This window comes from Mirounga leonina, unplaced genomic scaffold (assembly GCF_011800145.1).
Source record: "Mirounga leonina isolate KUSES-001 unplaced genomic scaffold, KU_Mleo_1.0 Mir_413, whole genome shotgun sequence".
NCBI lineage: Eukaryota > Metazoa > Chordata > Mammalia > Carnivora > Phocidae > Mirounga > Mirounga leonina.
The window spans coordinates 3,905,940-4,050,118 of NW_023270734.1; the positions used below are offsets into that span (position 1 = coordinate 3,905,940).

Sequence of the window (144,179 nt, forward strand, 5' to 3'; positions counted from 1 at the left end):
TAAACTACCTACCAAACACAATAACCCAGGTCAAATATCAGGAAACCAGAAAAAGAACTAAAATTAAAATATATGTCTCATAGGATCACTTTCTTTCCCTTCTGTGATCTCAAAGCACTTCTTTTTACTAGTAAAGCACCTAGGATTAGGCTTATCTCAGGTCTTGAGGATGAAGAATGAGATTGTAGACATAAATCCTTAACAATAAGATGCCATATCTGTAAAGCTATCTGTAAAGCTATTTGGAGATCCTACAGAGTCTATTAAACTCTGATAAATAAAACTAGTGGTTTTATTTCTTGAAACATCAATTCATTAAGGTCCTGATACATAGGCTATTACATAATACTCTTTTCACTACAAATATGTCAGTTTCATGAGTGCTATAAATGAAAGAATATAAAAATTTGTATCTTTTTTATGCTGGTTAACATACCCAAATGTATGCTTTAGGGATTTGGAGGAGAGCACAGATGTAACCAAAGGTTTAAAAGTACAAACTTGGAAGAAAAGTTAAAAGCTTCTAGAATTAGAATACTTAAAGGAAATTGAAAAATAATCTTCTAACTTTTGTCAAAGAATGGTTTCTGGCTGTTCACAATCTCTAACATCAACCAGAAAAAAAATTAGTTCCATATAAAGGATGAGAGTTTCAGGTAAGGCATAAAATTAATAATGGAATATCTCTTTCTTTGAGGGTATTTAAAAATATATTGGGTAGAATCCCATCATGATCTAATTGTGGCCTCGACTAGATGTGGAAAGATAGATTGTATAACTCCTCAAGGTCTTTTTCAACTTAACATTTATTGAATAGTCTCTGTATAAATAAAATTCCATAGTGAAAATCAACTCAAGCACCTTATACCTTCCGCCATTCTGTTTTCTAAGCTTTGGCTGAAATATTCAGAAATACTGGCAGCTATATTACCTCTTCTGAAGAAGAAATAAGTAGTAAGATTCTTGATCCCTTTCATACTGGCAGTTTTAAAGACTTTTAGTGTATTCCTGATACTTCTTTGAATTCATATTCTTATGTACGTAATTCTTTTCTTGCCAGTTTGATATATCAACTCATGTCTGAATTAAAGGCCTTATTAAATGTCTGAGTCAAGAACAGCAAGATTCATTAGAGATCTGTTGTTGAATGCCATGCATTTTCTATATGGCAACTTTAGGGTGACCAACTATCCCATTTTGCCCGGGACTGGAGTGTTTACTGTGACAAGAGACTTCCAGTGCTGAAGTCAAGAGTTGGTAACTCTATAATTTAATAATACATCTTTCTGTGTGTGTGTGTGCATGTGTGCGCACATGGGTGCATCCTCATATGTACCTGCTCATACACATTTATAATTTTCATGTTCTTCTGGATTTAACTTCACTTTAGAAGACAAAATAACAAGCAAATAAATATATGCCTCTTTTCAATGTATGGGCTATGGAATGAACTGTGCCACTAAGCCAGTAGTTAGCTGTTTATCAACTCATTTTTTAAAAGGGTAAGAAAAAAATCTGAAGTTCAGTATCTGCGAAAAAAAAGAAAAGAAAAGAAAAGAAAAATTCCCCAAATAGAGACATCTTATCTCGACTATGGTACAATGAACAGCTCCTGAAATGGTGCTTTCCTTTCGGCGTTGGTAGATCCATTTTTCCAAGAGTAAATTCATTTTCGTCTTGCGAAGCTGACAGACAGAACTTCACACACTGCAACGGGTGGAGGGCATACTCCGAGCCAGGTGGCTTGTCATGTGTAATGAAAAGGATTTTCACCATCTTGTCAATCTTATTTTTTCAAAATATTCATAAAATGGTAGAATTGGCTGTATCTGTTTCTTTTAAATAGCACTGCAGTGTAAAACAACTGATGCTGAATTACTCAACTTAAAACTTTTAGTTCCAAAAACTGTTTTGAGGATATAGGAACATTGATTGAATCAAAGCAAATCCATGAATCGAGAATGATACTTAAAAAAAAAAAAAAGCCTTCTCCCCCCACCCCAGATGTCATCATTTGAGGGAGTTATTAAGTAGGCTTTTTCCTTTGAAAACATATATCTAATACGGAATATTAAACATTTATTCTGCAGTTCCAGTTAGACTATATTACAGAGTAACCAAAACAAAACAACCCCACTTGATGAGGAAAAACTTTATCTCATAGAAGAATGTCACCGACTAAGAGAAAAGGAAGGATTGAATTAGATTTTAATCACTGTTGATCCCTAATGAAATTATTGACCCAGGCAAGGATTGTCAAGTAGTGTTAAAAGCATTAAGTGCATGATTTATGGGGAATCTGACTTTCGCCGAGAGCCAAAGTAATACCACAAAGATTTCTTTCTAGTCACAGGAGAAAAACATAAGTGTACATTTGTAGGGGGATCAGATTTTCATCACCCAAATCCAGTGCGCAAATTTAGCCCCATGAATGGTGGAGCCATTAAATATTATGTCTCCTGATGTGGCACAATAAACTACAAACCGTCACCTATGGCATATCCTAGCCAAAATATTTAACATGAACCCAGCAAAAAGACCTAACTTTCAGCATAAGAAACTATAGGGTAGATGGGGGAAGTTCAATGATAGCACCAGAAGGCACCCAGACAAAATTAAGATGAGTCATTCTGTTAGGATCCTTGGTCTGGTCTATTCAACAAGTCAGCGTACAATGGGAAAAAAGTTAAGGATGATGCTAGAGTAAAAGAAAACTGAGAGCCATAAAAACTAGATTCAATATGTAGGACTAACTAGCTCTAAAGGGTATTATGAGGATAACTGAGAAAATCTGATTAGAGATAGACTATTAGATAAGATTAAAATTTTGACTCATAAAGGGAAAGATCATTAGAAAACCAGGGTACAGAACAACATGCAAAGTATTATCTCATTTTAATAAAAATACATCCATAAATATAAAGTATCTGAAAGCAAATCAAAATGATATTAAAGATAATCCCCAGTAGCAGGAATATAGTGCTTTCTTAATTTTTGCTTATCTAATTTTCTAGCTTTCTCAAGGTACTTATGCAGTGTTTGTAACAATAAAATGTTTCTTTATTAAAAAACTGTAAGAATTATGCACTGAGGGTGGGAGTGCCATGATTCAATGCCCTTAGAGTTTTAGACCGTTCTAGTACCTAGCACTGATTACTGCAATAATTTTCGATGACTTTAAACAGAGAACTTTTAATCCTAGGTAAGGACTATTGGTGAAGATTTGCTCATCCTCCTTTTGTTTATTGCCAATAATATGTCTTCCGAACATAAGAAAGTGATTCTGTTTTAAAGGAAGGAAGGAATTAAGAAAAAAAACCAAAAAACAAAAAACAAGCAATGAAAGGAAGTTTGTGAAGAGGGGAACGGCAAAGGACAGAGGTGAGACATGAAAGAGGAAGCACATGATATCTATTTTCAAGTACTATGATACACATCTGAATGGAACCTCCTCTGCCGCCCCTACCATTCCACCTAGCTAACTTCCTATCATTCCTTTGGGAAGCCTTCTGTCTCCCCAAGTCTGTGCACAGCCGTTTTAGCCATATAAACAATCTCAACATGCTATATTAACTACCTACCCACTCACCTCTTTCTCTCTAGACTGAGAGTAAGGGACTGATTTTTGAAACCCCTGAATCTCAAGAATCTACCACAATGCCTGGAATAGAATGGATGCTTATATATAGACTCATTCAGAAGAAGCGCTCCAAGAAAACACAAACTAATATTTATAACATTAGAAAGTGCCCTAGCCACTAATACGAAATCTCTATATGTCACAGAAATTAAAGAAACACATTCTGAAGTTAATGATATCCAAAACAACCAGATAGAGAATTCCTGCCAAGAAGGCTGTAGACTTCTGGAAATCAATGCTCCACAAGATCAGCTGATGATTTCAGATATTCTAGCCTCTACTCTGTTTGCAGATTTAAGATTGCAGAGGGCACCTTCCGCGGGAGGGAGGTCTGCTTCCCGAGTATGTAGCATGCAGCCCCCAAGCACCCTCCAGTACCTCTTCCATCTTACTGGGAAGCCAGAGTTGTCATAATCATAGGTCCGGGGCCAGACCTGCATTTCAACTCCTCAGGTCCACAAATGAAGTCCCCAAACTTGCCAGATTCCTGGCTCCATTATTTAGTAACTATATGACCTCGAATGCAGATTCCTCATCCATAAAAGCCTGATACTAGAACTGTGCCCAGGACATTGTGTGAATAAGAAATGAAGTGATTCACATAAAGCCCTGGACAGTGCCTTTCCTAATTGTCAGCTTTTGCTACTGTTGCTATTCTCTCTCACAGTGAAGGATTCCACTACACACCCAGTTACTCAGGGCTGAGAGTCATCCCAGATGCCTCCCTGCCCCTCCCACAGTGAATCAGCGATGTCCACAATTAGCATTTATGACTGCTCCATTTTTAAATGAAAATGAAAGCAATGGGCATAAAATACAGTCCTCCCAATATCTAGCCTTCGCCCATTTCTTGGCAGGCTCATGATTTTCACCATTTCCTTTACACGTCGGAAACCTTAGCTTTAAGTCACGGTCATTTGCTTATTGTCTTAAGGATGTGACTTTCAATGGGAATCTACCTTACTGTTATTTAAAAACAAAAAACATAGAACACTGTTCATCTGCCCCCTTCAGGTAAAGATGACATTTAACAATAATTGAGAAAGTAACTGCTTTCCAAAAGACACTCATGATTTAGAAATGTACCCATCGTTGTGTGATTTTGTTCCTGAAAATGACTTGTATTGCCTATTGAAACTCCTATCATACTTCAAAAACTTGAAAACAGAATTTTGAAATCTCTCAAAGAGTTTCAGTGAATTATTAAAGTCAGTTTTTGAAAATAAAAGTGTAACATGTTGTGATTAATTTACAAAAACTGGTTAATATCAAGGAAGACTTGTAAGCATAATTTTAAGCAAACTCTTTCTATAATTTGCAGATGGGCTGAAAACAAATGGTAAATACAGTCAGAAATCGACCTGTTCTGTGTGAACCTGTCTTGTCTTGAAGTACCTTTTTTAGAGATGACACGAAAAACAAGTCTCTGATTAACCTGAACTTGAGTCCCAACCTTTAAATTATTAAGCCAAGATTTTTTTAAAGTCTGAGGCAATTCACATTATATTGCTTTCACTAAAAATAGCCTGTTAATCATATTAATAAATATTTCTTTATTAACAATTATATTTTGCTGGAGCAAAAAGTATTTTTGTATCACTGAAAGATAAAACAGTTGTTTTAAAATATTGTTTACCTTTGCCTTTTAGACAAATTTATGGTGTTTTGTATTTTACAATTTACATGATATAATAGCATAATAATGCACATACACTATTTACAAATAAATGATTATATATCAGAGATACCTGCCCAAAATATTTTTACTCATCAGGGTGTATAGTTAAAAAAGATTAAATTGCCCTAGATCAATTTTTTTCTCAAGCATGGTTTGACAAACTCCTTTGTCACCTTGTCAGGATCACCATGGGGCCTAAGCCCATGTATAGTTGGAATCTGGAATGTGCATTTTTAACCAGTACCCCTGCTTAAGGCAGTTCATAGGCTACATGTTGAAAAACATGGTGTTGAAGGACATTTAAATGCATTTTGTGGAGCTCATGATTGCCTGTGAATAAGGCAAGTAAGTGGTAGCCAGATGCAGTGCCCATAATCAGCTGTCTCCTCGTACATCTGAAGGGAAATACTTTGCAAAGCTGACTTCGCTCAAGTGTATCATTCTCCGACCTTCAGGGATGACATTATTTCCCAAAGGATGGCTCTGTAATAATTGCCCCTGCTAAAAAATGTCGGTTAAGTGTCTGCCTTCGGCTTGGGTCATGATCCCTGGGCCCTGGGACCGAGGCCTGCTTCTCCCTCTCCCTTTGCCTGCCGCTCTGCCTGCTTGGCTCTTTCTCTATCTTTCTGTCAAATAAATAGATAAAATCTTTTTTAAAAAATGTATGTTTCCCTGGCACGGCTTTAAAAATGACCCTGCTTTCTGTCACTTCAGGTGTCGTCCTGCGTGTTAATCATTGTAGGATCATCAGAGGATACACTGATGGAAAGGCTTCGGTAAGTGTGATTTCATTTTGATTCATCAGAGGGCCCAAGTTTAATAAAGTAAAAAAAGAGAAGTAAGTATGTAAATAAATAAATACATAAAAATTGAAAAGCACTCAAAACGACCAATATCACCCTTAGACCCAGGCAAAAGGCCACTGCCCCGAACCTTTCTTTTAAAGGACCTCCATCACACACACGCATGCAGGTAACTGTATTAAAGAACACAGGGTGCTTCTGTTGTGTAGGATTTAGCACTCACTAGAACACAGTGCAACTTAAAACCCAAAAATCTGCTGTCGTGACTACACTATTCAGGGCCCATAGAAATGCTTCTATACATCATTTGCTGTGCATCCTCAGAGTAAAAGGTGATCACATCCAAAAACTGTAAAGGTTTGGGTTATCCTGCTAAGAGCATTGGAGGTGACCATTACTTCCAAGAGCAGGGAGAAAAGACAAATTAATCACCTCAGCAAATTCCCTGAATGCTATCTAGCCTTACCTCATGCAGTATTTGTTTTCCAGGAGTGCCTGCCATCATTTTCTTGCTTCTCCAATACATGGTTCTGCAGGTATTCAATGTTTAGCAAATCTCTGCAATGGTGGCGCCTGGCAGCAAAAGAACATTTTGCAATATTAAACAATTCATGTCACTCAAAGATTGGTAAGTGTGCAGATACAGACAGATCATTCACAAAATTGGTTACCAATGAATGTTTTACATTGACAACCAGTGTGCCTTGAACACTAGCATTAACAAATAATTTTATTTATATAAAATATTCTAAATTAATTTTTCAAAATAGTAAATAAAATTTCAGCTTTAAAATATAGTATTCATTAATTATTAATTTTTCTTTTCTATTTGAATATTATATATAATGAATTTTAGAATAAAAATAGCACTTTGTAATAATATATATTAAAATAAATTTAAAGTTTTCTATATTTGTTTTAATGTATATTCTTGATGAAAATATATTCATATGTTTCAGATATTCAATATATTTTGGACACTTTTAGTAGAATTACCTTTTATTTGAATTCTTTCAGAACACAAATTGTGAGAGAATATTGATTATAATAATATAGTGATTTTTACTGAAATGAAGACCAGAAAAATAAATTTCATTAAATAAATACATAATAAATTATGAAATATGTCTTTTTCATTTTATTACTCATCTAACATTGCCAGTCTAACAACAAAACATCCAGACATGTGCAGTAACAATTAAACCAACTAGTCTTTGATATTTTCCCAACAAAAATCATAACTTTACATAGTTTTCGACTTTTCCTTATTATAGTACAGTTGTCAAGGTAGAGGGATGTGACATATTTTATTGAACAGTGGTTTAGCTTGATTTGTAACTTTTAAATATTTAGACATATGGTGTGTAGGCGTTCATTTGTACTCTTGCCTTGGACTACACAAATGTTAGAGGCAGGCCTACAAACTATCACAAATGAAAACAAGACAAAACAAAACAAAACAGAGACAAAACAGCAAGAAGAAGCTCATGACATTGTATGAACCTCTATCATCTCTGTAGGCTTCTCAGTCAAAGCTACTGGTTTTCACCCCACTTGAGATACGCCACTTACAATCATGCTGTGTCTACTCCTCTTATAAAGCAATATTTCCAAATTGCTGGGACTATTCCAAAGCATGTTTGTTTGTTTGTTTTCCATTGCTGAATCACTTCACTGCCTGGTAGGAAGGATGTTCTCCAGATTTAGAGAAGCCACAGAAGAGTCAGCACTTATTGGCTTTTGAGTGTGAACCCACACACGAAGATGAACAGGAAATAGAGCTTTTTACCATGATGTCGGAGCTGTGGGAAGTCGTCACGTTCTAGGTGACACTGAGATCCCACCGGCTCCCCACCTAGGAAAAAGGTCACATACAGAAAGAAAAGCAAACACATTGGCATTGAATTTCCTGCTGTTATGTGAGGAGCCAAAAGTGTGCAACCACATATTTAGCTGTGCCTACAATTACACAGTCAAGTATTTTCAAGTTCTTTCTCTCTACCCTTCCTAGGTACCTTCAAAGAGGCAGTGAGTTATAGTCAGGCACTCGCCTGACTGCATTCAAATCCTGGCTCCACCAGGGATCAACCCGTGACTTAGGGCAATTCTATGCCTACGTGTCCTCTTCTACAAAATGGGTGCTAATGGGTGCTTACCGCAAAGGGAGGCTGTGAGATTTACATGAGTTAAGTGCCTAGAATAGTACATGGGCGTGTAGTAAGTGCTGTGTGCATATCATGTAAATTTTTACAAAATCCGTAATTATGCCCCGATTTATAAGAGTCCAGAAGGACATTCTGTCTTGAGCTGACTGCTACTGCAGGTCCAAGGAAAAAATTGTGACATCTGGGTATTGTAAGGCTTCTCTTATCCTAGACTCTGGGCTATTTTAGATTGCACAATTCATTGGCATACACACCTTTTTTCCTTTTCCCTTTCTTGTATAGCCCACTCTCCCTTCTAAACAGGATTTGTGGTAGCCAACAGCATCAAATTAGCAAAGATAACGAATATCAAAACAAACGGATGGCTAATCAATTACTTAGGCTCACTGCATAGTTCTAGGTGCAGACCTGACTCTGCCCCCACAGACATGCCTGTGGGAATTGGGGGGGCCTGGGGCCCAGACACTTGGGCAAGAGTTAGTCTCCTCAAGCTGAGGAGTGGTGGGGGCTTCTCTCTCCAAGCCTTAAGAATTACCTCACTGGGGGCACCTGGGTGGCTCAGTCATTAAGCGTCTGCCTTCGGCTCGGGTCATGATCCCAGAGTCCTGGGATCGAGCCCCGCATCAGGCTCCCTGCTCCTCAGGAAGCCTGCTTCTCCCTTTCCCACTCCCCCTGCTTGTGTTCCCTCTCTCGCTGTGTCTCTCTCTTCAAATAAATAAAATCTTAAAAAAAAAAAAAAAAAGAATTACATCACAGCCACATATGACAAGTTTATTCACGAAACTCCTCTCCTCCAATCCTCCTCTCCCTTCAACAGTTTTCCAAAGGCGGGTAAGGTGGAAGGCCAGAGGCAGGTTGCAGGAAGGCCTGGACAAGGGAAGGAAGAAGGAAAGATCATGAGCTAGCCCGTGTGTTTACTCTTTCTGTATTTTTTTTTTTCAATGGAAGCCCTAAAAATCTCTCTTGAAACCCAGAGGTTTGGGGCATAAAACTTGAAAAGTCTGATGTAAGAGGTGAAAATGCTGTTTTTCAATCAGGTTCAAATTTCTGAAATAATGATCTTTTTGCATGTTTTCGGGAAGGATGTTGGTAATATGGTTACAAAATTTTTAGCAGACGCATAAAATGGCCCTTCTATCGTCTTCAAGCTCCCTCATGCATTTCTACAGATGATTTACAGATTTACTGGATTCAAGCAATCTTTATATCAGACACCTTAGAACATTTTAGATGAGGTATGTTTGTTTTCCCAGGCTTTCTTAAGTTTATAAGCTGGGCAAAGATCATGTCTTCTAAATCAAATTCTATGCAGTTCTTGGCACAGGATTTTGCATGCAGGTGTCCCATAAATATTTACTGTTGATGATTTAAAAAGAAAACAATGAAAAAAATAGTTTGAATTTTGTGGAGTTTTGGGGAGAGGCAGGAGGAGGTAAGCCAGAAAACAGTAATCCTTATAAATTAATCACCTTTTTCCATGACTTAAAAAAAATAAGCATCAAAACCCAAACACCAATACTGTGTTTAAAGGTATGTCAATACCTTTTTTAAAAGGGGTAAAAATATAAAAAGAACAGCATCAAAAATATTGTAAAAATAATTAGGCTAATTCTCTAAACACATATAACACATTCTCAGGAGGAGTGGGGAGAAAGCATGCTTTCTTTACATCCCCTTTCCAGTTCTCTTTGTTTGTGAAAGCCTCTAGTCATCTAAAAAGCCCTTTGCTTAAGCCCACTGGTGGTAACTTTATACAGGTGTGCATTCTGGAGGGTACAGGCTAAGTTCCCTTGGCCAGGAAACCCCAAAATACAGTGACTTCAAGAAGGGGAGGTCTTTTTGTCTCTCATAAGAGTCCAGAGCTGAGTAGCCCAGGTCCAGGGGACCAGCAAACACAACCTCCAGTCAAATCTAGCCTGCGGTCTGTTTCTGTCTCTGAGGCAAGAATAGTTTGTACATATTTAAATGGCTGGGAAAAAAGTCAGAGGAAGTATATTGTGTGGCCATTAAATAGTTTGACTGAAACACAGCAACACTCATTCATTGACTCATTCATAGTCAAGCATTACCTATGCCTGCTTTCATACTGCAATGGCAGAGTTGAACAGAGACCTTATGACCCACAAAAGCTAAAACATTTACTGTTCGACCCTTTCCAGAAAGAGTTAGCTGAGCCCAGGCCCGGAAGCTCTCACCCATGTGGTCCATTCGAGGCCCCAAGTTCCTTTCATCTTGTGGCTCTGCTGTTCTTTGAGTTGTTATCTGATCAATAGATGTGGGTCACTGCCACATCCGTGTTCCAGTCTTTGGTAACAGGGAAGAGTTAAAGAGGAGGACAAGCATTTTCTTTTTAAGCAGGTTAAGCAAAAGTTGAACACATCACTTTTGCTCACATGCATTCCTTTGACGAACTTATTCAAATATCCTACACATAGATGAAAACGGGATAAAAATGAAAGCGGGGAGGATGGATGGGGTGGGGGGTCAGCCGAAAGCTTGATACAGCATGAAGTACATATAGTAATTAAATTGAGTACCTGAAGTCCATTAGGCTCCAAACATCAAGTCATACTAGCTTGTGATCAAAAGTCTTATATTTATTTAAATGGTCACATTTTGATGTGCAAACAAATTGATTTTCAAGATAGAATAGTCTCCTGGGAGAAATTCTTGTATTTCAATGCACGTTTTGAGGACAAAATGTTCTCCAGATTCCCCTCAGGACCTCAGCATATAGTATATTTTCATGTGTGTAACGGAGTAGAGACTCCGTGACTATTGGTTGTGGGTACTGGAGATATTTTGGAATTAAGTGAAGACATGAGGTACCAGTGTCCCAAGGTTACTTCAGATCCTATCTCAAGCTCTCTGAAGTAGAAAAAAAAAAAAAACATTAACCCACCTGGATCTCAGCTCTACTGACTGTCTGTACTTTTATGTAGCTGACATTTTGAGGAAATGGTGGCAACAAAATATTTGCATTTTTGTCCAGAGTGAAATTGGCTAATATGCAATCAGATTGAAGGTTCTCATCTTGACTGGTTGCTTTGTGGAAAAAAGTCATTCACATTCCATAAAGAATTGAGCAAGAAAAAAGAGATTCATTTTACTTTTTCAAATAATGGATGGCAGGGACTCATCACTTTGACAAATAACCTTATATTGCTCGTGATCAGTTACCACTTGGTTATGTGATGCATTTACAAAGCTCTGTGCAGCCCGTACTCCACTCTGGAGAATATGGCTGCCTGAAACTGCTCTCCTGCTTCGAGCAGGATGGCGACAAAATGAACGGCAACTTCGTCCTAGAACAGTATTGAATTAGCCTTCTAAATTAGAACCATAACCAGGCCATGCATATTACTATTTCGATACTTGACATGCTCTGAAATTAGAAACAGAATAATATTGGAAGTCTTTGGAGCGCAAGATGGTTTTAAATTTTTGAAGATTAAATTTATTACAGTCTATTGGGTGTTTTGCAACATCTCTTAAAGCCTTCTTAGACCAACCTACACATGGAAAGGAATTTGCCATGTACACCAAGAAAGTAATTTCAAATCAGTGGGAGAAAAAAATCTGAAGAAGAAAAAAAATCAAATTAGATTTCTACCTCACAACATATACAGATTAATTCCAGGAGGATTAAAGAGCCAAGTGAAAACAATTTTTTAAAAGCATTAGAAGAAAATACAAAAAAAAAAAAAAAAAAAAAAGCCGGGGCGCCTGGGTGGCTCAGTTGTTAGGCATCTGCCTTCAGCTCAGGTCATGATCTCAGGGTCCTGGGATCGAGCCCCGCATCAGGCTCCCTGCTCCGAGGGAAGCCTGCTTCTCTCTCTCCCCCTCCCTCTGCTTGTGTTCCCTCTCTCGCTGTGTCTCTCTCTGTCAAATAAATAAATAAAATCTTAAAAAAAAAAAAAGCCTTTGTAAGGAAGACACAAAACCCAGAATTCATAAAGGAGAATGCAGACCTATTGACCTATATTCATGTTTAAACCTTCTGTAAGACAAAAACAAAATAGGCAAAAGGCACGTCAGACCAGATAACATATCTGTAATATATAAAGCATATATATCATGGAAAAAATGATTAATAAAGGACTTTATAAAATTAACAAGGCATCTGATAAAGATATAAGCAAGTTTCTTCAATTAAGAAATACAAATGGCTCATAAACAAATGAAAAGGTTCTCAAACAATAAGACATTATTTTACTTATCAGACTGGCAAACATTATGATATCCAAACATAAGAAATGTGGTGTCGCATGTCAGCAAATGGGGCCTTTGTGGGGGGTACAGTTTGGAGAGAAATTAGAAATATCTACCAAAATTTTTAAATCATGTCTCCAACCCAGCAATTCTACGTCGGTGTAGCTATTCCTGGAAAAATGTTTACACATGTGCAGAAATAATACTAAACAAGGGTGTTTAATGTTCATAATAGTGAAAACTGAAAAGGCAACAATGAGGATGGGGAATGGCTAAATGGATTATGGAGCATTATGTAACAGTTAAAAATATGGAATTACACATTTATGTCCTAATATGAAAGTTCTCTATGAAGTTGAATGAAAAGGCATGTTTTAGTTTAATTCTGGGTGTCTGTGAGTGTGTACATTTATACAAGGGTATAAGTATGGTCTCATCTCTTTCAAAGGGTCATAAAACAAAACTATAATGTTTTGTTTGCATTCACGTATATGAACGCAGCGAAAAAAGACCCAAAGTCTACACATCAAACCAGCAGTGGCCACCTCTTGGTGGTTGCCTCCCAGGAACGTGATTGGATGGAGCTGGCTGAAGAGGAACTTTCACTTGTACTCTATCCCTTGGTTGTGAGTGAACTTAGGGAGAAGACCCTCTCCCAGAGAATTTAGCCTGCATTATTTATGCAATTAAAGTTAAATTACAAACAAAGCACAAATGCCTTGTGAGAAATTGGGAGAGCCCCCCCCCCCATTCTCCTGGTTTGCCCACAATGTTTCTGCAGCTGTGATTTTCACTACTCCTTCCGTTGTTCCACTTAGGCACTTCAACATGTATCTCTGCAAGTCACAATGGCCAAGTGTGAGGTGAACCTGCTATTTGTTCATAAATTTACTATTTTATAACATTTGGACAGGAAGTGACAGTCATTCCTTGGCTTTGTAATTTATTTCATTGCCTATAAGTAATAACTAGGAAAGAAAGTTTAAAAGCAATCCTTATTTTCAAAAACTTTAACCAATATTTGTTCTGAAATGTCAGGCTCCTTCATAAAATATCAAAATGCTTAAAATAAAGACTTCTTTTTTTTATTTGAAAGTAAAAATTACTTATATTTATAATTACACTCTAGGTCTAATAGAATGAATTAAGATTTCTGCCAAATGTTCTTACTTAACATTTTTCTAGCTTTAGCAATGGCAACACGTTATTTTCACGTTTTAAAAAAAAAATCTTAATAATAGCATATGGCAAATTTGTGGAAAACTTAATATCTTCATTTTATAGTTTAGTAAATTCAGGCTAAACCAAGATCAAATTAACCAGAATTAAGATTAGGACTCAAATTTTCTGACTTCTGGCCTAAGCTGTTTTTTCTTTTCCCTGCATATGGCTATCTCCCACAAATTACATACTCTCTTAAATCTTCTGATATGTTTTCTAAAACTTCAGGGTTTACTTCTGAGGATTATAATACAGCATTTCATATACTGAGATTAGAATATAGCATTAGAAGCTCAGTAAAATTCATCTTCAGAAAAGGTGAAGTTTAAGATAATGATAACTGTATCTCTACTGTGGGTTAAAATGAAGAAACTTTACTCTTGTAGAGAGGATGAAACTTACAAAAATAAAATTTTGGTCTATCACAAAATACATGCCAATTTGTATATTACAGAGGGATTCTCCTTACTATTTCATTTTAAAATCAACCCTTCACTGGTTTTTTTTTTTTCATTTTAAAATGTACTCTAATTACTAAACTATAATCTAAAGTAATTCTGCATTACTTTTTCAGTGACTTAAAAACTAGGGTGTATGCTATTCCTATACCAAATAAAAAATGTTTTGCAGAAAGATTTTTCGCTGTATATTTTATATCAGATTTTAAGAAAACAAATCTTACGTGTAAATATATCTCAAGTCAAAGTCCTCTAAATGCATTTTAAAATTGTGTAAATGCAGTAAAGACTAAAACAGCATTTGTCCTATGCTAGCCTCCATTACAGCATATTGCTCCATGAGTCAGTATTGTACTATGAAATTGCAAGCAACTACATACATGCCTGTTGCTTTACCCAGCACAGCTGACCAAAATATATGTCAGAGGGGCGTCTGACAGCTGATTTTATTATAATGTCTGGTGACCACCATCAGTCATAGAGACCATAGGACAGAATCCGTCTCTTTCTTCCTCTGAATTATCAACTGTTGTGAAGTTTAGTGGCTGCAAGTCTGTGGCTGAAATTTTATGATGTATCCCTGACTTTAAATCCCACAGCGAGGACTGTAGACCGATGCGTATATTGAATTCACACTACAGCAAGTCAAGTGCAGCGCCAACGACAAAATGCGAACGCTCCAGCTGCAAATTATACAATAAAGGAAAACAAGGACATTGGGAAATGTTATCAAATGATAATATTTGTCTAATGCGCAAAAACTTAAACCTTCATCCTTTTCTGCTTTAGACTGTGCCACTGCCCAGTTTGCCGTCGCATATTTTGGGAGATAATATAATGGAAAATTCAAAGGTGTGATTAGTCTTGGAAATAATAGCTTCAATATATATAAATATTTAACCACTTCCAGGCCACATAAAAGGAAGATGCTTAGGTGGACCCCTGCCGCAGAGTTGGCCAGCCACCTTGAAGGAGAAAAGAACAAATGATGCCCTAACTTACAGGTTTGGGAAAATCTACTTTCGCTCTTATAAAAGATGAAGGTGTCGCTGCGGCGGCAAGGCCCACGGCGAGAACGCGGGCGGCTTCGTGCTCGGCGCCTTGAGGATCTTCAAGGCTGCCAGAAGCCCTGAGCTTGCAGTTGCACCTAAATCACAGCTTTCGCTACTCTCATATTTGGGGTGATGGTGGAAAGGGGACTATCATCAATAAGAGAATCTGAGAGGCATTCTCTATCCTTGCACTGTATCCCAGCTCTTCTTCCAAGTTCCATCCCCCTTCCTCCATGCAGCTCCCTGGCCCAGGGCTCGCCTTCTCTTCCTTACCTGGGGCACAGTGGGTTGGGCACCTAGCCTCGCCTCCCTCCACCCCTACGTCCCGCGGCGAGCGCAGCCTCTCCAGCGCTGGCCTCGGACGGTGAACGTGTGCCTGGATTTGACACAGCCCGGACCTCAGAAGTCCAGTGACACCAGAAAAGAAGCTCCCGGGGCGCAAGCACCTCCTGTAACATGCTCGCGCGTTATAGGCACAAACCCGAGCTCTAACTTCACTCCCGCTAATCTCGAAGAAAAGAAAGGGCGCGACGCAATGCTCTCTGGTGCCTAGCCACGCGTGGTTAAATTTCCGGCTCTCCCGCCAGCTAAAACGCGGGATTTGCACCGCAGCCTCTCAGCTCCCAGAGCCCGAGCCGGGCGCTACTTGCGGCTTCTCCAATTTCTCCCCTAAATGCGAAGGAAATAGCCCCTTTTGCTCTGCGCCTGCGAGGCCGGCGGATCTGAGAGCCGGGCCCCGCTGGGGAAGGCTGGGCGGGCCGGGGGGGCTCCTCGGCGGCGCTTGCAACGGCGGCTCATCTGCGAGGGTTAACAGCAGTCCCCGCGGCCGGGTGGGTGCCGAGGCTTCCTCTCGCCGGCCCGGGAACGTGGATACCGCGCCCGCAGGATGTTCGCCGGCTGCGCGGGGCAGTCAAGAAACATGAGAAGGCCTCGGTATTCCTGTTCCCGGGCCGCGCGCGCCCGTCTGGGTAAATAAAGCCGAGACGACGGCGGTGGCTGCGGTGAGCCGCGCTGGAGCCCGCGCCGAGAACATGCGGCGGGGATGGGAGTGCGCCTAGCCTCGACGCGGGAGAGCCAGCCGCCCTGCCGCCGGCCGCCGGCCCCACCGCCACAGGTACAGCCCTCGGGTCTCGGCGTCCCTGCTCCGGGCCACGGGACGCGAGGCTCGCTCTGGCTCCCGAGCTGCTGGTTCCCCCCCTGCCCCCCGGCGCCTCCGTTCTCCCCGCCCTTCCCCCACCCCCCTCCGAGGTCCAGTGGGCACGCGCCCTGGTGGTGGCCGAGGCTGGCCCGAGGGTCTGCGAGGAGCCTGGAAGCCCACCTGGCCGCTCCTCCTTGCCTTTAAAATTCTTCGCGGGCGTTGGGCGGGGTAGTTCCACAGGGAGGGGATCTCCCCAAGCGACAGTTTGGAGTGAGTCTGGGTAAGGGTAAGTGGGGGAGTACAGGAGCAGAGAAGAGGCGCTGGACACTGCGCTTGGGCCGCGGGTGAGGGCCAGGAACCGCGCTTCACACGCCCACCCCCCCGAACCCCTCCGTTCAGGACCCAGCTCTCGGATCTTTGCAGCCCCCTCCCACCTCGCCTGCTGCCTGCAGACCCAGACCGCGACGGGTGTCTGTGGTTGCAATCTCTGTGTGGGCTTGGGACAGCCGGGAAGGGTCCGGTATAGCAAACCTTTCGGCGGAGTCGCTAAGAAAAACTCGCCGTTGAATATGGGAGGACAGGACTGGGGTGGGGAAACACTGTGGGACTGGAAAAGGGTGTCTTTTACAAATAACGCAGCATGAACGCAAAGCACTAAGCGCACTGATTTAAAAAGAAAAAAGAAACAAAACAAAACAAAACCAAGGCTAGTCCTGACCTTAGAACAGGGGCTTCGAGCACGGAAATTTGCTTTGACACTTTTCGGCGAGGCTGTGTGCACACTCCAGACACGTACCTGTCTGCGTGGGAGGACTCAGCCTTACGGTGTACCGGGCAGCCAGCGGAAGTCTGACTTCACCTCCCCACGAATACTGACGGTAGCTGTCGCTTAATCGCTATGGTCACGGCCCTAAATGTCGCCCGTGGCCGCTGCTGCGGTGGCTGGAGGGCGGGGCAGGGGGCGTTGGTAAGTGTGGGCAATCTGCGAGGCAGGAGATCCGTACGTGTTGGTGTGGCAGCCCACGCCTGGGCGGGGCGGGGTGAGGGGGCGCTGGCAGCAGTGCCGAGGCGGCTGGGAAGAAACAGGAGCTACCCCGAGGCGCGAGGCGGGGTGATGGGGGCGGTAACTCGACTGCTCGGCGGCGGCGCGGACTTGAACCTGAGGCCCGCGCTCTACAGCCAGAGGCTCCCGGCCGCCGCGACCCGGGAGGTGAGCTGAAAGCTTTCTTTAACCATGGCAGCCGCAGGCTCGGTGGTGCGCGGACCGCGATGCTTCCTTCCTCTCCTAACACCTATGCAACCTCAAATGGTTCCCCGAGACCCGAGAAAGGGGCGGGGGAGGAAGGGCTCTGAGCTCGAGGCTCACACCCGCGCTGCGGAAGAGGACAGCACTGACAGCGGGCTCTGGGAGGCCTGGGACTCCGGCGCCTTTGACCTGCCGGGACCCTGCGCATCCTGGAACGGGCTGGGGGATGGGAGGAAGACTCCGGGCCAGGGAGACAATGTGGTGCATTTGTCCCTGACTCCACTTAACTTTCTAGCTCCGGAGTCAGCTAACTTTCCCTGCCCTCACCCCGACCCCGAGGGACCTTAACCGGAATTAGAACACTGGTTTCAGCCAAACCATCCAGGATCTAGAAAACATGAAAATCCCCGGAATCCCGGTGTGGCCTGGGACTCATTAACCGGGACTTGGATGGAGATGCAGTTGTTCATATTACCCAAAATTTTCCCTTCCTTCCAACCCCTCCTTAAAACCCGAGTGGGAGCTCCGAGATGCTTTAGACTTCCGTTGTGACTGAAGAGCAACCCCCCCCCGGCCCCCCGCGCGCGCATATTCCGCTCCGCTAACCCGAGTGCAGTTCTTCCAGATTAAAACCAAGAAAAGAACTCGTTTAGGAATTACTTTCCTTTGCCTACGCAGGTAAATTATTCCTGGTTGAGGTTCCTTGGGAACTCGATCGCCAGGGCAAGGAGGAGGGTAGGGACCTGTCCCGGGAGCTGCGGGGAGTTGGGGGGAGGGGGGAAGCGGTGTAGCCAAGTGGGGAGAGGCAAGGGGTCCCTTGTCCAGGTGCGGCGGCGCCGCTCCTCCCCTCGGCTCCCCGGCCCAGAGCCTCGGCCAAGCCCGGGGCTCAGGACGAATAGGGATGTGAGCACTGAGCGAGTAACGTGATGCATCTTCTTCTCCTAGAACCCGAGCCCTGCGGAGCTCCCAGCGGCCAGGCCTCGAGGCGCTGCGGCCGCGCGGCGAGCCCCAGCCAGCCGGCACCATGAACACCATCGTCTTCAACAAGCTCAGCGGCGCCGTGCTTTTTGAGGACCGCGGTGCTGCGGAACGGGAACGGGGCAGCCGGCCCTATGGTGGCGTCCTGGACAGTGCCCACGCCCGCCCTGAGGTGGGCATTCCGGACGGCCCGCCCCTCAAGGACAACCTCGGCCTGAGACACCGGAGAACTGGGTACGCTCACGCACCCGGGACCCCTGCCCGCCTGCAGCCCGGAGGGGTGGGAGCGGTGAGCGGCGCGGGCGTGCGAGTGGCAGCCGGGGCCAGTGGGTTAGGGGCGCAGAGTTCCCGGGAGGGCAGGTCTCGTGCATTGTCTTTTTAAGGCATTAGTTTCTCAAAATATTGGGGAATCGGTTCATCAGGATAGCTCAAAAGAGGCTTGTTGGAAACTGAGGACACGTGCAACGGCTCCTCAGTCCCCTGATACCTGGACCTCAGGGTAGGGGGCTACCTGCCCCTCTCCGGACCATGGGTGCAGACGCGCGGCTGAGAGCGAAGCGGAGAGGACTGAGCGGGATGCCTAGGAACAGGGCAGGGCCAAGCAGTCGGGGCTTCCCAGGTCAGGCCAGCCCCGTGGGCTTCCCCGCTTATGTCACGACAGGGCCTCGCCACGGCCTCGAAGCTCGCCCCGCCTCGGCCAAGGTGTTGGCAAGGTCGGTTCTCCGCAGGGCGCCCCGGACGCGCGTGCGCGCGGTTCGGCGGGGCCCGCTGCGAGCCCGGAGGGGGAGGCCGCGGGCCTGCCGGGCCGGGTTTCGGTCTAGCCGGGTGAGGGGCTGCTGGGGAGCGAGAACTCGCGGGTGGGCCAGCAGCTCCGGCTGCAGAGGCGTGGCGGCGGCTCCCTGAGCGCCCCGCGGGGGGAGGGGCAGCCGTCCTGGCAGTCTCCACCTGAAAGATTGCATCAGCTGCTTGTTCTGCGGCGTTGTTGGTTAGGAAAATAGAGATTAGATTTCCTCAAAATGTTACTACCAGTCCTTTCGGATGGAGTTGCATATCAAAGTGTTTAAAGAGGCAAAAGTCCTGGAGGCTGCGGCGCAGGCGCGCGAGCCTCCCCGAGTGGTGGGGCGCGCCGGCGGCCGCGCGGCGACACCTCCCGGAGCCGCGGGGGAGCGCAGCGCCTAGCCTCGGGCTCCAGGCTGCTTCGGCCCCTTCCCCCTTTGAAGGTGCTTTTCCTCACGGACGGAGTTTTCCGTACTTTTAAAACTCTCCCTTCAGTCGGGAAAAGGCCCCTCGAGTGGTGGTTTTTTGTTTGTTTGTTTGTTTTAAGGTTCTGCGTCCTTCCTCCACAAACACTTGCTTGGAAGGTTTCCCCTTTTTCCAGAGGATCAAAGGAAAGAACCAGGGCGGCGGGACGGCCATCATCCCTTGCCTTATTCCCGCCGTCCAGTGGGCGACTTTTCCTTTGACCACGGGCGACGGGAAGCCCCGAGCTGCAGGCATGAGCTCCCTAGAGCGGGCAGCAGCCTGACCCGGCCCACGAAGCCAGAGGCACTCCAGGGCGCCGGCGCAGGCGGGCGAGGAGAGGGCGACAGCCCTGCCGCGCAGATCTATAGCCTGAATAACAAATTCCCTCAGATCATTTCACCATCGTCACCTAAACCTCTAACTCCTGGCTACTCGCTCCAGGCTAGCCCGCCTTTCAAGATAAACTTAGTGTCGGTCACCGCCACATGACCCCCTGCGACAACCAGGCCATTTCAAAGAGAGACGCCCAGGGAACGGTATTCGCGCCCAGAAGTCGTGTTGCCCCCTCCCCTGCCTCACCTCAGCCTGGGGGCGCGGGGCGGGCGCGTCGGTCGGAGCCGGACGCCCTGCAGAACCGGACGCGGGCGCGGCGGCCGTTCTCCGGGGGCGCGCGGCTGCGGGCGCAAAGGTGTCCAGCGGTGGGGGGATGCTGGGGGCAGCGGCCAGGCGGCGCCGCTCACCCGAGCCGCCTCCTCCTCTCCCGGTGTCCAGGGCCAGGCAGAATGGCGGGAAGGTGAGGCACAAGCGGCAGGCTCTGCAAGACATGGCGCGGCCCCTCAAGCAGTGGCTTTACAAGCACCGTGACAACCCGTACCCCACCAAGACCGAGAAGATCCTCTTGGCGCTCGGCTCGCAGATGACGCTGGTGCAGGTAACCGCGGCGGAGGAGCCGGCCCGCGTCGTGTGTGCGCGGATCTCCACCTGGCGCCTCCCGCTGGGGAAGGATGGGGCTGGTGGAGGCCGGTCCTGGTGCTCTGGCTCCTGCCTCAGAGGATGCTGAGGGCTTGTAGGAAGTTTCTGGGTTTCCTCTCAATCTTATCTATCAATTCAGTGCTCGTGCTAGGTTCAGGAGGGACTGCACGGTGTTTTGTTAGGGAGGGCAGTGAAAAGTCAACTGAGAGTTACGAAAAGGTGTCTGGGAATCTGGACTCGTGTGCCCTGTATTGATGGGTACAGATGGGACTCCCTGCAGTGATTTTCAAATTTGAGTGTGCATCACAATAGCCTGGAGGACTTGTTCAAAGTCACATTGCTGGGCCCCACACCGGAGTTTCTGGTTCAGTCGTAGGTTTGGGGTGGGGTCAATATTTTGCATTTCTAACAAGTTCTCAGGATGATACTAAAGCTGCTGACCCTGGATGAAACTTTGAGAACCATGCAGAAAGGCACTTCAATATTAGGTACCTGTATTAAAGATCAAGTACAGGATAACTTAAAAACTACCTTTACTGACAAAGCTAGGACGTAGGGTGGAAGGGCAAGAAGTGGGTTTTGATTTATTTTTATTTTTATTTTTTAATAAGAGGCATCCTGAGCATTAGCTAGAATCCCCCAAATTTTGCTGCTGGTATTTTTCTACTGGGTCTAAGAAGAGGCCAATTTCAAGTGGTTAGTTTATTTTGTCAAGTGCAGAGAAAGGGTGCAAGTTTGTTTCTTCTCTAGTGAACAAACTCCTTTATATTTGACTAGCTTTTTCCTTACATAGTCTTACTTGGTATTCACAAAAATGCGGTGAGGTAGAGCAATAATAAGCATTTTACAGGTGATGTGACCAAGGCACTGTGGCAGTTAAGTATTAGTATAGGGTAGAGGTAGGCCTGGAAATAATGTAATCCCAGATCAAATGCTGGTTCCAACACACCACAGACTTCTTTAATAAATTTGATGACATGAACTTTTATACATGCAAACAACAAATTTATTCAGAAAGGAGGAGGAGCTAAATAAGCTGAGAAGTTTCATATATTATAGTAGCACTACATTACTGCATTTGTGAAGTTTTGGTCATTCCATTAAATTTATAATGAGAGAGGCCCCAAATGAAAGATAATATTTAACTACTAGATACAATAAAAGCTGCTTTCCAGAGTATTTAAGGTTGACATTTTAGGAATTGCTGGAAAGTTTGACAAAGCATGAAAGTTGACTTGTATTGAAGCTTATTAAAACTATAATATGCATTTGTCTGCTTATATTCAGAATACAATTGTAGAGAAAAACATCTGTTTTGCTTCATGTTAACAGGCAATGGTATTAATAGTGATTTGCTGCAGCACTGGAGGGGAAAATTTATTTAGTGTTCTTGGCTTAATATCTGTTTAACATAAAACTATGAATTTTCAGTGATTCCAGTCAGAAAAACTTGACTTGTGAAAATAAATGCATACGTTCAAATTTCAGTTTAAACAGGTATGTTATTTATTTTGAAAATACACTAGTTTATAGAGCTATTTGAATGTTTCATAGTGATGTCAGCAATAAAACATTAGACTAATTCTGTATATCATACAGTTTCATACTTAATGCTTGTCATTCTTTCATACAGAAAACAAAAAATATGACATATTTAGAACATTTTTTAATTATGAAAAGTAACATTGTCATTAGTAGAGACATTTAAATTTTTGTGTACAGTAGTTTTGTTGGGATGCAATACAAGTAGTTGTAATTTTAATACAGAACCAAATTATTTCCTACCTGTAATGATAGTTCAAATACAAATAACCATTCTTTTTGCGTTAAGATCTTGGTAATGCTATTACGATTTTCTAACTATATCTTATATTCTTATTATGTTTTCTTTTTCTTACACTAGTCCTCAGAAAATAAAAATGCCACAGAATTATTTAATTTTTAAATGGAGTAATAATTACTTATAATAATAAGATACCTGCTTAATGATTTCCAAATTTTTATAATAAATGAAGTTGGTTTCTGGAACGTTGTAGTGATAAATGGAAAAAATCAAATGTATAGAATAGCCAAGGGACCTTTAAACATAGTAATCCAATTTGGCTCTGCTTATTTTCAATTAGGCATAATAGGGTATCTATGTAAGAATATACATATATATGTGTATATATGTGTATATATGTATGCATGCATATCTATTTACAGCTAACCCTTGAACAACACAGGGTTAGAGGTGCTAACCCTCCCTGCAAGTCAAAAATCCACATATAACTTTTACTTCCCCAAAACATAACTAGTAATAGTCTATTATTGACTAGAAGCCTCACCAGTAACATGAACAAGTAACACATGTTTTGTATGTTATACGTATTATATATTGTACTCTTACAATAAAGCAATCTAGAGAAATGAAAATGTTATTAAGAAAATTATAAGGAAGAGAAAATACATTTACAGTATTGTACTGTATTTGGTGAAAAAAGTCCGAGTATAAATGGTCCCGTGAGGTTTAAACCTGTGTTGTTCAAGAGTCAGCTGCACTTATGTTGACATATATGTGAGAGTTTGTGAAAGTCAGACATACATTAAACATCCAAGCAAATTCTGACTGTATGGGAACCAAATAAATTATGTAAATACTTTACACTTCTGAAGGAAAAAATATAAAGCTATGAGCTGAATAAAACTTTTCATCCCTGCAAATTAGACCCCTATTGAATGAGTCAAGTTCTCCCAGTGAATAAATTCTCTTATAGAGTCAGCTTCTTGAGAAGAGCAATCATGTCTTTGTCATCTTCATACCCTCATATCATTCCAGCACCATACATGTTTACAGAGTGACTAAGTTCTAATTGGGGAATACCATTATAATCACCATGCAGCTTTCCAAAACACCATTCTGAAAACTAGAGAATGTCTTGAAATCTAAGATATTCTAGTTTTAAAATCCATTCCATTGAATACACAGAGGGCAGCTCATTATCCTTAATGCTATATGATGGTTCCAAAGAACAGCATGAATATAACTCATTATCTTCAATATAGCTGGAAATATGTCATATTTTTATGTCTGTGGACAAATACGAGTGTTCCCCTTATTTCTGGTCCTAAAGTCCTATTTCCTGTTTATTTCAGTACCTCCTATCTCTGTTTCTCATGACTGATGTTAGTAAGTGGTTAACATAACTTTTATTCCCTAACTATGAGAGTATCTTGTATTTTGAGAATTTCTTTTACACTTAACATTTTCCTTTTGACTGTGTGTCAAGCTGTTAAACTTTTCATAAAATGTACTTTTGCCTTGTTCTGTTACTCTTAAAATGATAAAGAAGGACATAAAACCTGGTCAGCAATCTCCACTAAATCTAGAAGGAAGGAACTGAAACGTTAGTGGAGGAAATATTTTTAGGACCACAAAAGGTACTTTTTCTGATAAATAGAAGCTCTAAGGATATTAATCTGCACCTACATTGTATTTGTCCCTGAAAAATGAGGCAGAAAGAGTTATTTATTGTTAATCTGGCATCTTACTTCCTAATGAGATATAAACATTTTCATAAAATTAACAGGTAATGATGTGTGTGTGTGTGTGTGTACTTTAGCCAACCAAAATATTCCATTGTGCTTAATTTCTATGGCTGACCATTGCTTAAATATTATAAAAAATATACTCTGTATTATCAAAATGTGAACAGCTTTATTGTGGAATAACATAAAGTGGTATGCAATTGGGATTTTGTATTATTGTAGGATATAGAGCTTACTGCAGAATAATTGCCTTGGAAGAAGTTTTTCAGAGAAGGGCAGATGGGTGCTGTATCTGGTTTCAATGATCCCCATTGTTCATGTGTATATATTTTTAATATATTTATATTTCTTCTGGATTATAAAGAGTGAAATGTCTCCTTGGGATGATTTCTTTCATGGTCACAATGCAGAGTGCAATGCACGTGGAGTTTGAGATTACATTTAATGATTGGATGTTGATGCTTCCTTTACGTATAGAAGTTTCACATTCCTACGATAATGTCCATGTACAATTGGTTAAAACTGCTGTGTTCTAAGATTTTGCCCCCTCTGTTGACATAGCTCTATTTTTGCTGGGTGAGTGTTTCTGCTGAGATATGTATGTAGTTATCAACTGCAAGGATTATAGCACCTGTTAAATATTCAACAAAATCTCAGATTGGTCTTTATTCCAGGTGTTATACTACATGGTGTAGAAATGAGGTTCTCAATATTTCAGTTGAGTAACTCAGAGTAAGTTTGTTAATTCTGTATGTTCAAAGGTGGACAGATGCTAGCTTATCCCTTTGGGTTTACTATAATGATTGCTCTGTCAGTATGATGAATGTAAACACCTCAGTTAGAGTAGGGATGAAAATTACTTAGTTTTCTCTTCCAAATTCTAGGATATTTGCTTCTCCAACTTTTCACTGTAAAATACAGTGTTTCTTAAGCTCTGAGTTTGACATCAAAATGCTGTTGCAGAACCTATCCTTGGTAAGGAGGCCTGTTTCATGTAAAATAGAATTTAATGAGATTTGCATGACAACCTGAAAGAATCCATAGTAAATTAAAGGTAGAAAATCTAAACTGGTATTTTTACCTTCTGTGAAACAGATGGAGTTTGCATTATTTCATCAGGACAAAAAAATTTGCAGAACAGTACTTATGCAAATTTGTTAACCAACTGTTTGCTGTTTACATGACTGAACGCAAGCAGATTATTAAACACCTTGGACTATATCCAGCCCTTAAATTGTATGGTAAATTTCTGGTGATAAAATACTGGCAGAGTAAATATATTAGCAGATTGCTTGCCAGTCATACTTAGGAAATCAGGTTAGAGACAGTCCATGTTAGATACCAGCAAACCTTTCTGGAAAATTTTCTAATTTGTAATTAATATCTTATGGTAAGAACTGAGTATATAAAACACAAAAAAGGATATGACCCCTGCGTATGAAAACTTGTAATCTCACCGTGACATTTAAAGGTCCCCATTTTTTGTATGTTAGAATTATAGTGTGTTAATGTTTTTGGAAATCAGAAGGCTATTGCATTTAAAAAAAAATGAAGAGTTGCTTAAGAATTGGATTTTACACTGTATTATGTGATGGTTGTGCTAAAGTTTAAGCTTAGTTATGATTTAAGGATACTCTGAATTATATGATATTTAGTAAAGAAAGTAGTAAAAATGTTTTGAAGTATTCTAATAAATATAAGTGATGTAGGCATAGGAGAAGTTGCAGTTTGTCCTCTGCATGTCAGGGGACATAAACACACGTGTCTGATTGCTCGAGAGGGTGGTGGTCAAGAGCAGAAGGTAGGTTAGCACCAGCTATAAAGGGAATAAATTAACACTTTTGTAGGAGAGCATAGACTATATTCACAGATCTTAGTTTTTAGAATTGGTAAGTGTTAGGTACCATCTAATGCATTTTACAGATGAAAGGCTTAAAGTTCAGAAAAGTTGAGTGACTTCTCTAAATTCACACATGTTTTTGGCAAATTGAGAACAGAAAACCAGGTTTCTTTCCATTATACCACAGTTATAGGACAATAGGACATTAATGACGATTTGAAGAAGTTAAGCAATTAAATCATCATGGTGCATCAACACTTGAATTTGAAGGTGGTGGTGAAGATTCATTCAAGTGCATAGAATGGAAGATAGGGAAGTTCAGAAAAAGAATGTTCTAAAATTCCCAGTTACTACTATCCAAGGCATGGATGAATATTTCAGCCATGACTTGGAGAATAGAGAGAGGTTTGAGGACTGGACCAGGCATTTCGTGCTTCCATAGTGAATGTTCACCCATGTATCACAGTTAATACATAGTTCTATGCCAATCGTTCCCTGTGTGCAGGGACAAAGTTTATCTTAACACTTAAAAATTTCTATCACTGACCACCATGGCTAGAGCACAAGAGCTACTCAATGTGTATTTATTGAATGAATAGTCCCAGAAGTTGTCTGTCTTTAGAGGTTGGAGGAGACTTATAATTTGAAGCCAGATTAAATCGTAGTTATTATAGGGGAACTTGATAGGAAGAAGGTTAGTAGACTAAGACTTCTGGAATACCATGGTGAGTTATTACATCAATGCACATAAATTTAAAAGGACAGTTATTACCTAAGACACAAAGGAGGTAATAATACTGAATATATATATTATATATGATATATTTTCTGTATACATATATGTGTGTGTATGTGTATGTGTGTTTATAATTGGGGAAAGCTACCATGTTTTAAAAACCCATGGAGGCAAAGAGGAAAAGAATTGTGGTTTTGTTTTCTTAAAAAGTAGGATTCACCCTAGGTCCATTCAATAATTAGGTCTTGAGAAATGTGTAAAAATTGTATATTTATATTATAAATCTAAAAAAAGAAAAAAGAAATTTCCAGTGCAAGCTTTGACACATAAACCATTACAGTAATATGGAGTCATGTTCTAGAATAAATTGGCAGAAAGATGTAATTCTCTTTCCACATTTCATTCTTTTAAAAGCAAATATTGGCCCTTTGGGTTATTTACATTTTTTTTTTCTGATGATAGCCTGATATTTTAAAGGAAATCTCAAGCACCATTTTAACTTCTGGAAATCCAATAGCATCTTTTAAAAACAATGGAAGTAACTTCCCTTTGTTCTGCAGTGTTTGTTTGTTTGCCTTCACCTATTTGCTTTTGGAAGCACTTGACTTGCAACTTAAAGCTGGGTGTTACTGGCATTTTTCTCCCTCTGCTTGTCTGATTGCTCTATGTCTGATTGTTCTGCTAGCTCCTCTTTTATAGTCTTGCCTCTGATGTCTGGAGGTTTCGAGCATTTGGTCTTCAATCATCTTTCTTTCTACCTACTCAAAACTGCTGCTGTCACCTCTGTGTGTTTGACCCACATCTGCTCTTCCTCTCCCTGAGTCTCGGATATCAGTTTTATTTTCTTGCTGCACATCTCACCTGTATGCTTTTCTAGTTCCTCAAACTAATCATTCCCCAAACCAAGTACATCCCTTAAACAGTTCTACTTTCTTTCTCAAAATGGCACTATCCTCTTGGTTACACAGGGATGACTCAAGGTCATCTTTAACTTTTCCCTCTTCCTCACTCACCACGTGTCTCTGGAATTTGACTCATATTTGTTCCCATGTCCTCTTTACTGGGAACACACTTCCCTACCCGTTATACCTGACACATTCCTTCAACACTTCACTTAATTCCTCATGAAGTCTTGAAAGTAACCCCTTCTTCCTTTGGACTCCTGCATCATTTTATTTTAATGCCTCCTAAGCCATTCCTCACATTGTTTCCTATGTTAAAGTTATTTGTACCCTCTCCTACCTCTCTTGCTAGCCTGAGCATTTAATGGCAAGAGATGTTCTTTTTTTTTTTTCATTCCCAGAATACAGTATGTGCTCAGTCTCTGTAGTAAGTGCTCAGCATGTTTGTTGAATGAATGAGTGAATGAATGGAATGAATGTCTAGTACTATTACATTCTGAGAATATTTAATGATCAGAGGTACTGAGAGAGGCGTAGGTCCCTTGTGGGAAAGTAATTATGTGATGGGTAATATTTTATGTTTTGTTAATTGAAAAATAAAACTTTTATAGGTGTCAAATTGGTTTGCTAATGCAAGACGTCGGCTTAAGAATACTGTTCGACAGCCAGATTTAAGCTGGGCTTTAAGAATAAAATTGTACAACAAGTATGTTCAAGGAAATGCTGAGCGGCTTAGTGTAAGCAGCGATGATTCATGTTCTGAAGGTTGGTTAATATTTTTTTTTTGCTTTCCCTCTGTTAATAAGTTCACCCCAATTGCTATTTTTAAGGTTGACCCCACAAAACATGATGGTGCCATAATGGTTCTTTTTTACTGCATGAGGTAACTTCACTTTTACAATACTGTAAATGACCAACAGAATTATGGCTGTTTCCTCCTGTTTATAGATTTATCATGTGTCGGAATAACATTTCCTGTGAAATTCATTAAAATTAAAGTACCATAGGGAGAGATTACTTAGATTCCTGCTTCCCTTGCCTAAAAATTAATCTTGAGTATCAAAGATAATTTTATACACTCTAAATACTCTGTGTTTATGTATATATTTAATGATTAACTGTAACAGTTTGGTGGCTGGGGAAAAGTATATTAAGTACTACCTACTGATATTTTTCTCCCTTAGATGGAGAAAATCCTCCAAGAAACCACATAAATGAAGGGGGCTATAATAATCCAGTTCACCATCCTGTGATTAAAAGTGAAAGCTCAGTCATAAAAGCTGGAGTGATCAGGCCAGAGTCACGGGCCAGTGAGGACTACGTATCACCCCCCAAATACAAGAGCAGCTTATTGAATCGTTACCTTAACGACTCTTTGAGACATGTCATGGCCACAAATGCTGCCATGATGGGAAAGACAAGGCAAAGAAACCATTCAGGATCTTTTAGTTCCAATGAATTTGAGGAAGAATTGGTGTCTCCCTCATCATCAGAAACCGAAGGCAACTTTGTCTATCGCACAGGTAAGTCTGTGCTTTTCATGATACCTTGTCTAAAACAGAACTAAACTGCAGCAAGGGGTCTATTTCAACAGGTATAAAGGCATAATTTTTATTGCTTTTGTATGAGATTATTCACGTATAGCCCATAGTTTAATTTGAAAGCTTTTGTTTTTGATAACCAGATACGCTTGTTAGTAGGTGATGGTCTACTGGGGATTTTCACCCTTAATAATAAAGATGAGAATTTTCATCCTTAATACTCATTTTTAATCTCAATGATACATATTCTTGGAGGAGGAATGCCCTGAATTATAGGCAGCCATGCAAACACTTTGTATTTCATCTTTTCTCTTAAATTCTTTGGTTGCTAATAGTGGTGGAAAATGAACACAAATTAGCATGGGTGCCAAGACTCCTGTGAAGGGAAAGTGTAGGTCTGGCTTAAATTGCTTTGGAAATTTTACTTTTATTCCTGGAAAGCACAAATAGGGCTGATAAATAGCTTTGAAATTTTTACTTTTATTCCAAAAATAATAAATCGATTTCTGCCTGTCCAAAACTTTCTGATGGAGTAGTGAGTTTGGTAAAAATTTCTCTCTTCACTTCAGTTTCCAGAGAGTTTTGCTCGTAAAGAGTGTTTGAGCAAGTTACTTCAGAACAAAGGATATGTGTGACCTACATCTGGTATAGATAGAGTCCAGGTTCTGAAAATGCCAACAAATGGGATTTAGAAATGTTAGAGTTGGAAATAACTTCAGAAAGCATCTAGTCCAGCCATGTTATATCATAGGTAAGAAAACCCAGACCAAGAACACATAGCTAGTTACTCTTCCTGGATTAGTAGTGCAGCTTAGCCTGCATAAGGGGTAGGAGGAATGTAACTACTAGCAGACTATGATGATTCTTAATTATTACGTATACTGCCACCACTCATTTATTCAGTAGTTATGATATGCTAGGCCCTCTACTAAATACTACACAAACAATACTGCATGTAGTCCTTGTAAGGAGCTTAATATGTGAATAGTAGGGCTTTATAAAAGAATTTAAATTTGGTCTGTTTAATATACTTTTCAGATTATTTAACTAGAAATCTTCTTTTCAAGTGTCTACAAATGTGTACAAGATATATTATCTGTGAGGATTCAGAGAAAATCTCAATACAGGTTTAAAGACTTAACCTCGTTTTCTGTTTGCATCTCCAACTTCAAGAATGAAAACAACTCCAAACTCTCTGAGATACAAAATTAGTCTTGTAAATAATAATTGGGTCTAGGAAGAAGTAAAAGATGAAATAAAAGACTATTTAGCTAACAACAAAAAATTTAAAACTACATACTAACATCTAGCTAATGTGACCAGAGCAGAACTTGGAGATAATTCAGAGCTTCATGAATTTTATTTACAGTGATAAGAAAGGATAGGAAATCAAGTCATTCACGTACAGATAATTGAAAAAAGAATAAAAATAAAACAAAAAAGTTAAAATGGAAAGCTGCAAAATAAAGAGTTGACTCTTTGAAAGCAATACTAAAAAAATAAGCAAAAATTGGCACAGATTAAAGTTGGAAGTGAGAAAGGAGATATAGCAATCAATACATAGTCATTAAAAATAGTTTTTAAAATTATGGTGTACTATGCACAGTTGTTTGACAATATACTATATGCAAATGTGTAGATGAAATGAATCGGTATTATTCACACAAATTAAATTATAAAATTATAATGAGAAAAGTTGTAAATACCACTAATTCAGGAAAAGTCAAGGTTTTTAGTAAGCCCCATTCCCAAAACACATGATTTGATAGAGTCATTGGATTTTTTTCCAAACTTTGAAGAAATAATTAATTCTCACGCTTTATGCATTTTTCTGGAACATGTAAAAATATGGGTAGTATGTCAGTTTTTTGTTGTTTTGTTTTGTTTTTAAAGATTTTATTTATTTATTTGAGAGAGAGCACATGAGAAGGGGGAGGATCAGAGGGAGAAGCAGACTCCCCGCCAAGCAGGGAGCCCGATGTGGGACTCGATTCTGGGACTCCAGGATCATGACCTGAGCCGAAGGCAGTCGCTTAACCAACTGAGCCACCCAGGTGCCCAGTATGTCAGTTTTTAAAAATGTAAATGTAATCCTATCCAAAACCAGATTAGAATAGCATAAAAATCAACATTTTTATTTATGATACTGATACGGACTTCAAAGCAACATGAGAAATATTGATAACATAAGGTTAAGTGAAAAACAATTTAAAATTGTGGAAACATTGAATGCAGTTATGACAGTACAAGTATGTGTAGACAAAAAACAAGGAAGATTTTTGGAAACAATGAAAATTAATTTTGAATAGGTGGGATAATTCAAGGTCTATTATTTTTTTAAATTTCCTATAAATTTCTTTATGCTGCCCAGTAAAAACTAATTTGAAATTTACCTAGTGTGATGAGTCTTTTGAAAATGCACGTTCTTTTCAAAGGTGATAAAATAGAAAACCAAAGAGGGAATAGCATGCCTATATAGTTGATGCTTCTCAAAGTTAAGTATCTCGGCCATTTATTTTTATTAAAATATCCAGTGGCCTATTCTTTTGCCAAGTTCTATTTTTAAATAAAAACCTATTTTTTAGTTATGCAAGCAATGAGAAAGCAGCCTAGACACGTAGATTTCTGGTTTTGCATGCATGTGTATAAACTTTAAAAAGAACAGAATACATTTTTTTGGTTTTGTGGATAGAGAATTGAGAAAGACTGGTGGTCTAAGACTGGTTTGCTAAATCTTAGCCTGAAATAATAAATGGCTGTCTTCTGGGGGAACCAAGCAACAACGTTGCTGCAGTTTACCATTCATGCATAAATAGTAGAACAGGGGATTTCAATAAATACTTTCTGAGCAACTGCTATGGTTTTCTCTGGCATGCAGGCTTCTGCTGAATTCCTTCAATTCCTCTGGTTATATCTTTCTTTCTTCACCTAAATAGAAATCCTCTAAATCTGCTATTAAACGCCACTCCCCTCCCCCACCCCACTTTTATAGTAGTGCAAAGAGTTCATCTTTTAAATTATTTTTCAAGAGTAGATTGCCTTTAAACACAGTTTATTAGTTCATCTATGCTAAAAACAACTGTATCCATTTTTCCACCCATTTTTGCTATCTTATGATGCATTTCACTAATGATACAGAATCAAAAAGCCAAATGAAAGAGTTGGCTTGTGGAAAGATAATGTCTCACTGAATTTTATTTCACTTGTTCTTGTTAAATTCTAGGAGGGCGAAGCCTGCTGGATTATGATGTAGTAATCCTAATTGAACCATATAGGCAATAGAACTCTTTTCTATGTTAGTGTGAATTAATCAGATTAGCTTCCTCTCCACTTGACTAACAATATCAAAGTAGATACAAACATGTTTTTATTGATTTTATGTAGACATTAAATATTTCTCTGTAATCTGCAGTCTCCCCATCGTGCAAAAAGAAAAAAAAAAAGCTCTCTCTTCAGGGGGCATGCTAGGCTTTCAATAAATATTGGCTAAAGCATTTCTGATAGCAGAAATTATAATATTAGAATTGATTAGAATTTTCTTTAAAGATTTTACTTATTTATTTGACAGAAAGACACAGCGAGAGAGGGAACACAACCGGGGGGAGTGGGAGAGGGAGAAGCAGGCTTCCCGCAGAGCAGGGAGCCCGATGCGGGGCTCAATCCCAGGACCCTGGGATCATGACCTGAGCTGAAGGCAGACACTTAACGACTGAGCCACCCAGGCGCCCCTAGAATTGATTAGAATTTTTAAGGTTATTGCTTCTAAATACAATGAAATAATACTCGAGAAAAGTTAGTCACTCAGTGTTGTCCGTTGAATTAAGCTGTCTGATTTAAAATTACAATACTTTTGGGGCGCCTGGGTGGCTCAGTTGGTTAAGCAACTGCCTTCGGCTCAGGTCATGATCCCGAAGTCCCGGAATCGAGTCCCACATCGGGCTCCCTGCACGGCAGGGAGTCTGCTTCTCCCTCTGACCCTCCTCCCTCTCATGCTCTATGTCTCTCATTTTCTCTCTCACAAATAAATCTTAAAAAAAAAAATTAAAAATTAAAAATAAATAAATAAATAAAATTACAATATTTTTCATTATGTTAGGTTAATGGATGACAATTTTCAGATGTTTGATGGAGCGAATTACCATTACAAACTGACCTCAAGTCCTCTAGTCCTTAGGTGGGTCTGCTCTCTGAGGTATCAGGATGAGGACTCTGGCTTTAATATCCACCTCCATTTCTATTGAATCAGTACTGATATTCTCCAGATGGGACCATCCGTGAAGGAGCCATCTGCCATCTGGGCCACCTTACAGAGTGTGTCCTCACTGGAGCCTTTCCTAACTTGCATTCAAGTTTGATTTACCCTCAAAAGCCTATCAAATTTCTTTCTTCACCAAAGGAGAGAGAGGAGGTTTCTAAGAGGTGTACTGACGAGGGGAAAATCAGGCTAGTCTTGAAATAAAACGTGTGGACTTCCCCTCCTTCTTTTGCTTGGCTTGAGGACAAGTCCCTGTTATGTTCTTTATTTTTGCAGCTCACAAATGATCAACTTACAAATGGCTACTACATTCGAATGGTTATTCTCTGAGCCCCACTGCTCTGGTAGTATATAATTCATAAATTTAACCGGCTCCCACAGGCTGAATGTTTAAACTTCATCTTGTTAAACTGTCTAAAATCCCTCTTAATTAGACACATCTGGTGTGGCAAAAACATTTAGGCAGATAGAACTCTTTTCTATGTTAGTGTGAATTAATTAGATTAGCTTCCCCTCCACTTGACTGAGGTGAATATCCCTGAAGAAATGGAGATTTTGATTGAGAGAAGAAAGAAGTCACTTACTTAGTGCATGGGATTCTTTGGAAAGTAGAGTCCATTTGGATGGCCCTGCCACACTTGGAGCAAGATGACAGAACTAGGGATTTTGGTTACTAAGGAAGGAAGAACTAGGAAGTAGAAAGTAAGTTTGGGAGGATGCCAGAGGCTAAATGCCATTTCCAAACATTTTTTCTCGGCTAACAATGCCCCCCAAGAGGAGAGAGATGTTCTCTTTTCTCTCTCTTCCTGCATACGCATGTACTTTAGAATCCAGGCTGGCATTATCAATGGTAAAACCCAGGTGTGCACATGAGTTCAATAAAGCATTGGATTACCCTGGGATTTAACCTTAATTTATAGCATGACTTCTTTGAAGAAGTGCACTCTCAGTTCTAAAAGCTGACTTCACAGGTGCATTTCTGAGATACAGTCCACTCATATATGAGGTGCTCTTTCATGCATTTATTCCACATACAGAAATGTTTATTAAGAGCTACTCTACACAGGCCCTGTTCTAGGCTCACTGGAGCCCTGTGTTTTGTGTTAGGCTGCTCATCAAAGAAACCATAGTTAAATGAAGCAGAAGAAAGATTTAAAGGGCTGTCTTGGCAGATCTTTTTGAACAGTGAATAATCGTTACTAATTTATATGTTTCATCAATTTTAGGTTTTGCGTTTGTGGGTAGCTTAAAGAAAGCTTCATGGTAGTCAAGAGAAGGCTTTGTCAAGAGCCAAATGTTAAAATAGTATGTGTTTCAGTGTACATGCTAGTTCTCTATGGGATTTTGTTGACCAGTAATTCTGCTTTGGATACTTTTATCTTCTTTTATTTCCCTTTTTGTGCCTGTCACTTCCTTGTTTTTAGTGAAAGAACTAAGCTTTGCCCTTTTGGATTATTCCAGACATTCTTTTCCTGGCATGCAAATGACTGCTGATGTACTCCAACAGAGCATAATAAAACCCTCTATCACCAGCCCAGTTAGTGACATTTAAAGGATACTTGAAAGGTTATCCAATCTCTTGTCTTGTATCCTTACTACAATAATACCTCACCTATCAAACACCATCTGGCAATGAGGTAGTCCACATAAGTGAAATTTCCAGATAGAAAGTTAAGTACTGATTTTAAAAAAACAGAATTTTCTGCTCTCCTAAGCTTGTAATATTAATCACAGCATGTGGGGTGTGCTTCAGTATCCTCTCTTCTCTAAACCACCTCCTCCTATTGCTTTTTATATGATATTCCACCCTTTCAAATCAGTAATTTTAGGATTAACCACAATCCCAAGCTTGCCCCTAACACCTTTGAATAAAGAATGATGTCTTTCTGATAGCCTGTTGAAAGGGGTTTCTTTCCTAATTACTGATTCCAAAGCATAATCTTATAAATGAGATCTACAGAAGTTCTGACTTTTGGGTAGGCATGGGGTTACTCTAGAATTATTAAAACTTAAGCATGATACTCTAAACACCATAGATTTTTATTTTTTTTTTTAAGATTTTATTTATTTATTTGAGAGAGAGAATGAGAGAGAGCATGAGAGGGAAGAGGGTCAGAGGGAGAAGCAGGCTCCCCGCCGAGCAGGGAGCCCGATGCGGGACTCGATCCTGGGACTCCAGGATCATGACCTGAGCCAAAGGCAGTCGCTTAACCAACTGAGCCACCCAGGCGCCCCACCATAGATTTTTAAATATTAGTGATGTTGAAGACCAAACACATTCATATAAACTATTGAAAAGTCACTTGATTTTTAAAATTAAATTTCCCTTATGGATTCACTTGAAAAATTTAAATGATATTGCCTAAATGTTCCATCTACTGTTAAAAACTGAGAGACTAATGGCAAACAAAAATAGAAAAAAAGAACAACTGTTGGCATGAGCAGCTTGCTGGCTCCTTCAGGGGTAGATTTTTCCTTCACTTTTCTATTTATTTGGTATCATCTGAGAGTCTGAAAAACCTGGATGTAAATACTGAGACCTACAGCCCCTACAAACAGCATGGCTTACAAGTAAATCGAAAGGATATGGCAGCTTAGTTTAGAAAATGTACCCATTTTTTAGGACTGTGTTTGGTCCTAATGTTTTCTGCCCTTTCACATTGTGTTTCTTCCATGCGGTACCTAAGAATGATAGCAATGCTAATATCCCATGTTTGTGAAGGTTAGACACACTGTTTTTCTGAAATACAGCTGCATTCTGTCTCTCTTTTGTGATGCTACTCACTGCCTTATGTGTATTAAAAGTTCTTTGAGGCCCCGAAGTGGTGTTTTATTCACTTTATAACCCCCTTAGCACTTAGTACGGTGTCTTCCTCATATTTGCCCCATAACTGTTTCTTAAATGAGTTAGTGTTTTAATGATTGGGTCTGTTTGCCTTCCAAACCATAAAAGACATCTTAGTGTACACAGATATATGTTGATCTGTGTCCGTGGACATGATAAGAGAGAGAAAAATGATCTCAAATCAGCTTAAACGGCTTTAAAGAAAGGCAATTGCAAAAAAGTTAAAGCCAGAGGAAAATATTAAACAAAATGTAGCTGAAAACTATGAGATGTTTAAGAGATTCAAAATAATAACTTAGGAAGTATAAAATGAAACTAACCCGATTTTCAAGTAAAAGAAGCGACTTTCAGGAAAATGCAAGGATGATACAAGGAAAAGATTAGCTAGTTTTTAAAAATCCGCCAAAGAATAAAAAGTGTAGCAGATAGACAAAAACAAATATTTGTAGTCTCTCTCTATCTAGCATATAGCCTTGTAAGTAAGATCTGAGAAACAAAGCACAGATTTAGATCCACTGATTTCACCTCTCCTGCCACATCTCTCAGGATTGATATGACGGCTTTGACTTTTTAAGAATGACTATTTTTAATCCTGTAACAGAACTGGAGGAGGTCTAGGCAGAAATTTTACATCTTACATTTTTCTTTTTCTTCCATATTTTGGGGTAAAGATCCCATATATTTTACATATGTTCCTGTTAAAAACAAGCTTATCAGCCCGAAATTTTGACTCTCTAACTTGCCATTCCTTTTTTCCTGGCATGCGGTCAGTTGTCACTGATTGTCTGAAACTGTCTGCATTTCAAACTTGTTGGCGTGGTCAGTCACATCCTGGTGCTGTTTCATAGACGTGCTTGTTCATGTCACTATATTTAAGCCTGTGTCAGTATTTCCATTAAGAGACTTTTTTTGGGGTGCCTGGGTGGCTCAGTTGGTTAAGCGACTGCCTTTGGCTCAGGTCGTGATCCTGGAGTCCCTGGATCGAGTCCCGCATGGGGCTCCCTGCTCGGCAGGGAGTCTGCTACTCCCTCTGACCCTCCCCCCCTCATGTGCTTGCTCTCTCTCATTCTCTCTCTCTCAAATAAATAAATAAAATCTTTAAAAAAATTTTAAAAATTTAAAAAAAGAGACTTTTTTTCATTCCCTAGGGCTTCTAAATAAGTCCTAAAAATTCAAGCCCAATTCAAAGCTGGCATAAAAGGGCCTTTTTTTCTTCTCTTATGTATAAGGAACATAAGGGCCTAACTCCCACTAATTCTAAATTTGGTTAGGTTTGTAAACTCTTTACACACTGAAGAGACCAAATAAGATCCATTGACACCTCTCCAGTCTGGGACGAAAAAGGATGTCAAAAAGTTTTTACTGTCTGTGAAAATAACAAGACATTCTATTTAATGAATATGGAAGTGGTTTCTTTTCTTTCTTTCTTTTTTGGTTAGCTGCAGTGAGTTTTTCCCTTCTGCCTCCCTACTTTGTTTCTAAAATTAAACAGGTATTTTTCTATGTCAAAATGTGTCTTGTTGATGTAACAGAATTTTTACTCAGAATAAATACGTGTTTTCTTCCAGACCAGAATTTTGGTACTTTTAAATTTTGGAAGCGTCTGCTCTTGTTTTCTGTTAGAAATTATATCATTTGTAATTGTGAGTTTTGAGGAAGCAGAAAAGTTAACAATTTTGTTCACTCACAAGAGAAATAGTTCTTTTACAAAATATGAATTTTCTCTTAGTTTTCAGTTTAGGTGAAGGATGGCACGTTTGAGGTATAGCAGCAGAATGTCCCTTTTCTCCTTTAACAATGCTGTTACCCAATTTCTCTCATTTTCATTGTACTAAAGAAGGAAATAGTCAAGGATTTTTATAAATCCAACAGTGAACTTTAAAGGATCCTCTAGTTCAATTCTTTAATTTGCAGGTTAGAAAATTGCTTTAGGCTCTATCCTAGGCATTGAAGTTGTTAGTTTTTTGGATATGAGTTGCTTGTTTGCTTGGAGATACGATCCAGATCCTTGGCACAATAAGTCTAAAGGCTTTGGGCAATCTCAGGTACTTAATTGACTTCTGTAAATAAAAGTAAATACTTAAGTCATTAGAGTTGAACTTTTGAGAACTTAGTCTAGGTATGTGTGCATTTAAAAAAATTTTCTCTATGTTAATGGCTGCAGTAGAAAGATCCTTACATAGGTTTATGGACTGCAGGTTGTAATAGACATCATTACCTAGGGGTCACCCTTTAGTTACTAAGGGAAACATGAATAGTTTCCAGAAAATGCCTAAAAGTTAATACCGCTGGTTTGTGTGTGTCTCTGCATGTGTGTGTATTCATAGTGGTAATAGAAATTGCGTGTAGTTAGGAAAACAAAGTGGCTTTTGAAACTGACCAGTGGTATCTTCCTTCTGCCTTGTGTGAACCCTGGAAACATTGAGTCCTTACCTGACAGTGGTCAGAAAAAAACCTGAGTGATAATAACAACCCAAATGGAAAATGGTTTGGGGAAGATAGATTAGTCTCAGGTTTAAGCAACAGCATTGCTCATCCACTTCCAACTATTTGAGGTCTTCCCAGTCTGAAAAAAGAGCCATGAACTCTTATTCTCAGGCAAGTAGGACAGCGTGGTGCAAGATACGCCGAGTTAATGCAGAGTCGAATTCACCTTCAGCATTTCCTCAGGCCAGGCACATGGCTAGATGTACCTAGAAAAAACAAAGCTAAAGTTCAGACTTCTCCGACTCACAGATTTGGGCAGCCCCATAGCGAGGGCACTGTGGCCAGGATGCTCTCAAGCACATGCGGTGTCTCCCACTATCCCTGAACTGCAGATAAGGTTAAAAACAGTCTCTTGCCCACCTGCTTCTGTGCTTTAGAGCATCTGTGATACAGTGACCAAGGTGAACATCTTTGACAAAAAGAATGTGTTCCCTTTTTGGTGCCATTATATACCCTGCAGACACACTCATACACACACACCACATAGTACACAAAAACAATTTTGCCTTTTCTCAAGTGTCATTAAATGAAGAGAACAAAAAAGCTTTAAATGGTGATTTTGAGAGGAATGTTTTGTTACTATAAAATTAAAACAGAAAACAACTCAAATGAACATGAAACCTTTTCAAGTGCCGAAAGGTGGTCAGAGACAATCATTCATGAAGTGGGATTTCCAAGAAACAGTTTGCTCTTTAAATTTTCACATAGTTGCTTATGTATTTAAAATTTAGAACTGATAGTCCCTTCAGCAGAGCCAGACTCAGGTTATGGTGGACAAAGCTCTCAGTATGGCAGAGACATTTCAAGTAAGAATGCCCTGTTCTGCCAAGACTGTCATTATGACACTAAAATGTACCCTTTTGCTAAGGGCCAGAATTCAGTCTCTCCTTCCAGTTTCTACACTGATTTAGACAACAGATGTATAAAAGGCAACGTGGTATTCAGGATCATTTGTCACATGGCTTCAGGGCAAGAGGATGGCTATCTGGCAAGAGGAAGAATTCCTTAAATGTTACTGGGTCTTACATTTCTAAATGTAAAATCTCTGGCCAGAAGTTATTTGGTGCCAAGTGCCTTTAGTGTGATGTCTTCGTGGAGCACAAAGCTAGATGGTTGCAATATTGTGGCTGCTTGAGAACCCACATAGCTTTTACTAGTTTGCAACTGAGGTCGAGTGCCATTGTTGTTTTGCATTTACTTTTATCGTTGCCTTGACCGCATTTTTTCCTCTCTCTGTGTTTTTTGTTTTTTGTTTTTTGCCCCCCCACTCCGCTCTCTCTCTCTCTTTCTCTTTTAATTCTTTCTGAGCTGCTAAATCTATCCAGCTGGATCAAGGAGTTTTTTTAAAACCTTGTCAGTCGTGCAATTGGTCTTGTCTTAGTTTTTATTGGGTCTCCTGGGTTCCTTTACTTTAGACCTTTTCAGAAATATGGCACCCATTCAGATTTTCTCATAACCCATGGGGCCTCCGGTTTATCTAACCTGTGTACTTTTATCCTTCAGGAGACTTTTTTATTTATATTTTTTTCTTAAAATGTACTTTAAAAAGTATAAACATAAATCATCTGGAATAGTAATTTTCAACTATCTTGAAAGGTGTTTGAGGACTATTTCACGGTTACTATGATTGAAGCAGTAAAATTTAGTTTATAGTTACAATAACTTTCCTCTCATTAGGAAAATATAAAAAAGCTCAACTTTATGATTTCATGAATATTACCAACCCCCAAAAACCATTCCTAATCCCCACCCCCTGACGGACACACTCAGTGAAATGCTCATAGGAAGCTCAGAACAGAAAGATAAAGGCAAATGATCTATCGATGTTCTATTGACATCATCCTGTCTCTCAGGTGCTTTAACTAAAATGATAGTGTCAAGGTCTGAGTAGGAACTTTGTGGGAAGCAATACAAGTTTAATCTGTATTTTGACTATAGTTAAATTCCTACTGTTTCATATGTGGTTTGAAAAATTACTTTGCTGGGTTCAAATTTTCTCTGTAGTGAGTCTCTTTCCCTGACCTGAAATTACCCACGTGTACATTAGGCCACAGGAAGTTATAATATGGAAAGAGCAGAAAGCATTGCCTTTGAAACCAGGAGCACCATATTCATCTGGAACTGCTAGCAGTTAGGTATGTGTTCCAAGGCAAGTCCCTTTATTAATCAGGGCCTTGGTTCCTTCACCTGTAAAATGGGGGTGCATAAGTACTTTCTACCTTTGATAATCTGAGATTCTGTAAAAAAAAAAAAAGGTATAGGGAGAAAAGGAAGCCTGCAGTTGACAGAAAGTCATAGTGAACTGCCTCCCATTTTATCACTCCCAACTTGGGCTCTGAGCTCAGGAACATTTCAAAGGAGCTGCCATATGGTGGCAGGTACAGGACTTTGTCCAGGGAGGGTGTTGGGCCCTGAGGGTAGGTTAGGAGGCCAAGAGGGGAGAGGGCTTATGATTAAATATGTCAATATGTTCTTTATGTGTTGTGTCATTTTTAGGAAGACCTATCCCAAGATGGGAAAAGTTCGCTTTTACATTTTCTTCTACTACTTCTCTTATTTTAATTGTACATTTATACACTTATAATCGCCCTAAAATTTTTTGTAAATTATATATTCTATATTATATTCTGTTTTTTCCCAACACAATTATTTATTGAGTACTTCCACATTTCCTTACTGATTTGAAATGCTTCCTTTATTATACTCTACCTTTCTTTCTATGTGTCTATTTCTAGACCCTAATGTGTTCCACCAAAAATACCCCTACATCAGTAGCACACTGTTTTCATGACTATAGCCTTATTGTGCATTTTGACATATGGCAGGCTATTTCTACTCTCAATTTTTTCAAAATATTCTCATCAAGGCTCTTGAATTTGCTTTTCCAGTTGAATTTTGGATAAGATTGACAAGTTCCATTTTAAAAATTTCATTGGAAATTCATCTGGGATTGCACTGAATTTATATATTAATTTGGGGAATATTTTTATCCTTCTTATATCAAGTCTTTCCACTCAGGAACATAGTATATTTTTCCATTTATTCTGATTATTTTTCAGGACATTCAATAAATTTTTATAGTTTTCTTTACATAAGGTTTGTATGCTTCTCATTAAATTATTAGATGTTTTATTTTGTCATTCTTATTGTTTCCTTTGTGAATGACTTTCTATCTATTACATATTATAATAGTTATCACTGATAAATAGGGAATCTGTTCAGTTTTGTGTAGTTTTCCTATATTGTCTTATATTTTCTTTTATTGGATTGTCAGTGTATGCACAAACATACAACCTTCAAATAGTAACAGTTTTATGTACTTATTCTCCTCTTTTCTTTCTCTTCCTCCCTCCCTCCAGTTATTACATTCCATTGACCAAATTTTCTGAAACAATGTTGAATAATAGTAGTGATGGCAATCATTAAAGGGAATTTTTCTTATATTTTACTATTAAGTATAATGTTTGCAGAAAATTTCTGATATTGGGGCACCTAGGGTGGCTCAGTTGTTGGGCGTCTGCCTTCGGCTCAAGTCCTGATCCCAGGGTCCTGGGATGGAGCCCCACATTGGGCTCCCTGCTCCACGGGAGGCCTGCATCTCCCTCTCCCACTCCCCCTGCTTGTGTTCCCTCTCTCACTGTGTCTCTCTCTGTCAGGTAAATAAATAAAATCTTAAAAAAAAAGAAAAAAGAAAATTTCTGATATAATCACTTTATCAAGGTAAGGGATTCTCTTTCCATTCCTAGATTATTTAATAAGAGATTCTCCCCACTCCCAAAATGCACACATAACTAAATAGGTTATTATAATTATCAGATGCTAATTCCACAATTTGTAAGACCTTTGACTGTCCTCTTTTTTTAATTATGTTAATCCCCATACATTACATCATTAGTTTTAGATATTGACTGTCCTCTTTTAATCTACTTGTATAAAGTAAATTTCCTAGTGTTTAACTTTCCTTGAATTCTTGGGGAAAATTCTATTCCATCACAATATATCATTATTTTAATATATTTCTGGATTTAATTTATTAACATTTTATTTAATCATTTTATATAAAAATTCTCAAGTGAGATTTGTCTATAATTTTCTTTTTTTTTAATGCTCTCCTTGCACAATTTTGATAGTCTTGTGGAATGAGCTAGAAAGTACTTCATCTTTTTCTACTCTGGAAAAGTTTAAACAATGTAAGGATTAGCTTTTCTGCATATCTTGAGGACTGGAAAGAGTTCACCTGTGAAGTCATCTTGGCCTGGGATCCCTTGGTTCTATACTTTCCCTCTCACGCTCTTCATCTTTCCCTTCCATGTCATGAACAGTTACCTCGATTTTCCTTTTCAGATCACTCATTTGGTCTTCAGCTTTGCCCTATCCATTCTATTGATCAACCTTTCTACTGTAGTCTTTCTTTTAATTTTGGTATCTTGTTTTTATTCTCCAAGAACATCATTTTGTTTTTCTTATAGCTCCTTTTTCATAGCAGCAGAACCTACAGAAATCAGAAGTTACCTGAATCTCTACTCTGCATCTCTTCATGGCCTTAATCTAGGAGTTGTCTTTGTACAGGTCCCCTAACTTGTTTAAAATTTATTTATTTATTTGAGAGAGAGAGGATGAGAGACAGAGCATGAGAGGGAAGAGGATCAGAGGGAGAAGCAGACCCCCCGCTGAGCAGGGAGCCCGATGCGGGACTCGATCCCGGGACTCCAGGATCATGACCTGAGCCGAAGGCAGTCGCTTAACCAACTGAGCCACCCAGGCGCCCCAGGTCCCCTAACTTGTTTAAAGAACATTTGTAGAAACTGTGTCCTGGGTTCAGGTGACCTAGAGGTGTTCTGTAGGCTCAGGAAGGAAAAGCATGGCCTAGCTCTTCTGATGTCTGTTCTTTAACTGGTAACCTTCATGATTCTTCCCATGGCCTGCTTTAGTCTCTGTGAACTGCTGACTTGCAGTGTCTTCCTTGGTGGGAAACGCAGCTCACACTCTGCCACTGTCTTGGCCTCCACCTGTTTTGAGTTGTGATTCTCTGTTTAGATTTCCTTGTCAATTTAATGCCATATGCATTTCATCTTTCATTAATTTCTCAACTTTTTTGATTTGACCATGGTGCCCTTTATTGTTTTCGAGCATTGCTAGGCACTGATTTGTTTTTAAATTTACATTCTGTAATTTTAATGAGCTTTTGAGAGAGAAGTAAATAAAGCTTATTCAGTGTACCATCTTAAAGGGAACTCTGTAATATAGACTGTTGTCAGTAAATGATTTTATCATAAAAGATGTTTGTTGCTGATAGTTTTTAGTGGGAATTTGCACACATTCAAAATTATGCACAGATTCTGGATATCAAAGGAATAATAAATAAAGAGTAATTATATACAGAATGGAACATGGGAACTCCTGGAAAATTTTGCTAGGTTTCATGTACATAAACATGACACATTATGATGGTAAGACTTTCCAAATTATATTATATTTAGCTTGAAATAAAGAGCTAAATATAATTTAAATTTAAAAATGCCTGTAATTATAATATGATATAGTAGTACTTGGCAGCCATAGACCTAATAAATACTACAGTTTTGAAATGTGATTAGAATCTTAATGGATACTATTTTACCCTGTAGTTAAGCATGTGGCAGGGCATGCTAGAACTGACTTTTCTTTTCACCCTTCCATTGGAAAACTTAAGTTCTTTGCTTGAGTGGGTACTATTGGGAATTTTTAAGTAAAATCAAGGAGCTAAGAATTCCATTACTTAAAGAAAAAAATAATTCCATTCCTTTTTTCCAATCTTTTCTTCAAGCAAAATTATCAATTAATGGAGCATTAAATAATCATATGCTTCAGATTGTTAGGGCTTGTTTTTTTTATCCTTTTGTACTTGGATTACTTTAGTAATTTTTAGCTAGTGCTATAAATGTAGCTGATTAAAGTTATACATCAAAATAAAGAGATACCATGGGAGGGAAAGGGTTATCATATTTCAAAAATATCATATTAATGGATTGCACATTAAAATTTGCATATTTGATTTATTTTGAAAATGTCAGAATATCTCAACTTTCTCTAATATCTTGCTTCTCCTTCCTTCCTTCCTCCTTCCCTTCTTCCTTCCTTCCTTCCTTTTCCTTCCCTTCCCCTCCTTCATCCCTCCCTCTCTCCTCTCTCTCTCTCTCTTTTTTAAACAGTAAAGTGCATGGTCTTTGTTCAGGGCTCTGCTATCCAGATTCTTCCTCGGTTTGTTCGACTGTGGCTGAGCTGAGTATTTCGCCACATTCCCATGTCTCTGGGCAGTAGTGGACTGACCACAGAATACTTTTCTATGAATTTTCTTTCTTCCCTCAGGGATATGCTTGATAGTCCAGCTGTCAACATGTGGAAACTGTGCTATTTATACAGTAATTAATTCAAAATAGGTCACTGTTCCTAATATCTTTCCTAGAGTATCACCCTCTTTTATTGGGAGCACCTAACATTTCCAGAGTCTTTTGCCTGTGGTGACTTTATTGTCATTGTGTTAGGCAGTACCTGTTATACTGAGTGGGTCTTTCCCTGGATTATATAGCAAATGCTTTGGTATATCCTTTGAAGCACTAGAATCATTCCTATGAGACCAAGGGCTTTACATAATACCACTGGTTGATATGGTGTTGGGCAAAAAGAATAAACAGTAAATATCAGAACTAATTCTTAGCCAGACATCGCAGCAGATCCCTTCACAAGGGTTTTCCTGGAATATAGGGATTTGAAGGGCTTTCTTTTCCAATGAGCCTGCATACCCTCTGTTGGAGATGCTAATGGGCAGCAGTATATCCAAGCACTTATTCTAAGAAACTATTAAGTGAAGGCCTTGAAACTAAGAAGAAGAGAAATGCCAGAAAGCCACCTTGAGATCATGGCACATATGTTACTAGGGACAGACAGCTTGTATGCCAGAGTCAGAAAAGGAGTATTTTTTAATTACTTAACCATGACAGATTTGAAAGGGACAACTGTGGTTATAAAGCGAAGAACAGTTCTTAGGCCTATGTATTGGTTTTATATTTGTGCGTAACAAATTACGACAAACAGCAGCTTAATGCCATTTATTATCTCTGAGTTTTATAAGCCAGAAGTCTGGTACTCATGACTGGATTCTCTGCTCAGAGTCTCACTAGGCTGACATCAAGGTGTCAGTTACACTGGACTTTTACCTGGGGGCACTGGGGAAGAACCCACTCACAAGCTTATTTAAGATATTGGCATAATTCATTTCCTCGTGATTATAGGATGGAGGTCCCCACTTCCTTGCCTCTCAGCTTCTAGAGGCTGCCCCATTCCTTCCCTGCATTTTCAAACCAGCAACAGCACATTGATTCCCTCTAACACTTGAATCTCTCTGTCCTACAGCCCCACAGGAGAAAGCTCTGAGTTTAAAGGCACATATGATTAAATTGTGCCCACTCAGATAATGCAGGATAATCACCATATTTTAAGGTCAGCTGATTGGTAATCTTAATTACCTCTGCAATGCCACTTTAAACATGTAACATAACATATTCACAGATGTGACACTAGGAAAAAAGTCAGGAGGGCAAAATTCTGCCTATCCCAGCAGAGATCACTTAGGGGGATTTAGATAAGGTTTTGCCCATTCAATCTCAAAAGTTTAGAAAATAATCATTATCATTTGTGTGATCTTTTGATTATAAAGTATAAAAAATATACTGCTTTCATATGGATAGCCTTTAAACTGGGAAATCAAGTCGTGTCTAAATAAATTAGTTGACATTTACATAATTAGTTACATACGAGCACAAAAGTCACACATTATGTATTCTCTTTATACATTTGGTTAGTCTTGCTTTCCTTAACGATATACATTCTATCTCATAACATGAGGCCGGCATTTTTTTTAAAGATTTTATTTACTTATTTTGAGAGAGAGAATGCAAGCAGGGGGAGGGCAGAGGGAGAGAGAGAGAATCCCAAGCAGACTCCCTGAGATCATGACCTGAGCCGAAACCACAAGTTGGACATTCAACCAACTGAGCCATCCGGGTGCCCTGAGGCTGGCATTTTAACATGCGGGCAATCAGAGAATTGACAAGTATATTTCTAAGGTAGATTCCTAGATGGTTCGCCGTGGGATGATGAATGTTTACTACACGTAGTAACAATAGCTGCCATTTACTGAGTGCTTACTATGTGCCTGGCACTGTGTTTTACCCTCATGTGCTATTTTATTTAACCCCCACAGTAATTTTATGATGTATGTCTTACTGCCCTTCTTTTGAGGATGAGAGAACAGAGTTACATAGAATTTGCCCACATAAGCTGTGATGTTGCAGAGCCAGGATTCAAACTCAGATATGTTTGACTCTAAAACCTTGCTGTGGACCACTATCTTTCACTTTTTCCCAAACCTGGGAAAAGTTACAAAGATGGCAGTTTATCTTTGAGAGATCCTCCCACCTCCTTTTCTAAGCTTTCTTCTATCTCCTGGCTTCTAAGGAACCTATATCCTTGCACTGTGCTTGGTGACCCACCTATCATAGTAAGTATTCTGTCTACCCCTTCAGTCCTCCAGAGTTAATGCAGGCCTTTATCTCAGGACAACTGATACCTCTGAGGTGATAAAAACAGCATGGTCCAAATAGTTTAGGGCATAATAATGACAATAATATTAGCTGGTAATTATTGAGCACTTATTGAGTGCCAGGCACTGTGCCAAGTACTTGACATGCATTTTCTTACTTAATCCTCATAACAACCCTGTGAGGTAGGTACCATTATCATCCCCATTTCCCACACGGTATTTTGAAAGCAGAACTTGCAAGTCTCTAAGTGACTGAATGTGTGAGAGCATCAAAGGAGCCCCCTTGGCTGCTCTGGGCCATCCTAATCATTTCCCCATTGCAGAAGATTATTATCAGCCTTGTGGCTCCTTCATCTTTGATTACAACCTTCAGTCCAGAATTTCTTTCACCACTTCCTTTGCCGTAATGCAGGCTCTTTCTTTCAGAGTCCCAGTATGGGCATTTAAGGGTGGAGATGATGCCATCAGGACAGAGCCCTCTCGGTAGGACAGGCAATGGCACACAGTCCATAGACTTCCAGGAGGAAGCATAGAGCATCTCCATAGAGAGGAGAAGGAATCCAGGGACACAACAGTGGCCAGAGGGGAGCAGGCATCTGCCTGAAGCAATCTTCCTGAGGGCTATGGAGTCCAAACATGTGGAGAAAGTAGATAAAGCAATCACACAGAACAAGGATGATGGGGCCCTTTATTAGGGGGAGCTGTTCCCTTGGAAGGGGCAGCAAATCTGCTGAGAAAAAAAGCAGGACTACAGTCAGATTCCTTCCTGTAGCATCCTGAGCGGCCCCAGAGCACTGGGGGCAGGCAAGGAACCAGCACTTGCCTGGAGGCTGGGGTCTAAGGCTTTACTGACAGCCCCTTGCTAGTGTGGTTGACTTCAGGCTTCTACTTCAAGCCACTCTCTAGAAATCCACAGGAAATAACAGTTGTGCCTTGAACTGCAGAATAGATACATTCCACAAACAGATTTAAATTGAATCAAGTTTTAAGGACAGTGTAGACATTTGGTGTCTTCAAATACTGCTACATTGACTCCTTTGGTTATATGAACAATGTAACTCAACTTCTGTGTTTCGTAAGTTTATAATCTAAGATAGTGGGTTTTTCTTACATTTAAGGTTAAACAACAATATTAACTGCCTTTTATTAGGCCTGTCATTGTGTCAGCAGTAATACCTATTAAAGTATTGCATCCTGGTCATAAAATGTAACTGAAATTACTGGAAAATATCATACCGAGTAGATGAACTGTGACTATCATAGTTTTAAAACCACAAAAATGTTGTCTTTATGTGTGAGTGTATGCTCTCCGTTTTTTGATCTTCCTATATTAATGAAGATTGTTACTTTAGGGGAAGAATTAATTTTATTTTTTATTTTAAATACTTTCTCCAAAAGTTGGACTCAATAGCATTGCTAAAAAACAAAACAAAACAAAACAAAAAAACCCCTCACTTTTAATCTATAATTAAAGCCAAAGTTTTCTTTTAATTTTAAAAGCTTGTCCTTGAACTAAAATAACATGGAACATTTTAAAACATGGCTCCAAGCTGCTGTAGATACATTTTATTTAAACCACAGAGACTGCAGTTGGATTTCTCAGTGCCAGACAGACTACAAATTATAACTGTAGCAGAAACGACTGTGAATTTCTGGATGTTGTAGTACCAGCAAGGCTGGTTGTTTTTTTGGAGCTGTTCCTCCCTGGGTTAAGATCAAATGTCATGCCCATAGCCCTGTGTAGCTGAAGCAAGCAAAGGCCTTCCCCTCTCCACACTCCCCCGCCCCCCCCCCCACAAGTTTGATGTGCTCACCTGCAGAGGAGCAAGGCAATAGGTAGGAAGAGTCACAAAATAGAAGCTGTAAAGTGAGGCTAGAACACAGTGAGACTCCAAAAGTTGGATGACCGATAAAAATATCCTTTAAAGCAGAATGCCATTGTTTATTATGGCAAGAAAAGGGGATAATATCCATGATTGAACTGTAAAAATATTTTTACTAAGGTCATTTTTGTACTTACTATTCTGGTATTAGGTTAGCAAATCTAATGCCAGATTAGATCTAATAATATATTGTTGTTCTATGGACTTTAGAAAGTACATGAACATCTGTTATTTTATTTGATCACCATTACAACTCTATGAGGTAAAAATAAGGATAATTATTCCTGCTTTCTCGCAGGGTGGGAGGGAGTGACCCACTGATGCACAGCTACTTAATGGCAGAGCCAGAAAGAGAAGTTGAGTCTCTCAGCTCCTCGTTCAGGCTTTTTCCACTCGATTTTACGGTGTTTTCCATCAAGTATACTCAAAATAAAAAAAATCATTTATGGAGTAGAACTCTCCAAAACAGTGACTCTTAACTTATTTGGAGCTGTTCCTCCTTTTATACATGGGCTGCCTTGAAAACTGGACAAAAAGCTTTGGATCCTTGTCCAGAGGAATGCACATCCATTCTCCCCACCCCACACTGTAGTGTAACCCAGATAGCAGAAGAGGTCTCTTTGATTCTTTAGAACTAAAAAGGATTCTCTTGGACACTTTATTCATGGTGTGGAAGGTCGGGCCCTTCTGAGGATTCCTGACTATGCCCGAGGGTTCTGTCTTCCAAGAATATGTCATTGCGTACTTCCCAAATTGTGTTCAGCTTATGGGTCGCATTGCCATCTCACATATGTGGTCCCTGTTCTGCAACACATTGATTCAGATATGAAATGTGCTCCCTTCCTCAAATGTCAGTGCATCCTTCCACTCAGAAGATGCGGGCATGTAGTAGACTATGGACAATTTGGAGGGAACAGAGGAGGGCCATATATCATAGCGGTTCACATAGCTTCTTATGGAGCACTATTTTTCCCTATTCTTATGTGTCCTTTAGACATCCCACATAGGATTCTTCCTGCTATGCCTGACATGGTCCCCAGCCTCACAGCATCTCACTAGTTCCTTGTTTCCACCTTCCACCCTTTCTTACTCACCCTCTAATTCCCCAGTTGTCTCGAAATCTCCCAAGTTCTTTCATTCAGTGTAGTAGAATCCAGCTCTCTCCTGCGTCAGCTCCCAAACTCTGCTCCAGGCCTACCTTTGCATGCTCAAACCCACCCACCAAAATGCTTCATTACCTTCACTTTCTTTATAAAGTATTTATGATATTAAATGGCATTTTATTTTGGTCAATTATACATGTTTATAATTTTAGGGGTTTCAAGGATTCCCTTAAACCCAACCATCATTCCCCCTAGGTTTTGAGATAGTTCTGGGGTGTCTAGTCTTCTTGGGACTGTGAGTTTAGAAATTTCTTGGGCTTCTTCTTTGGAACAAAGTTAGTGGTTAGTCACAGAGTGTTTTCATAACCTCTGCAGGGTTGAATCCAGGTCAGGACAGCTGGTGTGGAGGTCACTTCTGGGCTGAGGGGCCCATACTAATGGATTTGCCCATTCCATCTTCCTGGCCAATCTGGAAACTGAGGGTGGCATCGAAGCTTCGGGGAAAAAAGAAAATCAATGAATCCAGCAGAAAACACTTTTGTTCATGTTTATGTTCTATTAAGAAAATGATACATGTATTATCAGGAAAGGTGAAGAACATGATATAGGATTAGAAATTGGTATAAAAAAGTGGATAGTGATTTTAGGAAAAGAGTTGATTAGGTAATTTCTTCCATTTGATTTAAATTTGCAACTGTGTTATTCTAAGAGATACATTCTTTTCTCCAGTGATGGAGTTTCCCTTCTTGGTGATGGTCTGTGATTTCAAAGCACTGTTGCTTTCATTCTATTTCCATTTCCAGGGTATTCTAGCATGTATAGTTTTGTCCTTACCTGTGATTGAGCAGGGCAAAAAGATTTTCATCTTACTTGAAAGCAGTGATATGATTGGGCTATAGTTTATCATATTTCTGAGGGAAGCTTCCCATTCGGTCCCATGATATGACTTAGAAATATCACTGGTAAACAGTGTTAAAAACTGGCAGAGGTATGGAGTTAGGGATAGACCAGAAATGTCATTATAACCTCTAGAGTTCTGAAGTTGTGTTGAAGGGGTAGAACTCCTCAAAGTGGAAATTAGGCCCTGTCCATGCTTCCCTCCAGCGCTGGAGTTCCTTCTGTGGTCCCTGGTCCTTAGCTTACTCTGATTTATCAACCAGAGGAAGGCTGGGAGGATGTTAAATCAAAGGGGCAATTTTAGATGCATTTCGCCTTCTTTAACCAAGTCATCACGATTAGACTGTTCTCTTCAAGTCCTTTCTGCCATCATAAAAGGACTCAGCCAGGGTCAAAAATCACTTCGTTCACCTCTGTTTTAATCACCGATCATTTAAACCCCGGTACTTGAGGTAAATTATATATTAATTTCTTACCTGGGAAGGAAGGACTGTTTTAATGTTTGACTATGGATCAGATAACTCTATCTTGATAAAGAGCTAGAGAATCTGATTTTGAGAGAGAATCATCTAGAAAGATAGTATAAATATGATTACATGCCAGGTATAAGAAATAATGATATCAGAATTAGAAAGACAGAAGAAATGTGTAATAGGAAAGAAAAACTAGATGAGAAACATCAAAAAAAAAAAACCTACTTCATAGTGATGTGGGAAAAAGAACATTTGAAAAGTTATTTGGATTGAGAAAGGAGACAGCTAGAGGAAGAAAGGAAAATCAGAATAGAACAGAGGAATGACTCTTATTTCCAGATTTTTCACATCAGGGTTTGCATGCTAAAGGATCAGAGAATTTTTAAAAAGCAGGAATTATTGACAAGTTAGGCCTGAATGGGCTCTTGAAGGAATTTGTGGATTCCATGTTGAGTAGTGTGGGGTGAGTCTTTAAACTGGTAATCTTTATTTATTGAGTACTGTGGGACTTATGTGTAAGCTTTTTATAAGCCTCGTTCAGTCTTCTCCCAGTGTCCCATAAATAAGATAAAAACGTACTGTTAAGGGGGGAAAACTGTGTTAAAGTGTGAATGGAGTCAGCAACATCAAGGATTCTTTCCTCCTCATGCTAATACAGAAACTGAAGATGAGCTGGTAAAAGGGGGAAATGGTCATCATGACCAATTAGTAGTGAATCTGGAATAAGAGGTTTCTATAAACCAGGGATTAAGAATGGAAAGCAAAATACATGGCCACAGTCAAGCCCTATCTTATCTTCAACTTTTTTGTTGTAGGACAATTCTAGAAACGTCTGCTTTCACAGGAATGCTGTAGGAAACTATGGACATTTTCAGTACTTTCAAAGATTCTTCAAAATTCACTATATCACTATGAGAGTTAAGGAATGGCTCATAGAGTGGTTCATGTGTGCATTTTATCTAGAGTCACTTAGAACTGTGCCATCCAATATGGTAGCCTCTAGTCACATGAGGCCACTGAACACTTAAAATGTGACTAGTCCCAATTGAGATGTGTTTAAATGTATGGGGGGAAAAAAAGCATGGAAAATATATTATTAATTTTTCTATTAGATGTTGAAGTGATAATATTTTTGGCTATATTGAGATAAATAAAATATTTTATTAAAATAATTTCATCTTTGGGGTGCCTGGGTGGCTCAGTCAGTTAAGCGTCCAACTCTTGATTTCAGCTCAGGTCATGATCTCAGGGTTGTGAGATGGAGCCCCATGTCACACCCCGCGATGGGTGTGGAGACTTGCTTGGGATTCTCTCTCTCCCTTTCCCTCTGCTCCTCCCCCTACCCCACCCCACTTTACTTGCATGCACGTGCTCTCTCTCTCTAAAAAATAATATACATATTAAAAAGTTTTATCTTTTACTTTTTGCTTTTTTAAGTGTGTCTACTAGAAAATTTAAAATTGCTTATGTGGTTTGCATGTGTGGCTCACATTGTGATTCTTTTGGACAAGAGTGGTGGTGGTAAGAGGCAAGTTAGGGAAAGAGCTTCTCATCACAATTTTGTCAAAGTTGAGGAAGAGACATCAAGGAGAAGGAAGTCAAAGTTCTATTCGGTTGAAAACTGGCTGATATTCCCTCAGTCCCACTCCAGAGGAGAAATGAATCCTACTCTTAAGGAAACCCTGCTATCTTCAAGGTCCTTCGTGCTTCTGGCATAGAGCCACATCTGTATCCGCTCACCTTTGTTTTGTTATCGCCACCAGAGCTGCCAGAAATCAGTGTGAAGGAAAGAACTAGTTTTTTGTCCTCATTAGATTATGACTTCCCTAAAATACAGATTCTGATCCCCACACCCAACAAGCTGGTCTGTAGTTGATTTTCTCTGTGTGTTAAGGTATAAAGAAAATGTGTAGATGAATGAATGACTAAATAAATGAATGGTGCGCAAGAAAAATATAAGTCCAAGTAAAGGATCAAAGACCTTGCGATGGTCAGTGGACCAAATTAGAGAAAAAGCATGTGAAGTTGGAAGCCAAGTTTTTTCTACAACAAAGTGTTAAACACTCGACAGTGTGCACCAGTGATCCCTATCTTTATAGCCAACTTGTCTTCTAAGTGGTTGGTGTACCAGCTGTTAAATACTTTAATACTCTCTGGTTGGAAGAATTAGGTTAAAGAAATTCTTTAAATCAATGAAGAGAGTTGTTTCCCTCTACATGGATAGATTGTAGGAGAAAATTATTTGGAAAATTTGCAAAAGCTAGCATTATCCACTTTTCCATTTTTTTAAGGGTACAAAGTTGACCTTGGTTTATTGCTGCTTCTTTCTTTTTTTTTTTTTTTTTTTAAAGATTTTATTTATTTATTTGAGACAGAGAGAATGAGAGACAGAGAGCATGAGAGGGAGGAGGGTCAGAGGGAGAAGCAGACTCCCTGCCGAGCAGGGAGCCCGATGCGGGACTCGATCCTGGGACTCCAGGATCATGACCTGAGCCGAAGGCAGTCGCTTAACCAACTGAGCCACCCAGGCGCCCTATTGCTGCTTATTTCTGATAGAATAACGCACAGGCCAGTTTTAACTTAATCTGCACGTGTACGACATGAGTCACTGCTTTCAAATAGAATTTTTTTTATAGAATATAAGCTTCCATTTAGAAAAGCAGAGTTGGTTTTCTCTTAATAAATTCCTCTTGAAATTTCAAGTGAATTAACCAGAGGAACATTTTAGAGTAGGGTGGGAAGAAAGTTCTATTTTATTTTTCATTATCTTTGAAATTCAAAACTTAGTTTTGCACATCCACTGCTTTTTCCTTGGTTACCTCTCTGAGGGCAACTTCCCTCTGTTACACAATTCCTAGGACCCATGGAAATACTTCCATCTTAATTTCTTTTAAAATAAAAGAAAAATGAACATAATCACAATGAATACATAGCAAACATGGATTATATACATTTATATGTTGATGCAGTCATAAAATATAATTTTAACATTTTTTAATGTAGGAAAGAGTGTGCAAAGACAAAAGTATCTAGAGCACACAAAAATCTTAATGCAGCCCTGAGCCTACTGCTTAATTCCCTCAGGTCCTTCTTTCTGCTTTCCAGCATGACTATTTTATAATCTGGCAGTCTAGCATCCCAATAACGTAATATGTACTAACATGATAAATTACTCTCTCTTCATTGGTTAGTGAGTCTGGTAACAAATAATCATTGAGAATCTTTTCTGCTATGTACTGGTTTGCTTTTTTTTTTTGCCTATTATTTTTATTTTATTTTATTTTTTTATTATGTTATGTTAGTCACCGTACAGTACCTCATTAGTTTTTGATGTAGTGTTCCATGATTCATTGTTTGTGTATAACACCCAGCGCTCCATGTAATATGTGCCCTCCTTAATACCTAAAACAATGAACATGACAGACAGCATATGGTGGGAGACAAGCATTGAACAAAGAAGTATGCCAAATACTACAAAGAAATACAGGATACTATAAATATGTAATTGGGGGATGTCATCTAAGTATATTTTTTAAATATTTAACTTTTAATGTACCCTTACAGAGATTCCTTAATATTTAAAAGCAAATGCGAATGTAAATTATTATTTTCCCTATTTTATATAAAAGTTAGACTATTCAACTCAACAGCAAAAAACAACTCAATTAAAAAATGGGGAAAGGAGTTAAATAGACATTTCCTCATAGAAGATACACAAATGGCCGATAAACACATGAAAAAATGCTCAACATTACTAATTAGAGAAATGCAAATCAAAACCAGAATGAGATACTGCTTCACACCCATTCGGATGGCTACTATTTAAAAAAAAAACAAAAAACAGAAATTAACAAGTGTTGGCAAGGATGTGAAAAAACTGGAACCCTTGTACACTACTGATAGGAATATAAAATAGTGCAACCACTATAGAAAAGAGTATGCTAGTTCCTCAGAAAAGCAAAAATAGAATTACCACATGATCCAGGAATTTCACTCCTGGGTATATACACAAAAGAGCTGAAAACAGGGACTCGAACAGCTGTTTGTAACACCCACATTCATAGCAGCATTGTTCACAAAAGCCAAAAGGTGGAAGCAACCCAGTGTCTGCTGACAGATGAATGGATAAAGAAAACGTGGTGTATACATACAATGGAATGGTATTCAGCCTTAAGAAGGAAGGAAATTCTGACACGCACTCTACAAAATGGATGAAGCTTAAAGACATGATTTTAAGTGAAATAAGACAGTCACAAAATTTCATTCTCTCCCTGTGTGTATATACATTCATATTCTTTTTGCTATGGGACTCTCTTGTGGATAATGTTTTATTAATTTGAAGAACACATTATGGAGTAGGGAGACACTTGTAACAAATATTTTGTCCCGATTAACTATATATGTTGTGATTTTCCTTTTGATTTTTCCCCAGGTAGCCTTTAAAAAACTGTAATTATGTTTAATAATCTTTCTCTGTATAGCTTCTAGATTTGAAGTGATAGAGAGAAGCCCCTTACTTCACAACTTTAAAGGGGGTGTCAAAAGTTTTCTTCTGATATTTCTATGGGTCCCAATGTTTACCTTAAATCTTTTATCTATTTGGACTGCATCTGAGTTTGACATATGGTATCATATGATGTGAAAAAAATATTCAACTTTTTTTTCCCCACATAGCTACTCAGTTATCCTAATACCATTTAGTGATCTATCTGTCTTTCTCCTTCTTCCCTGGTGGAAATAAACCACATTTTAAACTGAGCCTGTCTTATCTTTCTATTCTCCTCTACCGACTTCTGTTTTTACTCATGTTCCAGTCCCACACTGTTTTAATTATTGAGCCTTTAGAATATGTTTAATATCTGGCTGTGTTTATTCTCATTCTTCTTTTTTCATAGTTTTTCTAGCTATTGTTGTTTGATTATTTTTCCACATTAATTTTAGAATCAACTGGTCGACTAAAAAAAACTGTTTTGTTAGTTTTATTGGAATTGTGTTATATTGACAAATTAATTACAGAAAAATGGTATTTTAAGGATGTAGAATCATCTTATCCAAAAACTTGGTATGTCTATCCACGTCTTCTTTTGCGGCCATTAGTAGAGTTCTAATATGTTCTAAATAGGTCTTGCATATTTCTTGTTAAATTTATTCATAGGTATTTTATCTTTTTGTTGTTTTGTTGTTGTAAGTAGAGTCCTTTCTTTCATCACATTTTTCTAACTGGTTGTTGTTTTTTATACGAGAATGCCATTGATTTCTATATGTTAACATTATACTCTGCTACCACCATAAATTTGCTTATTGTTTTTGGCAGTTTTTTGGTTGACTTCCTTGTGTTTTCTAGTAATACAATTACATGACATGCCAACAGTGATGGTTTTACCTCCTGCTGAAATTTTTGCCATGATTCTTGCCCTGCCTTGTTGCATTGACTTGTACCTCCACGTGCAGTGTTAAATAATAGTGATGATGGTGCACATTCTTATCCTGCTTCTGACATTCAGGGCAACACTTCTAGTTTTTTCCCATTATGCACGATGCTGGCTTTTAGTTTTCAATCCATGCCTTCCAATTATGGCTTTTGACATTGAAGCTCTGGGTTCAGATATTCTTTTCTCTACCACTAACTAACTGAAAAACATTAGGTAAGTCATCTAACATCTCTGATTTATTTCCACATCTGTAAAATGAGGGAGCTGTTGATAATGGTCGTGAAAGCACTTGACAAGCTATGCAATATGAACGTCCCTTGTTATTCCTGTTTCCTCCTGTATAGAGTCCTTCCCTACATACCTCTTTTTGGAATTGTAAAACTGGGTTTCCCTTTGTGGCTCCGAGCCTTTTTTGTAATTCCATTGACTACACAGTTTCTACGTATATTCCAAGGCTGGAAAGAAAAAGTGCTTTTTGAACGATGAACAAATTCCTTTGCTGACATTTAACCAAAATGTATTCCAAACCTGAAGCTTTTTGGAAGGCTAAGAAAATGTTGGTCACCTTCTTGTAAAAAAGTGAAATAAAAAATGTTTATGTACCACAGCACTTCCTGACTGAGCTGGAAATGAGTGCACTGAGGTGGTGTTATTTTGTGGTGTTTCAGTTCTGGGAAAAATGAAACCAAAAAATATAGGAAATTTTTCAAGATTTTTGGTTGTGAAAGCTTTCCTTTTTTTTTCTTCTTCCAACTTTGGTTAACATTGAGAGAGCCATCCAAGTTTGATTCAGCTTCACAACTTCGGCAAACTCATTCCTGTCAAGTGATCCGCTAACTAACACTTTCTTCTGTGTTAAATTCTGTGTTTTAGAGCGTGGACTGCGTGGTCGGAGGTACTGATGGCTACCATTCCTTTCTAAGACATAACACGGCTGCCTGATAGCCCTGACTGAACGTCAGATAATTTGCACATACAGGGTTTTTTTATTCCTTTTTAAAAATGAGCTTCTGCACTAGTTTTTGTGCAGGGTTATGCCTCGGTCCAATCTAATAAGATGGGCAAATTTACTTTTCCTTTGAAAGAAATCCCCCAGCAAGTGGCTCCGTAACTTAAAGGGTTTTCATTACTTTAATATATCAACTGGCCCCACAGCCCCCATGCCCGGAAAGTAAACTGTGCAGTAATCTGTCTGTCCCCCATGTTTTCTAACACCACTTACCTTCCTCTTTGAGGCAGCTCTCATAGGACCTCGGATTCAAGCTGTGAAAGTAATTTCTTTCGAGCAGTAACAGCCTTCCTCACTGGGCTTGCTGTTTCATCAGTGGCTTGGTCATGTGGCTGGGCTTCAGAAGAGAATTTCATACTCCCTCATTTTCCTGGATTCAGTTCTCTGACTACATGTCGAATCTGAGGAATCTGCCCTTTCTAGAATGGCTTGCGGACGCAGTTTTGCATTAAAAGCTAATGAGGCCTACATGTATGCTCTTGCAGAGACTGGTATGAGTAGGACACTAGTCTCCAGCACATGTTATAGATTTCTTTGCTGTCCTTAGAGGCACGCACACTGGAAAACATATTCCTTCTTTTATATATATATATCTTTTGTGAATCTCAAAGTCAGTAAGAGAAAACAATGGGGGAACGTGGCATAAGGTACATGGATCCATTCAGTTTTTTAGAGGGAAAGGCTTTTAGAAATCTTTGCTTATTAAATGTAAGTGGCAGTTGCTAGAACAGTAGCATTGCCATCCTGTATGTTAGTCCACTTTATGGAGCGCTTCTCAAAGCAAATTTAGAAAATTAGAATAAAGGCCACACTAGAAAGCATTAAATGAATCAGTCAAAAACTAAACCTTTCACAGACATGGCCTGCACTGCTAAAGAGAGCTGGCAAAGCAGAATATTCATGGCTCCCTTCACAGACCACCAGCACTCCCAACGAAGGGCTCCATCCCTAAGTTAATTCAATAATAAAACAAGACTCAGGGTTGAAAATAGACTCATTTCCGTGGAGGAAAACTCTTCATAATTCTGCAAATTAAGCTGAGTAACCCAGAAAGTGACAGCATGCGTTCCATTTGTCATTTTTCTCATTACTACATTTCAGAAGACAGAACCATCTCCCTCTCGTTCACTACTGTGTTACCAGCTGTTAGCAAAATGCAGTAAAGATCTGTTGATTGATTGGTTTATTGATTGATAGCCAGGGAATATAATAAGTACTTCCACCTTTGAAACAATCTCAGTTTGTTGAGGAAAGTATCTTTTATTATGTAAATACAACAGCAAGCAAAGTAAATATGATGGGCCAGAATCAATTCTTAGGTAATCAGGAACAGACTGTATGCTGTGGAAATGGTTTACATTACCCCAAAAGCAAAATTTTGCATTTAGTGTAAGATATGGTGGTAAAACATTGAGCTTTTGCTTTCTACTGATAGTGTAAACATTACTCCAAGATGCAGTCTCTGGAAATAATTTAGTTAACTCTTATTTTTATATGCATGTTCTGTTCTGGAGACTTGTTGCAAAAACTGATGGAAAGTTATTCTCTTTAAGTGACAGTTTGTTTACAGGAATTCCTTGAAATCTTGATGGTTATTGAAAAGACTGAAATAAATGTTGCCTCAAACTGCCTGATGCAGAGCTACCCCACACCTTCCAAACCAGTACCATACTTTGTTAGTAAATCACCTAAACTCCATAAAGGTCATGGAGACTGCTCCCTTTGTAAAATGAAATATTTATGTTTCATTCCCAAAAACATATTGTGGATCATTTTAGTGTTTTAAGTTGAAGGTACATAGTAAATTATTCCAAAATTATGGAGGCCAAATGTCATTCTCTCCAAAAGTTTGTGTAATATCTATTTATCTGTGGGCAGATGACTGCATAGCATAATCAGAGGCAGACTTTGTCATGTTAAGTCTAAGTAAACACAGCTGAACATAAGCAAGTTGGACTACAAGGTTTTTTTGAGCTTTGCCAACAGCATATGACCTTGGAGAATGCTGCTTTTTTTTTTACTACAATCTTCTGCTTTCAATGGAAAAAAAAAAAGAATTCTTTTTGTTTGGAATTAACAAGTGATGATTAGAAGCTTGTTATGTTCTAATTTTTAGATGCAAGACGAATAAACATCATGCACGCACCCAACAAAAAGCCACCTTCCTGAGGGAGTTATATTCCCCGTCAGGGAGCTGAATATAAACTGCGAGGGTGGAAGCCAATTAAATGGGGCTTCTTTCTAAAAGAAAACTTTTTCGTGTTTATTTGTATTTTGTTCTTTGTCCTTCTGCCATTTCAAGAGATTAAAATTGTGGTTCCAGATGCCATTAGAAAATGAACTTTATTGATTTACCCATTCTTTAAGAAGCATCTGTCCTCAATAGCAAAGAAACTGTTTTGTCATTAACTTTCAGTTTTCAGTAGTAACTCTCATTAACTGCTTTAGGCTTTCCACAAGTCCTTTTTTTCCTTTTTTTTTTTTTTTTTTAATGCAAGTTTCTTTTCAGTCACCTAATACCTTCTTCTTTTAGCCTAGTATGGGGTCCAATATTATATTTTTTTAAGGGCACTTTGTGGCTAAAATAAGTTCCTATTAAATATTTCATGTCAAAAAGTGGACTTTAAGTGAGAACTTTGGTAAAAGATGGATTAGTGGAGATTTGTCTGGAAACGTCTAGCTTTTCAATATTCTCAGACTGGCGAGCGGCCAGATAGATCCTCTTCTCTTCCCGTTCTTTCACTTAAGGAAACTATTTTTTCCCCTTCGCCCTTCGGGTATACATTTCCTTCTCAGAGCAAATGCAGGATGTATTAAGGATATCTTCTCCTTTCAGGACCCCCACTCCCTGCCCTTGCCTTTGCTCCCTCCCACAGCACTGCCCACAAGGAGCTGTTGTCATTTCTCTCTCAAAGTGTGAGTTGCTTAGGGATGAGATCCATTAGTGATTTGTATTTCTAGGGCCTACCACAGTGCCTGGCATATAAGATGCGTTCAGTAAATGTTTGCTGTGTGACCCATGGACTCATGAACAAGTAAAGACAACTTGGAGAAGAGCAAATTCTGTTACACTTAAAATTAAAAGATCTGGCTTCTAGTACTGGCCCTATTGTTTACTAACAATTTGGCCTTGGACCTATCAGTCATTTTTTCTCAGTCTCAATTTCCATACTCTAAAATGGGGGAAATGATAGGTATACACAAAAAGGAAATGAGATAAATTGCACACTTATGACTTACAAGTGTTCAATAAATATTATCATCAACTGAATTATGTTAACTTGACCTAGCCCTTAATTATGCCCCAAAATGGCAGGGAGGATTCGTGGGGATAAAATGATATATATAAAGTATAATTTTCCACTTGACACAAAAAGATAATTTGGTTTTCACTTGGATAAGTTCACATTCACTGTAATGTAGTTGTACATTCTCTATCAAAGTGCCAGCCATCCAAAGATGGCAAAAAAATTTTTTCAAGAGAAATCAAGTATTTCTCACATTCTGCCACGCAGTGGGAAGAACTTTTTAATAATTATCAGTCTCTTTGTAAAATATCAGGAGTATTTAGAATAATCTATACATTCTTGCTCCAGTCAATCAAGAATTTAAAGATATCAAGTACAGCTGTTTAAGATGAAGCTGTGGTACAATTAAGGTCTTTTAAATATGATTTAAGTCGTTATTTTATTCCTTGTGAAAAGGACAGGTATACCAGTTAGATCTTCATAGAAAATTCTTAATGACAAATATTAGAGAAGTAGCTTATAAGAATTGGGAATTTCCAAGGCTGTTTCCCCAAATTCAAGTGCTATATTCTATTGTGAGTAAGGGCCTTCACATGTAAAACTTTCTCCAAGAATTTAAGAGTAAACACTACAACATACCTGTATGATTGCATGGGTAACACATGTAAGCCACTGGTCCAATAGCTATTACATGTGTCAGCCCCAAAATGAGCAGCAAAAGACCAGTTGCTGACATAATCCTGGAATTTGCCTTGGTATGCTCATTCTCACTCTCACCAAAGATTCCATCCTCATGTTTTGCATATTATGGCTGCCAAGCAACTGAAGTGATATTCTCCAAGCCATTGCAAAAGCGAAGCCTTCATAATATGCAGTCTTGCTCCTGTGATAATTCTCCACACTCGAGCATCATAGACATAACATGGCTGCCCTTGACCTAGCTTAGATAATTCAAATACAAAAGCTATTTTGAATTGTTGTGTTGTTATCTGCTCCACTTCAAGGTAAATTTTCCACATTCGTCAAAAGTTGCTGCCACTGCAGAGTATTTCCAATTGTGGAATAATTGTAGCTGTTATGTAGTGAGTATTACTGGGTGCCTTGTGTCTTACAGTGATTTTTTTTTTTTTTTTTTTCCAAACCCTTGTGTCGAGGGCTGACTTTCAATAGATCGCAGCGAGGGAGCTGCTCTGCTACGTACGAAACCCCGACCCAGAAGCAGGTCGTCTACGAATGGTTTAGCACCAGGTTCCCCACGAACGTGCGTTGCGTGACGGGCGAGGGGGTGGCCCCCTTTCCGGCCGCGCCCCGTTTCCCGGGACAAGGGGCTCTCCGCACCGGACCCTGGTCCCGACGCGCGGCGGGGCACGCCACGTCTTGCAGTGATTATTTCTAATTTCTACAAGAGTCCTCATTGTTCAATATTTTTTGTATCTATTATATAGATTTAAAAAAATGAGGCTCAGAGAGATTAGGTAACTTGCCCCATACCACATGCTAATATGCAGCAGAACACCAATTCAGACCCCAAGCTCTTTGCTTCCAAATCTGCTCTCCTTCCAGTGTACCTTACTGTTGGGGAATCAAGTGTGGTTAAGTGAAGGTACCCTCCACAGTTTGCACTGATGAGCAGAGAACAGGTGTACTCAATTCATGATAAACCAAAACAAAAACACGAATCCCATTAAAAGCAGCTGGAGGAATTAGGTAAGGGTTTATTTCTGTGCCTCAAAGACTGCTAAAATTAGCTTGGAATTCCATTTGAAAAATTCTTCAATTAATCATAAATTCTGACTCCTGTTTCTAAAGCAAAATTTTGATAGATGTTTCCAGCACTTGCCCCATGCAACTCCCCTTACTTCCTCTTTTCTTCAGTGTAAAAATAATCTCTTTTCTATTTCTGGACCCACTTTCTGCTTTTCCTAGCCCTGCCAGTTTTTATTATTACAAGGATTAGTTGTGTGAATAATTAATTAAATGCATTTTCACCAAGGGCTTTTTATCACTGCTCATCTTTCATTTCTTTATTCTTCTCCTAGGAGCTCCTGTAAGTCAACTCAAATACAGATTTCTTGCTTCTTTCACTTTGAGACTATTATTGGCCATCTTCTTGTCCAAGTAAGAATCAATATATTATGTTGTCTAATAAACCATTTTATAGAATGGCTTTTATAAGCCTCCTAACATAGGCTGCAAATCAACTGGGTAATGTATCCAGCTACTTCAAGTTTGGAAAATAAGAGAAATACTTTTTCTAAAAAGCTTTGCTGGCCAACTCCACCTTCTTCCCTCCTATTCTCATCTTATGCTGAGGGCTGTATAATTAACTGCTGCCCTAAAGCCTGAAACAATGGCTCACTTCTTCATGTGTGTTTTGTAATGTCCTGTGTTCAGCTCCCTTTGTGGGTGGCCTGGGAAGGATGGTTACTCCTCCTATGCTTCAGCTCCTTTGGCTTTGGACCCATGTGTGAACTGTATGCATAACAGAGAGTGGTGCACTCATGCTGGGCATTACCTGGGTGTGCTTCTAAGTAGACATCTGAAATAATAGATGTCACGAACAGTGGTGCTGTGGCACTTTTCTAAGGCCAGGGGCCTTCACAGCTCTTGGTTTCTTGTGAAACACTAGTCTGCCCTTGAATACCAACCCCTCTTGCTTCCACCTCCTGAATGTGGAAAAGTGACTAGAACTACCACATCTATTAGGAAGGGAAGAGAGCCGCTTACCTACAAGAGCTTGGAAATCTTATAAAGGAATGTATGGTTTTCCTGGCTGTTATTAGCCTTCCCTACCCCCACCCCCCCAAAAGGGTAATATTTTTGTGCTTTCATGATGAAAATTATATATAGTTTGTTTACTCTTTTTTTTTTAAAGATTTTATTTATTTATATGACAGAGAGAGACAGCGAGAACAGGAACACAAGCAGGGGGAGTGGGAGAGGGAGAAGCAGGCTTCCTGCGGAGCAGGGAGCCCGATGTGGGACTCGATCCCAGGACCCTGGGATCATGACCTGAGCTGAAGGCAGACGCTTAACGACTGAGCCACCCAGGCGCCCGATATAGTTTGTTTACTCTTATGTATGAGAGCCAGGTTCCTTATACTACTTTGATTCAAGGCAATAATTACTTCCTTTTTCTCTTTGCTGATTCACCATATATTTCTGGATGTCTGGAGAGAATTTAGAATTAGAGAATTTAATTTTTAAATTATTTTTGAGAATGTATAGTGTATTCCATCACCAGAAACAAAAATGTGGATATGTGGATCTAGTTTGTTCTGGAAATGTAACTTTTGCTTTCTTTTCCTTTTTGCACAGCCTTCTGCCTTTTCCCTCCCTTTCTCTCTTTTGTTTAAAATTGGTTTATATTATTGATTGTTAAAACAGTACATTTCTCTCTAAAGTCTCAAAAAGTATGGGAAAAGGTAGAAAATATAAGGAATAGGAGAGGATTACTTTTAGCCTAGAGAAAGTATTAGGTTCATTGTTCCTTTCTCTAAATCAATAATTTTTTTTTAAGATTTTATTTATTTATTTGACAGAGAGAGACACAGCGAGAGAGGGAACACAAGCAGGGAGAATGGGAGAGGGAGAAGCAGGCTTCCCGCCGAGCAGGGAGCCCTATGCAGGGCTCGATCCCAGGACCCTGGGATCATGACCTGAGCCAAAGGCAAACACTTAACAACTGAGCCACCCAGAGCGCCCCTAAATCAGTAATTTTTAATGACTAAGGTAAATGTTTTCTTTTTTATTTTTCAGGTGCCTTATTTACTTATAACAGCATATGACATTTATAAGACAATATGTATGGCAGCTGCTTGCATTTAAATATATTTAAATCATGGAAACATGCCATTCTTTTGTATTTACATTTTCATGAAATGGCTTTGCAAGAATTTTATACTTGTTCTGTCCTTTCCTGGTAGTCATTGAGCTCTGGTGTTTTGTTTTGTTTTGTTTGATGTATGATCATAAGGGTGCTTACTTTCTCTTTATCATTTCTTTGTTTCCATGCTTAAGTACTATATTTTTAATACCTTGTGACGCTCACAGAAGTACCCTTCTTGCATATTACATTCCTAAGCGTGGGTGTGAAACCTTATTATTTTAGACTTGCTACGTCTGATTTTGGTAGGCCGTTGGCAGTGGTGGTCTCAGCATAGGATGGGTCTGTGTGCTCTGGGGAAAGAACATTCTCGGCTCACCCTCCTGCAGACACCCAGCCAAGAGTTGTTCTCAGTTTTCAGCCTGCCCATCCACCACCATTAGTACTTTGGTTCTCTTCAGTCCTTTGGTCCAAGGTGCTCTGACATTCTGCCATTCTTTAAGAGCAAAGCCATCGGCAGGCCTGGACAGGATCCTCTCAATCCTTCTTCACAACTGTATTCAACATCATGACCACTGTGTTCAATTTTAGTGCTTTTGGCCTTGGTGGTGGCCTACTTTTTGCATAGTGGCTCTGTACCCCTTATCCTTGTTCCTCTTTAGAGATCATATAGCTCCAGCTACGTCTCAGGGTTGCTGTAAAAATAACATTAAAAATAGCCAAAAACTGTTTGTAAAACCTCATCACTATGTTGATGTATAATAAAATAGTGCTCTGTTCTTTTTGAGGCGGGCTTGAATAAAACATTCTACTAAGGGCAGCAGAAACTAAGTTTACTTTAGTTTAAAAAAGCTTATTATCTTACCCTAGAAAGAAAAAATTCTATGTTAGGTTAAATAATTAGTTTTTGATGACCCCATGTGGATTACTATCTGTCACCCTGTTTTCCCAAAGGAAAGATAAAAAAAATACAAGAGTTTCAAAAATAAAAGACCCCACCATCACAGCAATATAGAGCTGGGCCAACATGTTTATTTTCAAAACAGAAAACAGAGATCTTATAACAGTATATTGTTACCATCGCTGTTCCAATTAGAAGAAGGAGGATGATTTGATTATTCTGAAGTATTCTGTAATATATTACAGTGAAAATCTTGGGTTTCTTTATTCTCCAGTTTGTATTTGTAATGACTGTCCCTGAATTATGTGTCATAGTATATTAAAAATTATAATAACCGGGGGAAAAGCAATGCAAGAAAGTAAAATGTTTTACCGCCCCCCGCCCCCACAAAAAGCCATTCTTAGTGGTATTATATTCATGTTTCAGCAAAAATCGAAACAATGAAAATTATCTCTGAAACGCATTTCTGAACAATATTTTCCAACAATAATGCTATATCTCCTATTCACATGAAGGTAGACTCAAAAACTTGGTTTGTTAAATACAGCCTTGTTATTTGACCCTTGTTGAAATACTAAGAACCCGTAATGATTTTTGAAAAATACCGACTAAATTCTGCCTTATGCTGCTACCCTGGAGTGAACCCCCAAGAGTTCTAGCACTAAACACAGTCTAATGCCCCACAGCAGTTTTTCTCCAGGGGCAGCCCATTCCTCATCCACATTAGAGCATCCCGGGAGCTCATTCAAAGGCACATTCCTTAGTATCTCTGTGACCTACAGAATCGCAGTCCGAGATGGGATCCAGGAGCCTGCCCTTTTGAGAAGTTCCCTTGTGTATGTTATTCTCCTCTCTACAGCATTTCAAGAAGATGGGTTAGAGGCTAGGGTGTGATAGCGGACACCACACGTGAGGCTAGCACCTCTGTGGCACTTGGGGCAGCCCCTGTGACTGGTTAAGGATGACAGACAGTGTTGCTTCTTTACTTCGGGCATCGTGACTATGGGCCAGGAACTGTTCCAAGAGTTCAACACTCACGACCTCGTTTAACCCTCACAGCAGCCCGGGGAAGTAAGTGTTACCATTGTCCCCATTCTGTAGGGGAAGACACTTAGACGCAGGTGTGCACAACTAACTTGCCCAAGGTCACGTACCTAGTGAGTCGGCTATTTTCCTGTGGTCCCAGGACACATCCTGTGCTTCTACAAATTGTGGTACAAAAAGATGGTTTTTGATCTATCCATGTTTTTGTTTTCCCTCCAAACAGAGCAACTTGTTACTGTTCAGCCATTTGTCCCCCATTTTTTTTTTCCTGGAAATCTCTTGTATTCTAAATTTAGGTGATAATAGTGTATTAGGATCTGTATGCTATTAGAATTTAATAAATGCTTTGGGGTATAGATTCCTGGGCAAAATTTAGAGTAGATACTTCTGGCAAGATTTAAATGGGGCGGGGGAGGGATTTGGTATTTCCTTGATCAAAACAGGTCATCAGAAGACCTTTAGACTAGGAGTACTCTGGGACCTCCAGCAGCAACCAAGGCCCTGGAAGGCATTTTATCTCCCCTTTACACCTAGTTCCTTTTTTAAATTCGCATGCCCTTCAATACCATCAGCAAAAATCTTCCCAATCTTCATTTCAAAGCCCCTCCTCACCCTACTTTAGACTTTTTTTTTTTTAAAAGATTTTATTTATTCATTTGAGAGAGAGAGAATGAGAGAGAGAGAACACCTGAGAGGGGATAGGGTCAGAGGATGAAGCAGACTCCCTGCCAAGCAGGAAGCCCGATGCGGGACTCCATCCAGGGACTCCAGGATCATGACCTGAGCCGAAGGCAGTCGCTTAACCAACTGAGCCACCCAGGCGCCCTAGACTTTTTTTTTTCTTAAAGATTTTATTTGAGAGCGTGAGCGAGAGAGAGCAAGCACAAGCAGGGGGAGGGGCAGAGGGAGAGGGAGAAGCAGACTCCTCTGAGCAGGGAGCCTGATGTGGGGCTCGATTCCAGGACCCTGGGATCATGACCCGAGCCGAAGGCAGATGCCCAACCGACTGAGCCACCCTGGCGCCCCTACTTTAGACTTTAAATGACTGTTTCTGAAATGAAAAGCAGAAAATCACAGAGCCTAAATGTGTGAACATAGAACACTGACATGCCAAGCACAGTTTTAACGTTTTAAGTGTATTAAGAACATTGAAAATGTATTTGAAAAGTAGAAGGACTGGTAATCCTGTTCATCTTATGTCTAAAATATGTTTCTTTTCTATTAATAAATACAGCAGATGAACTGTGGGTAGAGAAGCGGTCATTTGCTACTCCTCAGAAAGATCCAAGAAGTTTGTGAGCGTCATCTCTTTTATTGTGTCATTTCTGGTGTTAGTGCAGTCAGACAGGTTTAAAAGTAAGGTCTCCTCATCTCAAGTGCCATTTCTGGAGATGGTAATTTGAGGAATTTGAAAAACATGGCAAAAATGTGAGCCAATTCAAAGATACACTACGGTTCATATATCCAAGGAAAAATACTTTTTGATGGTTTTTCAGAGATACTGAAGAGCTTGAAAATACATAGATGGAGCCAGACTCTCCAGCCAGTTTCTAGATTATTACAAATGCATATTTTTCATTTCCTGTTGCTGAAGAAAGACATATTAATACTTCATAACCTAACACTATACAGATATATATTCATTAAACAAGTCAGCCTTCTAGAACTGCAATGTAGCAGCTATAAAACTGATCTCAGGAGAAAGAGTTCTTATGCTATTGAAGAACTTAGGGGATGAATATCAATATCAACTTTGGGCCAAAATTAAGGTAAGCTAAGAATTGGTAAGTCCATCCAGTTTTCAAAACTAGTAGCCCAACTGGCATGCAAAAGGAGTGCTTTTATAAACAATTAATGCTCCTTGCAACACCCAGACACACACAGAAGTTATTCATGCATAGTTAGGAAGTCATTTTCTGAGACTTTGGCTGGAAACCTAGCTTTCATGGATGAAGCATTTTGGGTAACATCTCCAGTATTCCCCTTGAGAAAAATGAAGTAATGAAATACATTAGACACTTAAAGTTTGCAGCTCTTCTTTCATGTGGCTCCAGTATTCTTTGTCTTGGCATGTTGTGATAGTTTGGCACAAAATAGCATCAGAAAAGCCATTTTGTCCTTGAAGATGATAGATTCTGCACACTTAATCCATTAATCTGAGCTGATGGGCTTTGCCCAGAGTTAAAATATTTTGTTCTTACATAATGGTCTTCTTATTAAATCTCTGAACAATACTAATCTTTCTGGTGACTACATTCAACCCCATATTCTAGATGTAAAAAGTAAAGTGAGAGAGGAGGTTAATTTTTTTATTTTATTTTATGAGGGTTCATATAGTGCTTGGTATACGTGCTCAAGCTCTCATCTGTTTTAAAAAATATTCAATCATGTTGTCCTCAGAAGAAACGTATCATTATAGTACTATTAGCCCCCTTATATAGGTGAGAAAGTTGAAGTCAAGCAGGTGGTCAGCAGTCAAACAGACAGTAAGTGGTAGAGCAGGGGTCCATCTCCTGCTGTCTGGTTCCAGGGTCTGGGCTCCAACCACTGCCCTAGGCTGCCTCTGTGCCTCATACCAGACCACCCTCGTAGTTAATAACGATGAGCTAAGAACAGAAATGAGAATATTTAACATTTCCAGACCCCCTTTCTGGTCACTCACCAATTTCCTCCCCCACAGACTGCATTCTAATTTTCAAAGTGAAGCTTCAGACTGAAAGGTTTAGACTTTGGGAAGGTGGAGCCTTTGAGATCACAGAGGAGCAATCTTGGTAGATGGGATCATGCAGAACAACTTAGCATCAAGAATATTTAATATATTTAGTGAAAAAGATTGAAAGTGAAGTTGAAACATTGTAACTGGGTGGTACTCTGCTTATTTGAAAAGTTACTTTCAAATTATAAATCCCATTTCCTACACCTTTAGTCCTCCAGCCTAGATTGATGAGGTCAGAATACCTGTGCATTTTACAGTAACAAAGGTACCACTTGGAATTAACAAGGAGCCATTAGTCTCAAGGTCTTATGCTCTGCCTAATAAGGAAAGCCATCAAGGCCACTACTCCGTAACTGATAAGGAGCCAAGCCACACTTTCACAGGTTTGCACACAGACATGGGTTACTACTGGAACAATAAAGAGTGTTGTTGTTAATGGAAATATAACCTATCCTGAAAGCTTTGAGATGTCAGCTTACCCCTACTCTCACAGAGGAGTTCTTCGCTATTGGTCCAGAAGAGAGGGGTGTGGTTTCTAATTTTTATTTCCTGGCAGGAGTTAGAGGAGATGATGCATTGACAGAGAGGCAGCAGAAGGTGGGGATCCTGTGGATCCAGGACATCTGGGCATCATTAGCCATAGTGAGGGGCCAGCCCACATGAGAGGTAGCAGGAAGGAAAAGAACCTTTGGCCAGATGGTCGAAGTCATGGCTGGAGGAAACACTGGCTTAATTTTTGGAAAAGATTTTTCTTCAAACTCTGAAATGATTTTGGAAGCCATTCATGCTTTAAGGCCTCAGGATAAATAATTGAGCTAGTATATTGCAAAAAGGAAAAAAAAAATACTAACTCTGTCCACAAAGATGAGGTGGGTTTCATTTATAATTCTCACTATTCAGAAAGCTTGCAAAACTCTCCCCCCACCTCCCGTCTCAAGGCTGTCAAAACTCAGGCTCCAGTAACTCTTCTGCGAGCAGTGTCCTTGATACTCACCAGGTTCAACTGCAATCTCTTCCTGCCATGCTCAAGTTTTAAAGTAGAACTCACTTTTGGTTGTAGTAGAACTGGAAGAAGCAGTTCCGTCATCAAAGATACATGTTGCAGGTTGTTGGGTATTTCTCTCCTTCCTGCTGGGGCAAACATCACTTAGAATGATTTATTGTTATTCATTCAGAAGCTCTGCCTACCCCAAAGAGAGGCTAACCACAAAAATTTCCTCTAAAAGTGATGCAGCCACAGCTGTTTAGGAGTAACTCAGCAGTAATTCACTCTGGGCAATAGAAGAGTGATTATAAGGATATCACGTCTATTAAAATGTCAATCCAATTAAAGCATGGGAGAGAGCTCAAGAGAGCTTAGAGTCCCTATTCTGTGATTTGGACAGATTTTTTTTTATATTATAGATTAAATCATAAGCAGAAAAAAAGTCTCTTTTTGCATCTCTGATCTAAAATACTAACAAAAAGAACAGAAAAGGTGCTTAGTAGATTTTTAATAGGTTGTCATTCGACGGGCTTTCTATGTAAACAGTGCATTAAGCCTTGTCGCGGTCTTCGGAAGGTGGCTTTGTCAACAGAGACCACTCGAATAATTGAATGCAGTAGGTAAAAACATGACCTTCAGAGTCGGCTGATGTGATACTCACCACCCCCATTGCCAAACTGTGTCCTCTGTGAGTTTCTGGACCCCTCTAAGCTATAGTGTCATTTGGAAATTAGGCCCATGGTGCATTTCACAGGGTTATTGTAGGCATTTAACCAGATAACATTTTAGAGTTCCTGGCATAGTGCCTGGCATAAGAATAAGCATCCAATCAATGTTAGTAATTGTTATTTTTAAAGATAACCCCTTCTTGTAACACTTGAGTCTCTCAATATTCAAGTTTAAACTGGATGAAGCTGGATTTGAATTCTTCCAGTCTGTTTGTATTTCACAGGCAAAAACCACTGCCACATCAGGGAAGGCCACATGGTAAATTACTACCTTATTTATTAACAAGATTACTATCTTATTTATTAATAAGGCGAAAGTCGAAGTTCAGTGAAAAAAGCAAACATGTACAGAATGACCCTATTTTTAAAAACATATATAAACTTGCTTGAAAAGCCATATATTCAAATATTATATTAGTTATCCCTAAATTGCCTTTATTTTCTCTTTTACACTTTTCCCCAGATTTTCCGCAGTGAACCTGTATGACCTTCTTATTAGAGAAACAGCATATGCTATTTTTAAAAGGAAAGTGTAGAGTCAGAGTGGAACCAATCTGTATGTGTTTGTGTGACCCCCGCCTGGATCCAGTATGCGGGGAGATAAAGATAGAGACTGTGGAGGTGGGAGCAGGGAACCCCAGGGATCGCTTTGTCCATTTGGGGTAAGGTCCTGTAGATTTAGAGCCGTCGGCATTTCGTAAGCTTCAGAGAGGTTTTCCATCTGCCCGGTTCACCAGAGTCTTGTTCTTTATCTCAACTGTTCCAAGTATGTAAATAACTCCAGAAATTGATCTGGTGTCCTGGGAGCTCTTGGGACCTCTGAGATCAGAAACACACCAAACCCTGGCTGTCCACATCAGCTGTCCCTAGTGATGACCCCAAAACGGACACAGTGTGAGGGGGCGTAGTTGTCAAGCGTCTGGAGCTCTGACTCACTCCATTTCAATTTAGGGAAATATGTAGTATGCGATTTTTAGATTATTTAATTTTTTAAAATCCTCATATTCTTTATTTACATTTCAGTGATGTGAGTTATTGCTCCACATTTGTGGAATATTTTTTAAACATTCCTAACTTTAGGGCTTATTGATTAAATTTGAAAAAAAAAATTTCAGAGAAACATATTTGGCCATATTTTTGTCTCTTTCTATGACCGGTAACTCTTACTTCAGGAATATATATCAGAACTAATATGTTTCTAAATTGCATTTATCAAAGTTGAGTGGACACTTTGCCCACAGAGCTTGGTGCTTACACGTCTCGAATTGCAATAGAAGTGGTTTTCCGTATAATTGTTTCTCAACGTAACTTTATAAGGAAACACATGTCCAAACTGAGGATAGCCCCACTTTAAGTTTCAACATGGTTTGGGTTTTATGGCATCCAAGATTTTCCTAACTACGCACCTCTTTTTTTTTCTTTCCTTTTCTTTTTTGGTCTTAAAACATGCTCTTCTGGCTGGTTCAATAAGTTGTTCCTGCCAACCAGTTGCTTTTATGGTAATTGACAGCGTAGCTGATTTTTGGAACCTTAGAATCTAAAAAGGCATTTTATAGCCCAGACTTCGGAGAGGCCCAGCCAAGCTACTTGCAGAGTGAGAGATACAGCTGAGCTGAATGTAGGGCAATCAGACCCTAAGTTGTCTGTGCATGTTAATTAACAGCAGTGAAACGTCTGCTCTTACTCAGACTTAAGATTTCTGTCTTTTCAGCAGGATTCTGAATCCTTCCCTCTCCTGTCAGATTGTGACTGGATGCCGCTCCTGGACAGGAGCCAGTGAGACCACCTGTCTGCAGTGGACAGAAGTGGTATGAGCCCCCTGAGCACTGGTGGTGGGTCAGTAGACCCACCACACCTATCTATTGGCTGAAAAGACACAAAATACTTGGATCAGATAAGAGCCAGCAAGTTTACACTTCAAAAAGAAAAAAAGCATAAGAAAAAAACGTCTTCACATTTAATAGAGTTATTTAATATAAGGAGTTAGATTGTACATTTTCTGAGTTCCCCTCAAATGATATCAGTTCTCTAAAATAGCTGGGGTATTTCCCCAGATTTCATCCCAGCATAAGGACTAGAAAAATAATCTTCCCAAACCACCAGATCTTTATTGTCCTTTGCTTTCCTGCAAAAGCACAAATGTTTCAGAGTAAAAGGGCCCCTGTTTGCTATCTTCCTTCTGCTAGTTCTTCTGGGAACTAGAACACACTATTCTGCAGGAGGTGGCTCTTGGACGCCTAATATCCTAGTGACACCGGGCAACCCACCAATAACAGCAACAGCAAAAGCATGCCCTTCTAACACCAGTTTATGTTTTGAACCAAAAGCACCCTGGACACAGAGACTCTCCCCACCCCCCTCCGCCCCAAATAGTAGTAGTCACCTCTTTCTTGTTGGTTTGAAATGTTTGACATTGAGCTTTGTTACACACTGTTTTCGCATTGCTATTGATAGAGAAGCAAAATGTCTCTTCTATTCATTGCTTTTTACGAAGACCTTTCTTCCATTGCTGGGAAAAGAACCTGAATCCGTACCTAATGACATTGAATGTACCCGTCAGCTTTAGAAATAAAACGCAGGATGCAATCTTTTGAACGCTGCTGGGGACATTGTTGAAATTTGTGAAACTAATTAAGAACACCCGAACAGGGATTGGAATCTATGTTTTACACTTCAAAGGTATTTTCATAGGCACCACACTGTAAAACACATACACCCAAGGAGTAAGCAGAATTTTATAATTTCACAGTTGGCTGTAGTCAACTTGTTTCTCCATGGAACAAGTTCAGGGAAGCAGCCGCCTTTGATGGGGCTGCAGGACATGCAAGTTCACGCATCCTCTTAAATAGAAGCTCTCCGTGGACCTTCACAGTGAATTCCATGTTCTCCTTTCGCAGGCAGGCTCCACTCACTTATGGCATTTCTGGGTTCTGTAACCCATTACATATTTGATAGCCACAGGCTTCCTTCTTGTCGTCTGTGCGGTAATCACTCTCGGGTTGACCATTCAGGTAGGGAATCCAACTCTGGTCCCCTTTGAATATGTGAGACTGCTTTGTTTGTAAGCCAGAGCATCAGTTACATGGTCTTTTCTAAATTATGTTTTGTTATTTCCCTAATGTTATTTAAGCTTCATGGAACTTATTCTGCTTTTGCCAAGTCTTTCCATTGAATAAATATCTCCATAACCTATTGCTTCACTTTGGCAACAGAATTGTTGTAATTTGTGGGCAAAACTGAGCAAAGGCTTAACTCTTTTTTTTTTTTTTTTCTGTAAAATAGCCAGTGTTGCTGGCTTTCCTCCTCCTAAACAAAGGCCTTGACTCTGTCATTCCTGAGTAAAGATTTACAGATAATAGTACGAAACAAAGAATGACTTAACAGACACAACAGAGACATGCTATCCACATACAGAGTCACTAATACAAAATAAGCTAAGACACAAAGTGCTTAGACTACTGCCTGGCACATAGGAAGTGATCTGTAAACTAGGATTATTAGAGTTCTGTGAATTAAAAACTGTCATTCTCTTCCTTCAGTTACATAAGTAATTGTATGATTCCAAAAATATCAAGAGCAGCAGAAATATAGCTAACCATCCAGGCCAACCTAGTAGGGACCAGAAGATCCAGAGGGTGACCATCCAACTTCTCACAGATTGAGCTGTTTCCCTCAAAGGACCCCTAAATGAAAGGAGATCAAAGAAAGGGACAATGTTTGTTGTTCTGTTTTGGGCCAGACACATAGCAACTCATTTATTCCTCATAACAGCCTTGTCAATTATGCACTGTTTTTGTTTTGTTTGCCTGCCTTCTTTTTTTTTTTTTTAAGCTCCCTGGGTCCCTGGGAAAGGTTGTACGAAGAGCCCATAGTGACCCATTATTTTACCCAGGTCCACACCAGGATGCCTGACTCAGTATGCACTAACAGGCTTTCCTAATTCTTTTCCTTAGAGGACACAGGAGTTTAGCTGCCTCATCTCCATGGACATATAATGATTTCCTCTTGACCATATCTTCCTTGGAAAATTTTACCCTGGTTACACTGTATTATGATCATGTTGATGTTCTTATTCTCAAGTCCCATGACTATCTTAGAGCCCAGAACTGGAAAATTATGCGGCCTGTTCTTACTAGCCTTGGGTATTGTAGAGGGGGGAAAAATGCCTTCAAATATATTGGGTTGGGGAAGGTAAAACAAAGGGAGAGGATGGAGGGCAGGAAAGACAGCTTTCCAAAAGCCATAGAACCAGTAGAAGGCCTTGAGTAAATATTGTGTTTTTCATGTTTCCTGTGTAGGGCAAAGTGCCTCATTCTGTAACTACTTGGTAATATTTATTGTTGTTTTTGATGATGATGGTGGTGGTGGTGGTGGTGGTGGTCGTCATGACTTAACCTAGTTTTGGAGTCTTGTAGGTTGATGGGGAGTCCCAACCCTGCTCCTTTGTCCCCACTTCCCATGCCATGCTAGCAGATCCTCTTCACCCTCTCTATATCTTTCCCTCCAGCATGTCTATTTTTGTGTTCCCAATACCATATTCTTTTAGCCTAAAAGCTACCTAGGGAGAGTTAATCAAGATCAATAGCCCATTTCGTCTTTCTTGATATTGATGTTTGCATTGGTAGACATTAGTGCTTGAGAGAGGGAGGAAATCTACACCAAAAGAGAGAATGCATAAGCAAAGCTCACACCGTAATGCTCATTTCCTGCAGTATGAGGGGTTCCTTTGCCACTAGAAGGCTGGTGCCCTATTATTCTAATAGGGCCAGAAGTCCTGTGCTGCTACATTGAATCTGTCGCTCATTTGCTAGCTAGCCAGACAGAACTATTTGTCAGTACTTTTTCTGAGAGAAAGGTTTGATTCCCATATGAAGTCATGCATAAAATATTGAACCAGAGGCACCCTGAAGTTCTAGGAACTCCCTTATTTTATAGTTGAGGAAACTGCATCCCAGACTTTGTGGGAGCATCATAGCCTGTCCAAAGGTACACAGCAGGTGAGTGGGGAAGTGAGACCAGTGACCACAGGAAAAGTTAGCGTTCTTGTCCCTATACTGTTTGCCTCCTCATGAAAGAGCCCAATTTCTCAGAATAAATCAACGTCAGACTTTTGTGTATCTACGGAAGCTATTTTGTACTTTATATTACCTGTTCTCATTTGCAGAGAGATTTCTTTTGTATCTTAATTTAAACTACTTTATCTTTGTAGAAAAAAAAATTAACTGATTTTCAACCATATTTCCTGATGAGCTTCTATTCCCGCTCATTAATGATGCAACTCCAGAGATTAAAACAGAAAGAGAAAAAGAAAAATAATTGAATTTTTGCTTGTCTTTACAGACACTCTGGAAAATGGATCCAATAAGGGCGACAGGTGAGAAATATGTTTTTATCTGCCATTTGTGCTTTTCACTGATGGCATTTTCCATGTACACTGCAGTGAGTTTGATCATTTTCTTTCTTTCTTTCTTTTTTTTTTTTTTTTGCTTAAATCCAGTGCAGCCAACAGGAAGGGACCAAGCAAGGATGACACTTACTGGAAGGAGATTAATGCAGCTATGGCCTTAACCAATCTTGCACAGGGCAAAGACACCCTGCAGGGAACTACCAGCTGCATCATCCAGAAGTCGTCACATATAGCAGAAGTAAAGACCGTCAAAGTGCCACTGGCCCAGCAGTTTTAAGGGTTTGTCGCTTTTCAGACCAATGGCTGTTCTTCACGTCAGTGTTTTCCCCTAAATCCTCCTCCTTAAGAGCCGAAGCAGAAGTGGAAATGACTCCCTTTCAAACCACTTCTTATTTTTAATTATCCTAACTAGATCATTTAGTTGCTTCTATAAAAGACATATAAATTATAAAAACCTCACTTTAATCAAAAATAGTAACTTATTTTATGTTACTCAAACTATGCATCAAGTGTCTGCATTGCCATTACAGTAAGTGCCTTGCTTCCCAAAAATCAGCAACAACGTGGGCATAGCGGAGTAGCTATGCCTCAAATGACAGCACCACCATGCTTGTTAGTCTGCGTGTGTCACTCCAGACGGGCCTGTAACCATTCCAGGACTGAAACCACACTCGCTGAAAGCCCTCATGATGTATTCAGTAATTCACATGTTAAAACTTGGAAGTCTATTCAGCCCAAATGAAACATTCCTCTAAAAAAAACAAAACAAAAAAAAAACCTTCTGCATTTAAAATTGTTCAGCATGCTTTTCAGAGTGACAGTGAGAAATTCATGCATGTCTCTTGCCTGCCTATCTGACACACAACAAAGGTCCAAAACAAAAGGAGCGGCGATCACATAATATGTACACGTAAGAAGAATCCCAGTGATACATTGTGATCTGAAAAACTTTTTCCAAGCATTGCTGGAAAAATACCACAATGCCCTTTTAGAATTAATTTGGATTTTCTTTTTCTTAAGTTTCGCTGAAGTTTTTAAAAATTTTATTATATAAATAACTCAAAATGTTCCTGTGTAGAACTAAACCTATAGTTTAGTTTTAACACATGATCCTGTTTGCATTAGAGTTCAGTGCTTTTTGTGATGGAAACTGTTTCATACGGAATGGTTGAAAAACCGTTTAGTTGGTTCATTTCAAATTATAATTGCTAATGGACAATTTGTATTGCAACGAGAACAAGACAATGAAAGAAATGTATCTCTGTGAATATACATACACACACACACAATTGGTCTTTAAATTTAAAACATATGGAAAACAAAACATTGACAGTCTTTGAATTTTGCCAAGTAGGACATTAAATAAGTAAAAATTAAGTGAAATCACGCATTAAAAGAAAGAACATTTTGTTTCTAAATTAAACTATCATTGAGTGAGAATAATCAATATCAAGAAAGAAGAATATAGTTTTCAATCAGACAATAATATTCTAATCAGCTTGGGGAGACTTGAAACTTGAATAAACAGTGGAGATGCCAAATATAACAGAGTATATGTGCTACAGAGAAGTAAAAAGGATTTGACTCTTATGGTGGGATGTTTTTTCTGGGTATGTAATCTATTTTGTAATTTTTTTTTTAAACTGGAAAGCTTTTTTGTGAGTGTGAATGAGAGCCAATAGTGCAGCCATGTGGTGATATTTTTCTTTATTTTGCAAAACGCTTTTAAAACCAAAGGCTGCTATAGTTGATATATGGACAATATCAATCTTGATATAAATTGTAGGACACTTTTTCATGTAACATAGCATTTGGGGATTGGGTTTATTTAGTGTAATGAAAATAATTTGATATAAAAATATTTTGTATATATATATTTTTACTTTGTTTTCTAAATTGCTGTTTGCAGTAACAGTAAATGCAAAGCAAGATATGTTAAGTTATGACTGTATGATCAGATGAAGTATGAGTTCTTTTGGTTTACATCCTTAAATAGTTAGAGATCCATGATAAAAACTTTGGAATCTTTATAAATGAATTTTGTCAAAATGTGATCATGTCAAAGAAAGCTAAGGACAAGTACTTCACTCTTTTTCATACTATTATAAGTTATTCTGGTATTAAATATTTTAATAAAATTGATTTTGTTTTGACATATTTCAGTTAGATGAATGGATGCTGGTTGTTTTTTATTTGAATTAGTCATAATTCATTTTTGCCATCTTTTTGAAAAGAATCAGCAAATTTGTTCTATGTTATAAACTATGGATGACAAGGCAATATAGGAGAGCTTTCACATGATTTTTTTTTAAATACCAAAGCTTGGAATCTGGCCTATAAATACATCAAGAAGATTTTATAATTAGCACATCCTTGGCAATATCTCCAATTGCAATTACTTTTAATTTATTTTTTCTTTTGCTGCTTTAACGTTTTCTGGAAATTAAAGTCCCCCCAATCCTTTAAAAGAATCTTGAACAATGCTGAGCCAGCAGCTAAGAATCTAACTCATAATTTATGTTGTAGAGAAATAGAATTACCTCTATTCTTTGTTTTGCCATATGTAATCATTTTAATAAAATTAATAACTGCCAGGAGTTCTTGACAGATTGAAAATAAAAGTTAATTTCTAGACCTCAAGATCATATGAATTTTGTTTTCCTTTGAGAGTTGACCAGGTGGAGAAAGAAGTAGAACAGAAGGGTCCATTATATGCTGTAAGTCTCTTTAGGTTGGTAAGGGATATGATATGGGAGCACTGCATTTGTATTAGGTTTGATTTTCATCACCTTAGACCACCAACCTACCTTTTAAGAGCCGAGGAAAAGAGAGTATGATGCTAACTGTTAAAATACATAGCTTTAAAATGAACATTTTCACTAAACACCTTCTTTGAGAAGCTAATACAATAAGCATTATTACTGGCTTTGAAGTTAGACAGATCTATGTTTGAATCTCAGCTCTGCCACTCACTGCATAAGATCCAGACTCAGTCACTCTGGGCTTGGCTTTCTTCATCTGCAAAGTGAGAGGAATGAGTCATACCTTGTAGATTTGCTACAAGGTTTAGAGATCACATACAATACATGAAGTGCCTACCACAATGCCTGGCATTTAATAGGTGCTTAATAAGTGGAAGGTATTATCACATAATTATAATTCCTCTATATAGGGTTTGTGTGCAAGAAAGTAGAAATACACATAGCATATGAGATATGGAGAATTTAATGAAGAGCCTTGGGAAAGGAAAGATATCTGACATGAAAGACTGCTGTGGAGTAATAATAGTTGGGATCAGAGTTGGAGAGACCTTCAAGAAAGATCATTTTATTATTATTACCTTGAACTTCCTAGAGAAAAGGATAAAGTATAACAAAGGTAGGAAAGAACAGACATGCCAATAGAAGACATAGCATGTGGGAGAGCTTCCTTCATCCATATCAACCAGAATTGCATTTCCCTCTATTCATCCTGCTTGATCCTGTTGAAAATGACTAAGAACTCAAGCTGCTGTCTGTATCCCTGCCTGCTCCAAGTAGCAATGTTTAACAAACAGTGGCAACAGCCATGGTCTGCTTTTAAACTCAGCCAGCTCAACAGCATAACATCATGCAAATAAACACAGAGAGTAAGCAAGCCACCCAGACTCTTCTGTCTGGGGCAGCTTAGGTCGGCCATGCCTTGGAAAGCAGTGTGGGGTGGTGGTAAGGACTTGGACTGGCATAACCTGGCTTTGCCTCTTCACTGCTTGGTGACTTTGGGGAATAAGCATAAATCTTGTGTACCCAGTGTTTGCATCTATAAAATTTGATCTATGAAATTTACCTACTCCAAAGATCTATTGTGAGGATTAAATAAGGCAGTGAATATAAAAGTACTTTGCAAACTGCATGTACTGTACAAATGTTAATGATTATTAATGTGTTCCAGATGACTCTGTAAGGCCAAATATCCCATATTTTTGGCAATATAAACTGTGGTTTCCATGAAGCATATAAGACCCCCAGATTCTGTCAAGTTCATATTGTGATCTACCATCTTTGGGCCTTCTTGAGCAGAGTCTTCTGGTCCTTTACTTCTTTTTAACAGTTACGGTCAGAATTAGGTGACTGATAGTTACACTGCAGGGACAGAATCCTAACTTCATCACTTCCTAGGTTGGAGACACATCTTAGAGGTGGACTAAAAATTTGGTTTGAGAAGTGTATGTATTGCCCATAATAAACTCTTTTTTTTTTTTAAGGTAAGAAAAACCAATTTCTAAGTTTGGAAAAACAAGCTGGTGTGCTTTTTACATCTTTACACGGATGACGCCATGGAAATTCATGTAAAGTTTGTCTCAGTAAGTCTTCTGAAATAAATTTCAGCCCAAAGCCAGTTTCTGGAAATTTGATCTGCAGTGAGTCTAATCTGACTTGTATTCATGACTTTTAAACAAAATTTAAAATTTTAATTCATGTTTTGAAAAAGTATAAACATAACTTATGCTAGCAGTAGAAACATTTAAGCAGTGTAGGAGGGCATAAGATTTAAAAAAAAAACCCATACCCTATCTCTCCATGATCTCAATCCCACATCCCAAAGATAACCATGGTTAACAATGTCTTGTGTCTATTTCCAGAAACTCTATGCATATACAAACTTGTACTTTTTCATCTTGCATTTCTTACCATATTAATACTATTCTGCAATATTTTTTCCATTCCATCATGTGTATGTATATATATGTATCATATCTATATATATGTAGATTTCATTATTTAAATGAATGCATAGGATTTTATTTCGGATCTTTTCTAATTAGCAAATATCTACTTGGTGGACTTTTGGATTATTTCCAATTTTTAGTTATTATAAACTAGTGCTATTCAAAGTGCTGTTTTATGGGGTGCCTGGGTGGCTCGGTCGTTAAGCGTCTGCCTTCATCTCAAGTCATGATCCCGGGGTCCTGGGATCGAGCCCTGCATCAGGCTCGCTGCTCAGTGAGAGGCCTGCTTCTTCCTCTCCCACTCCCCCTGCTTGTGTTCCCTCTCTCGCTGTGTCTCTCTCTGTCAAATAAATAAATAAAATCTTTTAAAAAAATTTTTTTCTAAAGTGCTGTTTTACATTGAGATAAGGAACTTACACCAGAATATAAATTAGCATACCACAAGAAAAACTTCTATGAATAAAAATTGTCACCTGAACTCACAGTGCTTTTAGTTGATTTATATTCTGACCCCTTATCTCCTCACAGACTAATAACAAACAATTGGTGAATTGTCATCATCATACAGACCATATATCAACATCACTGATATAAATACTGATGCAGTGAACATTCTTGTATATATGTGTCTTCAGCCACTTATATGTCTATGGAATAAATATCTAGAAGTGGAATTAATGGGTCAAATGATAGGTAAATTAAATTTTTTGATGGATGCTGCCAAATTACCAAGTAAAAGGTCTACCAATTTACACTTTCAACAGTAGGATGTGAGTGTCCATTTTTCTTCACCTTGTTCAAAACATTGAGTATTATTAAACTTTTCAATACTAGACAATGTGATAGGCAAAAGTGGTATTTTGTCATTCTTTTAACTGGTACTTTTTCAAGATGAGTGACACACATAAGCTTATTGGTCATTGGTATTTGTTTTCAATGAACTGCTTATTCATGTCTTTTGTTTTGTTTTGTTTTTTCTTTCTTTCTTTTTCCTTCTCTCCTTCCTTTCATCCATTTTTTAGTGATTTGTACATTATTTGTATATTTTAAAATTCTATTCTATTCCATCTATAATATATGTTGTAAATATTTTCCAAGACTGTTTTTATATTCTTTTTACTTCACTTACAATATTTTTAAATTCAGAAGCTTAAATGTAATCTGTACATATGCATAGAATTGTCTAGGAGGGTACTGCATATATTTGTAGTATAGTAGTTCAGAACATGAACTCTGGAGCTAGACTTCTGAGATTCAAATCTTATCTCTCCTGCTTACTGTTTTTACAATATTGAACAAGACATTTAACCTATCTAGCCTCAGTTTCCTCATCTGTAAAATATGGATTATAATAATTACTTGGTAGTGTTGTGAGGATTAAATTAGTTATTTTTTATAAAGCACTTATAATCATAGTACCTTGTACTTACACAGTGCCAAGTTGTAAAAAAAAAAAATCCATTCATCTTTTCTGCTGTTAGTATTATGATTTACTTTTGTATGTTTAAACCTTATATCCATTGGCAAATTTATTTTGGCATAAAAAATGAGCTAGGCACCCCCCAAAAATGAAATCTTTATGTATAAATCTAACAGAACGTGTATAAGAACCATAGGGGAAAATGACAAAACTCTGATTAATGAAATTAAAAAACTAAGTAAATGGAGAGATAGTCCATGTTCATGGATGGAAAGACTCAATACTTCTCAGATGTCAGTTCTTCCCAACTTGATCTATAGATTCAATGCAATCCCACTCAAAATCCCAGCAAGTTATTTTGTGGATATCAACAATCTGATTCTAAAGTTTATATGGAGAGACAAAAGACCCAAAATAGCCAATATAACATTGAAGAAAAACAACAAAGTTGGAGGACTGACATTACCCAATTTCAAGACCTACTATAAGGCTACAGTAATCAAGGCAGCATAGTATTGGTGAAAGATTATACAAATTCAACGATGAAGCAGAATACAGAACCCACACATATAGACAACTGATATTTAACAAAGTAGCAAAGACAATACAATGGAGAAAAAATAAAACGGTAAAATTCAAAAAGAATTTTTGAAAGAAAAGATAAAATTCAAAAAATAGAATTACTGGAACAACTGGACATCCACATGCAAAAAAAAAATGAATCTAGACACGGACTTTACATCTTTCACAAAAATTAATTCAAAATGGATCACAGACCTAAATGTGAAATGCAAAACTATAAAATTCCTAGAAGATAACATAGGAGAAAATCTAGATGACCCTGGGGATGACAATGGCATTTTAAATACAACACCAAAGGCACAATACATGAAACAAAAGGTAAACTGTATTTCATTAAAATTAAAAACTTTTGAAAGACAATGCCAAGAGAATGAGAAGACAAACCACAGACTGGAAGAAAATATTTGCAAAAGACACATCCGAAAAATGACTGTTATCCAAAATATACAATGAACTCTTAAAACTTAACAATAAGAAAACTTGATCTGTTTTTAAATGGGCCAAAGACCTTTATAGAAAACTCATCAAAGTAGATATCCATATGGAAAATAAACATGGGAAAAGATGGGCCCCATCATATGTCATCAGGAAGTTCAGATTAAAACAGCAATAGATACCACTATACACTTATTAGAATGGCTGAAGTCCAGAATGCTGACCACACCAAATGCTGGCAAGACTGTGGAGCAACAGGAAGTCTCATTCATCGCTCGTGGAAATGCAAAATGATAACAGCCACTTTGGAAGACAGTTTGACAGTTTTTTATAAAACTAAGCATACCATGTGAACCAGTAATCATGTTCCTTCTTATTTACCTAAAGGAGTTGAAGACTTATGTCCACAAAAAACTTACACATAAAGGTGAAGCTTTATTCATAATTGTCTAAACTTAGAAGCAACCAAAATATTCTGCAGTAGGTGAATGGATAAATAACCTGTGGTATAACCAGACAGTGGAATGATTCAGTGCTAAAAAGAAATGAGCTATCAAGACATGAAAAGACATGGAGGAAACTTAAATGTATATTACTAAGTGAAAGAAACCAATCTGAAAAGGCTACATACCTGTATGATTCCAGCAATATGATATTCTAGGATAGGTGAAATTACAGAGACAGCAAAAAGATCAATGGTTTCAGGAGTTGGGGTTGAAGAAGAATGAATAGGCAGTGCACAGAAGAGTTTTAGAGCATTTAATATACTCTGTGTGATACCATGATGATGGACAGGTGTCATTGCACATTTGTCCAACCCCCAGAATGCTACCAAGAGTGGTGTAAACTATGGACTTTGGGTGCAGTGATGTGTTCAATGCCAGTTCATCAGTTTTAACAAATATACCACTCTGGTGGAGGTTGTTGAACATGAAGGAGGATATGCATGTGTAGGGAATATAATTGTATAACCAACACAGAGATAAAGATAAAAAGCATTAGAAGTATTCCAGAAATCCCCCTTAAAGGTAAACATTTTTCTGACTTCTGCCTACTTTTGAAATTCAAATAAATGGAGTCATAGAGTTATAATCTTGTTTGCCTTCTTTTGCTCAATATTGGGTTGGTGAAGGGGGGTGGGGGGATGGGCTAGCCCGGTGATGGGTATTAAGGAGGGCACGTATTTCATGGAGCACTGGGTGTTATATGCAAACAATGAATCATGGATCGCTACATCAAAAACTAACGATGTAATGGATGGTGACTAACATAACATAATAAAATAAAATAAATAAATAAATAAATAAATAAATAAATAAATAAATAAAAATATTGGATTGGTGAGATTCACCCATCTCATCGCATACAGCAGCAATTCATTTTTTATTGCTATATACTACTACATCATTATAAGAATATACCACAAATTATTAATACACCCTATTCTTGATTGACATTTGGATTGTTTTCCATTTGGGGAGCTATGACAAATAATGCTACTATAAACACGTTCTTATACATTTGATAAATTTATGTATGTATTTCTGCTAGGTAGAAGTGGACTTGTTGAGTTATATTTTAGTTTTAGTGAATATATTCAAACAATTTTCCATAATAGTGATACCAGTTTACATCTCCACAAGTAGGATATGAGATACCTACTTGCTCCACAAACTTGCCAGGTTTTTTTAAATTATTTTTTATATATTTATTATTATATTTATTTTATTTAAATTCAGTTATTAACATATAGTATATTATTAGTTTCAGAGGTAGAGTTTAGTGATTCATCAGTTGTATATAACACCCAGTGCTCATTACATTAAGTGCCCTCCTTAATGCCCATCACCTAGTTACCCCATCTCCCCACCCACCTTCCCTCCAGCAACCCTCAGTTTGTACCCTTTGGTTAGGAGTTTCTTATGGTTTGTTTCCCTCTCTAATTTTGTCTTATTTTATTTTTCCATCTTTCCCTATGATCATCTGCTTTGTTTCTTAAATTCCACATGTGAGTGAAATCAGATAATTGTCTTTCTCTGATTGACTTATCTCACTTAGCATAATACCCTCTAGTTCCATCCACGTCATGTTGCAAATGGCACGATTTCATTCTTTTTGATGGCTGAGTAATATTCCATTATATATACCACATCTTCTTTATCCATTCATCTGTTGATGGACATCTGGGTTCTTTCCATAGTTTGGCTATTGTGGACATTGGAGTGCAGGTGCCCCTTCAAATCACTGTGCAAACTTGGCAGTTTTTAAAGTTTTAGCCATTATGGTAGATTTGCAGAGGCATCTCACTGTGGTTTTAATTTGTGTTTTTAACATTAAAACAAGATAATATTAAATATATTTGTATTATTTAATATTAACACTATGTAATATTAAATTTAATTAATATGTAATTTGTGGTTTTGATATATATGGCCTATTTGGATATTGTGGAGTGCCTGTTCAACTTTTTTGCCCATTGTTGTATTGGGTCGTCTGTTCTTTTCTTACTTTCAAAGTATTTCTTAATACTTTATCAGATGTATACATACACACGTGCTCATATGTATGTGTGTGTGTATATAGCAAGTATCTTCCAGAAAATATCTTGTAAAATACTATGCTTGAATCTCTTTAAATGCATTTGTTTGTCTATTATCCAGTTGTGATAGTTCTCCTCCATCCATCATTTCAGTAGAAACTGCCTGTTCTGTTTATTGTGTTTGTTATTCTTTCTCCGGCTGTTCAATCACCATTTTCATTGTGTGCTCAAGATTTTCTTTAACATGAAGCCCAAGTTCATCTTAGGCAGTGGAAAGCTTATGAGTAGGGAGGGGGGTGGGGCAGATGCTTTCAGCCCTCGTGATCAGGAGCTAGACCAGCTGGCAAGCTGGAATCCCCTGTTAAGGCACCCAGAGTCATCCCTTCTGCTCTCCAGACCTGCAGAACTGCAAAAAGTAGGAAGACCTTGGCTAATTGCTTAACAGTCCCACAGCGCTTTGAGAGTCAGCACGGCACCCTGGCTAAGCTGCCTTCTTCTCAGAGATCTATTTTCACAAGTTACACTTTCTCTAAGAACTTAGAGCTCCATGCTCACTTTGGGGCTCTTCTCTACAGCTCTCCACTTCTAGTCTGGACAAAAGGAAACAAATAAATAATCTTCTTCCAATCTTCCTTCTCTACTCCCCTTCCTATTCTTTCTTGGTTCTCTTCTCCTTGCACTCCCCTCTCTCTCTCTCTGTCCTCTTAACTCCATAGGTTCTGCCTAATGACTTAAGAGCATCTTCTTGAGGCATTGAATAGGAACTGGCAGGGAGGGACAGGGCAGCTGAGATGCACACATGGACTGCCATTTCCCCATCTCTATTTCTCAAGCTACACACTCTAAGTACTTCCTGCTGAATCCTCAATATGAAAGATGAAGTCCCTAAAGTTCTTATGCTTCCTTTTATTCTCACATGCCATTTAAACAATTTTCTTATTAATTTTGCATTGTCGATATTTGTGCTACTTAAATTATTCTCTGAAATCTTAACCTCCACTGTTACAGAAATGGGGCTAGTATGAGTCCTTTCATACGCTACTTCCCCTTCCTGAGTTCTCTATTCTGGTTTACTTTTTGATTGGATAGACGTTGTTATTGTTTTTTTAAGATGAGCTCATGAATGTTGTATTCCCTGAGGTTGAAGCTGTCCTTCATACATTTATAAAACCTAGAAAAGCATGCAAGTCTGAGTCTTACTTTCACGCTTGGAACTCTTGTTACTGCTCCACCACTAACAGACCAATTAGATGTTGTTGTGGGAAACTCTGTGCAGCCTTATATTCCCCCCAAAACGTTGCGTGTTTTGATTTTGGTTTTGGTTTTGCCCAAATGCCCATACAACTCTTTGTTTATACTTAATGTTCAGAATGTATTTGACGTATTGTGGAGCATTCCATGTTTTCTGGATCTACAGACTGAAATCTAATTTATTTCAGGAAAAAAGTTCTTATATCTAAATTATTTTTTAAGTTCCCTTTTCTGTTTGCTTCTTTAAAATTGCCATTTGCCTTATTCGTTTATTCAACTATACACCTGTACTACACCAGACACTCTGCTAGGTGTTGGGTATCAGTACTAGCAGAAGAGTAGAATTCCAGATAAATCTCCTGTGTCAGTCTTTCATACCTAAGTTTAGTGGCATCGAGTTTTCCTTTTGTTGTTTTCACATCTCTGTGTTTTGTTTTGTTTTTTAAATTATCTGGTATTTCTTTCTTGCCCTTAGGAGGCTCACTTTTCATGTCTTTATTACTCTCTGTTGTAATAGTTAAATCGTTTATGTCCTCTTAGAGATTGCTTTTCAAAATCTATTTCTTTTTAGCATCTAGATAGAGAACATAGAGTAATATTTGTCATAAGTATTCTTTTCCTGGAAAACTTCTTTTCATATAGGTTCTTCATTTGCTTTTTGCTTGTTATGTTTGATTTTGTCCTTTTTGAAAATAACATTCAGGTTCCGCCTTTATATTTACTGCTACTCTTTGCTCAAAAATGGTTGTGGGACTGGGGAGGGCACAGTGTCCCTGGCAGTTTCAGTGCAGGTATCTGCTTCAAAACAACACCATGCTCATATTTCTCAACAAATCTGCTCTTTGTCCGTGTTGAGGGCAGAACTCCTCTCTCTGGGATGACCATGTCTCCCAGGCAGGACTTGGAAAGGCTCAGAGTGAAATATGGCAGCTCTCAGCGATCACTTCTTTGTTCCACTGACTCAGGTCAGCAATTGCAAACCAGGTCTTGCTTTCTGTCTTTTTTTCAGGCCTGTCTCACTTCTAATCCATTTCTGGATAGGGGAAAATAAGTCTTGCAGCACCCTCTCCCTCTTTAAGAAAATAAATGCCCATCAGGATTTACCCCTTTTCCTGTTGTCTGTTCATGACCCAAGTCCTTGTCTTTCTAAGTAAGGGATTGTCGGTTGGCTATTTTAGGATTTTGTTTCACTTACTTTTAGAGCAATCTATACCCTGACTGAGATGCAGAACTCATTTGGCCAAAATGTCACTGCCTACAATAGATATTCATCATATTCGGTGGTTGAGCCCAAGCCAAGTTTCATCAAATATGGAACTTTGCCCTCTGCTTTTCTTCTTGTTGGTACTTGGGGGAGGCTCTGGCAAAGGGAGTGGAGGAAGTGTAACTTTGCACCTCCATCTTCTGTCAGAAGTCTCGGAGGAAATTACATTCTTGTTATTTTTCTTTATTGTGGTCTTTAAAATTCCTTTTGTGATATTTCTTTTCTTTTTGACTTTTTTTTTTTTTTTTGGTACCTTTCCTAGATTTGCACCACTCACTCTCTCTCTCCCTCCGTCCCTCCGTCCCTCCGCGTATCTCTCTCTGCCTGACAATATCATATTACCTAGAAATGATTTCCTCCTCTAGATAGCCTCCATCTTGCCTTTCCCAGTGTGCTGTAAGACCCCCTGAGGTCCATAATGAACAGAGTGGCTGTGAAGAAGTGATAACCTCGATTTCCTGTTCACCTTCTCACAGGCGGTTAAGCTTAAATGTGTGCTATAAAATCTCCTCAACCAACAAGCCCAACCATTTATCACTATAGTCTTAACTACCTCTGCTTTTTGGATATCTTAACTCCCCAAAGGACTGTCAATTTAACCATAACTACCTAACAACTGCCAAGCCTCACTTTATGAGCTGCTGTTGAGAGTTTAGCTGTTTAAGGCTGATTTTTAAAAATTTTTATTGGCACTTCATGGCATTTGCTTGATTTACAGTGCTGTAAATAACCACAAATTAGGAACATTTCTTTTCCTTTAAGGTGTAGGCAAAAATTAAAATGGATTCTGAATCATCTTGCTCCATATATTTAACTCCTTGCCGGGTCATTCTTCCAAGTTTGTCCAACTCAAAAAGGTTAAATGTGGTCAATTCTTGATGGGGAGGAGACATCCGTGGAAAGAAAAAGTGGATTCATTAAGACGGCAACTCTTCTCTTTCCCAGCCTAAGCTGCCAGAGGCCACTTCTCCAACAGCCCTGGTGTCTTTTTTAAGACAAAGCCTTTGATGAGACGCATGGCTTCGTGTATGCCATGGAACACTCTGTGTTTTTGCAAAGTGGGAGAAATCCAGTGGTTAAAAAAGAGACATCGAATATTATTCAGCCATAAAGCAGAACGAAATTTTGACACATGCTACAACATAGACGAACCTTGAAGACGTTATGCTAAGTGACATAAGCCAAACGCTAAAGGATAAAAATTGTATGATTCCACCTAACTGAGGTACCTAGAATAGATGAATTCACAGAGACAGTAGATTAAAGGTTGGCAGGGGCTGGGGAAGGGGCTTAATGGGTACAGAGTTTCTTTTTGGGAGTAATGAAATGCTGGAGATAGAGGGTGGTGATGGTTGTAGAACATTGTGAATGTACTTAATGCCACTTAATTGTACCCTTAGAAATGGTATTTACATGGCTTTTAAAAAAAGATATATATTACTCTTTAAAAAAGAAATCAGAAAGTAACTTCAGGACTTCTACTTCCTCCACATTTACCTTGTCTGAGCGAACCTGAGTAAATGCATGACGTTGGGGTCCTGCCCAGGAATCCTTTCTCCTCACGCAGAATGGGAGGCCCTTCGACTATGTCTAGGTGGATGCCTCTCCACCCGGCTCCTCGTTTCTCCAGTCTTGGGCCCCCCTCCTGGAGGGGCTGCCTTGCCTTCCCTCTCCCTCCCTCCCTCTCTCTGGGAAGAGTCTGACTCCAGGTCCCTCTGCCGGACTTGCAGGCTGTGACACCCCCTTCAGCAGACCTCCCCTCGGTGGAAGGTGGGTGTGACAATTCCCACCAATACCAGCTGAGATTTAACAAAAGCATGCTCCCGGTTCTGTGTGGGCAGTGGGCATCATTCTGCAGCCCCTGCCGAAATGGCTCTCGGAGCGGCTGTGACCGGGAAGGGCAGCAACCTAGGCAGGTGGCGGGCTGGGAAGCATGCAACCAGTGTTCCAAATCACGTAGTGAGCTGTGGAGGGTGTCACCCCTGCCCTGCCCTAATCCCTCACACCAGGTGACCAGTTCACTGCCAGAGGCAGGGGACAGGTACAGGTACCTGCATGGCCGAATCAGCAAAAATGGAGAAGGCCCCAAACAGCATTTAAGGAAAGATCGCTCCTCTTCCTAAAACACTATAGAGGCAGGGACAGATCCTGCTGAAAACGCAAAAACCAGGCCAGGAGCAAAATCCGTTGGTGTAGAAGACAGTAAGCGTCTTGTGTAGTTACCTGAAAAGCACCCATTCGTATACAAAATGGCAGGGACAAGGACAGAGGTGGGCAGGGTCAGAGACCTGTGGAAAAGCCAAAGCAAAACCGAACTTGGGGAGAAATCCTCACCAATTGAGGAAATTGGTCACTAAGTGAATTGATGTTTAGTGAATTTGCTTTCAGGTCATGGGAGTCTCCACCCAGTGACTCCCAGTTAGAACCGATAATGGTTCATATAAAGTTTATTTTCAGATTTCTCAGAAAATAGTACTCATCACATAGACACAAGCAAGAGAGAAAGATAACACGCCTATATATATATATATATATATATATATATATACCAAATATTTAAGTTATTTTACCTAGTCACAACAGACAATTCCAGGTTCCAGGGAACACGAGAAGCAGAGCTTAACTGCATTTATCTGCTTACATGTGTTAAGAATCATCAGAGGAACTTGCACATGAGCAGGTGACAGAGGCAAAAACCAGAGTGACAGAACTTCTGAGCAGTGCAGGCTGGTGCAGCCACAAGTGTGCTGGTGCATAGAGGGGGACTGCCTTATTAGCCTAAGAAAAACAGCATTAGGAAGGAAATCTGCTACTGAAAATTCTACCATCGTATATCATGCACCCCCAAAGCCAAATACATTGGAAGGTTTTTGTTTATCCACTGTCTGGAATTTTCCATACTTTTGCTATTGACCAATGGAGAAACAGCCTCAGCTTGGAGCTGGCTCATTAAGACCTTTCAGAAAGGAGCCAGTGGATTTAGCATCTCATCCCAGAGGGAAGGGTCCTGATCACGTTAAACCAGAACGGAGCTGACTGCTTCCTGCAGTGCACTCTTAGCTCAAAGTGTAGTTGGAATTACATTTCACTCTTCTGACATTGTTGTCCTCAGAAATATCCTAGACAAGCACACGATTTCTCCAACCGGACCCCACACTTTTGTTTTACTTTCTAACCCCTCTTTAATTCATTCTCTCTCTCTTTTTTTTAAGATTTTATTTATTTATTTGACAGAGAGAGAGATAGCGAGAGCAGGAACACAAGCAGGGGGAGTGGGAGAGGGAGAAGCAGGCTTCCTGCTGAGCAGGGAGCCCGATGCAGGGCTCTATCACAGGACTCTGGGATCATGACCTGAGCTGAAGTCAGATGCTTAACAACTGAGGCACCCAGGCGCCCTCTTTAATTCATTCTTTTCCCTTTCTTTCTCTCTCCTTTTTTAACTTCATGTAGCTACTTGGTAATTTGTCTCTGAGTTGAAGTCAGCTTTCTGATACTAAAAACAAACAACACACACACACACACACACACACACACCAACAGCCCCGATGTGAAAACTTCTTTCTGAAAACAGCTCTTTACGGTATTTGGGTATCTTGTAGAATGAAAATGACATGGTCGTGTGTTTTAACATGGTTTTACTGTTGAATCTACAAGGGCTGGACTACACCCTCGTTGGTAGGTGGAGTCTCACTGGAAAGATGGAGCGATTCCTGGGCCAGCTTTTTTAGGAAAGAAGCTTTGGCTTCAAAAAGGAAATTGGAACCAAGAACATGGACCTATGTAGGTGTGAAATAGGGTTCAGCTTTTCTTGGTCTTGACATCACAGGGTCTAACGTCTGCGGGGGAGGAAGACCCCACTCCTGAATGGTGGCTGTTAAATATGGCACTTTCCAACTGACACCTAGAAAGGAAAGTCTCAAAACAAGGCTGGCTTTGGTAGTCAAATATCCCACCAGCGGCTGTGACTTTTGGGCCGCACACTCTACCTGTCAGTGATTAAAGGATTATTCTCAGGGAGTCAAGAAAACACCTCTTTGACGTTGTTTAGGTCCGAGTGTCTTAAGGATGCAATGAGTCCCCGGGGTCAGCATGCCCCTACAGAGGAGGGTCTGTGGTAGAGACAGGCTTAGGACTTCCCTCAAAAAAGAGAGTCCATCCTAACACCAACTGAAGAGTATTTGGGCCTCAATTCATTATGGCAGTTGGTACTTCTTTTGCCTTTTCATGCCCAATTCATTTAATAACCTCCTTCTTCCTTCCCACATTTGCAGCCAGTTACTAAATTTTGCTCAATTGAATTAATTCAGTTAAAAGAAATCAGGTCTGGTGCACCTGGCTGGCTGAGTGGAAAGAGCATGGGACTCTTGGTCTCTGGGTCATGGGTTCCAGCCCCATTTTGGGTGCAGAGGTTACTAAAAATAAATAAATAAATAAACTTTAAAAAGAAGAAGAGGAATACTATAAAGATCAGGTCCTATTCTAGCCAGGAACCACCCCCACCATGTCAGACACACAGAATTTGCAATTAGGGTATACTGCCGCCAGGTGGTGCAGTAATTTAACTTTTTGTTCAAACCAGTAGCTTTACAACTCCGGGCAGGACCGGCTGTGTCAGAATGAACTGAGATAATCTTTTAAATTGCAGATTCTCAGGCTCTGTCCCAGACCTATTCAATAAAGGTCTGAGGACAAGGTTCATAAATTTTTGTTCGTTCAACAGTTCTCAGGTGAATCTGATTCACAACGGGTTTTTAGAATTCCTGATACCAACTATGACACACATTTATATTTTGTTCAAAATCCAACTTCAAAAAAATTTAACCAAATGTCCCTTGGCTTTATAATAAGTGATCCATCTTGTATTTACCAAAATATAAAACCCTTTACTAAGTTTACAAAGATGGCTTCTAAAACTATTTTCGCCTCTCAGAATATTTTTCCCCCTTTTCTCTTGAGTTTGTGAAGGTGTTTTGTAAAGCCTGTCTTCCATATTACTAAGTTGGTATTCCAAGATAGCAGTTCAGAGTTTTATTTCATTTTGTATTTCATAGCATTCCTTCCTCATCCCATTTAGCTTTTCAAGAAAATCTTGGGGCACCTGAGTGGCTCAGTCCGTTAAGCATTTGCCTTCAGGTCAGATCATGATCCCAGGGTCCTGGGGTTGAGCCACATCGAGCTCCTTGCTCAGCAGGAAGCCTGCTTTTCCCTCTGCCTGCCCCTCCTTCCCGCTGGTGCTCACTCACTCTTTCTTTCAAATAAATAAATAAAATCTTTAAAAAGAAAATCTTAGCTGGATGACTGATTTCAGTCCCATTTCATAAAGTCCATATTTTCTTAAATTTGATTGGGTCCATAGCAGATGCTGCCTACATACGACTTCCTTTTTCTGCAGTAAATCTTTTACAAAATTATGTTCCCTCTGCCTTTTGAGTACTAAGTTTTCCTTCTTGTGTTGGAGAATTTCTCCCGAGGCCTGTATGAGTCAGGGTTCAATCAGGAAAGCGTAAACACCCTGGATATTTTAAATAAGGAAGTTATATCCAGGGAACCGGCTGCAGGGGTGAGGGACGAGATGAGAGCCCAGGCTCCTTGGCAGTGGCCGCATCGGGGGCTGGGACCACAGAGGGACAGGACGACCTGTCCGGTGGGAGCTGGAGCCCCAGGGGTCACTGCCGGGGCGCCTTCTGAAGCCTCGAGGGAATGTCCTGGCTTCTCCCTTCCTCCCGCCCTCCGGGCTCTGGCCGGAGCCTCGGGAGAGCAAGAACGCCTTAGATACGGAGCAGTCGCCTGGGGCCAGGATCTGAGAGCAAGCAGGAAAAAACGACCTGCACAGTGTTGGCTGCTTTTGTTTCCTTTCCATTGTTTCTCGAACAAGGAGGGTTCTTTCTATACAGGCTTGGTATTTGCGCCCAAAGGATTCCTCTCGGAAGGCGTCTTACATCCTAAGCTTGGTGCGCTTCGCTACCCGGGGTGGGGTAGGGGGGCTGTGGACAGGATTTGGGGTGCTCCTGGCCGTGGATCGCCCGTCTGCTTCCGGCGAAGCTGCTCCGCCGGGCTCCGGCTCGGGGCTCCCCAGCTGCCCGGTGTCTGAGCTTCCTCCCGAGGCCGCCTCTTCGGCGGCCGCCGCTGGCCCCTGCGGGCCACGGCGCGTCCGCGGCCTCCCAGCCCAGCCAGGCTCTTTGCTTGGCCTTCTGCCTGTTGCTGCAGCCTGAGAAACCTTGTAATGCCCACCGCAGACCATGGCCTGGCGGTGCTCCCAGAACCACACACTTCGCCTTGCCCCAGCTCCGAAGCCGAAGACCCTTACCGCTTCTGCAGGGGCCTCCTCCCCCGACGCTGCTGTCCGGGTCCCGCGGCCCTTACTATGGCTGCCTTTGTCCGGGGCCGGGGGACCAAACCGTCTTTAGGCTGGCCAAAATACTGTGACAAGCTACCCCTTCTCTGGCCACCTCTCCTCGCCCTTGGATGCAGAGGATATTCACGCAGTCTGAGATCCTCTCTTATTTACTTTCTGCAAGGCCATCACACCCAGGGACTCCATGAAGCGCCAAGGACACAAAATGGACAGAGCAAAGTCCCTGCCCCACCAGGAAGCAGGGAAACAAAGAGGAAGAAGAAGAGCTAAACAGAGGATGCAGGTAGGAGAGGTGCAGTGGTCAGGGAAGGTTCCCGTGTGGGGACTGTGGAGGGGAGACCTGAGGGAAATCGCAGAAGCAGGTTGGACTACTGCTGGACAAGGGAGGCACAGGGGAAGGAGGGGCCTCTAAGGTAGAGGGCAGAGCATCAACAGAGGCCTGAAAGTGGCAGAAAGGCCAGAGTGAGGGCGGGTCTGTGGGGCGGGAGAGGGGCAGAGAGTTGAGCAGGTAGGGAGCCTCTGATGGATGGTTCCAGAGCAAGGACAGCACTTAGTGTTTATTGGATGTGGGATGTCAGAGAGTAGTCACTGGAACAGCACTGTGGCCCTGCTGACTTGGGTGACCGGAAGAATAAAAGAAAGACTGAGGTAGCAAGCATTGAATGGAAACCAGGTCAGCAGGACTGGGAGGGAAGATTTGATTTCTCCTTCTCCTCCTTCTCCCCCTTCTCCTCTTCCTCCTCCTTCTTCTTCTAACTTAATGAGTCTGAAACACTGTGGAAAATCTGCTTAAGCTAGAATGGCTCTGGAGTGCAGTTGTTACCTACAAATTCTAAGAATGCTTGTTCATCTGGGTAATGACGTTCCAACTAATAAGATTGTGTTACCCTATAAATTCTATGTATGTATGATACAAATGGCAAAGAATACTGAAAATGCTCTATTTGGATATGATTCCAGATGTTTCCACCACGATCATGACAGGGACACAGGTCAGTTTTAAAGATGGCAATTTTTATTAGAGTGTGTCCTGTAGTGACAGCTATTCAAAGTTTCACAGGTCAGCAGATCCACCTTGAGGCAGAAGACAGATTTAAAACACATTGAGAGAGGGGTGCCTGGGTGGCCCAGTCGTTAAGCGTCTGTCTCCAACTCAGGTCATGATCCCAGGGTCCTGGGATCGAGCCCCACATCGGGCTCCCTGTTCAGCAGGGAGCCTGCTTCTCCCTCCCCCTCTCTCCCTGCTCGTGTTCCCTCTCTCGCTGTGTCTCTCTGTCAAATAAATAAATAAAATCTTTAAACACACACATGCACACACACACCATTGAGAGGAGGCAGAAGCATCAGCCATGTGCACAGTAGTCCTTCGTGAAACTGGCTGGTTTCTCAGGAAGCTCTGCCTCACAATTACTGAGCAGGACAAACAAGACTGTCTCCCTGAGCAAACATGGCCAAGTCAGGAACTGTGAAATTTGGTCTCTATCAAAAAAGTCCCCAGGGAGCCTGAAACTCATTTAGAGCTGTTTCATAGAGAACCCGTTCGCGGAACATGACTGGCTTCGTACAGCACCTTTAAAATAACAACTTTCCATTAAGCTGTGAACACTCAGGAAAACATTTCTCACAAATATTTTTTAACCAACTTCCAACAGAGCGTTGCCTTATACAGCTGGCCTGGCTGAAACACTGCTTTCGTTCTATGAGACCTCCTATAGGACCTCCTGCAGAGATGAGCATGCTCTCAAGGGCATGGCTCTTTGCAGCTTTTCTAGGAACAAAATGGAGTGGGAATTCTCCACATCATTTGTAATGTGAAATATTCTTTGGCTCCGTTACATAAAAATACATGCCAGAATAAAAGTGATGGTAAGGTGAATACGAATCTACTACTGAATTTCATTCTTTCTTTAAAAAAGAAAAAAAGAATTATAAGCACTTACTAGATGCCAGGCACCTTTATAGATGCTAGAGATAAGAAGCTAAATGATAAGGTCTCTCTGTTCTCAAGCTCACATTCTAATGTGGAGAGAAAGAGAGTAAACAAGAAAACATATAAATGAACAAAATAATTTCAGCTTGTGCTGAGCAGTATGAAGAACTATGAATGGAGGGTTTATGGAAGAATGTGAGGAGCTGGGGCAGGGTGTTCAGTTAGAAGAGTAGTCAGGAATGTTTAATTCATACATTTCACAGAAGAGAGTGATATTTCATGGCATGTGAAAATTACAAAAAATTTCAAATTTTAGCACCCATAAATGAAGCTGTATTGGAACATAGCCATGTTTATGTATTGTCTATCATTAATTTGTGCTATGTTGTCAAAGTTGAGTCATTGCCACAGAGAGAGTATGGCTTGCAAAGCAGAAATATTTACTATGTGGTTCTTTACAGAAATAGTTTTCTGATCTGGTCTAAATTTAGGAAAATGAGACGAAAATATTAAAAATGCAGATTCTTAAACATTAAAATTAAGAGTGTTGTGTCTCTTAGTGTTACATTATGAATAGCACAAAAAATGAGGAAATAGTTTCGCAGTATTTGGAAACTATTACCCAATTCAATGAAGAAATCTTTCACATTGTTACCAAACAAGTGAAGTTTTGTCATACTTCTGTTGCTTCACTTTCTTCTTAAGCAAAATAAACAAAAATATCAACCAACATTAATGATGTGAGTGATTTCTTTGCTAAATCATACAGTATTCAAGCATTATTTCTAGCCTGATTTTGTGATGATATTGCTGGAAATGGTACAAAACCTGACAGTGGAGGACTGATGTCAGGGAAGAGTAGGAATCTCCAGAAATCCATCTCTAGTAAATAAAGGGGCTCCTGGGTGGCTCATTTGATTAAGCATCTGACTCTTGGTTTCGGCCCAAGTCATGATCTCAGGGTCATGGGCTCAAGCCCCACATTGGGCTCCACACTTAGCACAGAGTCTGCTTGAGACTCTCTCCCTTTCCCTTTGCCCCTCCCTTCCCCCTGCACTCTCTCTCTCTAAAATAAACAAATGAATCTTTAAAAACAAACAAACAAACAAACAAAAAAAACCCATAAAAGAAAACATTGATAAAGTGGACCTTATCAAAATTCTACTAAAAGGATGAAGAAACAACTTACAGAAGGGGGCAATACTTGCATACTACATATTCAGTCATTTTAGAGATTGAATCTAAAGAGAATAAAGAACTCTCAAAACTTAACATTAAAAAAAGTGATCTGTTGGGGTGCCTGGGTGGCTCAGTCATTAAGCATCTGCCTTGGGCTCAGGTCATGATCCCAGGGTCCTGGGATCAAGCCCCACATTGGGCTCCCTGCTCTGTGGGAAACCTGCTTCTCCCTCACCCACTCCCCCTGCTTGTGTTCCCTCTCTCACTGTGTCTCTCTCTGTTAAATAAATAAATAAAATCTTTAAAAAAAAAGTGATCTGATTAGAACATAATGAATAAAAGACAAAGAGACATTTCACTGGAGAACATATACGGATGGCAATAAGCTCATGAAAAGATGTTCAACAGCACTAGCCATTAGGGAAATGCTAAGACCATGACGAGATAATACTACACATCTTGTAGAACAGCTAAAAAACAAAAACAAAAATGAAAAACAAAAGGCAATACCAAATGCTGGTGAGGATGAGGAGAAACTCAGTTTCCCATAAGTCTCTGGTGGAAACTAAATGGTACAGGCAGTCTGAAAAAGTTAGATAGTTTCTTTAAAAACTACACAATTATTATATGTGATGTTCCAATCAGAAGACATAGAGTATCAGAATGGATTAAAAAAAACCAAGACCCATCTATATGCTGCCTACAAGAGACTCATTTTAGGACCTAAAGACATCTACAGATTGAAGTAAGGGGATAGAGAACACCTATCATGCCAATGAACATCAAAAGAAAGCTGGAGTAGCCATACTTTCATCAGACAAACTAGATTTTAAATGAAAGACTGTAACAAGAGATGAAGAAGGACATTATAGATAATTAAGAGCTCTATATATCAAGAAGATCTAACAATTATAAATATTTATGCCCCCAACTTGGGAGCACCCAAATATACAAATCAATTAATAACAAGCTTAAAAAAGTCATTGATAATAATACAATAATAGTAGGGGACTTTAACACCCCACTAACAGCAATGGACAGATCATCTAAGCACAAAATCAACAAGAAAACAATGGCTTTGAATGACACACTTGACCAGATGGACTTAACAGGTATATTCAGAACATTTCATCCTAAAGCAGTGGAATACACATTTTTAAGTGCACATGGAACATTCTCCAGAATAGATCACATACTGGGTCACAAGTCAGCCCTCAACAAGTACAAAATATTGAGATCATACCATGAATATTTTCAGACCACAACACAATGAAACTTGAAGTCAACCACAAGAAAAAATTTGGAAATGTCACATATACATGGAAGTTAAAGAACATCCTACTAAAGAATGAATGGGTTAACCAGGAAATTAAATAAGAAATAACAAAATACATGGAAGCAAATGAAAATGAAAACATGACAGTCCAAAACCTTTGGGATGCAGCAAAGGCAGTTCTAAGAGGGAAGTATGTTATAATACAGGCCTACCTCAAAAAACAAAAAATGTCTCAGATGTACAACCTAACCTTACACCTAAAAGAGCTAGAAAAAGGAACAGCAAACTAAGCCTAGAGCCAGCAGAAGAAGGGGAATAATAAAGATTAGAGCAGAAATAAACAATATAGAAACAAAACAAACAAACAAAAAACCAGCAGAACAGATCAATGGAACTTAGTGCTGGTTCTTTGAAATAATTAATAAAATTGATAAACCCTTAGCCAGATTTATCAAAAAGAAAAGATAAAGGACCCAAATAAATAAAATCATGAATGAAAGAGGAGAGATCACAACCAACACCACAGAAATACAATTATAAGAGAATATTATGAAAAATTATGTGCCAAAAACTGGGCAATCTGGAAGAAATAGACAAATTCCTAGAAACATGCAAACTACCAAAACTGAAACAGAAAGAAATAGAAAACCTGAACAGACCCATACCAGCAAAGAAATTGAATCAATAATCAAAATCTTCCAACTAACAAAAGTCCAGGGCCAGATGGCTTCCTAGGGGAATTTTACCAAACATTTATTTATTTATTTATTTATTTATTTATTTATTTATTTATTTTTAAGATTTTATTTATTTGACAGAGAGACACAGTGAGAGAGGGAACACAAGTAGGGGGAGTGGGAGAGGGAGAAGCAGACCTCCTGCAGAGCAGGTAGCCCAATGCGGGGCTTGATCCCAGGACCCTGGCATCATGATCTGAGCTGAAGGCAGCCACTTAACGACTGAGCCACCCAGGCACCCCCAAGCATAGAGGGTTTCTAAGAGTGACTTCTGTTTGGATAACTCAAGATTGGCCGTGACTTAGTTCCTGCAGAGGTTGTCAAATTTAGCCTGAGTCAGATTCCCCTGGAGGATCTGTAAATCTTGGATTGTTGTGCCTATCCCCACATTACCATGTCAATAGTTCTGGGGTACAGCGCCCCAACTTACCTTTCTTACCCAATCTCAGGTGCCTGTCTAGGGAAGAGATGTTGAGAACCAATGTCTGAGGACATATTTATAGTTGTGTTCTTCATAAAGGTATTAGCCTTATCAAAATGTAGTCAGATACACAGGTATATAGTCTTGGTTCTCCAGGTATGAAAGTGGACTCATTGCTGGGCCTTTCCTGTGTGTTTAGAGTAGTCAACCAGAAAGCCACTCAGGCTATATGTGTGTAGTGTGGCCTGGAATTTTCAGTTTGAAGTCTCAGTTCATGGAAGCTGTTCTGTGTGAAGACATCTGGGTGAATCATTGAATTTTAAAGAGGAAAGAGAATCCAAACACAGGTCACCTTCTGGAAGGGCATCTGAGCTGGCTGCCCCATGTTGACTTTTAGGGTATCCATATTTAAACACTGACTCTACCAATATTGAGAGGCTCACTAAACCTTCTTTTATCTAAATCCTTTCTGTCCGTAAAAGGACAATAGTAATAACACTAACACATAGAATCAAGAACATTAAATACATTACAGTGGATAAAGCATTAATAATTGCGGAGCATACATTGTACATTTTATGCAAAGGAACATGGCAGACACTAGTGAGTATGTTGGATTTTATTTTTCACAAAAAGATAGTCCACAATCATGCTGAGTCCTCTCTACGTGAATGTGAATATTGAACCTTGGAAAATTTGATAACTGGAATGATCTGTCTGGTCCCTTTTTCATCAGACTTCTGTAGAATTTCTCACTCTTGTATCTGTACCTCTTCCTTTACTGGGTGTGTGGCTACTGTCTCCTTTCTCTTCACATCCCAGGGTTCTTTTCTTTTCCAAAGAAGTTGACCAGATTCAGATTAGAGACAGCAAGCCCTGGATGAAAGGCTACTGTCTCCTTTCTCATCACATCCCAGAGCACCTTCTTTTGTTCCAAAAAGAGACCAGACATTTAAAAAAGAGTTAATACCTATTCTTCTCAAACTGTTCCAAAAAATAGAAATGGAAGGAAAACTTCCACACTCCTTATATGAGGTCACCATTACCTTGATTCCAAAACCAGACAAAGACCCCACTAAAAAGGAGAAGCGAATTACAGGCTAATATCCCTGATGAACATGGATGCAAAAATTCTCCACAAGATACTAGCAAATCAAATCGAAGAGTACATTAAAAGAATTATTCACTACAGTCAAGTGGAACTTATTCCTGTGCTGCAGGGATGGTTCAATATTTGCATGTCAATCAACGTGATACACCATTTTACTAAAAGAAAGGATAAGAACCATATGATCTTCCCAATAGCTGCAGAAAAAGCATTTGACAAAATGCAGCATCCATTCTTGATTAAAAAAAAAATACCCTCAACAAAGTAGGTATAGATGGAACATACCTCAACATCATATAAGCCATATATGAAAGACCCACAGCTAATATCATCCTCAATAGGGAAAAACTGGGAGCTTTTCCTCTATAGTCAGGAACAAGACAGGAATGTCCACTCTCACTGTTCCTATTTAATATAGTTCTGGAAGTCTTAGCCTCACCAATCAGACAATAAAAAGAAATAAAAAAGCATCCAAATCAGAAAGGAAAAAGTCAATCTTTCACCATTTACAGATGACATGATACTCTATGTAGAAAACCTGAAAGATTCCACCAAAAAATTGCTAGAACTAATACATGAATTCAGCAAAATCGTAGGATATGAAATCAATGTATGGAAATCTGTTGCATTTCTATACACAAATAATGAAGCAGCAGAAAAAGAAATCAAGGAATCAATCTTATTTGCAATTACACAAAAACAGTAAGATACCTAGGAATAAACCTAACCAAAGAGGTAAACAAGACCTGTACTCTGAAAACTATAGAACATTTATTAAAGAAATTGAAGAGGAAACAAAGAAATGGGAAAACATCCCATGCTCATGGATTGGAAGAACAAACATTGTCTATATTACCCAATGTCTATACTACCCAAAACAATCTACACATTTAATGTAAACCTTCCAAAATACCACCAGCATTTTTCACATACAATCCTAAAATTTGTACAAAACCACAGAAGACCCCAAATAGCCAAAGGAAACTTGAAAAAGAAAAGCAAAGCTGGAGGCATCACAATTCTAGACTTCAAGCTCTATTACAAAGCTGTCATCATCAAGACAGTAGAGTACTGGCACAAAATAGGTACATAGATCAAAGGAACAGAATAGAAAACCCAGAAATGGACCCACAACTCTATGGTCAACTAATCTTCAACAAAGCAGGAAAGAATATCCAATGGGAAAAAGATAGTCTGTTCAACACATGGTGTTGGAAAACTGAACAACAACATGCAGAAGAATGAAACTGGACCATTTCCTTACACCATACACAAAAATAAATTCAAAATGGATGAAAGACCTAAATGTGAGACAGAAAACCATCAAATCCTAGAGGAGAACACAGGCTGTAACCTCTTTGACCTAGGCCAGAGCAACTTCTTACTAGAAACGTCACCAGAGGCAAGGAAAACAAAATAAAAAATGAACTATTGGGACTTCATAAGATAAAAAGCTGCACAGAGAATAAAACAATCAACAAAACTAAAAGGCAGCTTATGGGATGGGAGAAGATATTTGCAAATGACATATCTGATAAAGGATTAGTATCCAAAATCTATAAAGAACTTATCAAACTCACACCCAAAAACCAAATAATCCAGTTAAGAAATGGGCAGAAAACATGAACAGACATTTTTCCAAAGAAGACAGCATTCTAACAGACACATGAAAAGATGCTCAATATCACTCATCATCAGGGAAATACAAATCAAAACCACAATGAGATACCACCTTACATCTGTCAGAATGGCTAAAGTTAACAACAACAGAAACAACAGATGTTGGTGAGGATGTGGAGAAAGGGGAGCCCTCTTACACTGTTGAGAATGCAAACTGGTGCAGCCACTCTGGAAAATAGTACAGAGTTTCCTCAAGAAGTTAAAAATAGAACTACCCTATGCCCTAGCAATTGTACTACTTGGTACTAACCCAAAGGATAAAATAAAATAAAATAAAATAAAATAAAATAAAATAAAATAAAATAAACAGATCCAAAGGGGTACATGCATACCAATGTTTATAGCAGGATTATCAACAATAGCCAAACTACAGAAAGAGCCCAATGTCTATCAACTGATGCATGGATAAAGAAGATGTGGTATACATCTACAATGGAAAAGTACTCAGCCATCAAAAAGAATGAAATCTTGCCATTTGCAACAATGTGGACAGAGCTAGAGTGTATTATGCTAAGTGAAATAAGTCAGTCAGAGAAAGACAATACCATATGATTTCACTCATATGTAGAATTTAGGAAACAAAACAGATGAACATATGGGAAGAGGGAAAAAAAGAGAGAGAAAAGAAACCCTAAGAAACTCTTTTTTTTTTTTAAGATTTTATTTATTTTTGACAGAGAGAGAGAGTGTACAAGCAGGGGAAGCAGCAGGGGCAGAGGGAGAGGGAGAAACAGGCTCCCCGCGGAGCAGGGAGCCCAATGTGGGACTCGATCCCAGGACCCTGGGATCACAAGCTGAGCCGAAGGCAGACACTTAACTGTCTGAGCCACCCAGGCACCCCAACCCTAAGAGACTCTTAACAATAGAAAACAAACTGAGGGTTGATGGAGGCAAGTGGGTGGGATGGGGTAAATGGGTGATGGGAATTAAGGAGGGCACTCGTTATGATGAGCACTGGGTGTTATATGTAAGTGATCACTAAATTATACTCCTGAAACCAATATTACACTAATGTTAACTAACTAGAATTTAAATTTTTTTCTTTCTTTGGAAAGAAAAAAAAAATTCTTTGTACCATAAAAAGGGGGGGAGGAATAAGAGAGAGACTAAAAAAACAATAGAGAAAATCAACAAAACCAAGTTGTTTCTTTGAAAAGATCAATAAATTTGACAAAACTTTAACCACACAACTAAGCAACGAGAGGTAAGGCAGAAATTCTAAAATCCGAAATGAAAGCAAGGACATTACTGCTGATTCTATGGAAATAAAAAGGATTATAAGAGAGGACTATGAGCAGTTGTATATCAACAAATTGGATAACCTAGATGAAATGACAAATTCTTAGAAACATAAAACCTACCAAGACTAATTGATGAGAAATAGAAAATCCGAATAGACCTATCATTACCATGGAAATAAAACCAGTAATAAAAATTTCCCCACACCAGATGTCTTCACTAGTGAAGTAAAACAAGCATATAAAGAGAACTAATACCAATTTTTCTCAAATGCTTCTAAAAAACTGAGGAGGGAAAAACACTTCCTAATTCATTCTATGAGGCTAGCATTATTGTGATACCAAAACCAGACAAAGACACCACTACAAGGGAAACAAATAAACCATGGACCTATATCCCTGATAAATACTGATGCAAAAATCCTCAAAAATGTACTAGCAACTAAAGCCAGCAATATATTAAAAGGATTATACAGCATGACCAAGTGAGATTTTTTTCTGGGATATAAGGATGTTAAACCTACAAAAATCAATCAGTGTAAAACACCACATTAAGAGAACGAAAGACAAAATCCACATGATCATCTCCATGGATGCAGAAAAAAAAATTTGAAAAACTTAAACTCTTTAATGATAAAAACGCTCAACAAACTAGAAAAGGAAGGAAACTACTTCAACATAATAAAGGCCATATATGAAAAAGTCACAGCTAACATCATGCTAAATGGTGAAAGACTGAAGTCTTTTCTTCTAACACAAGGACAAGGATGCTTGCTTTTGGCACTTCTGTCCAGCTTAGTATTGGAACTTCTGGCTAGAGCAATTAGACAAAAAAGGAGGGGGGAAGGCATTCAAACTGGAAAGGAAGAAATAAAATTATCTCTGCAGAAAATGTAATCATGTATGTAAAACCCTAAAGATTCCATAAGAAACTGCTAGAATTAATAAACAAATTCAGCATGATACAAAATCAACACACAAAGTCAGTTGCATTTCTAAACACTAATGATCAACAATTCCAAAAGGAAATTAAGAAAACAATTCTATTAACTATGGCATCAAAAAGAACAAAATACTTATGAATTAGTTTACCAAGGAGGTGAAAGATTTATAAACTGAAAACTACAAAACATTGCTGACAGATATTAAATAGGACATCAATACATGGAAAGACATCCCATGTTCATGGATAGAAGATTTAATATTGTTGAGATATCAATATGGCTCAAAGTAATCTACAAATTCAGTACAATCCCTGCCAAAATTCTAATGTCATTTTTTGCAGAAATAGAAAAATCCGTCTTAAAATTCTCAAAGGACCCTCAATAGCCAAAACAATCTGAAAAAGAACAAATTGGAGGACTCATATTTCCTGCCTTCAAAACTTAGTACAAAGCTACAGTAATCAAAAGAGTGTGATACTGGCATAAAGACAGTCATTCAGACCAACAGAACAGAATGGGAAACCCAGAAATCACCCTTGCTTACACTGTCAAATGATTTTCAGTAAGGATGCCAAGACCAGTTAATGGCAAAATTTTCAACAAGTGTGCTGGAAAAAACTGGATAGCCAAATGCAAAAGAATGAAGTAGGTTCCTTACCTAACACCATATATGAAAACTAACTAAAAATGAATCAAAGACCTAAATATGAGAGCTAAACTATAAAATTCTAAGAAGAAAATATAAGGAGAGCTTCAGAACATTGGATTTGGCAATTATTTATTGGGTATAACACCAAAAGCACAGGCAAGAAATGAAAATATAGACAAACAGAGCTTCATCAGTATTTAAAGCTTTTGTGAATCAAAAGACATGTCTGCAGAGAAAAAAAGCAACCCACAGAGTGGGAGAAAATATTTGCAAATCATGTGTCTGAAAAGGATTAATAACCAGAATATATCAAGAACTCCTGCAACAAAACAAAACAAAACAAAATAAGACAAAAATGTAATTTAAAACTGGGCAAAGGAATTGAATAGACATTCCCCCCCAAGAACATATACAGATGGCTTATAAACACGTGAAAAGATGTAAACATCACTAATGGTTAGGGAACCACAAATCAAATCCATGAGATACCACTTCATACCCACTAGGTTGTCTATTACCAAAAATAAATAAATAAATAAATAAAACAAGTGTTGGCAAGCATGTAGAAAAACTGGAACCTTTGTGCACTGCTGGTTGGGTTGTAAAATGGTACAGTTGCTGTGGTGAATGGAATGTTGGTTCCTCAAATAACTAAACACAGAATTACTATATGATCCAGCAATTCCATTTCTGTATATTTACCAAAAAGAATCAGATGCAGGGATTCAAGCAGATGTTTGTACACCCATGTTCATAGCAGCGTTACTCACAATAGCCAAAAGATGAGACAACTGAAATGTCCATTCAGGGGTGACTAAACAAAATGTGATATATACATACAATGGAATATTGTTCAGCCTTACAAAAGGAATAGAATTCTGACACCTGCTACAAAACAGATGAAACTTGAACACATTATGCTAAGTGAAATAAGCCAGACACAAAAAGATTAATATTGTATGATTGCACTAATATTAGGACCTATAAGAGTCAAATTCATAGACACTGAAAGTAGGACAATGGTCCCAGGGGCTAAAGGGAGGAGAGAATAGGGAGTTATTATTCAATGGGTATAGAGTTCAGTATCAGATGATTAAAAAATTCTGGAGATGGATTGTGGTGATGGTTGCACCATGTAAATGTACTTAATGCCAATGAACTGCATACTTAAAAATCATTAAAATGGGGGGGCAACTGGGTGGCACAGTCAGTTGGGCGTCCAACTCTTGGTTTCAGCTCAGGTTGTGATCTCAGGGTTGTGGGATTGAGCCCCGAGTTCAGCTCTGCACTCAATACAGAGTCTGCTTGAGATTCTGTCTCTCCCTCTGCCCCCACCCCCGCCACTCACTCTCTCTCTCTCTCAAATGAATAAATAAATCTTTAGAAAAATGATTAAAATGGTAAATTTTATGTTATGTATATTTTACCACAATAAAAAATAACTGAGGGCGCCTGGGTGGCTCAGTCGTTAAGCGTCTGCCTTTGGCTCAGGTCATGATCCCAGGGTCCTGGGATCGAGTCCCACATCGGGCTCCCTGCTCTGCGGGAAGCCTGCTTCTCCCTCTCCCACTCCCCCTGCTTGTGTTCCTGCTCTCGCTATATCTCTCTCTGTCAAAAAAATAAATAAAATCTAAAAAAATAAAAAATAAAAAATAAAAAAAAATAACTGATAGTAGATTTTGCAGGATAAAAAGGTCACACTGAAGTGACAGGTGAATGTAATTTAGAATAAAGAATATTTTTATATTATTATATATTTATATTTTATTATGCTTTATGAATTGTATGCTACTACATATCCTTTATGTGAGTAAAATCTATAATAAATGTACGTATGTATATACATCCATGCATACTTTTCTTTAGAGAGCTAGTTAGAGATCTCCGGCACACCACTACCCACAACTCTGAGCTCCTGGAAACCTGGACCCCACATCTTGCTCCTACTAGCACTCACAGCTGCCTTGGCACCAGCAGGATTCATCTTCCTATACCCCTTATCCTTGTTTATGTCAGTCACCACAAGACCCCCAGGTATTCCCTCTTCCTTCGGACATGAATCTCTCTCTGCAAACTGCCCCTTCTGAGCCCATCTCCCACCTCCCACATCTCTACATCCCTATCTTCTAGAACTCAAGGTCAATCATCAGCAAAGCTCCTTCAGCCCTATGCCTCTTCTATGGACATTTTCTTCACCTTCTTCCTCTTTCTAAAAGTTGGCTCTCCCCTGAGGACCCTGGGCGGGAAGGGGGGTGTCCCAGGGGGGTGGCTGCTATCTTTCCCACAGCCCTTCTTCCTACCCCTCATTGTTGCAGCCATCCTCTCCCCCTGTTCCCTAACCCTCAATCCTTACCAGGATCATTCCAAAAGCCCTGTAATCCAGTTCCTTCAGTGCCTCGTCTCCAGTGGTCTTGTCACCACCCAATCTCAGTCACTCATTCCTTTGGTCACGTGCTTTACCCTGGCATTAACAGAAATTTCAAATCCTCTTTCTCAAGTTCAAAGCTCTTGCCCTCTATCCAACAACTCCCCTCCTTCCACTTCCTCCTCCCAGCTGCCCCAAAACCAGCAAGTTCTTAGACAGTAGAACTTTCCATCCATGAATTCCACCATCTTTTCCACTGTTCTCCTTCATGTTCTCACTTTGCTCTTCAGTCAACTAAAATTTCACTCACACCTTCATATATACCCACAATGCCTTGGCTCTTCTCTTACTTCAGGGTACTCCCGTGGCAAAATCCCAACTGTGGTTAAATCCAACTCTAGCTATTTGGAACAGCTGTCCGGGGGTAGATTTTTTAAAAAGCACCACCATGTTCACTGGTCTTGTTTTAATTCGTGAGCACTAACATGTTGTCTGTTGGTTAAACAAATTTTTTTTTCAGTCTGTTCACTCTCCCACTATCCCAGCAAACCTAGAAAACCACCTCATGCTTTCTCCATCTTCCCTCCCAGCTTATGATCTTACTTCTTATTTCACCAAAAAAAAAAAAAGAAAGCAATCAAAAAGATCTTCCCCTAGTTCCAACCACCACAAACTTACTTTTGTTCCCATATTCTCTACTTTCTCTCCTGTGAGGATCATACACCTAACTGAAGCCAACCCTTTTACTGGTCCGCTTGATATTGCCTTCCCTTGAGTATGAAAGGACATTGCTCCAACAATTCTTCCCTCTTTCTATAATTTTCCTCTCTCTGTGCAGCACTTCAATAAGATGTTCACCCATATCATGCCACTGAATTTGCTTTTGTCCATGCCACTGACAATCTCCACTTTGCTAAATCCAATGGTCAAACTTTTCATCCTCAAGTTTTCTTGAGTCACCAGTGGCATTTGACATCTGATCATGTGGTCCTTCCCAAAGTGCTTTCTTTACTGGGCTTCCAAGACAACCTCTTTGCGGCCAGACTTTTTAAGTTCCCTTTTCTGGCTCTTCCTCATCTCCCTGACTTCTAAACAGTGATGTGCTCCAGTTCCCCATCCTTGGGTATCTTCTCTTGTCTATCTGCAGACACTCCCCTGTTGATCATAAACTGTCCTATGGCTTTAAATAGCAACTATGTAATGGCAACGCCCTGATCTATACCCACAGCCCACACCATTGCCCTGACCTCATCTGAACAGTTACCTACCTGATACCTCCATGTGATGTCTTCTAAATAACTTAAAACTTAACATGTCCAAAACCAAGTTCTTGACATTCCCACCCAGGTCTGCTCCAGACAGAGCTTTCCCCCTTCTCGGTGAAGGGCGACTCTAACCCACCAAAAATCTAGAATCACTCTTGAATTCAGAAGGTCAACAGGTCTCATCAGCTTTTCCTTAGAAGTGCATCAGGATCTAGTTTCTCCCCATTTCCACGACTAGTGCCCTGGTGCCAGCCTCCAGCCTGCTTCATCTAAATCACTGCCGTAGCTCCATAGCTGGTCTCCTCGCTTCCGCCTCGCCTCGTCTTCACACTGTGTTCAAAACAGAAGCCAAAACGATCCTGTTACAATTTACCACATCATGTCCCTTCTCTTCTCAAATTCCTCCAGTGGGTTCCCATCTCACATAAATGAAAAGCTCAAGTCCTCGCTATGACCTGCAAGGTCCTGGGTGATCTTCCCCAACCCCCATAACCTCTCAGAAATCATCTTGTGCTGTGTCCCCAGTCACTCTGGCAGGCACCTTCTTCCCTCACAGCCTTCCCCCAAGCTCCTCCCACTGAGATGCTCTCCTTCTCGTGTCCCTCAGGTCTTTATTCAAATATCACCTCCTTGGTGAGAACGCACCTGGCCACCCCATCGAACATTTCAACTACAGCCATCCATCCTGATAGCTTCTAGACCTGCTTCAGTCATCAGTCTCAGCACTCACGACAATCTGTCTCCTATATAGCCACCAGACTGTAAACACAGGACAGCAGGATCCCTTCAGCCTGTTTCGTTACGTCTTTTTGTACGGCTGTATCCTCACACCAGGAGAGTGGCTGGCACCCAGACTTCCAATGACCATTTGTGGAACTGATGCGTGCATATAGCACGTCAGACTTGACAACTGCCTTTCAGTGAGTGCTTGTGTGTTTGGAAGCAGAGGGAAGATATGTGAGGAAGCAAGGACCCGGCATCGCGCATTTCCATGGGAGACTTGGGTTTTGCAATGCAAAAATAATATCGTTATGTTGGTAGATAGCCAGTTGGTGGGGAGCATCCTGCAGTCATTTTGAAACGACTAATCATTTCCAAACAGAAATTTTCTTCAGAGACTGCAAATGAGGACAAAGATGAGGTGACATTGGTAGTATTTGAGATTGATTTTTTTTTAATGTATTTTTACCTGTACTGGGATTAAAGGAATCAGGGAAGGGCAGCTGGAACAGAGAGAAGGCCCACGAGCAAGGAACGGGAGAACCGTCATATGAGGCAAAAAGATGGGGCAAGGCCAAGAGAAAAGTGAGCGACAGGGGCCAAGAGTGATCCAACCTTTGGCTTTTGTGGCGTAACCCAAATATAACTGGAACCTACTTGGCCCTGCTTCGGCACATACGTTTTGATTCAAAGAACCACACTCTGCTGAAAAATATAAATGAAGTCAGTTCCAACTTTCACTTACAGAAAAATTGCCAAGAAACGTGGAGAGAGCTTACTCTCTCAGTGCGGCCGGTCATGCAGAGCCCTGGAACCCCGTCTTGGCGGCTGCCCACTCTCAGTGCTCACCCCCCCACACCCATGGCAGCTGACCCCACCAGGGCTCCCTCCCTCTCAGCTCCTCTCCGTGGCCCAGTCGGCCGCTACTCCTCATCTTCCACGTCCACCCCTCCTCCCTTTCATCTCAGGAATAATCTTGTCCTTTCCAGCATCAACAGGAGGTTGTGTGTCTGTCTCCGCCTCCATTCTGCATCATAAACCCAGGCTCTGAGCTGACAAAGCTAGAATTCTCTTGAGAGAGGCCCAGGAGGTCCGGGAAAGGCTGTGACCACAAAACATTAACAATTTTCTTCCCCATTACAGTAGAATAAAGTCTCTTTTCCCTCCCTGGATTTCAAGTGTCTTAAAATATCTGATTTCAAAAGAAGGAGGAGGAAGAACCCCTTGGAAAGAAAGAAATACTAGTGAAAAGAGAAATCCCTCTCTTCCACGAGGGATTTCAGCCAAGGGAACTAAAAGGCCAGGATTCTTTTTAGCCGTCCACACCACAAGATGTAAACGAATCTATTTACTCAGCAAAATATTTCCTTATTACATTTTGAGTAATTTCCCATTGAAAACAAACAGTGCATGTCAGAAAGCTCCAGGAGTCCCTCGGGCCCCCGAGGCCAGAGTGGGCCATCTCAGACATCTTTCCTCTTCTTTCAAGAGAGAAAGCCAGACAAGTTTATTTTTACTTTTGTCTTTCTATTTTCATTTACCAAATGCCACCACTCAACTGAGCTTTGAAAAAAGACAAACAAATGCAGAACCATCTTAGTTTAGATTTGAGCTGAGAGGGATCTTAGCAAGCAACCATGTCAATCCCGGGTTCTTTGCAGATAGGCAAACTGGGAGCTGTCGCGGTTACCATCTTTGACTGGGGATGGCCAGTGTTCTCATAAACTCTTCATTAATTAACCACTGAAAAAGACATAAAATCATTACTCTTTCCTTTTTCTGGTGGTCATCAACACAATTCATTGGACAATCAATTCTTTCCCTACTGATGTAAAATGCCACTTCCTGTAAATTTATGATTAATTTTAATATCTTATATAATAAGTCTACTTTCCTTGCCCTTTAAAAATCACTGTCCTTTATATATATTACTCTCGGTGAAATTTAGAACCATTGGACTGCTTTTGTTAAACACCTATATTAGGGCTTATTTATTAAATTAGGGTGCACTTAATGTCATTGCAATTTTATTTATTTTTCTAAATATTCTTTTTTTTTTTTACTGTTTTCTTCATATAGGTATAATCCAGATGTCAGCTACACTCTGCTCATTTTTTTACCTTTCAGATTGAATTGTCTTGACTCCTCCCCCAAATGCAGTGGGAACCCCAGATTAGGTGAGCCCTCGAAGACAGGTTGGGATATTGGTTATGAGCCCCCCAGGTGATGTGCAGAATGTCGAGAACCAATTGCCTAGACTCCAGCTGACTAACTCACTGGGGTCCCGCTGAAAGCCCGTTGTTTGGGCTTTAAGAACACAGAGCTCTTGCAAGAAAGGATTGGAGTAGCCTTTTCATTTGAGCTAAGAGGTTTTCTCAGGAAGGAGTCAATTTTCTGTTAGAGAGTTGAAGCTGGCTGTTGGTTTTCGGAGATCCAAATGAAGAAAGAGGACCAGAGGTTTCACAAACACTGTCAACTTTCCTTTGACCTTCTATTTTCACTATGGCACTTCACTCACTTTCTTGGTGTGCCAAATCTAGAATCTGTCAGATTCGCCCTCTCCCAGGAGAAAACCTCCAATCTCCTGCTGAAAATAGGGAGAAGTAGAGACACGACCTGTGAGGTCAGGGAAAGGATCTGCCTAGTCCATGCCTTGTGCATATATCCAATTTTGGAGGACACAAGAACTCATTTTTCTTAGTATGTATCCCAGGGGTGGAATCACTGGGTCATGGGATATACACATATTTAGCTTTAATAGATATCGCTAAGAAGTTTTCTTAGTGTGTACTTGTAACTTGATTTCCTTTCTGCTGTATCTTTCCTTCCCGTCACTGATTTCTGCTTTAGCTTTATTTTTCCTTCCATATTCTGAGGGTTTAATTTGCTCTTTATTTCCTAAAAAGGAGGCTTAAATCATTGATTTTTCCTCTTCTAATATATTCACTTCAACTATACATTTCTCTTTGGTCAGAAATGGCATTCCACAAGTTTTGATATGCCACATTCTTATTTTTGAGTTCCAAATATCTCATAACTACTACCATGATTTCTTCTTCAATACATGTGTTATTCAAAGTTAGAGATTTTCTTCTTAACTTTCCATTATTCGTCTCAAGTTTAATTCTGCTGTGGTCAAAAAACATTTTCTGTATATCCTTAGTCCCTTGAAATTTTTTGAGACTTACTCTATGATCCAGCATATGGTCTATTTTGGTGAATGTTTCATGTAACCTTGAAAAGAATGCTTGTTCTGCAGTTGGTGGGTGTGATGTTCTATATGTGTCAGTTAGGTTCAGATCTTCCATGTTTTCGTTAATTTTTTTCTCTACATATTACTACCAATTATAATCAGTTATCGAGAATGATGTATTAAAATCTCCAACTAAAATAGTGGATTATCAATTACTACTTTTAGTTCTATCAACATTTGTTTTATATCTTTTATAACTATTAGGTATATACAGAGTTAAAATTATTATGTCTCCTTGATGAATTGGCTCTTGTGTCATTATGGAAATCCCTCTGTCTCTATTACCATTTCTTTTCTTTTTTTTTTTTAAAGATTTTATTTATTTATTTATTTATATGACAGAGAGAGACACAGCGAGAGCAGGAACACAAGCAGGGGAGTGGGAGAGGGAGAAGCAGGCTTCCCACGGAGCAGGGAGCCCCATGCGGGGCTTGATCCCAGGACCCTGGGATCATGACCTGAGCCGAAGGCAGATGCTTAACGACTGAGCCACCCAGGCGCCATTACCATTTCTTGTCTTACATCCTATTGTTTGCTATCAATGCAGCTACCTCAGCTAGGTTTTGGTTAGTGTTTGGATGGCATATCTTTTTTCTTCCGGTTTTTCCATCTTCTTGTGTCCTTATAAATACAGTCTCTTCCAAATGGTATTTTGCTTAAAGTGTGTCTCTTATAAATGGCACACAGTTTCTTATTTTTAACCAAATTGGCAAATAGTTTCAGCAAAGAGAATAGCTAGTAATTGCCTGATCACCTCAGACCTGGAATTCCAACCTATCTAGTTCTGTCTGTCTCCACAACTCTGCTATGTCTTTAAACATATAATTTTGGAGGGGCATCTGGGGGGCTCAGTCGGTTAAATGTCTGACTCTTGATTTCGCCTCAGGTCATGATCTCATGGGTTGTGAGATTGGCCCTGCGTTGGGCTCTGTGCTCAGTGGGGAGTCTGCTTGAGGTTCTCTCTCTCCCTCTGCCCCTCCCCGTGCTCTCTGTCTCCAAATAAAAATAAATAAATCTTTTCTAAAAGAAAACATAAAATCTTGGAAATTTTCTGGATCTTTCTAGTTCTTGGCAGGGAGAACATTGGGCTTCTGTGACCTACTACATCCTGCTGTGATGCCAAGTCTCTGAGTCTTTGTCATTTAATAGTAAGTTAATGTGAAAACTGCTTTATTTGATCCAACCTTGTGTATCTTATTTAATGCACTGTGGCTGTTGCTCATTTTATTTTTTCATAGATGTAACTTTTTAACTCTAATAATATAGACACTATGTACCCCAGCTGTCACATGGCTCCTTTATATCTAAAAACAAAACCATGGACCCTCTCTACCACATTCAATGAGAAGTCTAACATCCCTTCCCAGATTTTGGCAAAATTCTAGGAACTTAAATTCTCATGGTGAATTTTGCTCAGATCGTCTGTCTTTCACCCTCAATACCTTTTGCAACACTTCCTGGAGCCGAGCCCATCCCTTTGCCTTTAATCCCCTCAACGTCCTTGTCGCTCCAGACCTTACATAAGCTTTTAATTACTTCTTTTTTTTTAAATATTTTTTATTTATTTGACAGAGAGAGATACAGTGAGAGAGGGAACACAAGCAGCGGGAGTGGGAGAGGAAGAAGCAGGCTTCCCGCTGAGCAGGGAGCCCGATGCGGGGCTCGATCCCAGGACCCTGGGACCATGACCTGAGCCGAAGGCAGACGCTTAACGACTGAGCCACCCAGGCGCCCCAGCTTTTAATTACTTCTAAACCTTCTGCAAAGGTTACTGAACACTGGAGGTGATGAAGGGATAGTGAATTACAGCAGCCTAAGAAACATAATATCAGATGGGGCAAACATCTTCTTAAAAGTTCTTTGATCATGACCCGAGCCCAAGGCAGCAGCTTAACCTACTGAGCCAGGGTCCTGGGATTGAGTCCCACATCGGGGGATGCTCAGTGGGGAGTCTTCTCCACTGAGAAGCAGGAGGGAGTCAGCCTGCTTCTCCCTCTGCCTGCCACTCCCCCTGCTTGTGCTCTCTCTCTCTGACAAATAAATAAAATCTTAAAAAAAAAAAAAGTTCTTTGATCATCGTGACAGTCGACACTTCTTACGAGCCACCTGTCTCCACAGGTGACTATTCTCCCAACATGTAAAGTTGACTTCTTTCTCTCACTGGACCTGGGTAACATGTTAGCTTCTCACCCCTATTCAAGTCAGCTTGCCTTGTAACTCCCCAAAGCTCATTAACATAGCGTGCTAGAAAAGGGGCATATGTTTTCTGGATCCTATGTTTACCAGCATCGAAGTATTTGCATATGATTTTAAGTTTCTGTCTTTCCCCCAAATTGTCTCTCTATATTATTATATATACATATATAATATATTCATATATATACATATATAATATATAATATACATATATAATATATTCATATTATATTATATGTATATTCATAGTATATTATGAAGACTTCTCTTTTCCTTTTGGCATGACTTACGCTATAATGTTTTTTATATCTCTATATTCTTGTTTATTTTATAGGACGTTGCCTTTTAATATTTGAACCTAAATTCTTGATCACAAACAGGCAAGAAGTCTTTGCTGTCCTTCATGTAAAACAAGACTCGAAACAGCCTATTACTTCATATCCCCCAGCTCCACGTTATTGTTGACATAATGCAAACTTTTAGACCCAAATTACTAATATTTTTTTAAGATTTTATTTATTTATTTGAGAGAGAGAGCACGAGCAGGGCGGGGGGAGTGGCAGAGGCAGAGGGAGAAGTAGACTCCCTGCTGAGCAGGGAGCCCGATGCGGGACTCTATCCCAGGATCCTGGGATCATGACCTGAACCAAAGGCAGATGCTTCACTGACTGAACCACCCAGGTGCCCCCAAATTACTAATATTTAGGTTTTTTTACATTATGTATATGACCTTTGAAGTCACTTCTATCTATCTTCCCAGGAGTAGCAACCTAAAATATTAGGATCCACTGCCCCTCCCATCACTGCTCTTTTCTGTCATTCCTGCTTTTGTAGAAACTAGGTAAACACTGATGCAGATTTCTTGGTTGTGTATTTATTTGCTTATTTCAATGGGAATTTGGAGGGGGAGGGGAAATCACCTGCGTGCTTAAATGCAGGGAAGCTTATCTGCATCTTGAACTAGAAATCCACTTGTTTACAATTACTGAAGCAAGGTCTCCTATTAAAACTCATTCCTTATATGATTTCTTGTCCATTTAAAGTATAAATCCATCTTCCCTTTCCTAATCCTACCTAATTTACTCCCTCAACCTTCTCCACTCCCCCTCCGCCTTGACCCTCCCATCATGGTCTTAAGCCACATCCTGATACTTGCCTAGTAAGAGTTTATTCAAAGAATGCAAATTTATTTTAATATTCACCCCAGTCTGTTTTTATTTTTAAATGCTTACTGCATTTTCACCACATAACACAGACTGTATTCCTAAAGTTCTGTTTAAAATTGATTTTTTTTGGTAAATTAAATGCACCAGCAGAGTTGTTATTTAAAGGAAGCATTCAGTGAATCATTTTGCAAAGTAAAGAATTTTTATGGAATGTGAACAAACTCCTATCCCAGCCCATTTCCACCTCCTCTTCCCGCTAACAACAATAACAACAATAAAAAAATCTGTTTTATAAATTTGGATTTCTGAATAGTAAATGGGGCTTACCATATTTCATTTAAAAACCAAATATAAACACTTACAGACTCTGCACTAAGGCTCTCCTATCCATAGACATAATTATGCATTCTCTCTATTTGAGAACTTACTCTTTCTTTTTCCCTGCTTTCACTTGCCTCTCTTTCTTCTTTCTCTTTCTAGCCTCAGACCTCGCAGATGCTTAAAGGGAGCTGAAATGAACAACAAGAAAGATTAAAGAGAAACAATGTTTTTCTTTGTAAATGTTATAAGCCTCTTAATTCTTCTGCCTGGGCTCAGAGCTCCTTTAACTTTGTTCTGTGGTTATTACTGGCTTCTCAGAGATAAAACAAACGTGCTAACTAGCATGTACACACGGCAGAGTTTTGTTCGCTGCTCTCAGGCAATGAAGCCAGCCGCCTAGAAAAATCAATTCATTTGCTGGAGTTTAACTTTCTGGCAAAACCACCACTTCAACATGAATGTCCATTCCCATTTCAGGAATTTCTTTGCACAGTACTTTTCCCAGAACTACACTCTTGATGTAGTTAGTAATGATGACTGTTATGGGGATGGAGGTTCCAAAAATGAGAAAACCTTGCGTGAAAGATAAGCTTTTGCAGTTGTCCAAGAAACACAATAAAGTGGTGTTATTGAGCTGCAGTGCTCGCTAATAGGACCTGCTTCTGATGATTAAGGGAGAGCGCTCGGTAGGCTTCATGCTGAAGTAGTTAGCGGAATTTTTGATTATATTCTGACAAGTTCAATACAGAGTTGTTTGGTTACTTCCTACAGTCGCAACACACATGGAAAACACATGTGGCACTGACTGGAGTTTGTTCTATGCTAGAGGTGTTGATAAAATATTTTTTAAAATGTAATTCACAAGCCTGTAACATTCCTCAACCCTACAGGATGTGAACCCGCCTCCCAGTCAAAGGGCGAAGTCTTTGCAGAGAACCCCATTGCTACCAAGCTGTCTGTACCACCCTGAACCAGCACCGCCCTGCCCAGGCCCTGACCTTGGCTTCACCCCAGGGCACTGCTGGGACCCGGCTCAGCAAAAGAAAGCTCTGCGTTCCAGAGAGGGAAAACACCACGCTGGGCTGGTCATTCTCTTCTTCCAGCTTTTCCAAAGGGTTCTGTGTTCCTGGAACCCAAGCGCCAAGCTGCCAACAGAATCCAGTTTTAAATCTCCAAAGGCAGCATATAAATGACTAATGAAAATAGAGTAAATAAAACTACCAAGCTCTTGTGATTCCTCTCTCTCTGTACTTCTTATATATCATGGATTCATCTACCATCACCATCAATCTCTTAACCCTGGCCACCATCATCTCTACCTTGGATTAAAGCAGTAATCTAAAATATCTCTTGCTTTCGGTATTCTTTTCCTCAAAACATTCTTTAATGCCACCAAAGTAGTATTTCTAAACTGCAGATGGGATCATGTTTCTGCCCTCCTCAAAGGCCTTTGCTGGCTCCTTGGGTTCTTCAGGATGGAATTTGGATTCTTTGATGTGGCTTGAATGGGTGACCATATCACTTTTGTGTCCAAGCCAATCACCACTGTGAGTGAAGGAGGGGCGGGGGTGGTCTTTATGCTGGGGCAACACATGTAGGTGGAGATTACCCCAGGGCAAACTGGGACATAAGGTCACCAATCACAGCTCATCTCTCCCACCTTGCTTCTCGCCTTTCTCCCATTTTTGCACATGTTGTTCTCACTGCTTTGAGCTTCATTCTCCTTACCACCTGCTCCTTCATGTGGATGGCTCCGAGCTGGTCCTCCAGGTCCCTGCTTAGGCTCCCCTTCTTCTAGGAAGCCTTCCTTGACCTCTTAAGACCAAGCTAAATACTCCCTTTTGGGTCCTCTTCCTCCCCCTGTGCTGACTATGGCCTTAGCAGTGACCACACCCTATTGATTACTTGTCTTTCTTCCCCCCACAGAGGTTCATAAGCTCTTTAAGAGCAGAGATCCTGGTACTGGTTGGCTCTTGATGCGTTTGGATGGGACTGAACGTTTGTATCCTCCCCAAATTCATATGTTAAAATCCAAACCCCCCAAGGTGAGGGTATTAGGAGGTGGGGTTTTTTGGGAAGTGATCAGGTCATGAGAGTGGGACCCTCGTGAATGGGATTAGTGCCCTTGTAACAGAAACCTCTTTCATTCCTTCCTCCACTTGAGGAAACAGGGAGAAGACAACCATCTATGAACCAGAAGTCAGGGCCTCACCTGACACCAGATCTGCCAGCACCTTGATCCCGGACTTCCCAGCTTCCAGAACTGTGGGAAATAAATCTCTGTTGTTTATAAGCCACCCAGTCTATGGTACCCATACCGAGGCCCCAAAAGACTTAGACAGTATCTAAGCTGAGTGAGTTGACAAACTCCCAGAGCCACTGGAATCGAGGAGGTAGAAATCGGAGAGATCTGAGGGAGAAGATATTTGAGCCAGACTCTGGGTAATACTGGGGAGTCAGAGGGAAGTGGAGGTACAGCTGGGGAAGCCTGAGGAGGGCTCTGGGGTACATGGCCTGCCTCTGGCCTAGGCGTGCTCGGCCCTGAAGTTTGGGCACAAGATAAATCATCATCATCTTAGGGGCTGACAGGAAATGTGTAATTTAAACTATAATGACTAAGAGGGAGACGGCAGGGCCTGGAAGGGAGCTGAGGGGGGGCCTTGGGGGCTTTCCTGCAAGCTGGGTGCCGGTTGCACAGATGTGTTCAGTTTGAGAAAATTCACTGAGCTGGGAGACACGCTTCTCTGTACGTGATTCATAAGAAGTTTACAAATATGATGAATACTTTCTTTCTAAATCCCTTTTCCAAACTGAACAACTTGGGAATCAAAAGGTGTTAAATATAAAAAGCCCAGCCTCCATCCTGCCCTCCAGCCACCGTGTGAATCCAGACAGCCTTCCACAGGCCTCAGCGTATCTGAAAACCTCCTAGACTTCCACCCCTGCCACAGCATTAAGGGTTGGTGATGTGAGCCCCACAACGGAGCAAATCAAAATGAACCAGCTTGCTAATTGCCTAGGTGCAAGTTCACGTTTTCTAAGATACGCTTTCGTTTTTGTTAATTGTGCATGTGTTTCCAATGAAAATTCCAAATGTGTATTTGAGCTCCCCGCCCTTTCTGGGGGATGCTCACAAACATGCTCCAGTGTGCCCTGGGTACAAACGTTAACATTCAATTTGCTCTCCACACCGCCCAGACATGCATATTTATGGCTGTGCCCCCTCTCCAGGCTACCCGGGCCCCCCTCCCTCTCCCTAGCCCCATGCCCCCTATTTCCATTTTGCTTTCCTGGCAGCCAACACTTGACACTCGTCTAGGGCGGCCTGGGACTTTGACGGGCCCATCCCCGTGGTCCTAGAGTGACACTGGCTGCTGACATCCAGTGGTTGCTTGGCTTCAGGACAGATGTATGTTCCGCCTCGTTATGTGGGCCCCTGTCCCTTTTGGAAGGAGCCCGGCCCAGCGCTGCAGAAATGATCCCACCACAGACAGAAGAGTAACAGAATAGCGCCTTCTTTGTCCTGAGTGGAGGTTCTGCCATGCCTTGATTATTCCATGCTGTCAGACTCAGAGGAACATGTCAGGGCCCTGCTGACCCCGCTGGGCCCAGGCCAGCCTGACTCGGGGCCCAGGCCAGAGCAGACCCCTTAAATTCTGCCTTCTCCACCACCACCCCCCTTCCTCCACCTAAAAGGCCTAATGGCTAATCATTTCCTGACAGAAAACTCAACTTGAATTGTGAAACAGAAGCCATTTTAAAAGAAACCGGCTCCACATTTTATTATTTTTCCAGGGAAAACAGGTTTGGCCCCCGGTAGGATATGAGTTGTGACAGCCCTGAAACCCATTCAGAATGACGGTGAACGTGACTGCCGGCCTAGGCGCCCTAATTTAAACCGGGTATCCCGGGCAGGCGGTGTTGACCACAGCCCCGTGAGCACCAGCGGCTTTCTTTCTGAGGAAATCATTCCTTTTGAATCCGGGGCTGAGAGAGAGAGCCTATAAGAAGGAAAAAAGTTTGGTTTCAATATGTGAAATCGGGTCCCCCTCGGGGGGGAGCTTTAATTCTTGTCAAATGTTTAGGGAGAATGCAATAGGGAAATTTTCCACGTTTGCAGATGCGGTGCGTGGCGCTCCAGCCCCGAGTTGTTGTGCAAAGCCTCTGACTCCCGTTCCAGGGGCTTCTGGAGGGAAGGAGCCCGGGCATGGCCTGGACGGGGGGATGAAGGGACACCCCGCAGGAAGACAAAGAAAGGGGCTGTGCGGCCATAGCCAGCAAGATGCACCTTGTGCAGGGGGAGGAAGGGATAGAGGCAGGGGCAGGACAGGGCAGAGGCTAGTCCTCAGGAGTGCAGTCACCCCTGCCCAAGACAGACAAGTCTGGGAAAACGCTGCTCATAATATTGCTTTTCACCTTCCTTTCTTCTTGGCTGTACAGGTTCTGCAGGTCCCAGAGGTCCATGTGCCAGGAGGCCAGCCACACCAGCACTCCTCGCCGCCCCCAGAAAACAGGGCTGGAAGGCGGTCCTTCCAGCGATCCTGCTGGGCCATGGAAATGGAGCCTTGCTTACGGTGGTCAAAAACACATTTTCTGGCCCTAGTTTCTCAAATCCAAAGCCCTCGGGGTAGAACGACCAGGGATTCTAATAGGCAACTTTGGGGCACTTGCAGGCATAGCTGGTGTTTTGAAGAGGAAGGGGAGACTTGGGGGTGGGAAGAGGGGAAACTGGAAATTCCAGCAATGAGAAAAATGCTTTCCAGGCAGTTCTCCTACAAAGATAAATCACCCCACAGGTAGGAAAATATCCTGTACAGCCCCAGGGTTTAAGTTGAGATGAGCTATGGAATGAGATCCGATTAGATCCCTTTCCCAAAATAGAGATAGGACCCTCAACTTTGGGGAAATTCAGAGGTGTTTTCAGGGACGTAACTCTGGGCTTGGTTCCCAGGGACAGCCGTCTTGTCTTGGGCTTTGAGGTGCATTCACTCAGGTCATCACTGCCCTGTTATGATCCACATCATTGCCCTGACCTCTAGATGGAGAGGTGGACCTAGCCCTCCCATAACCCCATCTCACACAGTTGCTTCCTAGTTGGACTGGTGACTCCCCGCAGGCAGGGTTCATTGTGCATGGCTCCCCTCTGAATCCCCAGTGCCTACCTCAGACTGGCACATAGTAGGTGCTTAATGACTCTTTGATTGAATGAATAAATAAACGAGCCCTCCGCTTGCTGCTAATGAAAAAGAGTGTTGGAAAAAGAGATAAGGAAAAAAAAGGGGGAGATTTTTAAAACCCCAAATGGCTTAGCTTGGCTTAGCATGGTTTAGAAAAGAACTGAGGAGAGAAAAAAAAAAAAAAAAATCCCTTGAGGCCATTTTCAGTACTGGCTAAAAGAAGCCTGTCTTGAGCCTCATCAAAGATTCCCATTATGTGACCCGCGTGCCTGTTGGCCATGTTGGGGCGCAAGGTCTGGTTGCACGGGGAGAATTGCCAGAGGCACAAAGAGATTGCAAAGAGAAGGCCAGCTTTACAGAGTCAGCAGAGTCCAGATGTGAGCACACCAGCCACGGGTGTCACCACAAATTTTCCTTTTGCTCTCTTGGGTTGAGGCACAGAGGGCTGCCTTGAAACGCAGATGTTATCCTGGAAGGCAACCTCCCGTGGATTTAAGAGATGGGTCGGATGAATTCTTTGATGGTCCACAGAAGGCATCTTGGTGCTCTGAATGCAGAAGAAAGGGGTCCCCAAAGGGAATTCAAGGAGGATGGCAGCAGCAAAGGTAGCCAACCAGACAGGTTCACCAGAAGGGTATTTAGAAGGGAAAGCTTCTACGGCATTGATGGGATAGGTTCCTGTACTAGATTTAGTTCCATTTTTGACAGTTGTCTCCGGGTTGATAGAGGAGGAAACTGCAGTGGACATGCTATGCAGTTTCAGCAAAACATTTGGCAAAACACCCACCAAGATTTGTACAGAAAATATGGTGAAGGGGTGCATGGGTGGCACAGTCGGTTAATCGTCTGACTCTTGGTTTCGGCTCAGGTCAGGATCTCAAGGTCGTGAGATCGAGCCCCAAGACAGGCTCCCCCCTCAGCACGGAGTCTGCTTGAGTTTCTTCCTCTCCCTCTCCCTTTCCCCCCTCCGGCTTGTGCTCTCTCTCTCAAAAAATTAATAAAATCTTAAAAAAAAAAAAGAAAAGAAAATGAAATGCAGGCTGGATGAGAACAAGGCCGGCTGGACCTGAGATTGGTGAACAATTGAATCTGAAGAGTAAGTAATGGCCTGATAACATCTAGAGAGTTGTTTCCGAGCTTTAACTTTTTCATCAGTGACTTTTAAGAAGAAAGACAATTTCAGTGTTGCAAGTGAAAACAAATCAAGAGAGACAGCCAGCACTGTAGACAACAGATTCAGGATTCAACACACCATCAACCATCTTGAATGTTGGCTGAAATTGGTGGCATGAACCTTAACACAGGGGAGAAAAAGGTAAAGTCTTAGATTTAGTCTCCAAAAGTAAATCACAGAAGAACAGAATGAAGGAGACTCAAGTTGGCATGATTTCATATGGAAAAAAGATCAGAGAATTAAGAATAACTAGAAGGTAAGCAGAGGTGGAAGACTAAATGAGCAGAGTTCTGAAGAACATGAGAAATGGCTGCAAAAATAGGATGTGTTGCTTGGAAAAGAAAGCTGGAGAAATGTGAGTGCTCTCTTCAAATACTGAAAGGACCATTTGTCAAAAAGACGGAGGACGTGTTGCAGAAGGAAATCCAAGTGACAGGGAGACAGACTTGTTCAACAAGAGAACGAAGTGCTTCCTAGCAATTACAGCCCTTGAACAATGACTGTCTTGTGGGGTACTGAGTTCCCTGTGGGGGCAAGACCTGGTCAAAGTCATCTGAGGACAGATACTTTGCAGAAAGAAATCCTGCAGTGTTGTGGTAAATGGAGCTACATGATTCCTCAGGTGTCTTCCATCCCATCTATGCCCTCCGATTCTAGGAGTGTGAGGACCCTTTATTTCTAGCCCTTAATTATATAGAGCACCAAGAGCTGCAACAGACCATCTTGATGAGAACACACACTGCTAGGAAATAGCAAATCACGCAAACAAGGCCCAAGTGGACAGGAGGTCTTGTGCGTGGGATTCAGAGGCAGGTGTGTCACACCGTGGACAGAGGATCCCTATGGAATGGGTGTGAAATAACAGGCAGCCAATGAGGCGACTCCAGAGCCCACGATGGGAAGTTCTCAGTGGAAAGGTGGCTTCGCATCCTCAATGACTTCCAAAGTACCTCTCAGCCTTTTGATTCTGAGCCAATATTTCTTTTAAATTTTTTTTAATCCCCTTCCCTGTCTGGGTCTTGGCAAGGACACACATCATTAGGTCGCTGAGTTTTCTTTGTGAATCACTCATAGAACAAGCAGCTGCTCTGCCCTGTCATAAAATATTTTTCCACTTAAGGACACAAAAGAATTTGTTGTGAACACAGAGAACCCTGACATGCTGTCCTCTTGCCAACAGTTCCAGAAATTGTCTGAAAGAGAGAGTCAGAGGACGGAGGAGAGAGGAGAGAAAGTGGTGTTTCCATGGTCTTCACGCACAGGGCTCCTCTGGGCAGGTCTTATTCGATCCGTCTGGCCAGTCTCATGAAACATTCTATTTTGTATCTTCTGGGGCCGTTGAAGAGGCAGAGTGGAGATTTATAACAACAGTTGTTCATTCCAGCCCAACTGGTTTGGCACAGGGAGGAGCTGTGTTTTTCAGAACAGCTTTTCGACATTCCTACATGAGTTGAAATGCATAAAAATTTCAGTTTGGAAACAACCAGATGTTTTTGTCAGGGAAGAAATAGATGACCTAAAGGAGACTGGGAGGGTGAGCTCAGGGCTGGGAGGAAAATGGTACTGCAGGGAGCTCCTGTCTTTCTCACAGCTCCTACCAGCCACTCACCATGATTAGCCTACTTGTACCAAGGCCAGACCCCACTCAGCATTTTCCTTCCTCGGGATCCCACTCGAGCAGCAATGCTGCTCAGAGTCTGGGAGTCGAGGAAGAAGCTCACTGTCTCCCCATCGCAGACAGAAATGGGGGAGGATGGATGGCTGGGAGTAGAACCCCTCCAGTCAGAACTGGCCCCCGTAAAGCAGATACACAACAGGCTGCAGAAGGTGGTAGAGATAACACCAAGCTTGGAAATGGGGGGCTCTGCATTGCTCAGCCCCTGATTTTGTCATCTCCAGTCTCGCCATCTGTAAAATGAGGGGTTTGGAATGGATGACCCCTAGCATCTTTTTAATCCCCCTGATTCAGTAAATCTCCATTTCCTCTCTCCCTTAAAAACAGATGCTATATTGAAACTGACCATGAGGAAATAACTTTACCATTACCAATTATTGGATAAAAAATAGGAAAGGTTCTCTTCAAGTTAGCGTGTCCTAATTTGATAGGCATAATGACTTCAGTAGATTCACTGAATGAAATCTATATTACAATAACCATAGTCACAGTTTTTTTTCAAAATGGTCTCGATTTCAAATATTCCGACCTGCTATCTTACCATGAGTTCTGATTTTCAGTTAGGAATCTATGGTCAGGTACTTATAAATACTGGTGGGAAAATGGAGAGAGGCAGGAAGGCACAGAATTCTTCCTATGACTGTTTTTATCCTGAGCATAAGATTTTTTTTGGTCAGTTCTTCACATCTTTCTGATAAGACTTTTTGGGGTTCTTGAGCAAGAGAAGCCCAAGAGTCATACACCTCCTTTGCCCCATCTCCAGGAGTTCAGAGTTCTCAGCAATGTGTCTAAGACAATGAGTTACCTATGGATCTATCTGCTGCTACAGCCAGGGACCAAGAGCTCTGGGCATCCTAACTGATGCTCCTTGGTGGTCTGGCACCTGCTACCATTTTCCACTCTTTCTACCACTTTCGTCTATTTTACAAAATCTTGCTTGGGTGTCAGGGGAAAAACAGACCTTGGGAAGTGGAAGAGCCTGAGCATGATTTGGACAGAGCGCTCTGAAGGTGCCTACCTTCATTTGTACCTGCCATATGCCATACTGGTTTGACTTCTAGAGCCACCCATCAGACTCCAGCACTGCTCTCTGCCTGATGAGCCCCAGCTTCCCAGGCAGCTCCCCATGCTTTCCAAGTGCTACTAGCACCTGGGTGATTTGTTTAACATTACTCTTGTAAAGTTGCTGCCTCTCCTACAGCCGCGTCAGCATGCCTCCCTCTTCTTCGAAGAGAGCCAAAAGAAACTATTAAAAATGTGTTTGAAATTACACATTCCCTGCTCTCCTTGACAGAGGAGCTTTGCAAAGCTCGTTAAGAGAGCTGGAGAAAATTCCACAGCACATTTCTGGGTTTATGGTTATTATTTTGCATGTGCTGCTGAGCTAATAGAATGTGACTTTGGACATCCATGATCCAAGGGAAAATGGCTGCCTAAATCCAGAGGCTTTGCCACCAGAACAGCAGAGATGGCTACCATTTTGGCGACTCACCCCCACCCCCTTTGCTCTACTTGCAAACTTTGTGGTGAAAGAGATGAGAGCCAAGGAGACAAAGATGAAGAGGGAAGGAATAAATTAAGTGGATTTTGGAATGAGTCCTCTTTCTTCCCTACCCCTTTTGTTCCTTCCCCCTTCCCCCGTCCCTTGCCCTTTCAAATGTTGGATGGGCTGATTTAAGCTTATTTTACAGCTTTTCTCTAACTCTGTGAAACCGAGTTCTACCAGAGCTGGACTCTGAGACTTGTAAATAATCTCCTAGAGGAGCCTCGCTAAGTGGAAGCAGCCTGTTCAGTTCAATTTTCTCCTCTGGTTACCATCGATGACCTCCAGACATCTCAATTTCTTACATAATTCTCGAGCGAGCAAAGCCACCACTCCATTGCCTCTGTTGGAAAGAATGTTACGCTTGACCTTCTCCCTTGCTGGTGTGTGAGCATGACAACGTGCGAACCAGGCCCGCTCAGATCAGGAACCACCACGTTGAAACTCCAGATACAGACCTCATTGCTTTATATCTTCTCCAGAAGAGTTGAATGCCTGGTGAACATATTGCTAAACAGACACATTAGAAGTGAGGTTCTCTACCACCTCATTGAAACTGATCTTTTCCTATAAAAACAATGGAGTCCAGCGACGTTTCCGCCAAGCAAAATGTGAAACAACACCATTTGACCTTAGGCCATGTAAATAACTTTAACAAGCAAAAGCTAAAACATACTGAGTCCATCTAACAAGAAACATATAGTAAAGAATCTAGCATGTGGGAAAAGTTCAGCAGAATTTTTTAAATCCATTAAAAATGGCAACTGAACAGCTCAAGAGATACCTGATTTCCAGGGTGATAAATTTCTGCAACAAAGAAGGGAGGACTTATTCCTAGGGCTGGGAATACAACTGCGTCTTGAACCAAGAGTTGAAAGAACATCTGTCATCCCTTTCTTCCTATTTACCTGTGCTCTCAGTTCTTGATGTGAGATACACGTTTCCCCCGCCACGAGAAGATAGAGCGTGTTCCTAGGAAACCCTTCCTAAGTTGAAATGCCATAAAGCAAAGAAGAAACTGCCATTCATTTACATGGAAAAGTTTTTGAGCATTCCCATACCCCCAAAATAACCTCTTTTAGGCTTTACTGATACCTTAGGACACAGCTCGTTAAGGGATGCACAAAATAAATCAAGGTAAAGCACAGATGCTCACGGACACAGGTCAAAGTGGTGACGGCCTGGTGCTGAGATGCGGAGTGGAGTTCCCGGGGAAGGAGATCGGTGGGACTCGAGCTGCTGCTATTTTCACTTTTCCTCTTTTTTCATAAAAGCAAAAGTCCTCTTCAGATTTCTGTTGTTTAGCAGAAACAGATGCTAAGGTAGGTCCTCCCTAAGAACCAAGTGGCCTAACAGTGCCCTTCCCAAAAGTGAGAAGCCACTAACATTGTTAGAAAAGCCAGCTTTCCCCTAAAGGATGAACACCATGGTTTTCTTTCATTTCGACTGAATTCGGGTTCTCTCAGTGTGAAGACACTGGAAGAGAACGAAAATATTCTTATCTTCTTAGCTCAAACAGCTCTCTTGATAAAACAAAGACTAAATTCTTCACAGGACCTGATAGAATCAACACCCAAAGGATTCAGCATTCTGCAGAATTTCAAGCACAACTTCAGGTCAGAGAGTTAAAAAACAGTTTTCAAAACACAATTCCAAAACTACATCCATCGGTCTAAAAAGACCTCACTTCCAAAACCCTGTTGTAAGCTTTTTGTTTGGCTGGATAGGTTTTCCTTTCCATCTCAACTTTTACCTAAAGTAAGGACCAATTCTTTACTCACAAGATTATCTCAGGAAAAATTTTCAGCGCAGAATGTGTTCTCTTCTTGATTTCCAAACACCCTAACCCACAAAGCAGGATCTTTTTTGTTTGTAATAATCACTGCCTGCAAAGATCTGACCCTTTTACCTGAAAATGTGTGTTTCTCAGATTAACATCAACTTTACACTCAATTAATCGTTCAAAGTTCACAGGCTTTTAAACAATCATCATCCTTCCGTCGGTCTGTGGAGGAGTTAGCGCTCAGCATACATCCCCATATGCCTCTAGAAGGGACATTTGCTCTTTGTATTTAAGAGGCCCGTGGGGAACTCGGTGTCCTGAGTGCCTGGGACCATCTGGTACATGGCTCATGGCACCTTCCTCAGACGCTTTCTCCTCCATCCAACTGGAGGGTGGCAGTGGGTTCATGATGAACTCATGCATCCGTGTAGCAGCTGAACTTGAACTGCTGGTCTGGGGAAGCAGCATTTTCTAACTGGCCATAATGGAAATCTCTCTGATTGAGGATGGGAAGTCCCGCCCTTGACTTGTGCAGGTCATCTGTGCGCGAGGGTGGGTGGGACTGGGTCGCCTCCCTGCTTCCTTCACTTGGAGCTGGAGACTGCTAAAAAGGAGACTCACCCCCTGTAGCAGCACCCTGAGAAGGAAGTTTGCTTGTTTTTGAAACCTCATGCGGCTCTTAAGTCTCTAGGCTCCACTGGGGAAGGGAAAAAGGGGCAGAGAAACTTGCTCGCTCCCAATGGCTCTAACAACCACCATTTTCAGGAGCTGATTTATATAAAGGGGGAAAAGCTGCAGAAGAAATTTCCTTCGGAGCGCACACAGAATTTCAGGAGAAACGAAAAGGTGCCCGGCAGAGCCTGGCTGGGTTCTGATTTGTTAGCCTTTTGAAAATTCTGTGGCCCTGGTGCTCCAGCCTGTGGCCAGGCTGCTCCCGAGTGACAAGGGACAGCTGGGACACGCAGTGCTGGGACTGATTTTGGAAGAAGGAGCAGCTCCAGGCCGATCACACACGCAGGAAATCATCAGAAAAGATCAAAATGTGTAAGAAAAGACAATTTTATTTATTTTTTTTTAAAAGATTTTATTTATTTATTTGACAGAGAAAGACACAGCGAGAGAGGGAACACAAACGGGGAGTGGGAGAGGGAGAAGCAGACTCCCTGCCGAGCAGGGAGCCCGATGCGGGACTCGATCCCGGGACTCCAGGATCATGACCTGAGCCGAAGGCAGTCGCTTAACCAACTGAGCCACCCAGGCACCCAAGAAAAGACAATTTTAAAGCACCTGGGTTGGAATCATAAACTGGGGGGTGGGGGTTGAGGGGAAGCAAATGTAGGTTGAAAAAAATCGATGTATTTCGTGAAGAGAGTTTAACACTTTTCAAACAACAAAAAGGAGAGAAAGAGAAAGAAGAAAAGGTGGTAAGTCAGTGGATTCAGGTGTAAAAAGACTCGTGAACTGAAGTCCAGTGGTCTTGGAGAGGCTCTTCTGGGCGGCCACTCACTCCCATGTGATAGCCCGTCTCTCACTCTGTTATCTTCTGAGAGCCAGGCTAATTACCAAATTAATCCCAAATTATCAAGTGGAAAACTCTTCTCATGCTTTAGATTCTATCACCTCCCCAGGGAAGCCCCCTGGATCCCTCCCTCCATTAGACCAGTCTCTTGTTCAAGTCTGTCCTTGGCCCTGAGACTTTCCGCGGCACTTACTGTGGAACAGCGTGTGGGTCACTATTCCATTTCTCGTCTCCTCCACTGGCCTGCAAGCCACATGGAGGTGGGGAGTCAGTTCTCACTCACTGTTGACCCTCCACCACCAGCACTGTGTCTGACACATTCATTCATTCACTCAACAAACGTTCACCATGCTCCTTCTATGAAACAGGATACATGCCAAGCACTGGGGATACCATGTAGCATGGGGCAGAAGAAGGCTTCTTTGCTCTCATGGCGTTTAAATTCAGGGTTGTGGGCTGGGGGGCGGACGATGGAGGCCAATATAGAAGGAAACAATTAAGCAAACAAGATAGCTTCAGGTACTGTTAAATTCTGTGAAGAAAGTAAAAAAGGTGTTCTTTTTTCTGGATGCAGTCCTTGGTGGGGGCTGGGAAGAAGCCATCTGATGGAGTTGTCAGAAAAGCTTCAGAGGGGCGATGTTTGAGCAGAGACAGAAGGGACAGAAAGTGGCAAGCTAGGTGAAGACCTTGGGGATAGAACACTTCACACAGCGCCTAGTCCCTCAGATAACCGTAAGCTGGGCACGTCCGTGGAAGAGAATGAAAATCAGTGTTGCTGGAGCACCATGGGGTCTGGGGAGACAGGGAGGAGATGGGGCAGGTCACATGGGCCATGGCAAGGAGTTCGAGTTTTGTCCTGAGCTCACAGGATATCTCTGGAGACGTTTAAGCAAGCAAGACATGGGCATGATTTCATTGGCACTTTAAAAAAATGGCTGACTCTTGCCTATCGGGCTTTATGGGACCTGTGTGATGAAAATGAGGGACATGCTAGTTCACGGGTTGAAAAATCACAGCAGCAAGCTCCCTGCTGTGGTTAGTAGAGGGTCTTCAAAACAGCTCTTCGTGGCGACTGCTTCGTCTGGGGGGATCTTTGGAACCAGTTGGGCAGAGCAATCCTTCAGGAACCAGGAGCCCAGACTGAATGACACTGGCCCAGGCAGTTGAGAGAATCCCCAGTGCGGCTTTACAGTAACAGGACAGAAAATATGAGGAGAGAAGGAGGAGGAAGAAGTGGTTTCTTTAGTTGGGGTTAATATGCTCCCTTCCTGCAAGGCTGAATTTACCAACAAAATTTAGTTATGTTCTTCAACTCTGGAAGGAAGGAAATTTACTTCAACTCTCTTCACTTAGCAGGGTTGGGAGAACAGCCATAGTAAGCATTATAGACCATTGCTCCTCAATGTTACCCCCAAAGTACTCTAACTCCGAAGGGTGAGTGGAGACCCCTGGGAAAGCAGCCTCTTTGCTGGAGGCTAAGACTATGTCAAGGGATTTAACTTCCCATTCCATAATATACCTGGGTTTGTTTTAAAATTTAGAGATTATAATGTTTTAAAATAGTTTATCAATTAAGATATTTGGCTTCTCCTTCGCCATTTTCTGGAAAATAAAGAAAAAAAATTCCAACCCCCCCAGGAGGTCTCAGGTGACCTGACACATTGCTGCCATCCCCTGGGGAGCCTACTCTCCAGCACGAGAGGTGAGGTTCCCGGTCCATCACCACCCCGACTACCACCCCACACCCCAAGAATCAGGGCACACACCAGAAAAGTAGTAGATGGAGTCTGGGCCGAAGGGAGGGAGCCAGGAAAGGAAGAGTTAAGAATCCTGCCCAGGTTCCAGAATATGCCTGGATTTTCAGATGCTGTTCAAGCCCTTCATTACACCCTTCCCTCCGAGGTGAACCCCTGTACTTCCCGCAGGACACTTGGGACCTGGACTGATTCCAAGTGTTATAACTACTGCTCCGCCCATCAGATGGACCTCTTTTCTTGCCTGCTTCTGGAGAAATGCCAGGAGCTGAGCATTAGCTGAAGAATCCAAAGGCTCCTCACACTTCATCCTAGGGCCCTTTGGATGAATCGACCGCAAAGTTCATGTCAGTTTCCCTGTTTTGCATAATCAATGCAGTTTTTCACTTGCTGGGCCAACACAAGAGTCCCAGCCAAATCGGCCATCAACTGTTATCTTCTTAGAATAAATTTCAAATAATGAAGTACTCTTGCTTTTCTGAAATGCCTTGAAAAGGTTATTTCCAGGCCGACACTCCACTTGCCGGCTTTTATTTAGAAACACATTTTTTATATATTCACTCCAATTCTCTAGAAGAGACAAGGGCCAAGAAAGAGTAAATAAGGCAGCAGCCGAGGTTACTGCCCATCCATCAGTCCCGGAGCCCCGATGAAACCCCAGCCATGCAAACAGAGCCTTTGTAGGTGGTGGCACTGGCCAGACCCTCTTTCAAAAGGGACCCTTGTTGCCCTTGAGGGTTGAGAGTTGAAAAGGAAAGATTTTGAAAGCCATCAGAAAGTGAAAAGCAACCTAAGTGCATCCATGTAGTGCAAGAGTGTCAGAATTCATAATTAGGGGTCATAAATCTTTTTGCAACGGAGCAAAAATAAATAAACTCTTGCGAGCACAAATCTAAAGGCGGCGGGCGTACACACACTCCAAGCGTCAGCTTTAATTTATTTCTCCACTTGGAAAGGGGAGACTCTGAAAGCTGGCTGCCACTCTGGAGGGAGCCTCCTCGACTCTTCTTCTGGCCCAGACAAAGGTTTGAATGTTGGAGGGAGAAACCCAAAGAATAACACAGGAAGCTTTTGACTTCTTACGTTGAAAAGGAGTTCTTTGCGGGCGGGAGGGTTGGGGGAGAGAAGAGAAGGAGAACAAACCTTTTCTAAGAGTCATCGCTTTTGTATAATATAAAATGCTTGGCACGTTCAAACCAAATACCAACAAACAAACAAAAGAAAAGTCTGACTTTACAGTATGCTGCTTGACACATCTGGAGGGGGTTTAGGAAAGATATTCACAAACCACTTTAAGTGCATGGAGAACTTTGCTAGGGCAACAAAGATATGTATATAAATATGTACATATGTATTCACACAACTCAGAGTGTACATAATCATTTCCCTTGTGAATGGAAACAGCATCATTAGAGCATTAAAACTGGAGGGGATCAATAGTAATGGAATTTCCTGAGAGCACCATGTGGAAAAAAGGTCAATGAAAAAGGTACCTGTGGAAATGATTACTTGTCATTAGACGCAGCAGCATGAAAATAAACTTTTCCCCTCTCTTTCTGCTGTCACTCTAAGGCCTCCGAACAGAAAGCTTCCAATTAGCGAAGTAAAAGAGCTGCTCGGGGAAGATTCTGGTGCTCTGGGGAGATGCCATCCGCCGCAATCTCCCAACAGTAGAGCCAAGTGAAGAAGTTTATGATCTGAGTCAACGTCGCACGTACAAGCTGTCTGTCTGTCGGTCATACAGGAATCATGCTGGGTGTTAAGTCACCAGACTCCTGGGGTCACCCCTGAGCTTCTACGTCTCAGTTTCCCGAGTCTATAGAGTATGAAAGGACCTTTGTTTTCCTAGTGAATCATTTTGATGTTTAAGATAAAACGAGTTAAGATACGAAAGCATGTTTAAAGCATGAAGTGCCCTAAGTATATAAGAAATGTCTTGTTCCCAAACTATGTTAGGCAGCCCAAGCAGAGGGTAGAGGGCGGAGGGCACAGGAGAGTAGGCTTCTCCAGTTTCTCTTGAAGGCCGGTATGGGAAGGAAGGTGGCAGGTGAAGAGAGAGGCTGATGACCCTGTTCTGCATTTGCATGCGCCTAGCTGCTCTGGCGGGACTGGAGGTGGGAGGTGGGGGGCGTCAGTGGGCTTGCCCCATAGCGGCCTGCCTCCTCCACGGAGGACACTCAGAAAAAGCCTGACTTGCTAGAACGGCAATCTCAGTGTTCAGACCCATGTATCTGCCATTGTCAAGAAAAGCTAGAGAAATTGGAATAATTCCTTGGGGAAGAAAATACCTAATCTTTTTGCCACTTTCCGTCGTTTCAGAAGCCACATCCCATCACCTTATAGGAGACTGGTGCCCATAAAGAAGGAGGCACTTGTGGCCTTCCGCTAAGGTGTGGCTCCCCTGAAGAGTCTCTCAGGTGCCGAGCGTCAGTCGAAAGAACCCTCTTGGGCTCTCGTGATGCACCTGTTGGCGATGCAACAGGGGATCTGCACGCGGGCTTCGGGTTTAGCGGGTCCTCCCGCCCGCCACCACCCTTCGCACCTGCAGCCTGTCAGGAAACCAGCAGACTGGCTGCCGTGGAATAAATAATCTGCTCTTCCAGCAGTGTATCATTATTAGCCAGATGAGGGGCATGATCGAACTAACGAATTCACTTCCTCTCCGCCGCTGTCCTCCTTTGCAGGCTAGTCCCCACGGCCACCCAACGCCACCAGGAAGTGAAGACGGTTGCCTCGGTTCCGCAGGCTCATTTCTTAACCGAGCTCCGCCACGGCTTCCAGATCCCTCCAGTGCACGAAGCCACCGCGGCATAGAATAAGGGGCATTTTGCTCCTGAGTTCTATGGGTTCCCCTGGGCAGTTCTGCCGACTCGGGAAGGCTCGGCTGATTTCGGCCAGGCTCTTGGGGTCGGCCGGCCGGGCAGATGGGGGGCAGCGGGGAGGAGCCACCTCTGCGCCGTCCCCCGGCCGTCTCCGCCCCCCCCCCCCCCCCCCCCCCCCCCCCCCCCCCCCCCCCCCCCCCCGGGGCAGGCGGGCCTGGCTCGCTCCCGCGGCCGCGGGGCAGGGTTCCGAAGGACCGCAGAAGCACGGAAAGCCTCTTTAGGCTTAGATTCATAAACCGCACGGTATTCTTCGAGAGCGTTCTGTTGGCCAAAACAGATCACGTGGTTGGCCCACATTTGAAAGGTGGAGGAACAGGCTCCACCTCTTGGTGCGAGGAAATTCTTCCAAATCGCAGGACAAAGGGTGTGGATCCAGGGGGAGTGGAGAACCGGGGGCCATTTTTCACCATCAGCCTACCACAGTTTTTCCCTAAATGGACGGGACAAACAAGTCTTCTGTTCTGCGTTAGAAGAGAATGCTGTTTCTACACTTTTAAGCCCAGAGGCTTGTCCTGTCCTTACTCAAAGGTAAGAATTTATCAGATAAGGAATCCTTGAACAGCAAGGCCCCTAAGGAAAATCACGATTTTTTTTTTTTTTTAAGGAGGGTTTTCTGAGGGGGGGGTAGTTTCCTGGTAACTTAAGAATCTTTTAATTAACTGGGAAAGATTGTAGAGGCAAAAAAAAATTATATATATATATATACATATATATACATATATGTATATATATATATAAATTCACCTTAATTCGAGTTTAAAGTTTGGGGCCTTTTCCTATCTGGCCCTACCGAAAAGCAACATGACCAGAGAAGAGTGGACTTCAATATCTGTTAACAGAGGGTAAGCTTTCAAGCTTCTTGGTACATGTAAGCTGGTCCGTTCCAACTTCATACAGCTTCCTGACAGACCTGGTGGGGTTTCACATATATAAATATAAATAATATAAATATAAATCCAGCCTATTAATATGCTTATTTATCCCTTAGATGTCTGGATTCAATTTGACAGCCTTTGGGATTTTATATAGTATAACCATCTAGTCCCTGACATAATAATTTTAGGAGATTTGAGAGCGAGGGTTGGAAATAGTCTCGTCAGAGCCAAGGGAAATCTGGATTGGGGAGACAGCTTCCCATGGGCCCCTCTGTGGGGAGACGAGCCTGTAACAGAGGCCTGGCTCACTTTAGATACTCAGGGGAAGTAACCTTTCTCTTTATTGGAGGTGGAAAAACCAATGGACTGGCCCTATGTAAAGAGATTATTGACCACCCCTCTCCGGTCCCTATGCCATGGGACTTTGTAATTCTTCCCTCTGGTGCAATGTTCTTCTCCTCCCCTTGACTTTGGGCTTCACTGGTTGACTTGCTTTGTCCAACAGGATATTAGCAACATGATGCAAGCAGGGCCTTGCCCTTCGGAGCCTCTCTCGTGAGAAGAGCATGCCCTGGGGAGCTCACCAAGCCCAGGAAAATGAGAAGCACTTAACACATGCCTGAACATGCTGGAATCATCAGAGCTGCCCCAGTCAGCCTGTAGTTCGAAGCTGGCCTGCCCCAGCAGACATGTGAGCCCAAATAAAAGTTTATTTCTTTTATGCCCCCACGTTTCGGGGCGGTGTGTTATGCAGCAGTTTGTGGCAAGACCTGACGCTGATATGAGTCCCCATGGAAAGTAGAACAGATTATAAATTACAGGAGAAAGCCTGACATTTGGTGTAAAATAAGGGACTTTTTTACAGCTGCAAAATTTGGGGATTGTTTTTCTATCATTGTGACTTCATTGGTCCTCATCGATATTCAGTTGGCATCCCAGATTCCCTCGATAACAGAGACACCAAATGTAAATGAATAGAAGAGAATTTGATATTTAAATGTTTCCATTTTCTGCTACAGAAAATTTCATACCCAAAAGAAAGTATATTAATGCACCCTGCTACAACCATCACCCAACTTTATTATCAGCATCTTACAAAATTTGCTGTTCTCCACGGGTTTCTTGAAAAATTAGATACTTGAAATTCCAGATCCCCCAGAATATAGCTGTAAGGAGTTCTTGGAGTCAGTTAAAGTAGAAAAGATTTTTCTCTGTGTCTGGTGGGGGTTTTTGAGTTCATAGAGTCCATGTATCTTCAGGAATTTCTGCACAGGTTTGTGTGGGTACATGGTGCACAGTTTCCGCTAGAGTCAGAAGAGAAGACCTACAGCCCCACCCAAAGAACATCAGCCATTCTTGCCTGTTTTTTCCCAGCTTTGCCAGATGCCAGCATCTGGCACCTTCCATAAGCCGAAGGAAGCATGTAAGTATGAGGGATCAAATCACCTCAGCCCAAGGAGCACCACTAACTCTCCAGATGGCCAGAATCACTGATTTGCTTTTGTCGACACAGAAACAAGACAAAGTGTCAGCTTTAATTAGCAGTATTAGAAGTTACAAAATTATAACATACTATATTAGGGCACCTGGGTGGCTCAGTCGTTAAGCGTCTGCCTTCGGCTCAGGTCATGATCCCAGGGTCCTGGGATCGAGCCCCACATCGGGCTCCCTGCTCAGCGGGAAGCCTGCTTCTCCCTCTCCCACTCCCCCTGCTTGTTTTCCTGCTCTCACTATGTCTCTCTCTGTCAAGTAAATAAATAAAATCTTTAAAAATAAATAAATAAATAACATACTATATTAGCAGTATTAGGAGTCATCATCCTTTCAATGATCAAGAAGGACAAACCGTCTTTCAGTGAGAATGTCTAGGGGCGCTTATAGGCTCAATTTCTAAATCGTAGCTGTCTCACCATCTCAGGTGCACCTGCCAGCCTGCCTTCTCAGCAGAGAGGGACTGGCCCCAGGTAGGTGGATTGAGCCTAGCCACTGGTTCTTACATCATAGAGAATGTACAAATCGCCGGGAGGACTTTAAAATCCAGATTTCCAGGTCCTCTTTCAGACCTGTTGAATTGGAATCTCTGCGAAATCTGCATTTTTTTAAAGGTTTTATTTATTTATTTGACAGAGAGAGAGAGCATGAGCGGGGGTGGGGGGTGGGGAAGCAATGGGAGAGGGGAAGCAGGCTCCCCGCTGAGCAGAGAGCTTGATGCCGGACTCGATCCCAGGACCCCGGGATCATGACCTGAGCTGAAGGCAGACGCTTAACCAATTGGGCCACCCAGGCACCTTGAAATGTGCATTTTTAACAAGCTCCACAGACCACACTCCGAGAAGCACTGACTGAGGGACACCCAGGTCCGGAGCAACTATCTGAAGCTTGAAGTCTTCTTTTCTTGAAATCCTATTTCCTTTCAGTCTGTAAATGGGGGTGGATTTAAACACACACACACACACACACACACACACCCCTCTAAAGTTCCTACCAGTCTAGAAATAATGTAATTTCTAAGATTTCCAATTTCCTTCAGGCCCTGTGCACCTCTACTAATTTGTAGGACTGCTGCTGTTCTTCTGGGCAAATTTTAAAGGTTTAGGCTCTGGGGGGAATTCTCATCAACCCAAACTGAGGAGAGCAGACCAGAGGTCCTCCCCCCGCCCCCCGCAAAGTTATTCAGGCTAAGCAGGTGGCAATGCCAGGCATGGAACATAGAGTCAAGCATTTCTTGAATTTCTAAACCAGTTCTTTCCAGGAGAAATGTCACAGAAGCTACGGGCACCCCAGAAGTTATCTTCGAGAACAAAAAGGAACACGGACGTAATGAGGAGCGCAGAGCCAAAGGACAGTGGATGCAGTGGCCCGCCCCCGCCATGTGCAACATCAAGGCCACTGGGGCAATGTGGGTTTCATTAATGGCTCAAAGACAATATTTCAGAGTTATAAGTTCAAGATGTTATTGAAAAACCCATATTGTGTTTTTTATCCCCACCTACCCCCTTCCCCAGGGTTTTCTGAAATCATTTTTAAAAAAACCTTTTTAATGTGGTTCCATCCAAGGGGTCATATTTCTAAGGGTCTGGGGCAATGCATACCGGGCCAGTGAAACCCGAAACGGTTTGGTAGAAGGATGATGTGATTTCCTCTGCCTCTCAGGGGGAGACGGGAGAGAGCTGTGAACCTGTTAAGCACATAAGCAGGATCATGTGGGTGGCCCCAGAGAGGGACACCTGTTTTGCTACTAAATGCAAGATCACAAACACAATTTTTCCGTAACACTATCTTACCTGAAGCCCAGCCAGAACTGCAAAGCCTAGAGACTTTCTAGAGAAACTTAGAGCAAGATCTCACAGAGTCTTAAAGATATCATCTTGGGAAAAAGCCACCTCATGAAAAGAAAAAGTCTATTGCATCCTTTTTCACAGATGCGGACTATTCCATGATCTGGCTACACTCGTATTTGGTAGACACTCTGAATGTTTCCATTTTTTTCCTGTTACAAACAATGCTGCAGTAGATGAATATATGTGAATATATATTAAAATGGTGCTTTGATTTCTGGAGGATAGGTTCCTACACATACTGTTGATGGGTTGAGTATTTACAGGCATGGACATTGGGCATTTAATAAATATTGGTGTATTGTTTTCAAAAATTATGCTGACAAGTCTTATTTCCAGGAGAAGTAGATACAAATGCCTATTTCCCCACAGTTTTTGAGCACAGTGCTTTCCCACCTTCCCCCCAAACTCTATGGGCATAAGATGATCTTATTGTTATTTCTGTTGGCACTTCTCTGTTTCACGCTGAGCATATCTGTGTAAGTTGATTGGTCACTTCGGGGTGGGGGGGCTTCTTCTCTCCTGAGAATGCCTGTTCACACACCCATTGTCATAGTAGGTTCCTTTTCTTATGAATTTGTAGAAGCTGAATTACATTAACACTTGGTCTTTCACATGTGTTAATAATGCTTTTTCCCCAGACTTGTTTGTCTTTTAACTTTGTTCTTAATCTTGTCCTTTGACACACAGAGATTTTTAATTTTTAGGTAGTCAACTCTTTATGGATTCTGGGTTTCCTAAAGGCTGATGCCACCCACAGTGATAAAACCTGCGTCTTGAATTTTCTTTAAAATTTCTCCAGCTAAAAAGATCAAGAACTTTAGCTCACCCATTTGAAATGCATTTTTGGGTATATCATGTGAGGTTCAGGTCTCAGTCTTTTCCTTCATTGTGTAAAGAGAGTCATGACAACGCCATCTATAAAATATCACCCTATCCTCTGATGACCTGAAATGGCATGTGGTCATTTAGGACAGTGCCATGGATCTATTTCTAAGTTCTCTCTCTCTCTCTCTTTTTTTTTTTTACCACTGTGGCTGTGCTACACTGTTTTCTTAACAATACTTTCATAGTAAATTTTATATCCTCTATTTTTTCTAAAAAATTTTGGGCAACTCTTACATATCTATTTTTACACAAAAACTTTATAATGCTTTGTCTTAAAAAAAAAAAAATTGGTGCCTGGGTGCCTCATTCAGTTAAGCGTCTGACTCTCGATATCGGCCCAGGTCATGATCTCAGGGTCATGAAATCAAGCCCCGCATCAGGCTCTGCCCTGGGCATGGAGTCTGCTTAAGTTTCTCTTTTTCCCTCTCCCTCTGTCCCTTCACAACCCCCCCAACTCATGCGCCCTCTATCTCAAAAAAAAATTAATAATAATAATAATATAAATAAATAAATAAATAAAACTACCCAATGTAATTTTGACTACACACCTTATACGATTAAGTCTTCCCATCCAGAAATATAGTGGGTCTATCCATCTACTCAGGTCTTGTCTAATGCCCTTTAATACTATTTTACAATTGTCTTCGTTTGGGTTCTTAGTCCACAGTTAGAACTGTGTTGCTACTATGAATGCAGTTTTGCCATGCAGGCAATGCGCGTTATTCACAGATTCTGTATTTGCAAATTCACCTCCTGGCGGAAACACATTTGTAACCCCAAATCAGTACTCTCTGTGCTTTCACTGTCGTTAGTGCCCCTGGGCAGGGAAACAGACACATCTGAGTCACCTGATGTGCACGTCCCCAGCTGAAGCTGAGCAAGGCAATTCTCTGCCTTTTTGTTTCAATTTTCTTTTTTTTAAATTTAATTTTATTATGTTATGTTAGTCACCATACAATACATCATTAGTTTTTGATGTAGTGTTCCATGCTTCATTGCGTACTAACACCCAGTGCTCCATGCAGTACGTGCCCTCTTTAATACCCATCACCAGCTAGCCCATCCCCCCACCCCCCCTCTCCTCTAGAACCTTCAGTTTGTTTCTCGGAGTCCATAGTCTCTCATGGTTCATCTCCCCCTCCGATTTTGCCACCCCCTTTATTTTTCCCTTCCTTCTCCTAATGTCCTCCATGCTATTCCTTATGTTCCACAAATAAGTGAAACCATATGATAATTGACTTTCTCTGCTTCACTTATTTCACTTAGCACAATCTCTCCCAGTCCCATCCATGTTTATGTAAAAGTTGGGTATTCATCCTTTCCAATGGCTGAGTAATATTCCATTGTATATATGGACCACATCTTCTTTATCCATTCATCTGTTGAAGGGCATCTCGGCTCTTTCCACAGTTTGGCTATGCTGCTATGAACATTGGGGTGCATGTGGCCCTTTTTTCACTACATCTGTGTCTTTGGGGTAAATACCAGGAGTGCAATTGCTGGGTCATAGGGTAGCTCTATTTTTTAATTTTTGAGGAACCTCCACACTGTTTTCCAAAGTGGCTGTACCAACTTGCATTTCCACCAATAGTGTAAGAGGGTTCCCCTTTCTCCACAACCTCTCCAACATTTGTTGTTTCTTTCCCGGTCCATTTTTGCCATTCTAACTGGTGTAAGGTGGTATCTCAATGTGGTTTTGATTTGAATTTCCCTGATGGCTAATGATGATGAACATTTTTTCATGTGTCTGTTAGCCATTTGTATATCTTCTTTTGAGAAGTGTCTGTTCATGTCTTCTGCCCATTTTTTGACTTGATTATTTGTTTTTTGGATGTTGAGTTTGAGAAGTTCTCAAACTCATTTCAATTTTCATACTGTAAACAAGTGTCCAGTTTGTGGTGGTGGCTATGTTTTTTGCATTTTTGTGCTTTTTGTTGGTGATTTCAATATTTAAAATGGCCCATAACCATAGTGCTGAAGTACTGTCCAGTATGCCTATGTGTAAAAAGACTGTGATGTGCCTTTGGGAGAAAATATGTGTCTTAGGAAAGCTTCAAACAGGCATGACTTATAGGCATGGGTTGGCCATGTGTTCTGTGTTAATAAAGAACAATATATAATAAACAAGGTGTCTCTAAATAGAAACACACATAAAACAAGGTTATGCATTAATTGGTTGATGAAAATATTATGCCCAGAGGCTTGCAGGAACCTGTGTATTTCCCCTAGGAGTGATGGGTCAGTATTCACGAATTCAGGGTCTGTGGCAATTGTATGGAACGTAACTCCCATGAATGACATGAAGTAGCTGTACAGTAGTCCCCCTTATTCATGGTTTCACTGTCCACTGTTTCAGTTACCCATGGTCAACCATGGTCCAGAAGTGGATGACCCTTATTCTGAGCGGCACCTGGGTGGCTCAGTCAGTTAAGCATCTACCTTCTGCTCAGGTCATTATCCTGGGTCCTGGGATCGAGTCCCATATCAGGCTCCCTGCTCAGAGGGGAGCCGGCTTCTCCCTCTGCCTGCTGCCCCCCCCCCCCACCAGCTTGTGCTCTCTCTCTCTTTCTGACAAATAAATAAAGTCTTAAAAAAAAAAAGAAGAAGATTGACAGCAGCCTAACGCTATATCACATGCCTACATCACTCACCGCACCTCGTCTCATCACCTAGACATTTCATCATCTCATATCATCACAATTAGAAGGATGAATGAGTATAGTAGAATTAAGACACCTTGAGAGAGACCACATTCACATAACTTTTATGACAGTATATTGTTATAATTGCTCTATTTTATTATTGTTGTTGTTAATCTCTGACTGCACCTAATTTATAAATTAAACTTTATCATAGGTATGTATGTGTAGGAAAAAACATAGTATATATAGGCTTAAGTACTATCCACAGTTTCAGGCGTCCACTGGGGGTCTCAGAACATATCCCCCTGGATAAAGGAGGACCACTGTATATTTTTATCTGTTATCTTAATATCAGATTTTGATATTAAGATTATGCTAGCTTCATAAAATTAATTAGCAAGCTTTGCATCCTTTAATATGGTCTGGAATAGTGCAAATAAATTAATTTCTTTCTTTCGGCCAATCTGTAATCAAGGCTAAACACTCCCTATTCTATTTTCCAACCTAATTACACCCAGCCATATTGTCAGAGGTTCTTCATGATATTTAGATAATCCAATAACTGTTTATATCAAATCCTTTATTATTTAAATTAATAATAAAATTCCAATAATATAAAGTTACTTCACATTTTAATGAAAACCCCTTCCCATTATGAACTTCCTCCTGAGAAATTAAAATTTGAAGATTAAATTTTAAAAAGATCAAAATCCGATTCCTCAAAAAGTTAAAAATAGAACTACTCTACAATCCAG

General features: G+C 40.6%; 1 protein-coding gene across 2 annotated transcripts; it reads left to right on the forward strand.

Annotated features, from left to right (window-relative positions):
- The first annotated feature begins 16,302 nt into the window (after nucleotides 1-16,302).
- MKX (mohawk homeobox) lies at nucleotides 16,303-82,096 on the forward strand. 2 transcript variants are annotated; one of them, XM_034987223.1, is made up of 8 exons: nucleotides 16,303-16,343; nucleotides 18,559-18,825; nucleotides 20,605-20,764; nucleotides 28,423-28,576; nucleotides 28,996-29,334; nucleotides 77,106-77,139; nucleotides 77,263-77,451; nucleotides 81,416-82,096. In XM_034987223.1, exons 2-7 carry the CDS (start codon nucleotides 18,638-18,640, stop codon nucleotides 77,447-77,449), a joined length of 1,062 nt encoding a protein of 353 aa, XP_034843114.1. In that variant the 5' UTR covers nucleotides 16,303-16,343; nucleotides 18,559-18,637; the 3' UTR covers nucleotides 77,450-77,451; nucleotides 81,416-82,096. The 2 variants fall into 2 exon arrangements, with proteins under 2 accessions (XP_034843114.1, XP_034843115.1); XM_034987224.1 differs by lacking the exons at nucleotides 16,303-16,343; nucleotides 81,416-82,096 and adding an exon at nucleotides 17,026-17,577 and having other exon boundaries at nucleotides 77,263-79,173.
- The last annotated feature ends 62,083 nt before the right edge of the window (nucleotides 82,097-144,179 follow it).

Bases quoted from the DNA above. Each gene is read 5' to 3' on its own strand.
- MKX (XM_034987223.1), top strand. From the start codon at position 18,638: ATGAACACCATCGTCTTCAACAAGCTCAGCGGCGCCGTGCTTTTTGAG. The intron at 28,577-28,995 runs GTTGGTTAATAT...TTTCTCCCTTAG, and splicing joins CGATGATTCATGTTCTGAAG to ATGGAGAAAATCCTCCAAGA. The intron at 77,140-77,262 runs GTGAGAAATATG...GCTTAAATCCAG, and splicing joins GGATCCAATAAGGGCGACAG to TGCAGCCAACAGGAAGGGAC.